Consider the following 144179-nt stretch of genomic DNA (forward strand, 5'->3'; position numbering starts at 1 on the left):
GTTTTCAATTTTTTTTAAAGAAATCGTTCAAGTGTGGATCAGACAGTTTATTTCAAGAAAACAAAATATTTCCATCACAGAAAAAAATCATTAAAAAAGTTTTTTAAGATTATTCAAGAAAGTCTGCGTATACTAAATTATACTGAAGATAAAATATTATTCAATTGTTTTGATGAAAAAAATTACATTACCGACATTAATCAACTTTTATATTTAAAATGAAAAAAAACAAATGAATAGAATTTCAACTTTATAATTCATATAATACAAAATATAATATATTTTTACAAAAATTCGATGAATTTATACTATGTTAAATGTATACATTTTACATTTTACATCAAAAATACAATATGAAATATTAAATTGTTGATCGAAAAAAATTTAAATATTTTAAAAATATAATTGACGATGTATAATAGAATTTCTGAATTTCCCAGTTCTTGATTATTATAAAAAGGTTATAAGTAAATATTACTAATATTACTATTATTTTTTTATAGTTACTTCGTATCTATATATTATGCGTAAGTATACATAATAATTTTTACATTTTTTGCAAAAAGGCCTTACTTGGCACCCACGAAACTATTGTTTTATTTTATTTTTATATAATAATAGTGCTGTTATAATAAAATCAGTCCCAATTTATTTATTTTAAACATAGCGAGCAAGTTTTTGGTGTTGAAAAAAATTCCGGTGATACGTCTTTCGATGACGATTTAAACACCTCCTACCAAATAAATAATAAAAAAAAAATTTTAGCTGTTTTCCGACCATATTAATTATTATGTATTTGATGAATAGGTACATTCAAAGACCTTCGGAGCAAATTTATACAGGATAAATATTGGTTTCCTGGTATCCCACATCCACCCATCACTAAAAATTCAACTGCGTGTCAATATGAACGCACGCTTTGACTGTTAAGTTTTTTTTTTTCTCATAATATCGAATATCACCATAGGGTCACAACACTGCAGGAGCTATTATTGCCGTAATATGTTAACTTTGATGTATACAAAGTATATGTGTGACATTGAACGAAAACGTCATCAGCTCCGGTGGACACTACGCAATTTCGAATACTTTATTCGAAAGCCGTAAATAAATATAAACGTTTTGTTTCGGTGTCGTTGCGCATTTTATTAGTTTCTCCTTTTTTTCTGCGGCTTTATATTATATAGTGACGGTGCCGCCGCCACTGTTTTGTTATGTGATACAAATTAAAATTTACTACGCCCGACAGAGTATTAGAAAAATAAATACCGATTCTCGTAATTAGTTTAATGGTGGTGTTTTGTGTTATTTTGCCCTGAAGGGTATTGCCCCTTTGGATTCTACCTTAATTATAAATTAATGCGCCTTTTTATTAAACCTAAGGGTTCCGGTACACGGGATTTGTGCACGGTGGCTGCCAATTCAAAAAATAATATATACATATTAACATATTAGATATTTATATTAAACTTTATTATTGTTGTTGTTGTTTAAAAAAATATTGTTTGCGTCATAGTTTAACAACATATTATTCCTAGGTAGTTAAGGTATATACATAACCAAATCAAAAAATTAATTTCGTTCCGAATTCCAAAGTAATATGCAATACAAAAGCTGTTTCATAGCAATAATAGTTAGTATATAATTATTTATACAGTATATAATTAAAGTAGTATTTAATTTATATAGCATATCGTAATTATTATGACTATCGCTACTGTTTAGCTGTTTGCCAAGAGTGTATTAAAGGAGAGAGAGAGTGAGCAACCGAGCAACCCCCCCCCCCCTCTGGGTATTTTTATTAGATTTTTTAACGAATACGATATTCTTTTGTCGAATTGTGTACAGACAAAGCTATACGTCATTTCAAGTGGTCTTTCAAAAGAACCCCCTCCTTGGTTGTTTACATATTGCTATTTCATCGATATGCGTTTCTATCGATACGTATTATAATAAATATTTGTGAATACGCAGAATTCAATCGAATAAAATGAGATTATTTATTTTTATGGTGGAGAATTACAATTTAAATCATAGGTGTAATCATAAATCATAATCATAACACAATGAAATGGATATTTGATAAAATTTATGAATGTAAAAACGTCTGTTTATCAAACTTTAATAATTTTGTGATGTTAAAGAAACATATTGTCATGTTGATACAACCACTTGAAAGTAAATCTTATTAGTAATTCGTTTTTGAATGAACACTCCCAAAAACAATTTTGAATGCAGATTTTACAAGATTTTCATATTTTTTTATTATGGACAAACATATTATACAAAAATGTCGATTACAATAATATGTATACTTCACTATCATGACAATTTATTATTGTTTTCGCACTTATTATTATTGGTGTATAGCCGACATCTTATTACTAATATATTATTCTAATTCTTATCTATTGTCCAAATCTTAAAAAAATATAATTTAATCAACAATAAGTTAAGATGACTTATGTCAGTAACACTTTATTTAATAATAACAATAGTAAAAAAATTATGATTTATTATTTATTTAATTGTTATATATATTATACTTTCTATTATTTAAAGATTTTAAATATTTAGTGAAATAATTGCCGTAACATCTAAAACACAGTGTTTTTTACAACTATTTTGGGATTTCAGAAGATATATAAACGTTACATTGTGTAATATTTATATCGTAATAAAAACATGTTTATATATAATACTATAATGTGGTTAGTAGTAGTAGTAGTACAAATATGTTACTTGTAAATTATAATTTGTTAGGTGCATAATATGTATAAATATTGTATATATAATATTCAGCGTAATTGTTTGTTTGAACAACGATGGCGTTCTTACTAAAAACCTTATGAATGGTCGACCATGTTTGTATTACAATATATATTCCAACAATTATTTATTGTTATACTCGTGGTCGTGGTTTAACCAGAATATATTTTTGTTCTCCACCGCGATCCTCGGGGTTTTGGTCCAGCGCTTATGGTGTGCTGTTGCAGGATATAGCGTATATAACGATCGCTAGGACTCATTAGGCCCAGGCACATTAATCGGATCAGCCCCTCTCTACACTTCTCTAGCCACCCACTCAAATCGAGTGGCGAATAGCCGACAGATTGCACGTTAAGCCACAAGAATAGAATATATATATATATATATAGATTATATTTGTGTCAGAGTGTGTGTGTATGTGTGTGTGTGTATACGTATATCTATTATAAGTCCAAATCATCGCCAACAATATGTATCCCTACAGTTATGCCGATATATATACACATAGGTACCTATAGCTATCCTTTGCCACCTCATCATCACGGCCCGCACTAATATTCATATATATAATATTATATTACCAAAGCCAATTCGACAAAATGACCCTAAACAATTTCTAGAAAAACCCGCATGGTCATGATTGTTTCCAATACATTCCATATGCGCCGAACTGGTCCATTTATCTGGAAACGATTGTGGAATATCCCTGTTTGGAGGGAGCAGACGGGGGACGGGGGTGCTATTGTAATATACGCACCCTGTACCGAATATTACCACGTTTATCGTTCATCAAATATCAATAAAATCGACAATAAAGAAACGTAGGTACTTCGTACACGTCACAAAAACAATGTTGATTTTGCAATGTTTGACTTGTACACAAAACGCACGTCCATTCATCTCTCTAACTGTAACAATATATATGATGATATCAAATTTGAAACGTCAGCCAATAAAAATAAAATACAAAAAATACCAGTACGGTACTTTCGAATGATCCTAAATCAAACAAACGTTTTTTTTCTATTATATATATATATATATATATATATTGACAGGTTTCAATAATTTGACATTGAAACAAAATTGACATCAACTTTAACAACAAAAAAAGTTCAAAAATATACCTTTTTTAGGTTTCGTAACGTTAAGCATAAGAGCGTGTGTATAAATATTTTATATCTATGTCAGAACTTATAGATATTATCATAGGATATATTATTATTATACATTTATTTACTATACAATATATATGATGATAAAACGTATACACAAAAACCTAAAGTTTAAATAAATTCAAACTTTATACAATGCCTAGTATTATATAGTATTATAGTACATACTATAGAATTAGTGCATTTCAATTTTCAACATCAAAAAACATGCATTGATTCAGATTAAACTAAATTATAATTTATATTTAATGTGTTTTTTTCCTAGAGTTAAAACAATAAATACGAAATATAATGATATTTAAGTTCGACTTCCGGGATAAAATCTACACCATCCCTTACGATTGATTATATTTAAATTGTTTAAAATCTCACGTATGAAAACATAATGTTGTGTTAAAATAATTGTTTATACTTACTTGATAATATTTTGTATATACGAACGATAAATGAAAAAGTTCGATAGACGAAAATGAAAAAGCAATAATCGACCCTACAACAACAATGATGTAAAAGCGTCTGCACTCAGCAGGATATATACGTAACCGATGCGCGATGGCACGCTATATGTACACATCAATTTTCAATAGTATTACACTTGGAAGTTTATGGGAAATAGTCTATTCAAAAAGTTAGATGGTTAAAGGAAATGAGGCGATATCGGACTCGTGCAAAGAACCACTGTGGTGGAAATTCTAAGAAATTTACATTTAAAATATTGACTGTATGTATCTACTGTAACATGTAGTTTGAATAAATTGAGACGTTTTCAGTAAAGATTAGAACAAAAAATGTGATACTATTATATAAAACATATAGTAATAGGGGATTTACAGATTAACAATCAATTATAGATTAACGGCTGTAATAAATAATAATATTATGTTACTTTAAAATTAAAAATTAATTTTAAAAATATTAAAAATGTTCTGAATGTAGATTAAAATGTTTATGATGACTATAATAAATTATTCAAACATCTCGATTATTACCCATTACATTTTAAACTCGTTTTTACCTACATTAAAACCGGATCATGTAGATATTTTAATTAATTAGAAGAAAATTAGATCCATTTTTTTTGCTTTTATTATAAAATTCATAAAAAACATGATAATAGCTAGGTTCAATAAATGGTATCTTTTTCATCGATATATTTATATATATATATAAGACTCATCATTTATCCAAATAAATGGTTTGAAAATATTCAAACATATTTTTCACTTAATACTTACGAAAACCATATTACGATTTTTTATTTTATTTCGAATATTTCTTGGCATAATATTTTAACTAACAAATAAATCATTTAGTTTTCATGTAATTAGGTACTTATAGAACAAACTTAATTAGAAGGTATATACTGGAGGTCGAGTACCTAATTCCAGCTGACGAGTGACAACTCTCTAATCACGGTCTCGTTGTTTGGTTAAATCTAGGCTTTCGTGGCTTTGAACGTGATTTATTAAATTAAGTAATTGAATCAAAAACCTAATTACTAGTAGGTAGATACTGCAGTAGAATCAGGGTGTATCCACATAAACCAAACCGCTACATTTGACCAGCTTATGGTTGTACGGTGGTTACAGTGTGTATAAACATTATTATAATATAATATTATGTACCGTGAGCATATTTAAATTTTACCGGAAGTCTAAAACCATTCATTCTTGACGATACCATACTTTTGGCGTCCATCATTTATTCAACGACGGTGTGCTTTAAATGGCCACAGTAATGGCAACGCGAGGCTTAAGTGAATATTTTACGTATTTATAACTGCAAAATCGTCCCACGGTGGTAATAACGATATTATTCCAACCCCTTTTCAACTACCTTAGCTGCACAGTGCAACAGTGGTAAAAGAACTGTTTCGGAATACCAAAAGCATATGAAAGCTGATCGGAGACAATACCGTGAAATGTGTTTTAGGCCCCTAACCCCCCCTCCTACACACTCTAGCCGGCGAAGTCGTTTAAATGAATTCTTCAAGACACGTAGAGTCGTTTATTTTTTTATTTTATTTTGTTTTTTTTTTTTTAGCTTTTAAAGTTTATACTGAAAAACCCATTTTTAACCTGGAACCCTGCCCCGTGGGATTTTTCCATGGAAAAATGTCTGCATGTGAACACAAATGAAAATAGCACTGTTACTTGTTTAAAAAAAAAATACATATACATAAACATACGTATAGGTACGATGAGAGTGAAGGCTGCAGAAACAGTATGGTGTACTGGTGTGTAACAGACATCACGTCGTCAGGGAATCCGGTACAGCGAAGGACGGGATGAAGTTTTGAACGGTTTGCACTATGTATATTAAATGTTTTGAACATCAGCAATCGCTTGTTTGGAATTTTAGATCATAGACAGCTTAGTAATGTCACATCACAATTATATATTATAGTATTGCAATATTATGGTTCTATGTGTGGTAAATTTTGAATTATAGTAAAACTTTTTTTATAAATGAATGAATTTAACCATAATTCGTTTGTAAATCTCCGTTATAGGAATTGTTGGGCTTTAAGTAATATAATGATTATGTACGTGTAACAGTCAAGCTGTTAAGTTATTTACCGCCGTAGACGCAACTCGATGCTTAAGTCTAAGTGTGTTAAGTACTTTCACATTGTTTCGTCACGTTGTTAGTATTAATGAACGTTAAAGGTCTGTCTCGCACGTACAACGGTTATGCAGCTCTTGTCATGTCACTGCTATTCATCGTGTAAAAAGTTTAATTATAAAAATTAATTCAAAATTTAGTCTTTAATATTCTAATATAAATGCTGAATACGTGGAACCATTTTTTTACGAGTAAAATATATAGGAAAACAAAATATGTTTAATGTGACTCGTGAACCTTTATTTTAAGATTAGTAGATAAAGTGCAATTTTGAGTTAATACTTATGGTGGTAAATATTTTATGGTTTACAATATTTCAAAAGTTATGATGTATTAAGTTGTTGGCATTAAGACTATTAACTCAAAAATTGGTGTGCTTTATAATGTGCGATTATTAGTAAGTTTGAAATTTGTTTATAATATGAGTGAAGTTATTTATAGGTAATAATAAGTAGCAATAAGTCAAATGCTTTTTAGTAGAAGATAATACTTAATAAAAAAATATCGAAATAAGTAAAATGCGAATTTGAATAATTATTTATAGAAATAAAAAAAATATATTGAATATTAGTAATATTACCAATTTACCATACCCATATCAATGTTTTTTTTATCCTGAAAGTTGAGGTTAGGTTAAGTATGAATGCATAATAATGGTTATTTTAAATAATAAAAGGTATGAAAATATATTTCCTACACCGAAAATAGCTTTTCAAATATGCGTTGTTTTCAACGCGCGGAGTACCTAAGAGGTTTAAATAATGTTTACTTTTTTGTTTTTATTTTTAAAAATTCTGTAGAATAATTTGGCACAGATGTTACAAATTCTTCTCCGTTGTATTATAAATTATTATATGTTATATAATAATGGGAAATTAAATTAAATTAACTGCTTAGTAGCAGAATAGTATGACGTTATGTATGTAACATAAAAATACTTAACTTGAAAAGTAAAAATAGAAATAAAAATAAAAAACTGGTAAATGGTAACGCTCTATATTACTGTACATTTGGTGTCTAGAGAGGCACTCTTTAATAAATACTGTGTTAAATTTGAATTCAATTATACAAAATTATTGTACATACCTACTGATAACGATTCTGAGCAGAGACGGTCTGTCAGCTTACAATAGTCAATATTACTAAGTACCTAGGTACCTACCTACTATGATATTGTTGTGATTAAAGTAATTTATTATATTAAATCATAAATTCTATTACTAGTGAGTCAAAAAAATTGCATTTGAAAATGCTATTGTGAGTTTAAAGTACAATAATATAATATGAGAATACTATGTTAATAAATTGATTTTTTATTACACTGAAAGAATATTCAGTAAACAAATGTACATTTTATTCCATTTTCTTTTGGTAGATCATGCATAACATAATAAATTGCAAATAATTCATGTAATGCTATAATACACCGCTGTTTTTTCATAACGTAAAATATCAATATCTACAAAAAATAATTACAATGATGGATATTCAGAATTCATTCGCATTCATATAAAATACACAAGCTTATTTATTCAGGTTAAAAAAAAAGATAGTAATAATAGTTTATTAAATAATCGTTGTTTTTAGAATAAGAACGATTACAATGTATCATAATCTTTGTAAACCATACTATTTTTATCCATTTCATTTGATGACAAATCTATATCATAATAAGATATCAAAAAGTTTCATGTGCGCTGCAGTGTTATAGGTATTGTAGCGATTTATATAATATCATGACCTATAACATTAAATTATTACTATAACATAAAAAATTTAATAGAGCCCCAATCTTCTGGTTTATCTATTATAAATATAACATTTTAGTGGCCAAATTACCGTATACTTTAAAAAAATAAGGTGAATTGTGGTCTAATTTCCGGACGCCCTGAGTCTGTAGTCCATGAATAACTCAAAGAATAATATTAATCAAAATATGCCCAATACTGATTCTGATAAAATAAAATTGGGATATTCTAAATAATGTAGGATGATATTATATCATATTGGTCCACCCAGCCAAATGATTACACATATGGATAAGAAAATAATATACCCAATATAATAATAATATAATATTGTCGCATGCATATTCGTATGCCCCCAGAATATAAAAATCATGCCAGATAAAGCTCTTGATGAGTAATATTTAAAAATAGATAATAAATTTTGTATTATGTGTAATGTGTGTATTACTACGAATAAAAAATATTATAATTAGGTAATTATTAGTCGATGAGCTCTGGATGCATATTATTCTTTCTCCACCCAGACAAAATCCTAAATATGTCACTGCAAGAATTTATACTGTACATAATATTACCTTTTTATACTATCATTAACAATATAAATCCAAAACACATCATTCTTTAAGAAGGCTCGCTATTTAAGAGGTTTTGAATAGGCAATTCTAATGAAATTAAAATCAGAAAAAGATTATTAATTTATTTAAATTTGAATTAGCCGGGTTTAAGGATCCAATTATTCCAATTACATATTGTATAATAAGACATTAATTACATTGTTAATTGGTTTTAATATTATGCACATTTATGATAGAATATAACATGAAATCAGAACATTTATGGATCGGGGATATCAAACTAGGTTTCCAGAAGTCAGGAAAAATTGCAGATAAATGGGACGATTTAAATAACTTTGATAAGGATTAAAATGTTAAATGTTAAATATTTTCATACATGTCAGTTCCAATAATTCATTTTAGTTGTTGAATGAAACAATATTATAATAAAAATAACTTAGCGCAATACAAACTTACGGATACATTATTCTCAATAGCTTTTCCAAATTTTCACAATTCATGGAGATAACTTCATCTGTATCATAGAATTTATTTTATAATTTTAATATTATTACTCACTAATTTATAGTAAATAAATAAAAAACAAAAAAGCAGGTACTAAGTGTATGTCGTTCTGCTGTGCAGTAGGTTACAAGTGGGTTACTTTAATGGATGGTATTAAATTGGAATTCAATGATATAATATACTATAATATAATATAGTATACGAAAAACGATTGTGAGTGGAGACGGTTCGTCAGTTTAGGATATTATTTTATACTATATTAATTATATTGTTATTATTTCAATATAAAAAATGTAGGTACCTTTAAAATAAATTCAATTAAATCAAATTAGATTCATTAAGTATTCGACTTATTCAGTAGTTCATAGAAGGTATATACAATTTATTATAAAGTATTAATACAAGTCATTAACGACACTAATTACCTTAAAATTAGAATTTAAAGCTCAATCTAGAAATTTAAGCACCCACGAATAATAATTTTAAATTGCAACAATATAACTAAAATTGTTTTTATTGGTTATTCAATAAGTAATTTCATTCAAATTTGAACTAAAAAAAACTTCGCGTGTATAGTTTTTAGATTTTTTTTGTTATTGAATTAATTACTTATGTTGAACCTTCTTTTAAATTTTCAATCCTTAGCTATAAAAGTTAAAAGTTTTATAAATTTTTAACCACTAATGACAATTTTTAATTCAACAAATTTTTCAAAGTTTGAAATTTAAATGGTTATAAATTAAAGTGCATAATATGTATTTTCAATATTTTTCAACTGCTATTATATAAAGTTATGGGGAACCTTGTATTAAATTTTCAAGTTTTTTGACCCAATAGAATCAAAAACTAAAAAAAATGTAAAATTTCAAATGTCTATAAATAACTAAAAAATAGTTGAAAATTTTGTCATAATATATAAGTATCAATAAAATAAAAATTGGTGTAAATTTCAAATTTCTACTGTAATTCGTTTTTGAATAGCAATAAAACAAAAATATTGGTACAAGAGAAATTGAGTGAATAACCTATGTATTGTAATTCTAATGCTCATAAAAAATTTAATTGACTTTCAGATAGAAATTTTGTATTTGATAAAAGTGGACAAGCCCATGAATAAGAATCTTGTTATGAATTTTTAAATCTTAGATTTAAAAATATATATTTTTATGAATTTCTAACTCAAAATAAATTGCAAATTTTCGTGATTTTTACGTATTTTGTCAAAATTTGAACTTTCAATGATTATTAAAAAAATAACTAACTATATATTTTTAAATTTTTTTAACTAACATTGTAACAATATATTAGGAGCCTTGCATTACATTTTTAAGCTTTTTTACTAAAATAATAATATTTTGTTGTAATTAATAAAAAAAAACTAAAAAGATTGAAAATTTCATATGTCTATAAATAATTTAAAAAGATTTTAAATATTTTGAAAATTTTATCATGTATAGAAAATGACACTTTAAACATTCAGTGAAAATTGCATGCGAGTCTACGTTAATTTGTTAATGAGTTACACCAATATCTAAAATCAATTTTTGAGAAAATTGATTTTGGGTAAAAATTACCGTTTTTCCTTAATTTATTTTTGAGTTTTCCGGATGCTTTTGAAAATTATTGGAAATTTCAAAATTTGACATCCCACTGCACCAATAGATTAAATTTTTAACTGGAAAAGCTATTCTAATCGGTATAGTAACTTGTATTTGTAATACATTCAATTAAAACATTTTAAAATTAATAATTTTAATTATGGTGATAATTGAAAATATTCATAAAGGTTCATTATATTTTATGAGTATTATTTACTTATTTAATTATTGCCTATAAAATCATGGTTTTACATTGTTTTTTAGTTTATTTATAAAGTTGAGACTGTAGAATAAAAGATTCAGTTTTGGTGGACTATTGATTATAAGTATTTTAATTAAATTTATGAATATCAATTAAAATTGAAAAAATGACAAATAAATAATGTTATTGGGAAGCAAATAAATTTTTTATTTCATTAATGTTAACATATAGCTCCTAATATAAGGATATAAATAGGAGACTATCACCTCTTTCTTAGTTTTCTGTATATATTTTATACGTTATAAAAACAAATTTTTTTTTGAGATCTACAGCAGGTGATGCCCACGGAAAAGCTGTGACCTGTAGTTCTCTATACCTTGCCATGACGGTGACATTTGAATTAGCTGATGGTATCGAATAGCAAATCCTCAATGGACCGTTAAATTGGATCCCGAAAAATATATAATTTAATTGACTTCCAAAAACATAACATAATTTTCGTCAACTGTGCAACGTCTTCGAATTAGGAAAAAGCCGGGAGGAAACGAAGCGAAAGTTATTCAACGTCCATATAGTGAAATTGTGAAAAACGTCATTGGAAATTTCGAGGGGGGGGGGGGTGTAGGGTTATAAAAGTGTCCAAACACCATTCATGACATTTAGATCGGTATATAAAAATAGTAAATCGGGCACATGTACACAGCAAAATAAACAATAAAGATGGGTATTAAGTAGGTACTACAGACTAGGCACAATCTGCAAGTCTGTCATAGAAGCATGTGATGTTATTTAGTCAGTGTTTAAAATTATATGGTATAAACAAATACTCGTTTCATATGTGCCTAAGTTCCTAACATGTTAATTGATAAATAATTTTCGAATGCATGTCGAAATGCACGCACCTTATTTAGCTTATTATATTAATTCCCTTCTATATATTGCACTTGGTTTTTAAATAATTTAGGAGTATTAATATATTATATAATATAAAAATAAGAGTAATTAATATGGAAAAATTAGAATGGGTGGAGGGTGTGTGTAAAAATGTGAAAATAAAATATTGGTATTAAAGTATAATAGTATTATTGATTTAAGAGGTAGGTATGCATAAATAAATAATAATATACTTTTTAAAGAACAGGGATTTCGTCTTCCTCGTCATCCCTCAGGTTAAGCACTAGATATAATAATAAGGTATATACATAGAGAAAAACTGATGGTCACATAATCAAAGCAGTGGCGTATTTAGGAATTTTTGATGGAGACGATCCAACTAATTTTCGTAAAACATTGAAGTTGGGGGCTACGCTACCTTAGGAGGGAGGGAGCCAAATCCTCAACATCACACTGAAAACTCATTTTGATATTAATAATTATTTATTTTTCGTCATAAATAATTCATAATATAAAACAGTATTTATAATATAAACTCTAATCTTCTAGGACATCTATAATTGATGTATATCACAATGAATGGACATTATTGCTATTTTATAGTCTCTAATATGTAGAGTTATGAATGGTAGGGGGGTTCATAGCACCCCCCCCCCCCTGTTAACACCCCAATGAATCAAAAGGCTGTTTCGAAATCAAATGTAACGTCGTAGCTTTATATCATAAACCTATACTATTTGATATACAATAATATTATAAAAGGTTCACGCCTTTTGTAACCACTTGAAATAGATAAATCCGCTAAACACGAGTAAAACCAAAACATAGAACAGCCGTCGAAATATCGCAGCAGTAATCGTCGTTAACAACAACAACAACAGCAGCAACAACAACAACAACAACAACTACAATTATTGCAGTCACCGTTATTAAACTATTATCATATTTGTACTGCACCTATATACAATGTAAAATTTGTATGACGTATAGTTCCAAGTCACCGTCATAACGTCCGCTTTCGTACCGCCGTGATCCAACGAGGCGAGTTAACGACGGAGCCGCCGCGGCGTACTGAAACGGCTTAATTCGAGTTTTCGCCACCCCACGCCACCGCCGCCTCCACCGGTGGTATAACGTGCTACTCCGACCCGCGCGCTACTACTACCGCCCCGCACATCGGATGGGTCGCGTGCATGTGGGTGCAGCATCAGCGGGTCGACCTTGGGCTAGCGGGTGAGCGCGAGGGTGTCGTCCGCGGCGTGCGCGGGTCGCCCGTGGCAACGCGTCGGTAAGATGCGCCGCCGACCGTGTGCTCTCTGCTCCGCACGCAGCAGTACGCGCGACGGCCCGACCGCGGAAAAGCCCATCATCCCGACGATAGTCCGGCCGCGCCGGAAAAGCGCGTTTCCCGATAGTCGCAGTCGGCACAGTACCCACCGCGGTGGCCAACTTTTCCGTCGTCTGGTCGTACGCCGCCGAACAACGCGACCGCGTAACAATAACAATTAAAATATTAAAACAATATTATATAGTCACCACCGTCGCACTGGACTTTGTGCGTATAATCTTGTCATCGCCGTAGGTGGTCGCACGAGACTGCGGAGCGATAGACGGCAACAATTATAGCACCATAACAATATTGTTATCGGTTTTTGATCGATTTTTCGAATTTTTTCCCGCATCGAAAATCCAATTTCGAAGTTTGACGAAAATATATTTCTCATACGGAGACGAGACCGCGGTGCGGCCGCTCTCATAGTACGTCTGGAGATGAAGGATTCCGATGACTGTTGCGGGACCACAGTTTTCGGCTGTTTTCCGGGAGCGAGGCGCAAAAATAAACAGTCAAAGGCGAAATCGCCGGCGCCGGTACAACAGCACTTGCAGGGGGACAGCCCGGGCGGCTCTGTGCAGGCGTTCTACCGGCAAAACCGTGGAAAGTCGTGCCGGAAAATCATGCGGTTCAACGGATATCCGAACAAAGTAAGTCACCTGTTTTCCACCCGTTTGTGGAATAAGTTATTTTCAATTAAATCATATAATGCATATTAATCGTGTTACACTGCAACGTTCACGTGAAGTAGTCGCATTAACATTTTCGGCTGCACTCTGACCGCGAAAATATGCGACCCTATACGCGTGCGATGGTGACGATAACATTATCATAAATCGAAATTCGATTTTAATTCTTCATCGTCGGAGCAACGATTAACCATTTGCTATGTGTTATTTATCGACCACTCGATACCAATGCTATAACTTATAAATTATAATTTAATAATAATTGTAATGATATAATATATGTATACAATATTAAGTCACAAAATTTCACGATTAAATTATTATGATATCAAAATTACAATGTTTCATACGTCATTTTTTAAACTCAATAAAATAAATTTAAATAATTTCTATTTAAACTTCACCAACACTGTTACGGACCACGCGCATTCCATATCAGATTAAAACTGGTTTTGTAGTTCTATACATTTCATTGTTTTAAATCATTTTTAAGCTTCATTATCACCATAAAAAAGATAAGTTAATTAGACTTGAAAAACGTTGTAAGAAACTATTAGTTAACTAAATCTATAGGAATTTATAAAAAAAATTTCGACTGAGTTTAAGACTACTGCAGTAAGTATTGTAATTTGTAAAAATAGATATTTGAATCTTTTCAACCAGTATTAATTTATTAGGATACCTACTATGTTGCATGTAATCAATGATTCCGAGTGATGATCGATTTACTGAAAAATTAAAATTAACTGTAGATTTACATTTTATAATGGAAACATAAAAAAAACTTTCGAAATGTGTTCAATTTTCCAATAAAGTAAAATTGTTTGAGCTTTTTTTTGGTGTAAAAATCTTAATTTATAGTTCATAACATTTTTTCCGTTCATTTAAATTTATAATTATAGCCATATATTTACTATAAATGTATAGTGTTTTTAACTTGTTTTTTTTTAAGTATGCATTATTTATTATTAAATAGATTTTTACCAAATTAATTTATCATGTCATAGCAGCTTATAATTAATGATTCAAAAAAGTATAAAACATTCTAATCTATTTGAGTCTAAATATCTAATGGTATTAACTTCACATTATACACTTTTGCATTTGAATAATATAAAATATTCTTCCTGATGATATGTAAAAGTTATAATCTTATATTCATGATAGTATGTAGAGTAAAAATAGGTTAACGTTTTTTTTTTAAATTTGAAATATATTTAACATGAGGGTTTACATTGATATTAGTCCCAAGGTTATGGAATCTTATAAAAATAAAAATATGTTTTGAGGTTTTACATGATCCTACTTGAATAGTCATATGAATGTTTGAAAAGTGCCAGGGGCGAACGCAGGGGGGTTTTTGAGGGTTTAAATTATCTGACCTATAAATGTATTACTAATAAAATTTCAAAACAATTTAAATAAGTTATTAGTTATTAAAAAGTTTCCCTTCTCCTAGGGTTTGTAAATTAATGTATACAGTAAAATTACCATTAAAATGTATGATAAATATGACAGTATGTTATAAGTGTTATAACTTATTAATAACTGATCGACATCGGTGTCTGCCAATTCGATGATGTACGTAATGTAGACAAATGATGAGTGTAATTACCGTCTATTGGAAATTCATTGATATAATGGCAAAAAAACGATACGTATAGATCTTGTTTTATAATTTAAAATGAATTGACAAATTTTAATAATTAATTATTAATCTATGATAAGTAATATGTATATGTATAATGTATATAGTATAAGTGCCTAAAATAAATAGGAAAAGTGTAATACAGTATGAATAATACGATATTTATGAATATCTACTTTAAATTTTTTCAACCCTCCCCCCTCCCCCCGAATTTTTTTCTAGCGTTCGCCCCTGAAAGGTATACATAAAAAATAAATTAATACTTCCGGGTTTCCAACCCATGTAATTTTGTTAATAGTTATGAGTTTATGACTTATGACTTTTAAATATAAATATAGGTACGTATTTTAAGTAGCTTCAAGTAAATCGAGTGCATGAATCCGACGATTTTCAATGAAACTGTTAAAAGCTCATAGTTATTCAAATAATTTTAATTTATTTGTTTATTCTTCAATGATTGTTTGAAGGTTTGTATTTATGCATTAATAGGCATATAACGAACTATTAAAGAATTGCTTTAAAATAATTTTTTGACGTGAATCACGTCTTGCAAATTTAACAACTTTTATTTTTTTGTTAGAAATTCCACAATAGATTTTTTAAAACAAATTGATAAATTAACATTTTATTTTTTCAAGATTAAAAATTGAACTGCCAAACTCACATAATTTTACCCTGTTTATTATTTATTCACTTAAGCATAATTTTCTTCAATAAAGAAAACTCTTGAAGAATATTATTTTGTATTAGGGAGCATGAAAGGAACAAAAATACATGACTTTACTCAATAAAGTATGACTTAAAATATACACTTGAGTGTTAAGGTCATTTAATTTCCCTTTTATTGTAATATCAAAAACTTATATATATATAAATAACAAATACCTATTGTTCCTTAGTAAACTTCATTAATCATTTTAAAAGTTTGCTTAATAAATGAGTATTTATGAATTTAACTAAAAATAAACGTTTTTAAAAAAAATGTATGCAAATTAAAATATGATTTATTTAATACTGTAAAAATATAATATATAATATTAATAGACCATTTTAGATATTACGTACCTATCATATATGACATGTTTGAAAGTATTGAGTAAAGAAAATATTATTATGTCAATATACGTATTATAACACTATAGTAGCTAATAACTATATCATTTTCATGTTATATTATATAATAATATTGTTTTCTTAGACAGCATCCCATACAGTTATCGACTGACGACTATTGTCCTCTTTTATTGTTGTTTGCAGCAAGCTGGAACATGATATTATATAGATTTTTTTTTCTTCTCATATTTAGTATATCGACTACCGAAGGGAATACGGTTTGTCTTAATCAATAATAAACTTAAACAGAGAATCCGAAAATATTTTTAAGCTATTTGAAGAAATTATTTTATTTGATGAAACTCACTAATTAATTGTTTGTTCAAAGATAGATTTTCGAGCGAGACGCTTGGTTGTTTATTGAAAAAAAAAAACGTGAAAAGTAAAATAAAAACGATAAAACACATTTCTCGAATAAATATTTAAGCCCTACTTAACCTAAATATTCTATTGTCTAGGCGTTTTTTTAATTCATAACACTGCTGGTATACGCGTCTATACCTCTGTGCTTTTCTGTGATCACATTTGCTGTTACCCTGCGAATAAACAGTATAGTTTTATTATCATTCTGCAGCTCGTTCTGCGGCGATAACAATAAAAATATACTGCCTATATAGTATGTATATATATATTTATAATATATCATCTAATGCACACATGATAATAATAATAATAACAATAAAAATACTATTTTCTACTGAGGTGTACGATTGTGCGTCTTGTCTCGACCACCAACTCGGTCACCACGGCGCCTGAAAAAGGAATATCAATTTTTTGAAAGTGTAGTAAAATTTTCTGGAATATATTATACATTTATTATGTATATGGGGTGAACGCATGACTTTACAGTTGCTGCAGTGCTGCATCGTAGGGGCACAAACGAAAAGCCATTTCTTAGCCACCGTTTCCCTATACGCTGTCACATACGTGACAACCCTTTTTTGTTTTTACTTTCAGCACACTGAAATTGGATATATGATATCCAACATGTAGCGCATTGTCTCTGCTGCAGTGTATATTTTATTGTTTCGTGCACAGTAATAGGTCCGATACCCTCCAAAATTGCTACACACACGCTCACACAACATACACCCCGGAAGGCATGACGAACTAGATGTAAAAAACAAAACGTGTTAGAAAAAGACAAAAAAATAACACCCTCGATAGGCCTTAGGGGTCGATAGTCCGTTCCCCTATCTACCGACCATCGCGATATCGCGCGATATCGTCGTCGTTATCCATGGCACATATTTATGCACTGTGGGTAGGATTTTGTTTAAAAGATCCGCCGAGAGGAGAATGTTACATAAATTTCAGCGACCCCATATATATATATATATATATATATATATTTACTTTTAGGTATGCTTATTAATGGTATATACATGGTATATGGGGATGACGCATTACCGCACGTATAGAGTATAGTGTCGTTCATTATACACTCTGCAGCAATGTTAAATTAGATTTGCATAACATTTCCTATGATCCGAAATTGTTATAGAGTACCGGAAAAAAAATTACCCCATCTCATCATCTACTACAAGGTAATTTAATGATCGTTTGTAAAATTTAAGTGGATGATATTTTAGATTTTCGATGAAGTACCTATATAAAATCGTAGTTATATGCAAGGAATGTTTTTGTTTTACAATGTTGTACATTTTTAGATTTCGAACGTAATGAGGAATGTATTATCAGTATAACAAAGGTATACTTGTTTTCTTTTAGGGTTTTCAGTTGGTTAGTTTTGTCTATTATCATTTTTTTGTGCTTCAAAAGTTTCAAGTAGCATTCCGCAGCTTAACGATATTGACAATTTAATATCTTGTAAGCAAATCCTTTGGAGAAGTGATTTTTCTCATTTACACCAACATAGTTTTCAAATACTATAAAATCGCATGTTCTTACTGAAAATATTGCAGTCATAAATTATCAATCATTAACTATCTGAATCTAATTATAATGAAAAAAGTAATAAAATATAATAATCCGAGTATAATAATTAATAACGATTTAGAATATTTAAATATTTAAGTATTTAAAATAATTAAGATTGACTGAATAAATTACTATAAACCTAATATTAAAAATTATTTATTCTACACAAAATATTAAAAAGTATTGCTTGAAAAATATGGGTTTTTAATAAGATAAAATGATAAATCAATAACTTTACTATAGTATTAGGTATTAAAAAGGATTATAAATATATTTCTTCAGAACTATAATCACAAACTAAAACCATAGTACCTAATTTTAAACTTATAAATGTTTTTAATTATCAACCCATCGTGCTATAATATAATATACATGACTACGAGTACAAGTACGAGGTTACTGTTTTGTCGCATATATAAGAAATGTGTGTTTGGATTCCCTAGGGGGGTATGTGGACAAACTTATGCGACAAATGATAACGGTTTTTCATGGGTGACATTTTCAATTATATTCAGAGAGACCACTGAAAAGTCTCTTGGGTTTTTATTCACCTGACCAGACGCTTTTTTTTTAATACAAAAATATATTTATACCTAACGTTTAAAAAAAATGTAAGAGGTAAAAAAATTGTTTAGAGAATTTTCTATCTGTCGTTGTCCCTAGTGGTTACAGGCCGTAAATTGGAAAGCTAATTCAAATTGAATGGAACCATTGAAATCAAAAATTGCTTTTATTCAAGTACCTACCACCTAGTATATCGAGTGGTTTTCGATTAGTTTTTTTACTTCTTATTATATACCACATGATATATTATATAGGTACCTTCTAAATTTGAATGATAGGGTTTTAAGGGTGTTATATGAATTTAGTCGAAATTAAAGTTACTGAATTTTTAGATTTGAAAACACAAACACAAAAGTCCGTATAATTTAAATAATAATTTATCGACTAAAATTTTAACATCCGACAACTTTCAAATATCCGATGCTATAAATATACTTTCAAACCAACAAAAAAACATCATTATTGAATATATATTATCTTCTTTTAACCATACAGGTTTTTAATTTAATTGTATATTCTTCTTTTATTGTATCTTCTTATTTTTTTTCTTTTAAGTAACCTCAATATTATATATTTATATCAAATAATTGTTGAAATTAATTGTAATCACAAATTTTAAATAATAAAACAAAATCCTAACATATTTAACTTTTATTCTCCATTATCATAAATGGGTAAACAGGCTACTAGCTAGTAGCCACTAAGTAATCAAAAAAATAATGTTTTAGAAATGTGTATTATTGTTGGTGTTTTATAAATCAAAAGTTAGATGGATAAGAAAAAATATAGAAATTAGGTCATTGAAAAAATATATGTGGTTTCTACAAAACTCGCAATTTCAGAATTATAAATTAGGTAGGTAACTATATTTTTTCATTTCAAAGAAAAATTCTCAAAATAATATATCAATGGGATTTCATTTCTCATTTCAACAAATACATTTAATGAAAAACTCTCATTTTGAAGGTACTACTGTACTAGTATATAAAATACTTTGGGGTTATATTTTTTAATATTGGATGTATATTATTATAACTACAATATATTTCTTTACAATGTTTTGATTTTTTTTTTTTACGGATATACCCAAAATAAAACGTAAACGAAAAAATAATATGACTAAAAATCAATTAACATTACATTTTGTATATGTGTTTATATTTAAATTCTTAGTACAAGTTCAGTTTTTTAAATTTATTTAAAGATTAAAATGCTAATGAATATACATATTTTTATTAAATTAAGTTTTGTAAAGTATTAACAAAAATAAAAAAAGTAAAATGTATGTATATCATCTTAATATGGATATTTCTCCGTATCGTAACTCATAATAAGGCAATTTTTAAAAAGGCGGCTAAATAGATAATTCTATGCTATACATTAAGTGTCTAAAGACTAGTCGCTTTAATGTATTGGATTTGGGTTTGTTAAATTTGAATTCAATGATATAAAATAATTATTATTGTAGGTAATTATACAAAAAACGATTCTTAGCGAAAACGGCTTATCGGATATAACGTTGGCATATTTTATTATATTACAGGCTTTATAACTATAGTGGGTTAGATTCTTTTTTGTCAAAAAAATTGCATTTGAAAATTCTATTGTATATTTAAAGTATGTAATTTTTCCAAAATTATAACTTCAAATAGCTTTAAAATAAACTGTGTTTATATATTTTTTAAATTTATTAGCTATAGAAAAAAACTTCTTAAATCCATGTTCTACATTTTCAATTCTGAGCTATAGAAGTTGAACATTTTATAAGTTTTTAACTACCAACAAAATAATTTGGAAATTTCAATAAATGTTTTCAACATTTGAACTATAAATACTTATAAGAAGAACAATAAAATAAAATATCTAATAACCTTAGTTGTTGAGGCTTTAAAGTAATAAAAAAAAAAAAAAAAAAAATATTTTCGATCATACAATTTAAAGAACAATGCTTTTAGACGGTAGTCATAGAAACAAAATAATTTAAGTAACTGGGCATGATATAAAATAATCGTATTTATAAGTTATACACAGTATAATGATCTTTTTTTTTTTTTTTTTTTTTTTATTCAAAAACAATCTGTACAACAAGCACATTTAGTAATTTTGATATAGAATATATACATAGTTTATTTAAAAAAAAAAAAAAAAAAAAAAAAAAAAATATATATATATATAATAATATGTATTATATCTCATATACAATTATTATAAATTCGTAATTATAAGAATTTTATCGATATCAGTAAACTTAATTCATATTTATTTCTACTAAAATATTAGTTTTAATGACTGAACATTTAAAAAATAAAATGTCTAGATGCTAATTTAAAATCATTATATTATATGCACAATGTAAAAATGTATAACAAAGATCAGTCATTTTTAAATTGTATACAAATCAAAAATTATTTCGTATAATACCATAAGTACTATGGTTTAGAGAGAAAATTTAAATTTTAAAAATAGAACTTGATGGTATACCTACATTCATATCACCATCAATCAGTTTTAAAAGTCTGACATTGAAAAAGTATACCTTACAGTATACGGTACGAATGAAAACGTTAAATAAAATAGTAATACTTAATGTCATGTGTATTGTGCATGCGCGATAGCTTAAACAACGTCTGGGGTTCAACCATCCCCTTTCGAGAGCATTCCAATCTCCACGAGACAACTTTGGTGAATAACTGCGGTGACTGTTGTGTTAATTGCCTTTTTCTTTATCACAAAGTGTGTAACGAAAAGCACAAACGTTTTTTGTTATAATAATGCGTTTTATCTGCGTGCATCTCGTGGGCCAATTTTATTTCAGCTGTGGGAATTGGGAATTCTTTTCGGGGCTTGGGTTAAGATTTAATTTCGGTAACACACGCGAATCCGATGAGCTGTCTCGTTACTAATGATAATGCCACCACAATATAATAATCATAATGATAATTATAATGATGATGATAATGATATTACTAATAATAATTATAGTCACGATGATGATGATAATGACGACGAAGACGATGATAATGATAACAACATCACCACGCGTATATACGATACCGGTATTTTATATATTATTATACGCCATAAACTCATAAATAATTCCATTTCAAAGGCGACACTATGAGCGCGCAAAAGTAATTTATTTATACCGAAGAGTTCATATTCCCGAAGAGCACCAGAGCTGCGCTGGCCATATAATCCGTGACAATGACAAATCGCACGTGTAAAGCAAAAGTAGTTGTTGTACTCATCTGGAATTCGCTGTCAGAAATATGTTTTTAAATGGCTTATGTCTTATATATTATTATTATGTTTGAGCTCGGTGACAAATACGCTTTTCGGAGCTTTCTCGATTGTAGCGTAATAATTGTTATTACAACTCACGTTACTAGATACATATACTTATGACACTTTTTTCATATTAAATTCTCATATTGCAGAACGATTTATATTACAAACCTAGATACATTGTTTGTTTTGTAAGATAAGCATAATATTTTTTTTTCTTATTTTTCACATTTTTACACGAAGATTCAAAAAAATTACTCACTCATGAGTGAAACTTTCATCAATACAATTATAATTTATTATAATATTTTGATGGTCGAAATTGATACACAGATCTTACTATAATAATATGTGTATATGAAGTACAGCGACAGTATATCAAACTATATTCATATTTAATTCATTTATAATCACTGGTGAATTACCTACACATATTATTTATTATATTTCGTATTACGAGTAATAAATACGATGGTAAAATTCACGTTGGGTGGCCCAGTACTATATAACTACTATAGGGTGGTCGTGATTTCTATTTTTATTTAACTCAGAAACTGTGAAGATAATCGTGGATTAAAAACGACTTTGCAGAGCTTATATATTTTAAGCGATTTCACTGCATGATGCAATATCACATTACATTATTAAACTTTAAATGTCTTAATCGATATATAATACTCTTTAAATTTTTTTAGATTTGCTTAAAAAAAATATTCTCGAACTTTTTTCACGTATACCTAGGTACTTCTTATTTATTTCATGATCTTTGAATCATATATAATTTACCAAAAATGAATAATTATATAATTATTCCACATCGTAATAGATTTTAAACAATAATAATGTGTAAAATTAATAATTTAAGTACATTTAACAGTATATTAAATACATATTTACAAACAAAAAATAGTATGAGATTTGTGACAGACATTGGTGAACATTTTAATTTTTAGTTTGCCAGAGGTAAAATTTTGGTTTTAATTAATTAAATATTATTAATGTAGTCTACGTCTGATGATAATTCTATTATTACCAAAATATCTACTAAAAATAAAACTGCAAATTGTACTCGAAGAAAATGCGGTGAATCGACTGCCTTGATTAAGTTGATTAACAAAACTGAAAACTGATAATACCTAAATATTATATTTGTTCATTATTCATTTTTAAATATATTAAAAAAAAATTTTGCAAATTGAAAATTTGTAATAGTTATGTACAATTATTTATGTCTACTGTCTAGTGTTTACGAATAACTATCAACTAAAATACTTAAATACCTATATTAAGGCGTTGAAGTATTCAAAATATTTTTAACCAATATAAAAGTGCAACGGTTTTTTTCAGCGTGAAACTTTTTAAAAGCTCTTATAAAACCATTGTGCTCGAAAAATTATTGTTCTGCGTAAAAATGAATTGTAAATATTAGAGCTGTAATAAAAACCACTCTCACTATAATTCTGAATATTCAATATAGTGCTGCATATTTACATAATTTCTGTAGGTAAAAATATATAAATTTATGTGAATCGTCATTTTCATTTTTAAATTAATACCACGTCAATTATAACAAAGTTTTATTTAAATACAGTAATTACACAATACTATATAGTAAAAGAGTCATAAAAATAATACCTAGATTAATAGCAATAACAAATATAAATAAATATTACTTTTGTTACGGTTACCTAAGTATAAATTGAATTAATTAGTAATTTATAGTGATATCTGGTACCTAAGTATTATCATAAAAATAGCGTTTACTTATGTTTAATTAATTAATTATTTATTAAATTGTGTATATTTTTACTAAAATTATTATTCAAGGCTTCAACTACGTGATTATTGGCCGTTGGTTATATTATTTGCATTTCAATACAAATTGTGTATTACGCACTTACAACAGTTACAACACTTACAAACTTCAGTGAACATGAAATCGAAAACTTCGTGTATATCTCATGTTTATATTCAATTTAACTTGAACTATACAATCATGACGTATAATGTATACTAATTAATGATATTAGAATTCATTGTCATTATTAAATGAATTTGACGTTTGCTTGAATATTTAACTGTCAATATTTAAATCTTTTTTGTACAGGTATTTAGCATTTATCGAATAAAACATAAATACCTAGCTGAAAAAAATAAGAACGAAAATGAAAATATTAAAAATTGTCTTATTTTGCTTAGATGTTATTTTTAAAACACTTTTTATTTGCTTTAAGTTGTTTGGAGGCAAAACAAAGTTTTTCTAGAATTCATAAATCAGGATTATATACCTACCAACATTTACTCGAATTAACGCTCACCCTAACATTAAATTAAGGGACCAATATACCTGGCTTTCTTATGTAATATATATATGAACTTTGAAAATAAAATTTTTTTAATATGTATGATGAATTTATTGTTTTATTTTATTAAAATACTTATGTTATTCTTTATACATGTATATATAATATATAAATCAACACCTTTAATATTTTAATGTGAAAAGTAGAAGGGAAAGAAGTTATAATTTATCGATTTAATGTAAATTATACTTGCATATGTAATTATAAATTCTAATGAAGCACATAGTTCTATATACGTATTAGCACGTTTTTTTTTTATTGTTTCCTAGTTTAAAACATTATGTTAGGCATTTAAAAATATGTTTGTCGTGGAGGGTTATTAATTATTTTGTGTTGATAAGTTAGGCGGTTCAAACGCCAACTAACCGCATGATAATGAAAACTGTGACTACAATACATGAACTTCTCGGCTATAAAATCAATTAGAATTTCTCAGACCATTATATGAATAATAATTCAGAACATGCACGCGCTGTAATTAGTGCTACGATACGTCTTTCCAAATATTTTTTCTATAATCTACTTTTGTACTTAAGTATGTTAAAAATAGACGCTGTTTTTTTCTTCATAATAATCGATTAACTCACGATTGGATTAATATTATATTACATACCACCATTATACGTATTTCAAATTTTTATATATCTGTGTATTCGTTTATATAGTGAGCACATTTTATATTGGATTCCTGTAAAACCTTTCATGACTCTGCGCTAGATGGGACGAGACAATAAATATATGTTTAAGATTTTTTTTTTTTACCTGCATTATTATTATTATTATTATTTCTACCCTTATACTACGGAGGCTGCGTGTAGCCGCAAACCTCAGTACAAATCGGATATTTGATAATTTCAAGTTGGAACAAATCGGGTGGAAAAGATTTCCATCTCCGTCACGACTGTCGACGAATGTTACATCTAGTCATATCGCCTTGGGCCTGTGCCGTGCATAACATTATTTCCTTTCACGTTCCTAATTGCAAATCAGCCAGTTCCGGCGGAAACTCCAATTTTGTATTATATTTTCCCCGTATTATTATTATTATTATTATTATTTATTTCGTTATTACTTATTTTTTATACTTGCGGGGTTATCTTATATGTTTATTATTCTTTCGTTTATATTATGGTTCATCTTAAATCTTAAGTATCGTGACTCCATTTTTCTTGTGTGCGGTGTAATATGGTTTAGTAGTCAATGTGAAGCTAAAACGATTCGTCTTCTTTTAAATCTCCGATGGCACCAACCATTCGATCCGACCGGAAAATAACAAACTTTTTAAACGAACTGCGAAAGTTTTTTTTTTAGGCCTAATGTAAGTGTCGTCTGATCCCCATTTTGCTCTACTAATATATTATTATATATCCCTATATTTGTACTACCGACGAGCTCTTGAAGCAATTTTCTACGAATTCAACACAAGAAATCTGGTCTACCACTTTATAGTTTCCTAAATCAAGATAAACTGCGCTGGGAAAATACGACTTTTGAAAGTAATGTCTTCGACTTTTAACAATTTTAGGTGTAAAAGATAGGTGACTCCAACAGTATTACGCAACACAGATTGACATTGTTTTTAGTGATTTGTTATTGTTATTTTCGCATTCACACAGCACATTATTTACCGTCAGCTTCCTTTTATTCTTTTTGGGTATAGTATCTAAAATTTAATATAACATAAAATGTAACATTAAATACGAATAACACTCATTTAACTAAGTGTGATTAATATTTAAAATTAAATTACCAATCGATTAAATTAAAATCAAATGCGGTTAAACAAACAAAATATTTTCTTACAAATTTTCCTTTTTCTGTATTATGTCTTCGTGTGAATTATTATTTATTATTATGTGGATGGGTAGTGTATTATTTTAATATGATTTAAAAATGTGTACATTTTTGTCAACTGTAACGTATAAGAGTGCAGTTGTTGTAATAACTTTGTTTAAAATAAATTTTTTTATGTAGGTACTTACACTATTTTATAAGATACAATAATATAATATTATATTAGGTTCTTTAACATGGCGAAACTTTTACTTAAAAAACACTAAAAAAGTTGTTGGTTCCCAAATTTCGCTAGTAATTAACATTCAAACTCTGCTTTAAGACTTAAATATTATAATTTATAATCTTTTACATAGACTTTAGTCAAACTACGTAAATATTGAAACTTCTGATAATTATTTTAATTTATAATCTCTGTATATTATCACTGAATAGTGAATATAATATTCTTCTTTATACGAAATGAAAATGTTTATTGGTCGAATTAACTGCTCGTACTATGAAACCTAAATGTTGACAGATTAATAAACGTTTAAAAATATACGGTAGAATAGAACAAAATTATTTCAAATTATAATGGACGAATGTGAATATTAATTTGTATTATCCGAGCTCAGATTTACAAGAAATGTCGTATATGACTTGTGGAGTTAAACATTTTCTATTTTCCAAGAAATACTTTTAAACATACATCACAGTCATCACTACAGTTGAAATCACAACTTATTCCTATAATATATATATATATATATTTTACTAATTATTGTTTTTAATTGTATAGGTTCTTCTTTATCCAGAAGAAGGATGGGCAAGAAGTGCAGTTTCGAGTTATTGGACCCTTACGCCAACTTGGTGGAACCGTAGCAAATGTAAAGTCGTAGAAGTCACAGGAACTAGGAAGTAAGAATATATCATTTTATGATAAAAATTAATATAATTATATTGCGTACGAATAAAACACACATCATCATCATATCAAACATTATGACATTGGTACATAACGAGTTACATTTTGAACTTTAGGGCAAGTCAATAAAATGGCTTCCAATGATTTTATATATTATTATTTAATAAGTATATTATATGTTTTGAAATACCTATTTGCTTAAAATCAAGACATTATAATTATATTTAAATGTAATCGGTTAGCATTTATTACATTACGATAAATATGATTACTATCGAGTGAGGAAGCAGCCAAATTAACAGCACCTCCGAATTTTAGTAGCTATATAGGTATTACAGTTAAGTAAACGAGAATAAAGCACTTTATTCTCGATATGCTTGTAGATTTATCGCTGAGAGTAAAAATATAATAAGAGAAAATCTAAAAATTTGTGCGTGTGATAAAAATTTGTTTTGAAATATCTATTATAGTTTTAGCAACTAGTTTTATATTAATCGTGGAAATTATAACTTTTAAGCTATACCACACAAACTACTGTAAATTAGATTTTGTGAAAAAGTTATTTTTATTTTTTTAATTCTTGTATACTACCGTAGCGTAGTTTTAAACGTTAAAAATTGGTTCACGAATACTTTTACTTAGGTGCTGTTTGATTTTTATAAATTATTTTAATGGTAAGTATAAATATTTGATATGATAACTATAATTATGGAGTACATCTTAGTAAATACCATAGCTTGTATATGGCGCCGTGTATGCTTAGGTCGGTCGTGCATTCAACGAACCATCGCAGAATATTATGCGTGGACCATAATACTTTCATTTGGAGAAGCGTATCATGTTTTATTTTCAATTCGAAACGTTAAACTTTTGATAAACAAACGAAAAAATATAATAAACCGAAAAATTTAATCCGATTTGCAGTGTAGAGTTTCTTTAACAAGATGACTCCGGTGTATTATTTGTCTAACGTAATGCAATTTAAGGTGTTATACTCCACAAAGCTCGTTTAGTATTCCAAACGGCATTTTGTAAAGTTGAACGGGTGCGCCGAAGAATAGATGGGTTCTTCTTCTTATTTTACTTCTATCACCATCGTCGTCGTACACCTAAACTCAAATTTCATACTAATACCTAATTTTACACATCGCAGATTTTTGTTTTAAAACCATGTTCGCATACTTACCACGTTATAACTCATGATATCACATCGATATATATCACAAGGTAATATTATGACATTGTGAACGGCCTACGGGTATTTACAGTGCTTAAAATAAATGTCCCGCAGAATAATGACATGTATATTATATTCCACATCATTACATTTATATTCTTGACATGCGTTGTACTGCGAGAAAATTTGAATTTCCATAATTTGGGATGGGGAATAAAATTAATGTAAGATATAATGGTGAATAATGTCAAAATAAATTGCTTGGTTAGATTTATTTTCATTACTCAAAAGTGAAAAGGGAAATTAAATTTGAGATTAAATTATTTTATTTAAGTTCCCATATAATATTGGATATTGGGTTTTCAATAATGTTTGAACAAGTAATTTTTCAACGCTTCCAGTATTTAAAAAAACATTTTTACGTAAACGAAGCTCTGTTAAGAAATATTTTTGATTATGATTATATAATAATGGTGTCAATCTAAAAATAATAATTAATAAATACCTAATTTGTACCGTGACGTCAATGATCTAATGCAATTACACAATCATTGCAATCATTGTATTCATACTTAGAGTTAATTATTATTTATTTGTATACTCATTTTTATAGGGTACCTAATACTATATATTTGATTTATCCTTGCTTTATTGAAAATAACTGTTTTTGAAATAATGAAAGTGTTTTAAAGTTTAATGGTACGTGACATAAACTAATAAATCAATAACATATAACACCTATATCATAATAATATTATAATAATAAATAATAATTTAACATAATATTCAAAGTTTTCTGCAAAAAAATTTACATTTTTCGTATTATGTGTAATACTAATAAGTAATAGAATAATATATTATAATTATATTAATAATGTTTTCATTAAAAAAATAGTAAATATATATCAATTATCTTGAGAAACTGTGTCTGATTTGTTGTTTTTCTTGTTTTTATATGCATCAAAAATTAATTCAAATTTAGCTTACCCATGACAGTGACCTAGGAACTCAATGTGAGGTAAATCTATATTCAAAATGTACTATATGGCAAATTGGCTCAGATTTATTTATTTTTTGCCAAACCTTAACTTACGTAAACTAATTTGATACAATTAATTTATACACAAAATATTTCTATTATAATTTTAATAAATATCAATTGAAGCAAAGGTACTTTTTGTATAAAATATATCTCAAGAATTAAAGAATGACTTATAATTTTTGATTGTTTTAAATGTTGTATAATACATTTCGATCTCATAACTAGTCTGAAGTTTTGAAATAATAAGTTGCAAAAGACGCCATAGTAACTTTTATGTATATACATTATAGTCTTGTATTGATTAAAAAAAGTTAAAAAAACATTGGAAAATTAAATTCGAATACAATGCTACATTGATTTTTAAAATAATTTATTATTTTTAATACATTTTTGAATTTCTCATTTTTACTAATCAAATAAAACTTGGTATTTAATTAAAATATATATGAATGTCATCGAGAATATTATCATGATATTATATTATCTTTAGTATACTTAGTGTGTATAGCATAATGTACATCGTAAAATATTATCCACTTATAAAATTAACTTATAAGAAAAGCTAGATTTAATTAATTTCACTCGGAAAGTACTTTACTGTTGGAATAGATTAGGTACTCGAGCAGTTGTATAGGACTACAATTTAATACGAAGGCCACAGTTATACCCTCATTTTCGGGGCACAACATAGGCAATAACAATACATAATAACAATACGTCCTCTCTAGTTTGTGCCTTGAAATTATTTTGCATTAGCATTTAATATGATATTAGATATTATGTCCTATTTCACATTCAATTTGCAATATCATTAAATACTACAAGATACAGACTATAGCAGAGAGTGTATGTATCAGATATCTGTAAAGCATTCGTTGCTATTTTACATAATATTATTTTATACAGTATTTAATAATTTTATTAATATTTAATAAGAACATTAGGTACGTGTTTTATATTTTCATTCGGTATAATTGTACTTACCAATAATTACAGTGAATTTTGTTACCTTAGATACTGTTTTTGAAAATAAAACCCATAATATACCTAGTTTTAAAACTTAGTTTAATAAAAATGTTTGATCTCGATGATAAAAATAAAATAATATTAGGACTTAAATTCAGAGCATCATTCAACATCGATAATGAAATTGTGATACTATTATTGTGTCAAGTTTAAATAAGGAACAATAAATCTACTCAAAATCACCTAATTATGCATCAATATTTTGCAACAATATGAATTTTATTAAGATTTTTAGTAACTATTTATTAAATATATAACCGAAAAAATACTAAATAGTAGTATTTGAACTTACAGAAATATATTTTATGATCGGATGTTAACATACTTAAAATAAATTCCCGTTATTACTTTTAGTGTAATAAATTCATCATGTGAAAAACGTAAACTACCAAATCACATATACTTTCAATATAAATAATTTTTTTAAAGTTTGAAATATGTTTCCATCAATAACTGACTAAGAACTGCTATCCCTTGCACTCTACATCAAAAATTCAATTTTACAAAAAAATAAAAATGTTTTTATGCTCTTCTATCTATGATATACCATAGCCATCGATATATATCGGTCTCTATTTTTTGAATAAAACATATTTTGTTGTTCTTACTTAAAGGAAAACATTTTTAACAACGTAAGTAAAAACTATAAAAACATATTATTATTTATGAATTGTGTCTTTGAGAATTATTGTAAAATTTAATGAATAGACATGGTTTATAAATTATAATTGATATTCCCACAAGTTTTGTTATGTAATTAAAATCAATAGCTGTTTAACGTAATTTATATCTAAAAAGTTTAGTTTAAAGATTACACGTAAATTTAATCAGCAATATTACATTTTTTTCAACCAGCGATTTATAAAATAATTAATTACATTAAAATCAGTATTAATAATAACAACGAATTATTGAAAGAATAGTATTTAAAAAAAAAAAAATAATTAATGTTCAATAATATTTCTTTAGACGCAAATTCTATGCTATACTTTATAAATTTATATAATCATCATCTAATTAATTTTTAATATAAAGAAATATTATTCAAACCATAAATATTATAAAAATCAATAGTTTGAATTCAGATGTTCAGAATAATCTTACAAAAGAGTTCAGTAGGTGAAAAAAAAAAAAAAGACTTATCGTGGGATTTGTAGGACTTAAATATTATATAAATAGAAACATAAATTAATTTTTTTTAGTTCTCATTAGTGGAAAATTATTTGAAATAATTAATAAATATCTGAAATTAAGTAATTTGAATTAAGTGTTTTGTATTTAAAAGTATGAAGATTAAAAATTAAATATCGAGTTTTAGATACTTATTTATTAATTATTAAATTTAATGATAACAGTTATTTAAAATATCCTGAGTGTATTTCACTAAATATTTTGCAGTTTATGCGTTTAAGCAGTAAAATGTAATATTATTATATTTTTTAATGTCAACATTTTGTATAAATTTTCATTTATATTTTATTTTTCTCATTAATAATTATTTATTTCGAATATTACATTCTTAAATTTTTTTACATGTGAAATATATTTGTTATCTGCAGTTATCACTGAAAAAAGTGAAAACAAAATACTCTTAACATATTTTTAAAAACGTTGACACTTTTTATATTTTATAAAATATGTTTTATAGATTCTATAATTTGATCAAACAAACACATATAAAACATGATATAAAATTGTCATGGTAACATTTGAAAAGCGTTAAACAATAATATGATTTCCTATATTATGCTGCATATAGGTAATGGAAACGTATAGGGGAACAAAGTATCTGAATAGCCATTAGCTATGTTTTTTAAGCTTTGTCTGCATACATACACCCGGTGGACTTTTGAAGCGAATATTGCATTATCATGTTTTTACTGTCCGTTTTGTTCTCATGTTATAGTTTGTGCCCAAACCCATTGGTGTATAAAAAGTGTACACAGTAGCTACCAAAGTACACAACGGAATATTATATTTTAAAAATAAAAATACCCGAGACAAAAATTATCACTAAGAGGGACGAATTAAAATCGAACCGCAAACATTTGGCAATATAGTTTTCCCACGAGGCTGGTATAAAGCTTACGAATATGAGCCCATAAAACCCAATCCGATATGAACAAGAACGTAAATACGACCTGACGTCGGGTGTTTGTTAATAAACTTGTAAACAACACAGTTCCCCTGGGACTTTCTTGTAACTTGTAAGGTTATATTTGTCATAACCAATTATGCGTTTTTATTTAATTGCGAAATATAACCGATTATTCCCAGATGGGTAGATGTCACTCCCATCACACAATTCATACTATATTTTATATATGTATACTTTTAAAAGTGATAAATTTAATTTAGAAATTTTTCAAAACACAGAACTTGCATTTTTAAATTTTCAATAAATTATTTAAACAGTTACTGCGTTGTGTAAAATAAGTAGGTAGGTTTAACCTAACCTAACCTAACCTATATGTAAAACAAAAAGAAATCGACTTCCGATTAAAAAATGTACATATTATATATATAATAAAAATTAGGATTGATAAATAATTTGTTTAATATCCTCTGGGCATATCCCTAAATGTTTTCATAAAATCCCAGTTGGTTTTTTTTTATAAACTTTTTAAAGCATTTTAGACTTTTTTAGAAGGCCAAAAGATTAGTTCAACCCATTTATAAAATAAACATAAAAACCATGGATATTTTATAATATATATATATATATCATTTTAGTACCGTAAAAAAAGATAAAACTCAGTCAAAAATATATAAATTTGCAGGTGTCACAGCGTATGTCCGGGTACATAAGTACCATGCGGCCGGTGTTTTACAAAACTCCGCAAAAGCCCTGTTGACTATCCAACTCATGTCTTAACTTTAAAACTTAAAATAAGTATTCGAATATGTATTAAATGAAAAAAAAATTATATCTATTTCTCTAATATTCATATTACGTAAAAACTTTTGAGCGTAATTTACTATTTTTTATAATTTCGCTATTTATCCATATACTATATAAATCAATTTGTGTTAGTTATTTGGTTTTTAATTTTGATGTGCAAATTTTAGTTGATAAAAGTACTTCAAAAATTGATTTTATTTGCTTCTATTTCAAAGGTATTTAAACAATATTTTATTAATTTTGAGTCATTTTAACGATATGTTTTGTACAAAACTTTTAAGACTAATTGTTTTATCCAGCACATACAATGCTGAATTCTATTTTTCTTTTCAATATTTGTAAATAAGTTTAATTTCTCAACTTTCAAATCAAAATCTGATAAGTGTAATAATTTTAAATACCTTCTTATCCAGAATGTGAGGTTTACATAGTTCTTTGATTAATAATATGAACAATATTAAAAAAAACTCAGATGATAATACATAGTGAATTATTTATAGTTTATATACAAAATAATAGTATTTACGAATCATCATAAATAAGTACAATCATTTTATTTTTACACCTAAAAGAACCTATTTAATTTACAAATTTCTGTTCGGTCCCGGTATTTATTTTAAAAAAGTTCCAGAACCAGCGTTTTTAGGTTCTGTTGCAGTACCTAGGCTCTATTGAGTTTTAAACATACATCATTTATAACATTATCGTATGAGTAATCGCTCAGCTCCGTAAATGAGAATTTAATCGACGTAGGTATAGAAAAACACATTATATCGTTTTAATGATCCATGATGGACCGTAACAGTTTGTATTTTTTTTTTCAATAACAGTATGATAAAAACTGTGACCCATTATCTGTACATCATGTACAAAAATACTTGCCAAATCGATTTCTCGAAAAAAAAGTCCAAAAATTATAAAACTGAATATGCTTATCATCACGTTACTAAAAACTTTTATGATTTTCGATAAAATATAGCTAATAGGTAAAATATATCTGATACGCATTCATATTTCATAAATATTTCAAAATTACTTGGTTTTTAGCACCTACACATGAAATAATATATTGTAATACTATATATCTATGTCTAATTTAAACTTATACAATCCAAGTAGGGGACTCACTTGATGATATCAATCGTTTTAAAATCGTTACATTTAAGGAAGGAGAAGTAGAGTGCAATAAGGGATATTTAATTATACTATTAATAAATCCTGCTGGAAGCATCGTATTTGAGTAATATCTCTTCCGACGTACAAATGACGCAGGTTAGCGTTGTATAAGATGAATAATTAAACTACAACTTGAGTAGGTACCTGATCGCTTAGTATTAATCTAACAAGATAAGACCTTGGCAGTAAGTTTCAATTTGCATACCAGTTGCTCGATAATAAATCCTAAGCCCCTAAACGGCAATTCATTGCTCGTTTAGAATCGAGTTGGCCACGCCAACGAATGATGTAGAGAATAATATCATTTCGAATTCGGAATACGAGGAGCAATGATAATATATATGCATAAATATATATTTATTTGTTTTTGTTTTCATCATGTATATGTAGTTACGCTATAACAGGTAATTGTTTTTTCAATTTTTAACTTTACTGCAATATATAATATATATATATTATATATAGTATATATACTTGCAGCTTTGCGATCGTTTTCCTGGACAGGAAAATTGGGTGGTTGATTCTTGACTTTTGGTACGGTCGATTAATCCTTTTGTGGATAAAGGAAGCTTGTTAGAACTCAGATGCTGTGCTTGTGCGTGTGGTTAGATTAAAACGGACAAAGGACCGTGGAGTGAGGACGAAAAGAGCGAGATGGAGAGAAATTCGGAAATTGGCTTGTTAAAAGTTGCCATGTCGTCGTAGTCAATTTATATATATCCATGACACAATATATTATATAGGTATATAACAGAATTGGTAAACCAGGTTTTGAGTTTTTCCCCGGAGGGCCAGCTGCTACTATGAAACCGATGAACCGTGAGAGAGAAAATATTTGATGAACCATTTGAACGCTTATATAGGATAAATGGATGCAGCAACGAGGAATGAAATAACCTCGTATATAAGTCAGAAAGGCAATCACAATGTGATATTCAAAATAAAACCATATATTGACAACATAACGTCACGGGGAAATGTGCATATTATAATATTGCATTTTACAAATCGATTTTACGACTCTATACGTATATGTATATATTATATACATATTTTTACTATTATCAAATTCTTACGTAAATATAAAAGATATACAGTTTTTAAAGCAGCTGTGTCATGATAAGCGGATCTGGTTTGCTATTTTATATTATAATAGTAATCATATCTCATATTTGTTGTGTGTCTATATACCGCAGGTGATAATATTAATTTTGTATTAGACAATTTAAAATTACTAGCTTTCAACTTATTTTAACATTTTGATTATTTATTTTATAAACAATATATATTTGTATGATACTGTTGTGGACATTGATTTGATCATTTTTACGTTTAGTGCAATTATTTAGAATAATAGAATTTAAAATAAAATAAAAATAATAGAATAAGAATAATAGAATTTAAAATAAAATTAATTATTTAAAATAATAGAATTATTGTAGTAAGTGTCATATTTTCAAAATAATAATTTGGTTACAGTAAATAATTATATTATTTTGTACAAATTCGATATCGCGAAGTCATAACGAAGTCCTTTATTATTCGATAATAGGTACGTGAGTTTTAACAAATAAAGATACGAAAAATCCAACTGTGAATTTTTAACAATGTGATTCTAATTACTTGTTTGAAATCAGTCAATCATAACTTAATTATTAGCATTGAGCTTTGTCATTGTTACTTTTATACCATCTATTATTAAAATTAACTAACTAGGTACTTACCCAATAAAATAATAAAACATATACTGCAGATAAAATCAGATGCATATTATTATTATAATAACATGTAAGCAATCCAAAATAAATTATATAAAAAAGTATGTGTGAACTTCTTTATTCGTCGTAGGTACTTCAGAATAAATTACTATTTTAATTATTATTATTTCATTTAATATTGTCACCAGTGAACGACATTGATTTATCATCATCAGTAATCACAAGTATTTGAATGTTATGCTGACATGTTTTTTTGTCAAGCTATTTTAAATATAGTTCCCAAAACTTACAAATTACAGTATTATTAGTTACATAATAGTTTATTAACCGGTAAATTAGAAAATAAGTATATAGATTGTTTTTATTTTAAATTCTTATGGGTATTTTTTGTTTCTGTAACCATTGTATTATTTTAATTTAATACTAAATAATATAAGCAGAATAAATTCTTAATTGAGAATCATCAATAATTTTATCTCACATTTAAATGTAAAGTATTTCGTTTTAGTCACTATATGCCAGACACAGTGTATACTTATATTGTATACTTGTGTGAATGTTTAGTTTGAAATTCGAAATGTTGGAATTTGATATATCAGATACAATATATGTTATACCGTTGGGCATGATTTCATAAATAATATTATAGACCTACCTAATCTGTTTATGGTTCGTTTATATCATTGATATTAAATTTAATTCAAACTGTATTTAAAAATATGTATACAAATCATATTTAACCATATTGTATATTGGATCAAGTTTACAAATAAATACGATCTCTCTGTGGCTAAAATATTGTATTTTGATTGCCACGATCGGTTTTGACAGTTAAATTGTTTATGTTCAACATAATAATAATACATACATATTATTATAATATACCTACATGCATATTAAGCTATAATCATAATTAATGGGTAGTCATAATACATAGGTACTTAATAATTATCAACATGAGATGATAATATGTTTGTGAAATTATTTTTGGAAATATTATATAATTTATTTAAGAAAAAAAGTTCTAGGAATCAAGATTCGTAACTCACTATAATGTGATTTATTCACGAACACTTCACATGGTCAGTTGGAAGAACAAAACGTGTTCGATTAAAATTCTGTGAGACTGCCTTCAATTGTTGGCTAAGAAGAGAGTATATAGGTATTAAAAGAGAAGAATCATTGCATTTTATTGCTAGCTTCTGGGACGGAACTCGGGCGTTTGCAGACATTATTATTATTATTATTGGGGTTATTGCGATGTGCATGATTTCAAAACATTACGTCGAGGACTTAGGAGTATTGGGGTGCGGTAGACTTACTGGAAGAAAATAATTTTTGATCAGTAACCTGCAGTAGGGGAAAGAGACGGTTGAATTATTCACGATATTGTTTTAGGATTTAGGGATGGGATACGGATTCCAAGTCGTAAACATAAGATTGATGTCTATCTTTTAACATAAAATAACAGTATATTTAACTAGTATGACATTTTAATAAGGCATTTTTCTTATTAGGTACCAACCTTATAGGTAGTTAATAAAAGTAGTTTTTATAAGTAAAATATAAACTTATTTTAATAATTATTTACCTAAATTGTTTAAAACCAAGATTACTATATGTTAACTACATTTAAAAATCATTTAGCTATACAGTTATACTATTATAGTTTTATACATCTTACATACCTAATTTTTAGTTATAAATTACGCTTTGAAAAACTCAATAAATATAAATTTGTTTATTTTAGATTTGGACATTTAAATTTGATAAATGTAAAATTGGTATTGTATTAAATGTTTTCGACGACAACCAGTAAACATGCTAATTAAATTCATAGTTTATAAAGTTTACGTGGATTTTACAAATTAATGTAGGTGGGTAATATGGGCCCTTAAAAATTTTAGTATAGTAATTAAAGTTTATTTTATACGTGCATCGTTTAAGTTACGATTAAATAATAATAATTATAAATGTGAACCAATTTTATTATGTTTATACACAATAGTAATATAAACTCAAAAGTAAAAACCGTATACATTTTAAGAAAACATTTTACATTTAAATTTGACAACATAAAAGGTAATTGCTATAGTAATAATAAGCTTACTATATATGCATATGTTTGTAAGAGATGGAAATTCTTAATCGGTTATACAGTAATAAGTTCTTAAACTTTTGGAATACTTTAATAAAGTAATTTCAACTCAGTATGCATAACTTTCAGCAAACCATTAATTAATTTTAATAACATAATATTTGAGATTATATGAAAATAACATACAATATCACGAGACGTACTCATATAATTAAGTATTAACCACGCCTATTTATTTTTGATTTTAGGTATACAACATTGGCTAAAATGGTAGACACCGATACGGGCAACCTTTTCATCGTCGGTTCATTTAATAAACGTACTGATCCAGATTTTAAAGTAAGTATAATATATTTTATTAAATTTTGAACGTATAATTGTGAATAAAATAATAATAATTGTGAATCGTTACTGTGAGCATTAACAGTGTGAGATCTAAATTTGCGGCCATGTTTTATTTCTCAACATAAAAATATTACATGTATTTTTCAGAGGATTGTATATAGCGTCACAAAATAATAGCACTTTTCTTTTATGCATTTGTTTTTCTTACAAGCAATCACATAGTTTGTTCTCTTTTTATCAAGACAAAAGGATAGGTTTAACAAATTCGGACTCTGGTGGCAATCATGAAAATAAGAATGGCCCCTAGACCGCCGAGGTATTGAAAAAAAAGTTGCGAAAAACAAAGAAGTTTTGTCAGATGAATAATGTTCGTGGAACAAAAAATCTATAAAATAGCTTAAGAACTCAGAAACGTTAGCAGAAAAGAGTGATGAACTTTTTTGTGTACATTTTCCCCCTTTTTTCGTGTCTGTCGAGCACTCAAAACTTTTCAAAACTAAATTCTCATACATAGTTTTAGAATTAGAATCAGATTCATCAGGGATCAGGTATCTGAATAATTTTTATGTAATTGTGTCATTTTCTTCATAAATACAACATGATATTTAATTTTTTTTAATTGAACTCCAAATTAATTAGAAGTTTATAAATAATTTTATAACGTTTAATATTATTTACACTTTTTCAATAAGTATTGATTAAAACGCCTAAAATTTTTTATAAAGAAATATATAAATAATAAATATATATTTTTATAGTGATGAGTTATGTCGTTTAGAAATAAATTCGATTATCTGATCATAATATTTATTAAATTTGGACCATTTAGCACAATTGTAATACAAATTAGGACAATATAGATTTTCCAATTATCATTACTATTGTTATTTTTTTTATCGAAGATTGTCCTTATATTTTTGTGCGTTCTGTGTTGGAAATTATTTTGTTGTTTATTTTCATCGTTGGTTTTTATTAATTCTTTTGTGTGAGAATATTATGAACTGAGATGACTCTGGTGAAAATTTGAATTCTGTATACCTCTGCTCCAATCGTTAAGCAAGATGGTGTATTTATTAAGTTATTTCTCCTATAGTGTCTATATAGTTATTTCAGAAAAAAATATTATTGTCATTTGCATAAACTGTAATTTTTCCAGATGTAGGTAATGTTATACATGCCACTTATTGCGATAAAAATATTTTTACACTAATAGAAGAGCCTTAGGCAGTTGCGTTATTGAAGTTACATAAGGACGGGTGTTGGCTATCGACTAAAACTTTAAAAGTCCGATCAGTTAAAATTTGTATATGAAATATAAAATATAATCTTTAACGCCTCAATTAGGTAAGATTAAGATAAGTCAGTATCTCCGTGTTTATCGTATGCTAGTTATCAGTCCCGTGTATTTTTTGCACGCAATTAATTCACATATTTCTGTATCAATATTTACGTTTCTGAAATAGTGAAATCCGAATTGTTCCTCTGTGATAAATTCATTTTTCTCTAGGAATCAGTTAAATCGAACGCTGACAATTTTTCGAATATTTTACTGACTGTACAGATATAGACTTATATCCTTAAAGGCTTAAACTATATGAATTTGTTTTGGTTTATGCATTGGGACGATAACTATACTTGTTTCCATTTTGTTGGAAACTAGTGCTGTGTCCAAATTATATAAAATATTTTGAATTATGTAGCTTTTCTTATTTGGGCAGATTTTGTATGAACATGTCATCCGGTTTACAACAGTCGCTCTTATGCTCATTTATAATATTGTCGATTTCTTTTCTTGATAGCTATAATTATTGTTATCTATCAAGGGCTTAAAAAACTGAATTTATTAAATACATCTGCAGAGAGTTTATTAGAAACCAATCAATTAATGAATCAAGAATATGATGCCTTAGTTTTTTCATTAAATAATTAGGAAATAGTGCAGTAACTTTATTAGATGCATTATAATATTAATTACCAATTGCAGTACTTACAAAAAGAGTAGATTCAGTATTATAATAATGTATATTATATTAAAATAGATAGGCAGAATACCATTAGTAAGTCCATTGAAAATATTTAGATATAATAAAATATTAATCAATTATTTAAAAAAAAAATTAACACATTACCTATAGTACCTATAGTGTCTAGTAAAATAAACATATTATATATTTATGTCAACAATAATTGAGTCTATAATATATTGACGTTTAACATATTATAATAATACTATAAATGAGTAAATGACATAGGTATAGTCCAATCAATTATTATCAAATTAAATAATTTTTAAGCTTCTATACCAGTGGTTCTCAAGCTGTTTTGGTTCACGGCACATTATTATACATCATAACTCATAAGTTTTCACGGCACACTTAACACAAGTGTAATGACATAAATTACTGTTTTCAATATTTTTTTACCAGCATAATTATTAATAACAAATATATCAGAAACTTCTCGCGGCACACCTAGTCGATCTCTCGCCACACCGGTTGAGAACCACTGCTCTATACATTTAAACGAAGATTATATATATAACATAATATTGTTTAAGTTTTTAGAACTTCAATAATATTATATTATACATATATAATTGTACATTCGCTAGCGTATAGCAAAATATATTTAAATACTTGATAATTTTAAAGAAAATTATAAATCATTATATAGGTATAGATACTATTTAACACAAATTAATATAGATCGATCATTTTTTTTTTCGTTCAGATATTAATCATTGTATTTACGTTATCAATCTTCAGAACTAATCAAATTACATTTTGTGATGCAGTTTGTTGTTGTAGTTATAATCCTCAAAAACTAAGTACAGCGGATATTGTTGTTGGGGAGGGGGGGGCTTGCATTATAGCGGATACGTATACTTGCGAGTATAACAATGTTTTAAATCCGGCTTTACTGAAGCTGTAGTGGCTGGCCGAAATAATGACGGATTTTCCGAACCGAACCGAAGGGGAAATATGAAAGGAACACGTGTAAAACGGTATAAAATGCCTATTTATTTTCTCATATATTTTTGTTTATGTGCATTTTTTTCAATCATGTTTTCTCGCGGTCCATTGGGTTCCCAGCGTTTTCCTCTTTCGCTGCAAATGTGCGTCGCAGGCTGATAGGTACCTGTTATGCCGCCATAAACGCTTTTCATATTTTTTAGGCTTTAACCAAAAATATTTGTCTGCATACCTTTTTAGTTTTATATATTATTATTATTATTTACGTAGTTTTTTCCTTCTTGTTTGCCTCACCGCTCAAAAGAAAACCGTAAACGATTCGTTTGACCGAGTAAAAAAAAAAAAAAAAATGGTGAAAAAGTTATGAGGAATGAGTGCGTAGGCAGTTGTATAGGTACACTGTTTTTTCGCATCCCCAGTGATCCGTCATCGTGACGAGCGCGCGTATCGTTCCACTCGACCGACCCCCATGCGTGGTATAAAACAGATGGCCGTGTGATTTTTCAAGTATAACTTAGATTGCTACACGGCTCCTGACGGGGTTTATATTTTTACTGAGCACCAACATCAACATCTTGATTTCACGAGGTCAAACTGCGTCAGCATGGTATAAATTATATGGTTGAAACGCCACCACAGTAGGTAGGTAAATGCCCTCATTTATATAAAATCAAATCATAACCCGAGCCAGCATTTTACGACGAATAGCAGTTGTGATATAAAAATTCGTACCTTTTAAAATATATTTAAGAAATAAATTACCTAACTAAACCATTATAAGATCTACAATTGATGAAATTATAACATAAACTAATTATATTAATTTATGTAATTATTATAATAGAATGTATCAACTATCAGTAGTCCCTAAGCTCGTATCACTTATGTTTGACTTATATATAATTTTGCATATAGCTATAATAATACTCACGAGTTCATGACCAATTATGAGTGCGTAATTTTGAAATAACTAATGAAATGTTGTTAAATAATTAATAACGTTGCGCCTATAAAAATACACTTGTAATGTTATAAACCCAATTCGTTATAAATCATAATACTTATATTATATTTATATATATTATATAACCTATCATGACGATTAAGTTATGTGAAGAAATATTATTGTTCTACAAAATCATTAAAAAGAGTTCATACAAAATACAATGTTAGAGGTTCAAAATTACTATGCGACAAAACATACAAATTTTTTCTATAAATTTTGAATAATTAAAATACACGTTTAACTTAATAGATTAAATTTTTGAGAGATACCTTTAGACCATATTAAAAAATTTTTTTTTGATGAATATCAATCATATTTAATATCTAATATATTCTCGTTCAATGGACCAAAATAATGCCTCAAAATTAAAATAATGTTATCAACTTATTTGATTGTATAATGGAAATACTGTTGAAATATAATATCAAAGCATATTATTTTATATTTTTATCCACATAACTTTTCACTAATAGAATATAATATTTTGTTAACTCTTTTCTCTCCAAGCTTTTATCGTGGCATAACACTTAAGAAAATAACAATAATAATTCTACTTAAAGTGATTATTTTGGGACGAATAAATATATTTTCTAATAAACGAATCTGATCCATAAAATATATCATAAAAAATATACACATAGATTAATCATATACTAATTAAACACAAGACTTTCATATATGATATATCATACTTAAGACTTAACATATTTAGTAGGAATACATTTTTAAAATTAATTTTTTTTATAAACGCAAATAACCTTAGGAGTTAAGGTGTATATAAACAATTAAATAAATAAAAAAATTGATTATTTGAATCTGAAAATTATTATTTTAAATTTACTTAAAACATAGTTTTACATATAAACGCTTCATTTTATATAGCTAAAGTGTATAAACATTAAACATATCAGAATAAAATCTTTTGAATATTATTATTTTTTTACGTTTGCTGTCTTAGATCAAAATAAAATAAATTATGAATTAAATATAGATTACTTATTTTAATATACCAAATGTAGAACACTAGAAATACAATAAAACCTATAGGTACATAATACATAAATATCTATTATTTTTTAGTATATTATTAATGTTGATATTATTATTATTTATTATGAAACAAAAAAAAATATTATAATAATATAAGTAAACAATTGTTAGCCAATGAGAATAATGACACTTAAAAATTAATTACAACTTTTGATCTTTGGTACTATAAATAAATGAAATGCTTATGGTTCAAAAACAAAAATATAGTTTTTTGTAAATAAAAGGGGTAGCTACCTAATGACTAATGAGTAATGATAATAATAAAAATAAAAATACAGAGTGTAATTAATGTAAATATTTAATTAATAATAATTTTTAGTTTAAGCCCAGTTTAACATTTAAGCTTATCTAAATATTGTATTATAAAGTAATTTTACTGATAATCTTAATTTAATGCTTAATTAATTATTAGATTATAATATGGTATACAAAATTAAATACGAACGTGAGTTTTTAAAACACATTTAAATATTTAATGAAAATATCTTTGCATGAAAATTAACATTTTGGTTAATCAAATAATTCTGTTACAGAATAAAAGTGCATATTTAAACATTTACATTAGTTAAATATATAATCTTATCAATAAGTTTGATGACCTTGTATATTCGGAACCTTTTATAATAATAATAAAAAAAGTTAAATATATGTACACAAATTTCGAATAATGAATACAAAATAAAGTTATTCCATATTTTCTTTATATATTTATATCTATTGACTTTTTATTTACAATAATGTAACTATGCATATTTTTACTTAGAAATTGGAAGTAGTAAGTAAGTACAAAATATTTGGTCAAAGACTAATGAAAAAAAAAAGAACGACTTAAACAATAGGTAGGTTTTATAAATTGTCTTGAATTCTCGGTTCCTATCTATATAACGATGTTTTAATATTGTATGATCTGATCGTTAATACGATACCTAATCAAAAGATAAAGAACAAAAGCGTTAGACCTTTTGTTGTATCTCAGATTTATTTACACCTGTTTTTTTCCACTCCGACACAAATTAGATAAATTGCAAACTCTTGTCCTTTTTACACGAGGTGTGTTATTGCCGAGTTTTATTTTTATTTTTATTAGATAAACTAGCAGGGGACCGTAGCCGGCCAATAGGTAGTAGTAGCGAGGAAAAATAAATCCGTCAATTGACAGCGTCTATACATATATCGATGCACGCACAGTACTTGTTTGTATTGTGTGTACGGCGTAACCCGGGCAAAAGGTCTGCGTAGTAATTAAGTTTTAATCCCTTTGGTCCTTAACAAACAGGGATGGACGAAGAAAAAAAGAGTACCAGTGGGGGCGCATATAGTTTCCAATTTTCTCAAGAATAACTCAAACGGAGCAAAGCCTATACAAAGTGGCCACGTGCTCTGAATATTTCGTGTAGGTACATATATTGAGATAGGAGAATCGTGCCGTGATTAAATCTAGTTTATGGATACATTATATGGCGCTAGGTAATTGTCGTATATCGACCTGCGCAAATAAGGGCGATTGCGTTAATGTGAGACGGTTAAACTCCTTTAATGCTTGTTTAATGACCTCGTTGCCATTTTTATTATTTTTATGGTTATCATTATTATTTGGGTATTATATTCATTGTTATTTGTATTTATTATTATTATTATTATTTTTTTTTTTTTCGAGTGGAAATTTGAGGCGATGAGTTGTAGTTCATGAACTAGCGCGCTTAAGTATGTAATCAACGAATAGTCTCATTTCTCTTGTGTACTCTCATGGAGAATGTACGTGATAAACCACAAAGAAATAACGCTTAAACGAACTTGCAACAAGTTGCCAACGATTTTTTCATTCCTCTTAAGTCGTAATTACAACGGTACCGTTACTTTTAAGTAGTTTCACACATACTGTGGAAAGCGAGTAAAACTTTCTTTTAATGGCACACCTATATGTAAACTTTTGGCTATTTATCTAAAATAATATTATTAAAAGTTCAATACGGCCAAGATATATCCGCATAGAGCATAGTTTTTAAATAAAATTACATGTTATGAGAAAATACAATGATAAATATAGGTATGATTGGATTTTCATGATTTGATAACCACCGGCAGCTGCAGGTCCCAAAACGATTAAACTAATGCTCTAAAATTGGTTTATCGATTAATAAACATTAAATGTGTTTTTGATTTTATCTTCCTTCAAACAATTCACTCCCATACGAGTCCCTAGAGTTTGACTTGTTTATAAACCAATTCATGCCGTTAAAACGCATATAGTTTATCAGTTCAAAATACAAAACACCATTATTAAATTATCCTTGTAATAATGATTTTTTTTTAAATACTTTTATAGTTATTACAGCGTAGTAGGCTAGATGATTTTAAACATTTATAATACAATTAAAAATGGTATTATTTTTAATTAGGTAGTCGAAAAAAAATTGTTTTCATTTATAACATATGTTAATTGTCGTTATGTTTATATTTTTTTATAAATATAACTACTCATTAATTTTCTTCGTGTCTTATAGTCTTTACTTAAAATTAATTAAATAGAAAAATTATTTATTTATATTTATTATTCAGCATATAAATTATAAATTATAATAATATATTTTCAATGATTTAAAAGTTTAATAATAAATAAAAACAAGTTAACTTGTACAATTGTACACTTGTACGCAAAATATTGATTATATTTGAATTATTATAGTTAAATATTGTTAAAAAAATGCAGATTTGTATTAACTAATCGTATTATTATAAATTCCGTTGAACCAAATAAATTTCAAAAAATCAGTGTGGACATTTATCTTTAGTTATTATAACGATGTCTAGGATAAAACTATAATAGTAAATGGTTAATTTTATTCATACCAAAAAAATATAAATACAATTTGAATAATTTACAGACTATTTCAACATCGTGAACAAAGAAAAAAAATTATAGTGTACTTAACGTCACGTTGAAAAAACAATCGAACCCTTATTTTTCTGTAGTACGACATTGTCATTGTGCTGGCTTATTCAAATCTGTCAACTGCGTTTATGGGAGATTTCAAGTATTATTTGTACAGCACTGAGTTACTGTCATTTAATGCAAATTCCTGATTAATTATGCAAGCTGGTGAAATGTTGAAATCGTTCTGACTATTGATTGTGTACCAATTTATTTTGTTTCACTTAAAAGTTAAAACTAAGAAAAAACCTTTTTCAAAAATAGTAGAGTTTCACCTTTTGCGAATATAAAACATACTTATATATATTATGTAGGATTTCACATTAATCTTATTTTTGATTCAAAAACGTATTTCGTCGATATTTTTATGATAAATATGCAATTGTGTTATTAATAAAATTTAATATGATGAGATTTGTTTTCAAAAATATGATGTTATCATATTTATAAGTATAGGTACTTCTTCAAACTAAGTAAAGACATTTTTTTTTTTTTGAAAATTAGAATTTGATCTATATAAAATGTGTCTACTGATAAAGTATTAAAATATTTACCGTATAATAGAAAGAGTGATTATCATTAAGAGAACACTACATCCGCATGTGTTGTCTTCGTCGTTAAAGTGCGTAGCATAACAAATTTTACGCTCAGCAGATCACGTTTAGCTCCATTAATTAAATATTTAGAGTGAATTGACCTATATTAAAAATTAAAGGCAAGAATATTATCTAGAGCATCTCATGGGCTTTTTATTATATTTTAATTTAAAAGAGAGTTATGAGTATGTTAATACATACAAACAATTTACAATTTTAAAATACTCATAACTCGCTTTTAAATTAAAATATAATAAAAAGCTCATGTGATGCCCTAGATAATAATCTTTCCTTTAATTTTTATAATAGATCAATTCACTCTACATTTTAAACTAACGGAGCTAAACGTGATCTGCTGAGCGTAAAATTTGCTATGCTACGCACTTGTGCGACGGAGGGAACACATGCGGGTGAGCCGCCCTCTTAATCATTATAATTTATATTATACACATATACGTATAATTTGTACATGTGTATAATACGCAAAATACCAAACTCGTGTGAGCCTAACTTATTTAACCTCGTTCATAAAAGGGAACTAGAGTAATGAAATAACGATTGGTCTTACTTTGGTTTTCCCCTTTTCTGGTTTGGATGTTGCAAAGTCGTGTTAAAAGTGGACGGGTTAGAGAAAGTTTTGGGATGCGGGATGGGCGTGCCGTACAACTTTTAGGAATTAGTGGAATGAAAATAGAAGAAAACGAGGATTGTTGTTTCCCTCCATTTTTTTCATTTTGTTTTGGGCACATCTGAAACATTTATCATTGTTAGATAAGTTTCACTGGCATGTTATTCATGTATAGACGAAAAAAAAATCAAAATAATTATACTGCTAAAGTCTAATGGCTATTGCAGAGAAAGCAAAAGTGATATTTATTTAGATTTTATATTGTATAAACTACTTAAAGTTAGTTTCGTTATTTATTTATTTTTATGAAATATACATTTTAATTATACGTATACCTACTTAGAACATGAACATCTTAGTTATTATAATATAGAAACAAAAACAATTAAAGTCATGGAGCCATTCAATTAGGGAAATAATATACCTATTATATAACAGTATAACGACTTATAATAAGTGGTCGGGTACTCATCTTGTCGAGTATTAAAAACTACGTAAAATGGCATTCATGTAAAATAAAAATGTCGGGGAAATTCGTACTCAGCTGAGTCTTTGAGTGTACCTTGTCATTGAGTAGGTCACAGATATAATGTATTTATTGAATTTGAGTAGTAATCTACGAGTACCTTGCATCTATACAATATAATATATTAGTTACAAAATTAATTAATTTATTCATATAGTAATTTTAAAACAAAATGACACAGTATAATAAAATAGTAACAAATAAATATCGGTGATGTTATTATGAATTATAACAAAAACAAAATAGATTTTGTCAAAAACTGGACTTACATGTATATTCCCTTTGTTGACAGGTTAGGTTAGCTGAAAGAATCTCGTGCATTTTCTTTACATTGAATACTAACTCCTAGTCTAAATATTTTTAAAAAAGGCAAATATTGAAAATTTCAAAAGTTACAAAAAAATTTACAAAATTAATAATTATAAAATGCACAACAACTATGCCAAGCTTATATATTTTATTTTAATCGTATAATTTCGGTTAACATTTAAAATCATTCTTCTATTGTTTTATTATTAATACTCATGTTTATACTATAATAACATATTTTTTACTCGTATTGTCGTATTTGTTTTTCTTCCAATGTATTTTGAAATTCTCAAAGTGGTAATTTTAATAATTCTGTGTACTAGGACACTGGGTAAATGTATATAAAATACTAAAATCACTATTTGTATCCAACTTCTATAAGTTCTAAACCACATAGTGGTATCTATACAATTATTATCATAGATTCTTTGGATCATTCATTTCACCAAAAATTTTTCCATAGATAAGTACGATAAATACCATATAATAACACAAGAAACAAATCTAAAGTATATTACATCTGCGGTGGTATTTATTTTTCTTGTTCGAATAATCTACGCGTGGTCAAAAAATCGTCAAATTATTATGTGAATAAAATACCATTTAGACACCGTAATACGTATAATAATATTATATTAGTCTGATTAACGATATTTGTGTTTAGTGCATTATATAATAACGTTGGTATGTTATTAGCTTTTTTAAGAAAAACCTACCTATATAATACAATTTATACCTTCTGCTAACGATATAGTCATAATATTAATGTTAGTGTAGAAATCACACGCAATTAACACCATATTATAATTGTATAATTTTAGTTTTAGAAATCAATATCACATGTATTAAACAAAAAAACAACAACCTTTGCTGTTGATGTTTTAAGTTCAATAAAAAAAACAAATAATAACGATAGTATTCACATTAATTATCAGTATTAGTGATGTATGAACTTAATTGTAATGTACTACCACTACTTAAAATCGGTGACCAATATAATTATGGCACTCATTTCACATTTGACCGTAATCGAATGTTGATATCGATAATCGCTGTCTGGCTGCCTGTTACTGTGAAGTACTGAAGTACTATTTTGGACTCCTTTTTTTCCCCCCTTTTATATACCGGGAACGGGTGGGAACTGTTTAGCACAATACTGCCACCCACTATTTTGGACTCCTGTAGGTATATTTTATACATACTTTGGTCCTGAAAATGGTTTTTCCTGCAACGTCGTGACGTCATGTCGGCCATCTCCACGACTGATTTTGGCGTCGGTAATAATTCAACCGGAAACGTTGGAAGTAGCGTAGGTACTTCAAAATTTCAGAGGGTTTTTAAAATTACAGAAACTCGTCATGTTTGAATGTGTATGGGGGGAGGTAGTGGTCATCAATCTTACACAACAATATTATTTACAGTATCAAGACGTAGTCTTTAGCTTTCATGTACATTTATTTCCAAGAACCTATGATTTTGGTATGAAAACCATAATTATTGAATAACCTGGTTTCGAAAATTCGTATGAGATTTCTTTTTCAATAATTATATCATATAAAAACAGTTTTTGTTAGTAGGTATAATAGGTAAATATACAATATCACTGTTAATGTCTACGGCATTTGATGGATGTAATCAATTTTAATACATTATTTCAGTCAAAAAGTTTATTTTGTTCGTAACTCTTTACTGTCATTATTATTATAGACATGCAAATATTCAGTTTTAAATCACATATTATGTATTAGAATGTTGACGATATACTTAAAATGCGCTACACGTTTAGCATAAATCCTACTTATTTCACCCTGATGTTGGAGGTTCTTTCAAACGTCTCCCCTTCCAAACGTACGTGGTTCACCGTATAGGTGCATATACGATTCATCGCTGGTAAGTGGTAATACGTCCGGTTAATGGTTATATCAGTTTCTTTTCGTACGCTCTTGCAGCTAGTTACTGTGGTATATTGAGGGTTTACTGTGAACAGAAAATATATTATATGATTGATTATATTCTTATTATAATACATCGCGCAACTATACCCGCCGGGAAACACAATTCTCATCCCTCATATTTTCTACGAGTTTGCACTTCGTTGCATAAATACACAATGGAGTAATACTGTGCTCATCATTGGAAATTTGTACATAAAATTCTTCCATTACTCAACTGTGCTTTTCGGGTTCAAAGTTGTTGGTAGCTCTTGCTGTTCTGTCTGTAAAATACAAACTATAAACAATATTGTTTTATACATTTATTGCGTAAAATATTCATTTTTGAATTTTGATTGTTATTCACTTTCCATTTTCCATGTATAAATTCATAATAATTCGACATTCAGTTTTAAATCAATACTTGTCAGTTGTCAATAAATAAATTAATAATCATACATAAATAGTTGTCAATTTATTGTACCTACAATTGTCACGTTAATATTTCCCATGAAACTGTTCAAATCAAACTTCAGTCATCACTTATAGTTATTAAAGTTCGTTTTGTTGATGAGTGATAATAGCTGATTACTGATAAGTGACATTAGTGACTAATAAATATTAATTCAATCAGCACGTATTATTGTGATAATATTGATATAGATTTGCGATTTTAATATACGTAATTTCAACTTTTGCACGAATTAGAAAAAACCTATACTTAACAAAGTTAGGTATTTTACTTTTATAGTTTAAAGCAATTCAAATTATTTTCAACAATGCTCAAGTAGGTATAACTTATGCAAATCGATAATCCTATAACACTACAATATCATACGTCTATATAAAACGCAGTGTGTGTGATTTGAAATTTAGAACAACCAATATTTTTTAAACGCTGCATTTAAAAGAGGCACCTACTTCACAGGACTATCATATAATATAGGGTTGAAATTGATTGCATAAAATAAATTATTTTAAACATTTATTTTATATTTTGTCTAAACAACTCAAATAATTGTTTCAAAAATCTGCGAAGTATACATTTAACGGAGTTTAATAAGTGTAAGTCTACGGGTCTTTAATTCATCACGATCTATGCCGTGCATATCATAATATAACATAGTATAATGTTATGATATTGAATCTATGAACACCATCTTATGATAATATATTATGTAGGTATAATACTAAGCGTGCATGTCACACTTTAAATTCTCATCACATTAATCAAACCCACGAGTATATAAGACCTTTTTTTAAATCCCGAAGTCAACGTCAGACGATCCCCATTTTAAAATTATTTTAATGAAATTCTCTCGGACTCTTCAATCTTTATATTGTGAAATTTGTTGATATATTTGATAGAAAACTGCATTTCTGGTTCAATACATTTAAATGAAAAATATTTCGAATTCAAGAAAGATAATAGAATGGAAAGTAATTCAATCTTTTTAATGTTGGTATTTAATATATATAACGCTATACGTTGACTTGATTTATATTAATACAAGTTTCTAAAACTAATGGTTTTTTTTTATTTTTACCACCATTATTTATAACAGCTTTATCTACAATCTGGCTGAATTTTTACATTTACATTACACGACGTCAACGTTCACAGCTTAAATGTCAATAAATGAAAACCAAATTTTATAACGTAGGTATAAAAAAAAGGTCACGTTAAAATATTTCAAACCTGGCATGGAGTTTCTGTATCATCATAATCAATCATATAAAAGCAAAATAATAATAATATATCAAAGCATTATATTATTTGTTTATGACTTTATATGTGAAACAGTAAGTGACATAACACACGAATAGTGTGTATACATGATATCCGAGGGTAATCTATGTACGATAATATTATGTTTTACACATATTATATTATATGCGATGCGATGCTTTGAAGTGTGTTTATCCAAATAGGTTTTGCGTTCAAATTGAATTTACTAACGCTCGTTGTTTGCAATAAAAACAAAAAAATGTCATTATGAAAGACGTGCGACGTGCCTATCTGTAATAACAAACAGTATAGGTACCGTACGTATGTAGGTAGGATGGTTGAAAACGACTGTAACGTGATACTTATATCATGTAGTTTGCGAGCTTTTAAAGTTTTGGACGGGATAATAATAATTTATAAGAAGCACGCTGTGCGTATTCAAAGGATATAGCATGCGGTATCGTTTGTCATGATATAATACCATCGTTATTTTAATTTGTCAAATGGATTTCGTGTTATTGTAGGTATAGCTGCATACATTATAATAATATTGCAGTGTAGGTATATCTTCGAATGTACGTAATATAATAATATATCATAATAATATTATAGACTCGAGTCTGCGATTATTGTGAAATAAAACTGCTGCCACAACAACAACAACAACAATAACAATTATAGTCATAGTAATAGTGATGGTCACACGTTGAACGACAGACGCGCACCCACGTCATGTCTCGAGACTAGGATCACGTGGAAACAGTATACGACCGTCCCCGAAGGAAACGAAATTTAAAACCTCCAACCGTCTATATAATATATATTTATCGTATGTACAAGAGTAATGATGTATAGACCCACTATACGGGGTGGAGAGTACAGTGGCTGAACAACAACCTCGTGCATATTTGTTTCGTTTTACGTGCTCGTGCGGGACACGCGGTTGTATATAATATATATATATATAGGAGGTGAGTGAGTGGAGCAAAGTTTTAGTAAAAAACTTTATTTTCCGGAATTTCTACGAAATATTATTATTATTATTATTAAAGTTTCTACCACGCACACTCTTGTATAAAACTCACACTGACATACTGACATAACACACATAAACAGCGCGTGTGTGCGGTATGGGGTGGCGGTGATGGTGAAGGCGGAAGTGGCGACGGAAAAACGTGTACCAAAAAGCCTGCGTGTATAAAAGTCTCCGTAATAGAAGATTTTCCACGTGACGAGACGACGTATTACATAACAACCAGCAATCTGTTTCTCTGTACAGTGGCTGCGACGACGACGATTATGAATATGTTACGCCAGCCGCAATAAATCAATCTTAATTATTGTGTTCTGAGACTTTTTACGTCTCGGCAATCCCGAGCGTACGTATTATTATTATTATTATTATTATTACAAAAGGTACCTTAGAGAGCGGCTCTTGTGCACGGCGTTTTCTAATTAACCGGAGCCTTTGCTCCTCCACATCCGCACACGATGAAGCTCGGACACGTAATTGGTCAATGTGCAGCGCTCGCGGATCATAGCGGCGCGAGGCGGTCTGTTATAATAGTATAACCTTCGTACGTATTACGTGTCGCCTTTGTTCAGGGACAAAGGATTGCTTGTAAAAATAAGTGCGTTTAATATTATATATATATATATATATATCAAGAGGCTCCAGTCTGCCGCCCCGGTGGCGAGCCTTTTGATATATTGCGCAGAGCGCATATAATGCGAGTAAACGGGCAAACGAGAAATTACTTAAGTATAATATTATTCTTTTTTCTCAGCCACCGTCGTTTATTCTCGACGACGGCTTTTCGCTTTGGTAGACGCATTTACCGTATATAGTTACGCCGAACAAATGACGTATTTCACGATCGAATTCATATTATTATATTATAATATAGGTACACACGACGAAGAATTATTATACGAAAAATTCCGGGGAATTTAATTATTATTTAAATAGCAGAAAACGTATAACACGTACCACGTGGGCGCAGGTTTAATAATATTATATACCTATACCTACCTTAGTTGAATGCTTAGAACTACAATATAGGCGTAGACATTATTAATCGATAGCCCAGCCGTAACAACAAACAACATTTTAATTTAAAAAAAAAAAAACTTATTATCTATACAGTTAAACGTCTTGTATTATACGGTAATTTAAAATCACACAGTATTGGCCTTGTCTAAAATGTATCGCATGAAAATTTAATTTAAAGTTTACGATATTTTTGGTCTAAAAATGACCGATTTCGTTTATTTATAATATGTAAGTAATAATATTGTAGCAAGTTTATACACCTGGCGTCACGAATTGTGAGTGCGTGAAAAATATAATGAAGTGATAGTTTGTTAGTGTTTTACATTAGCCATTATTACCCATACTATAGCTAACACCAAAATATCATGATCCAGATGTCAAACTTTAATTTTATTTAGTCTGTATATTTTGACAATATGTTGATCATACAGATTTTTATCTACTTTTTCAGACATGAAATCACCAATTAATATTTTACGCGATGCAATAGTATGTAAAATAATTTTCTAGTTAATAGGTTTTTCCGAACAAGAAGATAATACGGATTCAGTATTAGATTTCCAAAATTAAAATTAAAATTAGGGAATTATACTACTCCAATCTTCATATACTATGACATTAAAACATAGTAGATACCTTATGATGCGATTTAAAATACTCTTTCAACTCGAAAAACTTCTACACACGCATAAAAAAATATGAATTCACGCTGTTGTGGTGAAATCAACAATGATTTTCCTTCTACTCACCGAACTTACAAGCTACTATAAATTGTGGTAATTAGTTTTATATTACTCTGTGGTGTAGCAAGTCAAGATTATATAATTGCCCGTCTGGGGTTTTGTATTAGATATAAACATATAATTTTTTTAAACAGGTATAAGAAAATAATTGTGTTTACCTAAATACTTATAGTAACTATATGATTGCAACTAAACCAAAATAATACAATAATTTATTATTATTATCAACAAAAATTTACCCTTGGCGACATAGGCCGTTGGGTTATAATTTATTATTACAATCGTTTCAAATACCTTTATTTTTAAATTTTAATTCTAAAATACTTTTTGTTTCTCAGTTATGCCTTACGTCCAATGTGAGCACAGCTGACTTCAATATGGGCTACAGTATCACTGGTTCTTTGGAGTGTGGATCCACGAAAAATAACAGCTTTCAAACAACACATTTTGCAGTTATTCGGAGAAGAGACTTTGATACAAATCGGCCGTAGCAATAAAAAATAACTTGAAAAAAAAGGATTGTTCCGACCAATAGACGCACATCATAGACTATTCGCTGAATTATATGTATTTAATTCTAAACAATTACAAATATAATATTATAATATGTTAAGTGGAGCGCACTGTTTGTTTTCAATCTATGGCTCATACTTAAAATAGACAAAACAAATTTACACAGAATCTTTTTTTTTAATGTATTTAAGTAATCTTAAAGTTAAATTATCTATTACCAAAACAATAGAGGACAATATTTTAGAGGGCGTGAGATATTGATGCGTCTAAATATTTTATCAATACCATTTGAACATCATTTAAATTTACAAAAAAATATTTTTTATTTTGTAAATCGAGTAAAATATCCAAAATAATATCATATAAAACCGATATGTCACACCTTCAAAAATATTATTCTTTATAATTTGTATGATATGTGATTTTACTCTAAGATAGCAAAAAAAAAATTGATTTTAGGCGAAAGTCTATATCTATGTTACGCATCTGTCATACGGGTCTGCGAAGGAAAAAACAAACATTGCGTTGACATTTCCTTAAAATCATACAATAGGCATAATGAATCTTCTATGGAAGAGGTGAAGGCTGTCCGTGTTCAAATTTTCTGAATCATACGAGATAATATTATTTTCGTAGCAAAATCATGACTTCTGTCATTATAATTATAATATTATATAGGCACCTATTGGTATGACAATATTTTTTGTAGATAACGACTGCAGGATTCATGTTCACTGCCAATTTTTTTATGTATTTTTTTTTTAAATTATTACGAATACATCTTATAAATATAATAATCATATACCAATATAATATTTATTAAAATCATTACAATCAGTTAAATACGTAGCATGGTTAATATTGTAATCACATCGAATAAAATATTACACTAAATAGTAAATATAGGTATGCACATTTATTTTGTTTTTCGTGTAGTATAGAGCTACACATTGAATACGAGGATTAAACTATAAATTCGATTACTCCGATAAAGTGATTTGAAATAATTCAATCCTCATATTAGGTTGTTAAACGTAATGAATTAAATAAATAATAAAATAGTGTTATACACTAAAGCTAGCTGTTAGTTATAATATTATGAGTATACGTCAAATACTATGGTCAAATTAATTTTTGCTATAAGAAATGAGTATAACATGATATACGAAGTAGTTCAAAATATGTCGTAGGTAATAATATCATGATGTGCTATACCTCGGCTTATTCCAAAATTAGTATTTTTCTATTGTTATTAATAAAAATAAAATACCTTAAATAGCTTATTAAATAATATTATTTTGGTTGATATAAATCGACACGATAATTGGATAATACCTATATAATCTTATCAAATACATGTTTTATAAAATGCATACTGAATCGAACAATTTTGTAAAATATTGTATAATAATATTCAATGATTGAAACCATAATGTAATTATTATACGGTTTAAATGGCCTGTGAAATGTCATATTATATGTTAATTTTTAATTACGATATAGGTGTATAAAGATAACGTATTTTAAGAGTAGAGTAAGAAGTATACTATATCTATATATAAGTATAATTATAAGTTTAATATTGTTTTTTAGTAGACATTTTCATTTTAGTTGATTAATACGTAAATATAAATATTAACAAGTGTGGTTTTTTTTTTCGTTACTATTTTTTCAATACTCAGAAGTGAAATTGTATTCATTTATTTTTTAAAATAACAGAAACAGCCTTTAGTTTTTCTCCACATATTAAACACTGTAAATTCGCCACTATAGATCCATTTCCAGTGGACGTGGCGAGTTACATTAAAGCAGAGTGAAGTTTCAGGGAAAAGTTTAAAAAAATGCAAAACATAAAACTTTCTGTTTCAGATTTTCAGTTAAAGTTTTAAGAATTCGCATGAGCTATAATGTAAATTTCTGGAATTTTATATACTTTTCATTGCAATCCCAACGATAATCCGTACGTGAGCTGGTTTTATCACTCAAACGTGATTTAGATATATCTGATCTGATATGTATGCGCTCAAATGTCTTGGATTTCTTAAAAGTTTAAAAACTAATTTTATTAATGTTATTTCCATTTTGTGCAATAAAAACTGTTAGCATCGGTATTACAAGAATAAAAAATACCTAATTAATAACCATGGTTTAAGAGTTATAAGTCACGAAATGATGATTTTTTAATAAAAATTAATCTTAAGTTGAATACTATTATACTTATTGTTCATAATTGATTTGTAAAAAAAAAAAAAATAGTTCTTATAATAAACATTAATCGGTGTTTTACGGCCATAAATCAGATAACCCGTCCATAAACATTTTGATGTCACTATATCCAATAAACATCTAATTTTATTATAATATATTTAAGATATTATTTTAAATGTTCTGATGTTTTTAATATTTTGCCTACTGTTTTAGTTAAATCTTTGTATCCTAAAAATTAGATTAATGATGTATACACAATCAATAAAGTATTTTGATAAAAAATTATGAAGTTGAATAGAGCTGTATAATAGAAATTAATGTTTAAGGTTGTAAAATATGCTTTCATAGAACTGTTTATTTGTGACTTAAGCTTAGGCATATAAATTTATGTATTAATTGTGTATTTGCTTAAATTTTGACATACATTTGTGATATTGAAAACAACGTAAATAAACGTTTATCAATTTGCTATACTTGTGTTTTTGTTATAATTTCTTTATATTATTATAGCTAAAATATTATTCTATTAGAATCGATTATTCCTATTAAACTTCATTAAATTGAAGTTTTCATCATTTATAGATTCATAGTATCTACCTTACCTATAACTTAAGTTAGATAAATTAAATGTATAAAAATCAATTTTAATTTAATATTTTTTTTCTTTTTAAAGTTTTTATAATTACATTTTAGTATAAAATCATAATTTTAAATAATTTATAACATAATTTTGAGTGTTTGAAATCAAATATAATATATTGTGTGAAACATATATTACATAATGTTTAAAATAAATAAATTATACAATCAGTTATATATATTACAATGACATGAGTGCAGTTCAAGATTTCAAATTGCATAACTAGTAGATACTAATGTTAAAAAATTAAAAATAATCCAAGACAAATATTTTCGTAACATTTTAAGAACAAAAACTGTAATCAGACTTGATCTACTTCTAACAAGATTTGGGACATTTGTTGGATATTCTTAGTTCTACCAAATCGTATTTCAAACGCAATAATTTATCATTCCTTTCAAATATAAAGACGGAACCTGTCTCAGTAGCCAACCTAACTTTCAATATACACTTTTATTAAGTTTATTAAAGTGGTTGAAGTTGAACCAACTCTATGGGTAAATAAAAAAAATGACTGAGTGTCAATGTCAGAGTAGATAATTTACAAATTGCAGTTCGAATAATTTTTAGTCTGGTTTATATCTTATTCATAAAATACGATTGAAACAGTGAATTGTGTTAATAAGTTGTTTCATATTTATCTTTAAACTTTTTATAAAAATATAAAGAAAAATTAATTCATAATTTTTTGTATCCTCTTAAGATATTTTTAAAAACAAACAACTATAACTTAGCTTAGGCATTTCAAATAGTTAATAATATTTTAATTTGTAACGTACTTATTTATACCTTATACCAATTCGTTATTAACATTATAATAGTATTATTGTTTAATTTTCTATAAAAGTGATATTATCAAGGCTACATAAACTAATAAACGTGCACTATTTATTTATCAATCTATAAAACTATTTCGGTAGGTAGTATTAGGTACACTGCAATTTTGGTGTTTGTAAATGAAAGCACGCGTGTCAAACACAATAACCAGCTAATTCCGCCGAGCAGACATTTGAATATGTACGTGTTCATATATGAGATAAGATAATTATTTTAAGGGCTAATAAAGGCTTGTACAACTATAATACTATTACACAGTCGGGCAGTACTCTCCCATATTATTATGTTGTAAGTATTGATATTTTTATTCGATTTGAATCGATTTTTCACAAAATATTTTAATCCAATATCGAATGCGTTCAATACAGGTAAGGTACCTATAATACGCATTATTATGTGTCAGAAAATTTAGTATTTATTGTAGTGTTATGCACAGACGAATTCTTGGCGGTGATCCATTTAACAACATAATAATAATAATAATAATAATAATTTAATCCGCCGTCCGGGGCTGCTCGTATTGACACTTGTGAAAGGGAACACACTACGTGTACATTTTTGCATACGCATATATATAATATTTTGAACATGCTACCTCGGTACGCACGCCTATTTAATATATATAGGTACGGACTGTTTACACCTATTTACACGGATATTCGGTGAATAAAGATGCCAGCCAGAAAGGAAAAAAACGTGTACATTTTCTATAACCTGTCGGCAGGGACACAGAAAAATAATATATATTATTGCTGTACAATCTACGAGGCCTGAGCGGGGTTGTGATATAGGACGTACCAATCACGTACGCACAAAGGCGTTTCGCATAAAATATCGTTAACTCGTTCCCTCAAAACGAACGCATATTATATATTTTTTATTTGGCTTAGCATTACTTATTATAATATACGACTCGAACCGTTTCGCAGTCACGTACCCGCGCATACGTACCTATACCTATTTACCTATACACACACACACAACAATAATTCACATAATTATTAATACGTGTGTTGGTGCGCCGTTGCCACGCGGGGTTGGCGTTGAATTATGCAACACACATTGATACAGGAAATTAGTATTGAATGCAAAATATGAGGTTTCTCGTTTGCCACGAAAATTGGCAACTGGCATACAGTGTGTATAATAATATTATAATATATACAATGTACATGTTATACATTTAAAAGATGATGAATTCACAAGACAGCACAATTTTTGACAATTCAATGTATTATTATCATTGTAGATGGATGGTTACATTTTAACTTAGCTACACCATAATTATTACTAGGGCTGGGATTTTAATGCTCTACAAATACCACCAAAAAATTGCTCTTAAAAAAATTAATTGGAATAATAGAACGGTGTTTACGACGATAAAACTCGTACTGACGATCATCGGACGTCGATTTTACCGATTTAAGATTATTTAACAGAAAATGCGGGCAGTACAGATTACTAAAACCTTGTCTGATAATATAATACAAATTACGAGTGCCTACCTACTTATAATCTGTTATATTTATATAAAAAACCATGTTGATGTGAAAATTTTAAAATAAAATTTCAAATTCATATTCATATTTGGTTTCAAAAACTCCAAAAACTCTAAAATGCCCTAAAAAATTAAGAAAATGACCTAAAAACTAAAAAATCCCAAAAAATACAAAATAAACTTTCTTATTCTCATTCATAAGTACATAAAACAAATTTGTGACCAGACGAGCATCACACAGTAAACTTTGGAAAACAATGCAAAGTGCATCGAAATCCCAGCCCTAATTATTACACTCTTATATATAATATCGAAAGTAAATACCGAACTATACATAGTGATTTTTCAGGCATTCTTAACCTCGAGTTTTCCTTTAATCGCCGATTTATTTTAATTCTGATTTTTTATTAAATCTTTGATGTACGCCAATGTATAATTATTAAATTTAGCATGTAATAAGCATAATGTAACAAAGATAATATGTCCATTATAATAGGTTTAAAGATTTATGAACTATGATGATTTAATATTTACAATTATTAATATGGTTTTTATTTTTTGTTATTTCAATTGATCTAAATAACAATGTGTTTTAAGTAACTGGGGAAAGATTTTTGTGTCAGTTGCAGTGGCATATATAAGAATTATTTTCACTATGGGCCAATTTACCCCCACCATAGCTACAACTAAAATTTTTTTTTTTTGGAACTGGTGGTTTTAATTATGACATAAATGATACAAATATAGGAATTTAAATGTATTAATATATATTTATTATTAAATAAGATACGTAATAAATTAAGCATTTTTCTACAGTAGGTAGACTTAACATTTTTTTGTCTTAATATTATGTAAAATTCATTTTTCTATTTTTTTAAATAAAAATATTAACAGTATCCTCAACATTTAGAGGTATGTTACGATGAATCGTCATCAATGCAAGGCCCGACAATCTAACGTTTCCTTGTTGATTTCTCAAAAATGTTTTAAGTCGACCTAGTGTTGAAAAACTTCTTTCAACAGATGCAGTAGTAACAGGTATGGTACATAATATTTTTAACAGGACATATATTGGTGGAAATTCAACTTTGTAACATTTTTTTAAAGCTTCAATAGCATTTTTTGGAAAGCTGTTAGATGAATTTAAACAAAAAAGCTTACACAAAAAAGCGCCGCTGCCGCCGTTTCAATTTTGCTGGCAACGACTGTATAGTAAAATTTCACTATGGACCCGAGCCTAGCCCCCCCCCCCCACTATATACGCCACTGGTCGGTTGTGTTAAAAGTAAGTTAAGATTTTAAGGAATTTTATTGGTTCTGTAGTTTGGAATGACATTTTATTTTTTTGATAAGTATTTTAGATTAAAGTTTAATAAACACTTGGTAAATATCTGAAACTATTCGAAATTAATACAATTTTAATGCTAATAATAAACAGTGAGGTTATTTAAAATTCCTCATTAATAATTTTAAGAACAATATATATTGAATAATTATTATTATAAAATGTAATTATAATTGTTTTACATACACATTGCCACATTGGCTATTACTCATTAGTCATTAGTCATTACTAATGCTCAACAGGTACGCGATTCGGTTTAAATAAGCTCCATTTCCATTAACAATCAAATTCAATTATTCAATTATAAATAAGTCTACACGACTATGTGTATATCAATTATACACAATATTAAACATATAATTTCGAGTTAAATAATAAATTGGTTTTTAATATCCATTTGAATTTTTTAATCCTAATTCATTACAGTTTTCACATTAACCTAGTATGTTATTTCAATCACGTTTATCGTATAAAAAGTTTTATATCTGTGTAAAATATATTTATATATAATACCTTTATTTACGTACATAAATAAATTAAGTATGACTGACACCTATTTTGGCAAATAGAGGATTTTACGAAATCAGAAATATGAATACTGTCGTGAAGATAATTATCAAGAGAAACTAAAACAAAGCTATCTATAGTCTATCAGAGCCCTTTATTGTTATTTGTTATACATTCATAATGTTATTTAAGCCTATGTAACTTGAGAAACAACGAAAATCGAAGATCTGAAACTCTTAATATTTGAGTGAAACATCCTTGTGGTATAATATGGTCGTACACTAAACCCAAAATCGAGAAGATAATATTAAAGATAAAACAGTGAAGATGTAGGAAGCATTTTCAATATACCAAACATAAATTTTAATACCCAACTAAAGATAAGCTAATATATAGTTAAATAAGATAGCAAATACTATTAGTCAGTAAACTCAGCGGAAAGCGGTAGCCAAGAGATAGGTCTTGTCAGAAATGACTTGATAGAGTGAACAAAGATTTGGAAAGCCTGAAGAGGGACGATGGAAAAATAAGAAGCTTATAATCGAGAACGTTGGAAATATTTGGAGGAAGCGGTGAGAACCCTTCATGGCTTGTAAGCCAAGAAAAAAATAAAAGTCAATAGTTTATTGCAGAAGGTAAAGCTATTCGTAGTTTATTATATAATTAATTAATTTTATTAAAGTTATGGATTTTCAACTAGGTAACAAAATTATTAATTAATTTGCATTTATATTTTTTGATTTATCCACATTCAATACCTACTTACCTTAAAAATTTATAATTTAATTAAAACCATACTAAAATGATCCAATTCGAAGCTTTGAATTGATTGCCAAAAAATAATTACTTGTGTATTAAAAATTGACAAGATATGCAAAAATATCTTTTTAATGTCGATTGTACACTTTATGCCGATGGGTAAGTTGCTACGTAATGCATGTGTTCAATTCGAATTCAATGATAAATTATTTTATACGCATTACGAATGGAAATGGTCTGTCATCCTATATTCCTAAGTTTATTTTATCATACGTTTATGTAGGTACTATCTAGCTATGTATTAAACGGCATTTTTCGGAAATAAATGAAACTGAGATGAGCAATTCACCAGTGATGGATAATATTAACTAATAACTGTAAGGTTAGGTTATATGTATATTTTAATTATAGAGAGGGACTTCTATTATGGTATAAATGGGCAATATAATACAATCAATCAAAATATTATTTTGAATACCTACGTGTGAAATAAAGTCCCCGCAATTAATATATTTGAATTCCGACAGAATAAGAGAGACAAGAATACAAGGAGTATGGTGCCAATTTCCCAAATGGTCCGTAATTTTATAAAATTCAAAAATTATACTGTAGCTGCCACCATAGTTATAATAATTTTCCATTAATCTCTACAATATCTATTAAGATAGAGGGTATAAGGTATTTTTATTAACAAAAATTACTTTACATGGATAACTCACAAGTACCAAGAATTGATAAATTTTGACCACTCTTTTTAGATTCTGAACGAAGTGATGAATGTATTGATTTTACAATGATGTGTGTTTTTTTTTTTTTTTGTGTCTGTGTACAGCATAACTAGTCGAAATAATGCTTCGATTTCAAACTTTGAGGGTGGTTTCCGATGTAAAATTGAAGATCCTTGGTGCATTATAAAGGTCAAAAGTAAACATTTTCCAACAGTTTTCAAAAAAATCGAGAAAAACAAAAAAAAAATGACAGAAAAACGGGAATTTTTACACAAAACCAGTTTTCGACCAAATCGATATTTTTATATGGTTGTAATTCAAAAATACTGTAAATACTTGAAATTTTCACCAAATGTTAATGTTAGTGATATCTATATACACTATACAGTTTAATTTTAAAAAATTTTCGACTTTTTTTGAGTTATTTATAGACCACTGAAATTTTCGATTTTTTTGAGAATTTTTTTTTTATCCTCAAACGATTTTAAATATTTGTTATTATTCAAAAAGTATAAGTCGTAGATACTTGAAAATTTTATCAGTTATTTAGATTGGCGTTTTCTTTACATGATTTAATTTTCATAATATTTTGACTTTTTTTGAGATATTTATAGACGACTGAAATTTTCAATTTGTCTGAAAATTTTATTTTGAAGTGTCGATAAAATTTTTTTGGCCCTATAAAAATACCTGAAAATTCAATACAAAGTTCCTCATAAGTTATTCTTATAGTGATTAAAAAATTATAAGAATGCATAGGCACAATTTTTTTTTATTAGTATTTGAAGTTCAAATATTGGCAAAAATTCGTCAAAGCCATGAATATTTGCAAATTAGTTTTAAGTTGAAAAATCATAAAATTTTTTGCATTTATAACTAAGGATTAAAAATACAAAACTAAGTTTTCCATAAGTTGTCCTTCAAGTAGCTATAGAGAAAACTCGATGCATCATTATAGGAAAAATTTTAAGTGCGTTTGAATTTTAAATTTTTACGAAATAGCGTAACGATAACGATTTATCCTCAAACGATTTTAAACATTTGTTATTATTCAAAAAATATAAGTCATAGATACTTGAAATTTTTTACCAGTTATTTAGATTGGCATTTTCTTTACATGATTTAATTTTCAAAATATTTTGACTTTTTTGAGGTATTTATAAACAACTGAAATTTTCAATTTTTCTGAAAATTTTTTTTTGAAGTGTCGATAAAATTTTTATGGCTCTATCAAAATACTTGAAAATTTAATGCAAAGTTCCTCATAAGTTATTTTTATAGTGATTAAAAAATATAAAAATACATAGGCACGATTTTTTTTTATTAGTATTTGAAGTTCAAATATTGACTTAATACGTAAAAATTACAGCAATTTTAAAATTATCTTAGATCGAAATTCATAAAAGTTTTTCTTTTTAATTCTAAGATTTGAGAATTTAATACAAGGCTCATAATATATTTTTACAATAGCAGTTGAAAAATAAAATAAATGTATAGCCACAATTTTTTTTTTACATGTATTCAAATTTTAATTTTGACAACATACGTAAAAATCACAAAAATTCGTAAATTATTTTATCCTAGAAATTCATAAAAGTTTTTCTTTTTATACCTAAGATTTGAAAATTTTATACAAAGCTCCTAAAACATTTTTACAATTGCATTTGAAAAATAAAAGAAATATATATTCACACATTTTTTTTATAAGCATTTACAGTTCAAATTTTGACTAAATACCTAACAATTACGGCAATGTTCAAATTATCTTAGATCGAAATTCATAAAAGTTTTTCTTTTTAATTCTAAGATTTGAGAATTTAATACAAGGCTCATAATATAGTTTTGCAATAGCGGTTGAAAAATACAAGAAATGTATAGTCACATTTTTTTTTACAAGCATTTAAATTTTAATTTTGACAACATACGTAAAAATCACGAAAATTCGCAAATTGTTAAAAGTTAGAAATTCATAAAAAATTTTCTTTTTAAATCTAAGATTTCAAAATTTAATACAAGATTCCATACAAATTTTTCAATCTTTATCACAAAAAAAAATGTCCACCGGAAGTTCAAATTAAATTTTTATTAGCTTTTGAATTTCAAATATTGACAAAAATTCGTCAAAACCATGAATATTTGCAAATTATTTTGTAGTTCAAAATTCATAATATTGTTTGTATTTATATCTAAGGTTATAAAATTTAACACCAATTTTTCCATAAGTTTTGTTTCAAATAGCTATAGAGAAAATTTGAAGCGTCATTATAGGAAAAATGTTTTGAGCGTTTGAGTTTTAAATTTTTATGAAATCGCGTAATGATAACGATTTATCCTCAAACCAGGTATTCGTATATCTATGATAATATAAGGTATTATGAATTATGATAACTACATGATAACTACACAAATTGATTAACTATGCCTTATGCAAAATGCGTCTTAATTGAAAAATAAACTATATTTTGTTTCAAAATAGAATATATGACAATATTTAAATACAATATATCCTAGACTGACAAATCATCTCCGTTCAGAATCGTTTTTCGGATACAATGATACCTATCATTGCATTCAAATTTAATCCCATCCATTACAGTAACCTACAGTACAACAGAGCGACATCCACGACTTACCCGCTTTTTTTTTTTTATCCGAAAATAGACTTTCTATAGCCCACATTGTACTTTTTAATTTTTTTTAGTTAAAATAAATGTAAGAAATTAGTGTAGAGATTTTCTTAACGATTAACAAAAATAAATATTAATAATAATAATAAATTTAATTTAAAAAAAGGCGGGTAAGTCATAGATGTCGCTCTGCTGTACAGTAGGTTACAAGTGGGTTACTATAATGGATGGAATTAAATTTGAATCCAATGATATTATATCATTGTATACGAAAAACGATTCTGAGCGAAGACGGTTTATCTGTCTAGGATATATTATAGATTATCAAAAATTTTCAAATCTTAGATTTAAAAAGAAAATTTTTTATGAATTTTTAGTTTGAAATAATTTGCGAATATTCGTAATTTTCGTGATTTTTACATATGTTGTCAAAATTCAAACTTTGAATGCATGTAAAAAAAAATTGTTACTACGCAATGCTTTTATTTTTCAATTGCTATTGTAAAAAAAAAATATGATAGGAGCCATGTATTAAATTTTAAATCTTAGATATAAAAGGAAATTTTTTTATGAATTTCTAGCTTAAAATAATTTGTGAATTTTCGTGATTTTTATAATAATATGTTGTCAAAACTCAAACTTTGAATGCTTTAAAAAAAATTGTGACTATGTATTCCTTTTATTTTGCAACTGCTATTGTAAAAATATGTTAGGAGCCTTGTATTAAATTTTCAAATCTTAGAATTAAAAAGAAAAACTTTTATGAATTTCTATCTAAGATAATTTGAACATTGTCGTAATTTTTACGTATTTAGTCAAAATTTGAACTTTAAATACTTATAAAAAAAAATCGTGCCTACGAATTTTTAATATTCTTTAACTGCTATTGTTACAATGTGTTAGAAGCCTTGTATTAAATTTTCTAACTTTTCTACCGAACAAATACATTTTTATAAATATTTATAGAAAAAAAACTAAAAAAGTTGAAAAATTAAAATGTCAGTAAACAGCTCAAAACAAATTTAAATATTTTGAAAATTTTATCGAATATATAAAATGCCTATATAAACATTCAGTGAAATTTTCAAATATCTGCGGTCTTTTGTTTTAGAGTTACATACAAAATAAGGAAATCGCTAAAAGTGAAAATCCATTGTTGTAAAAATTTAAATTTCAAATGTTCATAAAAATTTAATTTGAATTTCTGGTGGAATTTTTATTTGTGATAAAGATTGAAAAACTTGTAAGGAATCTTGTATTAAATTTTGAAATCTTAGATTTAAAAAGAAATTTTTTTATGAATTTCTAGCTTAAAATAATTTGTGAATTTTCGTGATTTTTACGTATTTTGTCAAAATTCAAACTTTGAATGCTTATAAAAAAAAATTGTGTCTATGAATTCATTTTTATTTTTCAACTGCTATTGTAACAACATGTTAAGAGCCTGGTATTAAATTTTCAAGACTTTCTGCCTAACAAATAAATTTTTATCGATATTAATTTAAAAAAAACTAATAATGATCGAAAATTTCAAATGCCTATGAATAGTTTAACTTAAGTCGAAATTTTTTGAAAATTGTATGGTGGATAGAATATACTTATATAAATATTCGGTGAAAATTTCATGTATCTATTGTAATTCGTTTTTAAGTTACATCAAAAACCAAAATCGATTTTGTCGAAAAATGAGTGTGCGTGAAATTTCCCTTAATTTTTAGTTTGTTTTTCTCGATTATTTAGAAAAGTATTAAGAATGTTTTACTTTTGACTCCCCAAAGTACCAACTAGATTCACTTTCTGATCGAACGAGGTACTGAAGTCAAAAATCGAAGCATTTTTACTGCCCCAAAACGTGATGACAGACACAAAAAAAAAACACACATCATGGTAAAATCAATACATTCATCGCTCCGCTTACAATCTAAAATGTATATATTATCAATTTATATTTAAACAAAAGGAAGTGAGATCACTGGATGGTTTCTTCTCTCAACTTATTCATGTTTTTCTAAATTATATTGTAGTTTGTAGCGAATATTCTTTCTATGACTTTAGTCTTTGTGTATAGATTGTATATTCTCTAATAAAAATTAAAAATATATAAATTTAAAAAACAAGTGTTCAAAATTATTTGTAAAAAACCCTTAAAATAATAATTTTTTTTAAACATATGTTAATTAAGTTATTAAAAAGTTTGATATTAAGACAGTACATAGAAAAATGAAGATCAATTCAGCCGTAGAATATATTTCCCTCATAAATCAAAAAAAAAATCAAATTTAATTGATTTTACAGGGCAGGACAATTATTTCTTAAGATTTTAAAGTAGCACTGAAGCTACTAACCCAGGCACCGTCGTATGTTTCAAATCTATCTCTCCACAGTACACGACTACTTAAAAATAAGTACAACTACTAAATAAGCCAAAATAATGTATAACACTTCCATCAGAATCTAAGAACGCATACAAATACTTTAATATCCCACATGTTCACCGTCACCCACCCAAAAAATGCACCATGAAGACTAAAGCATAACATATGGTGTAGAGGCCTATTAAATTAGTAAAAGATGTATAACAAATGGGTTTTTCCTCTACATGTTACTCGTGTTATTTTAATCTTAATGTTAGCATAAAATTTGTTTATTGTAATAATTTTATACAGATTGTAAATTGTCTTAATAAAAAAAAAGATTTTAAAGTGTATTTTTAAGTATAAAATTACATTAACATGACGTTAAATGTGAATGCATTAATTCTACAACTCAGATTTTGATAATCATAATTATTAGGTACCTACATAGTGAAGATATTAACATTTGAGTTAAGAATTACTTAACATATATAACTTTAATTTTTAATTTAATAATGTATAGACTAATTTTTACGTTGAGTAACTGTAGGATATAAGTTCTAGTTTCTGTGGTTATCTTAACATTTAGGTTAGTATATTATGTAATATAATTATTAATTACTATATAAAATTTGAAACCAATTATTTTTATTAATTATCGAAAAATAGATATAATCAAGTATTCAAATAAGTTGTTCATAATATTATAAAAGTTGTTTTAAAATATGCATTTAAATTTGTATGCGACTTAATAAAATATTATTTCAGTGGTTTTTTTATTAAAACATATTATAAAGACATTATGATTTCTTGTCACGCGCCTTACTTCATTTTTCTTTTAATAATAACTGAGTTCCTTTATAATTTGACCTTTTTTATCGCTATAAACCTTATCTTTTGTTTAAGTCACCATAACGCAAATCCATTACTTTTATACTTTTTCCTTAATTATTTAATTATTTAATGTATTGCACTTTCATTTATATAATTAATTATTGTATATTTAAAAATCATACTTTTTACAATATCGTATAATTAAAATTAAAAGTCAGTTGTGGGTTCTTTTATTCTCAAATGTAAGTGTTGAACTTATAACTGTATTGATATCTTAAGTTTTTGCTTTTTTTTAAATCTTAAAACTATTCAATGATTATTTTAATGGTATTCAACATCATCCATTGGCTAATCCTAATATTTTTTTTAAATGACATTTCATCATTGTTTTTAATTTCTCAAACAACAAATATTATTTGTGTAGGTGAAGTTTTTCTGTTCTTGTTTATTTTAATAACGATTTTTGTCTTATTATGCTGTTAATTATTTACAATGTATTAGTTTTATTTTAAAACAATAGGCGAAGGAAATTAATTTTAACTTTCTTTTTAGAATTTTACATACAACAATAATGTCAATATTCTGTTTAAAATACGCATGTATTATAAAAACAATAAAATGTCTCATCTCATAGCTAAAACAGATCCACCCCTATGCTCTACATGCAACATCAACTACTCTATCAAACACATCATTGTCCACTGCCCAAACTTTAATACAGCCAGAAGAGACTTCAACATCCCTGACAACCTGTATGATGCTATTGGTCCTTTTTCTAACTGGCGAAACACAATTTTATACCTTAAAGAAATTGAATTGTATAACAGCATATAATAAGTTTGTTTATTTGTAATACTTGTTTTTAATTGTATATAATCGAATTGTCCAATAACTTATAATACCGTAAAATGTAGAACCTAAAATGTAAAATGTAAAAATGTAATAATAGTAAAGCTAATAACCTTGCAGTTGATGCTTAAACAATAAAAAAAAAAAAAAAAAAAAAAATGTCTGTCATTATCTGAATGGAAAAAAATAATTATATGTACACATTATTGTCGTAATTGTACCACTCAGTTATAGTATGTGATAACAAATTTTTTTTTAAATTAATAAAACAATGAAATTTTAGCTTTGCAAAAACTATCCTCCTACATCTACTGCTCAGATAAGGTTTACTCAATACGAAAATAATTGCTATTTCCTAAACATATATACAGATTACAATTGAACAGAAAATCTATGTATCTATATACTTATTGATTTTATTAGAAAAGAATTAAGTGGCTTGAATCAGTAGTATTTGGAAAATACATTTTTATATTCTTGTTGACAAATACTTCTGCATTTTAGAAAAATGACAACTTAAATAATACATTTTTACGCGACCACGTATACATTGTATACACGTTTCATAAACGATTGTTGTTTCATAAGAAGCATAATATGCAATACTATCTCTATATATAGATAGCCCACTGCTGGCTAGGAATGTCTTATAAAATAAAATAAATAATAATAATAAAAAAAAAAGCATAATATTAATTATTTTCACCAATGTTCACGTGCAGTAGGTATACGTTGACGTAACTGTAGACAGTGTCTTTTCATGAATGCATTCAGAACACACTATTGAATATTATCGTACCTAATGTCGCTAAAAATCAAATAAATTAATTTTCGTTTAAATTTAAATGTATTTTATAAACGAAATTGAGTTGTTTACCAAATCAAAAATGAAATTATCAATTTTAGTCTTGTCGTATCAATATTGCATTTTTTACAGAATATTCAATAATATTCATCGTAAATATTCAAAAGACATCTTTGGGCGGTTTTGTTTATCTGCCGTGTTACAAACGTAGCATTCCGTGGACAATGTTATTGTTGGAATTATAACCATCTGCAAAAATATCGAAAATGTATATAAAATTTAATCCTTTTTAAATATTTACAAAGCATTTAACTCTCGCGTTTTGGGAACGTGCTTATATTTTAACAGTTTACTTAGCCAGCCGGCCCATTCAAGACGCACTGTTGCTGCAGTCCGTCGAGTGATGTGACGGAAGAAGAAGAAAGAAAAAAAGAATCAAAACAAAACAAATACGTTAAACACGTTTTTCCGTTTATTGACGTGCCTTTCTACGAATATTATTCTAATGGTTGAAATCGTGTACCCGTTTCCCTTTGATATACGTTCCGGTCCATATTTAATTGTCGATGCCGCGTGGCAGTGTGGTGTGTGCGAGTGAAGGGAAAGAAGTGAAAAAAAAAAAAGGTTCACCGATGGACACGCTTACGCAAACGACATGGGCCACGTTCGGTTTTAGAGGTCTCGGGGACAGGTACTATATAATAATAATAATAATAATAATAATAATGGTCTCTCTGCATGCGTAGGTCAGGTACACACCCATCGTCGTCACATCTACCTGCAGCAGAGGAGAGACCAAGAGCAGCAAAGTGGCTCCACAGTCGCGTCTGGTCCCTTGCAAGTGTCACACACGGGTCGTCAATAGAGCACGTTATATTATTATTATTATCGTTTCCGCGAATATTAATTCTCACCAGTTCACTGACTATGAAGTGTACCTCGGCCATGTGTTGTCTGTACGCGATCGTTGCCGCAGCGCTGCTCATCGCCGCCGTGCCGCTCTGTTGCCGCGCGGAGGAAGGCGTGAGCGACACTCTGATGAAAATGTTCCGCATAGAGACGATGGGAAATCGCACCGCCGACGTCCAGATACCCAGCTACATGTACGAGTTGTACGAAGACACGGGAAATAGGCGATACGACGTCATAAGGAGCATCACGCCGACGACGGGTAACAATTTATAATCAATACATTATTAATAGTTAACTGTATTATATATTAAATATAATAATTAATATTTAACGCTAACGAAATGTATATAATATATGTATGTATAATATCCGATATGCAATATGTGCATGTATATAGTAAAATTATATTATGGTTTAACAACACTTTTAGTAAATTCAAATCGGAAGTTCTAAAATTGACATGATGTATTAAATATAATTATTATATAAAAAAAGAAGGAATACGTGATACAATACCTATTATGCGTTATTTTAGTTTCCTGTTTGAGAATTAATAATTGAAAATTTTAATATATTATAATATTATAACTATCAAATTAAATTTACAATATAATGTATACATATAGTTAGGTTAGGTTAGGTACAATAAATATAAAAATGTATAATATGCAATGTGACAATGAATAATTGATAAAACTTAAAATAATTTGATTTGTAGTTTATGGAAAAGCTTAACTTGTATTATGCATTTGTCATTTAACGATGTAAAATAAGTTATGGAAAAGATTTAGTTTAATGCTTAAATTCTATAGCTCATTATAAAGTACGTCAATCGATTAAACAAAAGAATACCAACTATGCGTTATTCATGTTATAGTCTACGAATTTTTAAATTACGATGTATAATTTCATTGTAAACTTTGATTATATTATACAATTATACGATAAAAAAGGAAAATGAAAATTGATTGAGAACTAATAACTAAATATTTAACCAGATATGTTTTAAATTTAAATTTATAATATCATACCATTTTTTTGTTTGTTTTTAAGTTGTATAAAATTGATATCTTTATTAATTTATGTAATATATTCTTATTCTTGTACTTTCAATATAGGTATATTTTAAGTAATAATTTCAGCTGTGTGCTATTTCCTACATATAAACTATAACAATTGTATTTACTATAAAAACAATATAACAATTAAAATGATATTATAACAAGCAGTGGCTGATCTTTAATATTTTCAAAAATAGTCGAATAGTGTTGTATAGTTTCCATTGTTCTATACTATGAATTATTAGGTTCTTGTATCATAGATATTTTATTCATTCACGCGTATAGTGAGGAGACAGGGGAATGAGCAACTCTCTTAGAAATTGTATGGAAATTTAAAAATGCTTTCACTTCAAAAAGTTTACTGCAAAGTTTAAATTGTTATATAATATACCCACAGCATCAGTATGGCATACTTATGATGGATCCTAATTAAGCCTCCCTTATACGGCTGTATAACAAATTATTATAGGTAGTTCCACTCCATAAACCAAATCATGGCTGCACCACTGCACTTAATCAATTCTATTAAATATCATATTGAAAAGATTACAGAAAATAGAATACAACGTTATTTTATTTTATCCCTGTTTCTTCTTCAAACACTTCAGATCAGTCATAATATTGAACATTTTGTTTTGGCATAACTATTTATATTTTAAGCATCTGTTAATTCTCTTGATGAATAAAATAAAGGAATAATATAGTTGGAGTTCCCCAATGGAGGTATTTAGAAGCGTAAGTGAAAAAATTGCTAATATCTAATCAAAAAATATATTACTTAGGTAAGTGTATAAAATATAAACATGAAAATAATAATAAGCATAAAATCAAGAATACATTTAAAAATAACTATTACTGCAATAAGAAGTTAATTGATTACTATTTTTATGTGTCTGCCGTCTTGCTGGTATATTTTATTTTCAATATTAATATTATATATATAACAGATCAGCATATATATATAATATAAAAATTTGGTAGAAAATAAACATTTTTGATTAAAATTAAGAAATAAATTTGTTTTCAAAAATAACATATTTTTGTTGATTATTAATGATATGATTCATGCTTTATAATGAGTGTATGTACAATTTTTAATCATAATCTTTTTATTTATTCACTAATAAGTAATCTATAATACGTATGTATCAAAGTAGGCGCTTGAAAATAAAAGCTAGATAATTATTATGTGATAAAACAAAATTTATAAGTACCTGTTTTGTGTTTTTTTTTTGTCTGTCCGAAGTGGACAAATTTTAGAAATTTTAATTATAATTTTAAAATACTCCAACTATCATTAAAATCATGTAGATAGTAGAAAATATTTTATTTATTTTAACAACACCTAAATTATAATATGTGGTTAGTCCAACTCTAAATATATTCAATATTGTAGTAAATTATCCATAATACTTGTTTTAACTCTTTCACTGCTCATGACGCACCAGTGTTATTGAGAAAAATTATCAACAGGCCCTTTAGTTAGTTTTGGTAATATTTTTAGTATTAATCTTAATATTTAAGTCATTAATAATATACAATTTAAAGAGATTTATTGATGTCAGTATTACTATTAAGTATTATAGGGTTTATGTGTTAATTTAAAAATGTGCTAAATTGTGACCTATTGGCTATTACAACTGATACCATAATACCATATTTTAAAATATACAAACATTTAAACTTTGTGTTTATATCAATAGCATAGTAAACAATTCTTTACATTTACCTTTCTTGTGTAGGCGCCAACAAAAAAAACCCCAGTGGCGTCAAACCAGACGACCTAAAAATATGTCTCTAAAATACTGTAACAAAAGTATTGTGTTGCGTATTAGTGTAATATTTTAAAGTAGTATTTTGTTTATCTTTTGTTATTTATTTTCATGGAATATATTGTATTATATTTATTTACTTTATTTAGATGTGATTTATAACACTTAAATGAAGTATATTATACCTATACCTTCCAAATTCAGACATCATTCAAAATAAATAAATAAAAATACAACACAAAGTGCTTTATCTAAATTATCTTTACCTAACCTGATAATTGTTCATACGCATCATATAAAATAATTTTATAATCATTGTTTAATCTGGTTTAGATGTATTCAAAATATTTCTAAAATTAATATAAAATCGTATAAGTATTGTATATTGAATTTTCAAGTTGGAAGGAGACTCATTTCTATAAATTACTTTTCGACTTCATCAGATCTAATTGTCAAGTCAAGTCGGTATGTGAAAATAAAAGTTCATTTAAGCCCTGATAGGTTGGTCGCAGAAATCCAATTATTGTCAAAGTTCGGTCTAAAGAGTTGACTTGAATAACAACTGAAAACTTTCCACCGGATTGATTGTTTTTAGAACTTCAAATAACTTAATTACAAAACCGGAGTGTCTATATCCATTACAAGAGTATTAAAATTTAAACTTCATCTTATGCCATAATTTCGAATGATTGATTATACAATTTATAGTTGTTATAATAATTGTGAATGAATAGTATAAATAATATATTTTGATTAAAATTTATTTATTATAGATTTTATAAAATAAAATTATGTTGTGTACAATTTAGTTATATAATTTATATAATATAGTTTTTACTTATAGTTAATAAATCGTTGATTATTACTGTCGATCAGTATACCTATGTGTATTAGTGTATTTGATTTCTTTCAGCATAATATAATGTAGAATGTACATATTATTATTATTATTATTATTATTGTGTTTGAATTTCTATAGTAATTTGGTATTTCGTTTATGCCAGAACGTGGTACGGGTGTGTCGACGACACTTCATACAAGCATTAGAAAAAGACATAAATTCTGGTATTCGGGGTGTATATACATACAAAACGTACAGGGAAAAAAGGGTCGTTTTCGGAGTTTCAAATTTGGCGCCTTGCCTACTCTACTTCCGTTTAATTTGCGTAGCGACGCCGTCTGGATAACGTTTAGGAACATCGTCGTTATGGAAACACACGAAAAAATAAAAATAATAATAATACAACTACACTCCATAAGTGTACGCCGTCTTGTTGCCTGCAGACTGTGGGCTTTCCGTGTGTATGAAAAACCGATTGTAATTGTTTTTACGATTTTAGTCTTACAGAATATTTGGCCCGTTTGGGAGACAATTTTCGTTTAATTTCGTGTGCAGTATACTATAAATATGTGGAAGGATCGAACAAAGTGAAAAAAATATATATTGTGTGTGTGTATGGGTGGGTGATGGTTGTGTGTGTGTATAAAAGAAGACAAAATGTAACCCAGCGGTGGGCCGTAGGAAATGGTCGTGGCGCCAGGGACAAAGGACTTTTGTCCGAGGTAAAATACACATAAATGCAGGTGCTCGTTGTCGTCGTCGTCGTCGCGTCCTTATAGGGTCAATGCGAGTGTCTAATCTAATGGCTTGTCAATTGGTTCTTCGCCGCCACCGCCGCCGCCGTCGTCGTCGTCGTCGTCGCCGTCGAGACCGCCGCCGCTGCCCATCCCATACTTAGGCAGACGTGTCTCTCTGGGGCGACACACGTTTTAATCCTTTGTATCTCCTCTTGCCACCCACACCCCTTCCACAACTCTCCCGACCCCCAAACGACACACATACTTACATACGATTATTATTAAGGTACATGGAAATACATGTGGAATTCGGGATTACATTAGATATATATATTTTTTTAAACTGGATTTCTGTGGAGATTTTGCCTTGTCAGTCTGGCCCCGATAAATCGGATTTAAGAGGTCGTTATCTGCGACTTTCACGATACAAGAAAAAGATAAACGGATTAACGACGTTTTAAAGTATGTGGGTATGCAGTAAATAGGTGCATGCGTTTATTATAAATATCTCTACAAAGGTTATGAAGGAGGTAATGACAACATTGACAGATTCGCGTATTTGCAATAACGATAAACACTCCAGTTTATTAGACTTGTGAGACGTGATTACGGATTGTCAACAAATACTACGATTGATCAAAATTAATTTAAAAAACATATGTTATAATAGGCTCATACTGAGAAAATACTTATGTAAAATAAGTAGGTGGGTACACAATAATGGTGTTATATTTTAACTTAATAACTACGGTTTGATAAATTCTATTGTTGTACCTACAATATGTATTATTCCACGTGATTTCCATCACAATATGTCGATTATATTATACACATCATTTTTTCATTTTTTATTTAATCAACAATTTTGAAAATAATAACAAACTACATTTAAGAACCCACCATAACATGATATTATCTAATAGATATTTTTAATATTTTTATAATAAATTTTAAAAGTAAGTTGACAAATCTGTAAATAATAAACAATAGTACAGATCTGTGGTCTTAAAGCCACTTTGTCTTTATTTCGATGCCTCTGAACACATTTTAAACATTGCATGTATTTTTTACAAAATTTTGATCATTCAGTAGGAACAAACATTATTACAATTAATATATCCCGACAGATTTAGAAAAATATATGGTTTAAGAACCCTAGACCATAGTACCTATAAAAGAGAGATATCGAAATACAAAATTGAAACTTCATGATATCTCATAGCTTATATTTTTGTATAGCATCTAAAGACGTCTTATATTACTGCACATAGTAATTTTGGTACCTATATTATATTTCTATACAAAGAATACAAATAAACTTCTGTACTATTGTTAATGGAAACAAATAAATAGTATTACTATTTTACGAACTCTAAATGAAATTAAAATATAAAAGAATTTCGAAAGAACCCAATACCTTCCTAAATGGTTAAATATCATGAATAATCATACTACATTGCCATTGATTAACTAGTAATTACACTATAACAATTTAGTTTTTACAATGCTAATGTGGCAATTTATAAACAATTCAATAGATGGTGTTAAATGTATTATGTTACAATCACACTAATGGAGACCATGTCGCTTTATTAAAATTTTAACTAAAGATAATGACATTTATTTTAAAACATCTCTTTTTTAACTTCCTGCTAAGTATTATCTCTATAGGTAGTTTTGTTTCACAATAATGATATGCAGGTATTTTTTTTTTTTCAGAATCGCTGGGTGCGTACAGTCAGTTTGTATATGACCTGAGAACACTTGAACCTTCTGAAATAGTTCAAAAAGCAGTCCTTCAGCTTGAACCTAACACAAATCATCAATTTAGCAAGGCTATAAACGTATCATTTTTTGCTTTGCCTAAACAAACCGTATCGAAAACGTATTTAGGGTCAGGAACAATACATGGCACTTTAGATTTAGCCAACACTTTGGGTCCACAACCATTAAATGGCTTTGACGAACTAGTCGTCCAGATGGAAGGGACGGCAAAATTGTCTATTGGACTAGTGTTATATTCGATAACCGCTGGTGGTAGATATGCAAAAGGCAATGAATTGGCAAACTTGCTGTTTGAAACAACAGTTAAAAGACGTAAGAGGTCAGTGGCTGATAATGAAATCGATGTTAAGCGAAATCATTTCACTAATGAGCCAAAACGAAAGAAGAAAAAGCAAAAAGTTTCACGAGTCAATAAGTTACAGGTAATGAAATATTCACACTTAGATAAGAATATAGATAATAAATCGTTTTTCGGACTTTCGTTTATGATTGTCATAATAAATGCGATATTATACCATCTTGTATATATTTGTATACTCATAATATGGGACTAGCAATATTTTTTTAAATGCTCTTTAAATATACCAAATTATTAAATGATTATAATATTTTTATTTAGCTAAAACTCTATAGTAATTATCAACTTTTCGAATTGTGTCATATTAATAATATATCTATATTATATACGTGTCACTACATTAGGTTTCATTATGAATATTTTAAACCAATCTTAGTGCAAAACTTTTTCCGAAAGAAAAAACACATAATAATTGTAAAGTCAATAGCTCTTGCATAGAATTAAATATATAGGTTAATAATATAAAACGAATAAGTAAAAATTAAATTCTACAATATTTAATCAGTTTTAGTATAATTAATTAAAGAAAGGCTTTAATACGCACAAACGAAACACATTGCAGTTTTTCAAGCATAGAATAAAACCTATTAAAAATCGATTAAAAAAGCTAATGAAAAAAATAATTTTAAGTATAAAACGATGATCATTTAAAAAAAAAAAAAATAGATAATGACGTGAGTGCTATTTTAACGAAACTAAAAAAATATCATGTTGGAATCAAAACGATTTGAAATGATTGGAATAAAAATATTTTCTTTATAACATGTAAAGCAACTTATATCCTAATGTAATGAAATATATAAATATTTGTAGATTCAGCTACTTCGTAGTTAATTAAATGTCAAGCTTTGTCATTTAGACAGAACACAGTCGCCGTCCCATAGTATTTATTCGAGAGATACTATTTTATTATTTAAACATTTAATATGTAATATACGATAGAATTAATGTAGTATGACAATTTTTTTACATTTTAAATTAATAATCATTCAACCAACGATTAAAACAACTACAAATTGAAAAGAACGCTTTTTAATTTAAATACCTATTTTTATTTTCATATGGTTTCGCTAGAAATAACTAAATTACATTAAATAAAAAAAGTGGTGGTAAGTATACGAGTAGGTAACCACTTTTACAGTAGGTGAAAAGTGTACTTCCATCATTGAGTAAGTCACTGTAATGTATATGTTTAAGTTAAATTCAGTGATAGGTCATTACATGTGTACAACGGTTCTCAAACTAGAACACAAATTTGGTAAGTTTTATATTTGTAACGATTAATAGTAGACACAACACAATAATATTCGGGTGTAACCACATAATAGATTCGTTTCAGATGTAATATCATTTGTGGAATTATGGTCCTATTATGCGCCTCGACAGTCCACATAACTGCATTCGTATACTTAACTTATATTTAAAAAAAATTGGATTTAATATTTTAATACGTTAACCACCATATGACCACCGGCGGTCACCTGTAAATCTCAAATTGCGTACGTTTGTGACCACCAGCGCCCATAGTTTATTATTACTACCACGCCATATGACCACCGACGACCGTAAATTAATATTTTCGTTTTATAATATGAACTTTTCTATGGCGTTACAATAATTTTCTAAAAACGCTAGCCTTGGTGAAGCGCGAATCATTAAAATACTTTTTCAAGTACTATAATCTATACAATTTTGAAATGACACTGAATAATAAGCGTGGCATATTGATAATACAATATAACACTACGTGACCGCCGGCGGTCATATCGCTTTTCCGATGAAACAATGGCTTATGTTAAAATACAATAATTGTTCGTCAGAAAACTAAAAGTTTTTATTATTTAGGAATATGACACATAAGAAATAGTTTAAAAAGAATGAACGATTATTTTTGTATTTTATACTAAATTTAGTTTCGTTTAAAATATAGGTATTCATCAATTTTTGTCAAAATTAATAAAAAACGTAAACGTGTTAATTAAATCAACCAGCAAATTTAAATAAACTAATGTTAATAAAATCAATACCTATAGTATTCGAGGATATAGCTTTTGTTTAGTTTATTATTAGATAATAAACATAATCAATAATATTATGTGCCGCTCCCAAAACTTAAATATGTATGAGAAGTAGACTAGGCCGCGCCTGAAATATCTATAACGTAGACAAACAACAGTGCACTCGTTCAGTTAGGATATTCAGTGTTTTGCAGTTTTAAATATTTTTCATAGTGCGTCGCCGTAAATAATATCAATAATACTTTGGTATAATATATGGTATCGAATGTATTGTTAGGTATATTTAATATAATAAATGATCAACGAAAAATAAAACATTATCCTAACATATCCCTGGTAATATATAATATACGCGTGAAATGATCTATTTAACATAAAACACCAATTTTTTCGAAAGGTTAGGTTATTTTTGAAAATATTCCATTCGAACATAATTTTAAGCCGTTTCAAATGATATTTAGGGGAAAAAAATGTACGATTTAGAACAGGGATGGCAAACCTTTTGAACACTGCGTGCCCAAAATTACCTTTTATTTTTTTAGAGCGTAGGTACCATGAAAACAATTTTAAAAATATTAAATATTAAAAGTATTTATATTTTGTTATATTATAATTTGATTGTATAATTAATGTATTAGTATAAAAAGGTTAGTTTAAGTAGATAATAATATTACTTTGTTAATTATTTATTTTGATGTGATTTATGTTGTTGAACACTTGATGCCAATTCGTTGATATTTGGTTTATAATTAGTAAATTTTAATAAAGTACCTACATGCGGTACTGCCTTCATCAGTTAGTCGGTTTCTTAAATCAGATTTTATAAAATTCATTTCTGAAAATAGTGACTCACATGAATAAGTTGAAGAAAAAATAGACAAAACAGCATATTATGCTACTATTTTTAAAATGGAATAATCTTTTGGAATTTCATTCTACACTTTAAAAATCTTGTCCCCTATGTTTACGATCAATTTACCTATCTCCCTATCACGCTGAAATTCTTCTAATTCATTTCTCAGTATAACGAATTTTTCTTACTTAGTCGAGTACCATATGGAAATGTTCACTATTATATTAATATATATAGTAAACATTTTCGTGTGCTCACAAAATCTTTTCGCGTGCCATCCCTGGTTTAGAATTATGTAAAACAAATAATTCAAAATTGATTTTGGAAATATTGAGTGTCCGCGTAGCGGATCTAAATGTACGACCCGGTATAGTACAAACATACATTTATTAATTTTCCATTCATATGACGCTCATAGGTATCGTTTTTTAATAAAATTATTAATGTTTCATGACGTGTGCTGTCTTGCAGGCCGTGGACACGGGTGACACGATCACGTTTACCGGCTCGGACCAGTGCCGGATGGAGAAATTGGTGCTCAACTTTGCGGACATCGGCTGGGAAGACTGGGTGATCTACCCGAAGGGGTTTGAGACCAATTACTGCGCGGGTGGTTGCCTGTTCCCGCTGGGCAAGGGGTCCAAGCCCACCAACCACGCGACCGTGCAGAGCCTGGCCAGGTCGTTCGGTCGGCTGTGGGACGTTCCGGAGCCTTCGTGCGTGCCTGACACACTCGCCCCGCTCACACTCCTCTACATGGACCGGTCCAACCACGTGCTGCTCAAGAGCTACCCCGACATGAGGGTGGTCACGTGTTCGTGCAAGTGACGAGGTCCTGTACCGCGACCATGGTTGTGACGTCACGTCGGATGACGTTACGCACCGTGGAAACAGTGGTACACATAACATGACGTACCTATATTATAATACCTACCTATGTAATTTATTGTTCAGTCGGATTGGCGTGTCCTGATGATCTTCGTGGACACATCCAAATGTATTCCCAAAATGCAATCGTATCAGACAATCCGGATACACCGTGTACCTTTTATTTTAGAAACATTAGAAACCGCGGTGGTGATCATTGATTGTTGGCGTTAATGTCAGTGACTGAAATTACTTTAAGAGTCGATTTTTGTAAATTGGAAAGACTATATTTATTATGATATTATGTAAATAGTTTTAAGTGTGCACAGTACAACATTAACAATTAAAAATTTTAAAAAAAGTTATAATTATACTGTAAATGTCAAGATTTCCCTGTGAATAAATCCCTTGTTATAAAATATACTTAAAGTCGTATAAATTCATATTCATATTTTCTTCGTACTCACGAAAAATCGACCTGGATCATTATATTAGCGTAGACGACGTTAAATGGATCACTCCGTACATTACGTATACATACTTTATTGTATTTTTAAAATATAATTACACGTTTGTATTGTTACTTAAGTATTTCGTTTACCCGTGTCATGCATAGTACATCGAATTAACAATAAAACTATTACGGTCAGTGACAAAAGGAAAAATTCAGTGTTACCAAACCATATGGTGTTTTTATAGCTTTAGTTAGTGCATATTATAGGTATATCATTATTCTTGCGCAATATTTATAAACCGTTATGTTATTTATTGAAAAATTGTAATGTTAAATTATTATACTATTATAATAATATTGTTATTGTCCGTGATAACAGATAAAAGCTTAATGAAATTAATTATGATAATAACGATGGCATAATATTAACATTCCGTGACGTCACATACATAATTAATAAATTAATCATAAATCATATAACTATATAATATACTTACAGTTGATCCAAATCGCTCATCTTGATATCAGTTACAGAATTAGACGCGTGACATCGGAAAAATCAATAAATTTGTTTATGATTTTTAATATTTTACATACTGAGTGTTTAATGTTCACATCGATGAAATATGTTTATCATTATAATATTATTATTTTGTTTATAAATTATTTATTTTGGATTAAATATTATGAATGTGACGAAGCAATATGTTTGATAACGATATGCGAGGATTATAATATTATCAAACCAATATTTTGTTTGATCTATTTTTATTGTAATACAATGTTATATTATTTTATACATTATTACCTTAAGTTTAAGATAATTGATTGAATTTTTTAAGATGCTCATTTTCAATTGAATATGCTTAGATATTTATTTTATCAGCAAAAATTAAATTATAAATATGTAAATAAAACCTATATGTTTACACCTACACCTATTTACATGCATGTAGAGTATATCCATAATAATACTTAAATAACAATTATTGATGTGTTTTATGTACTTACATAGTTACATTATATTACTATGTTTCTACATTTTTACGTATGCGGTTCCTGAGATTTATTGTGCCTACTAACTAAGGGGTATCCTATGGTGATACAAACTTTTGTTTTTCAAATGATAACCCCCTTATCAATTGTAAATTATTGGATATTTTTTATGAAATTTTTTATGTACATAATTTAAAATTTGAAGGAGTAGTTTTTAGTCATCAAAATGTACAGGCCAAAGCTAATAGGCTTTATAAAAATGGTTTCAAAAAAATATAAAATATATGTAACATTGGATATAGTATTTACTATAGGTAGTTCAATCATTTTCATAAATTATAAATATAACGGCAAACACTGTTAGCTTAAATACCAGGAAAAATCTTATAAAAGGTTTTGTATGGAGTATAGCCCTCTATGGGGCAGAAACATGGACGATACTAAAAGTGGAAAGAATAAAGATTAAAGCATTTGAAACATGGTGTTGGAGAAGAGCACTGAAAATTTCTTGGACAGAGAAGGTTAAAAATGAGGAAGTATACCTAAGAATGAACGAACAAAAAGCAATATGGAAGACAATCAAAGAAAGGAGAAAAAAATGGATCGGACATATTATGAGAAATAATGAATGGATAACGACAATAATAGAAGGAAAAGCTGGAAGAGGTAGACCAAGAACACCATCTATGAAACAGATCATAGACGATATAGGGAAAACCAACTATAAGGAACTAAAAGTAGCTGTAATGAATAGGGATAAGTGGAGAGCCATCAAAGTCATTTAACCAATCTAAGGATTGTAAAAAAAAAAAAAAATATAAATTACTATACTATTTTCAAATGTCTATAGCCGCAATAGCTTTGAAATTCATCATTAATTATCATGGATAAAATTATCCTTAGTACCTACACAAATTTAAATATATCAAAAACTATTCGTTTGGATTTTGATTTAGATACGTCAAGTTTTTCAGAAATACTATCAGCCAAATAACTAACCACTAAAACAAAAAATGGTTTTGTTTTTTAAAATCAAAGTTGGAATCTCCACAAGACACATTAAGTGATATTAAAAATATCAAAAATTTAAAAATAATATTATTCTTAAGTATATTTAAACCATCCAAAAATCATAATCATAATAAATTCGTTATTAATTGAAAAATTGGGATATTCTCATCTGTTTGGTGAATCACCATATTATATATCATATTTTGATAGAAACCTAAGTTCAAGCTTAAATGTATTAGTTATTTACATTTTTGGCTCTATCAGAAATTGGGAAGGATATAAGGTTATACCAAAAACACGAATGTGTTTCAATTTATACCCGAATAAATCTATATTTTCTGTTCAGAATTCACATAATATTTTAACAACTATTATAACGCGTTATAAATAAATTATTCAATATTTTTTTTTTTTGGTGGTCGTCAATAGATATTCCGTGTTGATACATTTATTATTATATCACATGTAGATATCAAATATATGATATAATATTATGTGGTGGCGCAATCACGATGTGTTTATAAGTATGCCAATAACACGTACCTCAATGTAATGTCGTTCGGTAAAATAATTACGAATAACTTATTTAAACCCATAATTATTTTATCTGTGGTTTCTAGGTGCGATTGATATAGGTGAGTAGACTCATAATATTTACCTCAAATGAATCTCTTTGTATTATTATGGTGCTTAATAAATTAATAGTTGTGTATTGATTTACTTTCATACATCATGATTGTTAAATAACCAACAAACTTTCAAGAAAAAAAAAATAGAAAAGAAGGTAACTGCTCTGCTGTAAAGATGTATATAGGTATCGAGTGTACCTCGTCATTGAGTAAGTTGTTGTAATCCATGACATGTTAAGTTTGAATTCAATGATAAATCATCGCATACGATAAACGATTCCAAATGAAGTCAGACAACTTTCGGTCTATATTTGTTGGTATATTAATTTATGATATATTTTAATATTTATATTGCTATATTAATGTCGTTTATTTTATTATATAGTACATAATTCATTATATAATAGGCTGAGTTATTTTATTTTTTTAAATTTAATTTGAAAATACCATCATGTGTATAATATAATACTTTAAATATTTATAATATATTTAAAAGTTTCAAGTCCTCATTAATAATATTTTATAATACAACAAAATAACTAAATGAGTAGGTTTGAAAATATTGTATTTAATATCTGATTTTAACCTGACCATTTTTCCCATATATTTTTCAAGGTTCCTCATAAGTCATTAAAATAACAGTTTAGAAATAAATTAAAGATACATTTCAACATATATTTAAAATTTAAATTCAAAATTTTGAACAAAATCACGAATATTTTCAAATTGTTAAAAAAATTATAAAACGTTCAATCTTTATGATTAAAATTCAAAATGTATAACAAGGTTTCTTATATTATATTAAGTAATTCATGCCTACTATAACCAAAAAATCTAAAAAAAATATGGGTGAATCTACACGAGACTTAGTACGCAAAAAAATAATATATATTTAAGTTTCTACATTGTAGAAAAATTTGTATATTATGTAAGTTCCTACATTAATCGTTGACCATGTGTTGGAATGTGATCATCAGGTGTATATTTATTATTTTTATAATAAATAATATTTATCATCGAAATTGCATGTTTAAATTATTTTTCATAATATTATAACTTTTAATTAGACTAATGAGTATGTTTAAAAATAATAATAACACAATGCATTTTATATAAATCAATAATTGTAAAAATGTAATACTACTACACCTAATAGTAGGTACTGCTCGCTATTATGTTCTAATAATCACAGATAAACGATCGGTGTAACACGCAGATACGTTTAACTGACGTTTATTTGTTTGTCTGGGGAGAAATTTAAAATGGATGATCTTGATAGAGTTTTCACAGGTATTGTAAATTATAATATAATAGAAAACTGGAAAATTATAGAGCGATGAATTAATGGATACATTAACTTTAACTGAGTCTGAAGATAACACATTTCGCTTATCACAAATGAAAATTATTCAAATGATATAAACGATATGATTAAAAATGTAAAAAATGTTATATAATGCATGCATAGATGCGTTTGTCTGTCTATTTGTCTATCTGTCTGTTCCTCTGGGAAATGCTTCGAAACCAATGGACTGATTTTGAAAATGTTTCCACAGTTTTTATATTAGGTATATCATCTGGTAAATGAAATAGTTATTATAGGATTTGATATAATTTTACACCAGTGTTTTATATTTGATCTATACGTCCCAAATAAATGTTTTAACGATCTACGTAGCTGCTGAAGCAAAAGTTTAATGCTTAATGATGGGTAAATCCACAGGCATTTAATTCGTCACGCGCAACACCTTGCAGATTCAGCCAGTAGCGGATCTGAAGATCATTTGAGGAGGGGGCGAATAGGTATCATAGATTGATAGGTAATAACAAAGACGTAACTGAATAAATATTTCCCATTATCAAATTAAAATACCTTTTTTTGTATCATTTATTTATAAGTTTAATGTTATAGCTATGCCTTATGAATTTCATGTTCATTTTATCATACGGCGCTATAATTTAAGTAAAAAAATTCCCTAGGGAGGGGTAATCGCCACGTCACCTCCCCCTCAAATCCGCCACTGGATTCAGCTGGTTATAAACATAATTAAATATTATAAACTGTTAGGCATCATGTGCGATTCGTTTAATATGTGCATATACTCGTATAATTATTATTTATATACCTACCTATGATCTATACCATATATATATATATATATATATATATATATATAATATTAAGAAAATGTTCGGTTTTTCTTTATTACATCTTTCAGTCACTCAGATGTGAGATGCTGGGAATACGTGTAGTATTCGAGCTCGTGCATGATTTAGTTTGTAGTTTATTTTCCGAAAATATTGCTATACTCACATATTCTTATAAAAAAATCCCATTCTACGTCATATATTTTATTTATTCTCAAGCAGATTTAAGATTTTTCATGACAATATAGGTTATTTACGCCTAGGAATAAAATAATTCCCGTATCTATGACCCGATTATCTGTTATGTTTAGCCGTATATGAATGTGAAATATTTTCTTTTTGTATCAATGCGGTATGCATTCGTATGTTAGTTAATTGGAATGTCAATACCTCTATTTTGAAATATAATTCAGGTATTAAAGTGCATTTTTTTTAAATGTAATATATTAATTTTATAATATTCAAAGTATATATTAGTCATTCAATTTTTTTATTTTTTTTTTAAAATAATAACAATAAAATATTAATATAAATTAAATACATTTAATATCTACACATAATAATTAATTGCAGTCTGGGAATTATATAAAAAATGCTTAAAAATAAAAATATTATGATGCTTTATTACTTTAGTATTATTTTTATGATCTATAGGTAATTTACAATAAATGTGATTTACCTCGATTTAATTTCACAAATTATTAAAATTGTAAACATGTAGGTTCGAAGGATCAATCAAGGCACATTTTTATAACTTAATCCAGTTGATTAAATATTTAAGTTTGATATTTTGTAATTTTTTGAAAATGTTTATTACATTTATTACAACATAATTACAAACAAATTAAAAATGTGGCTCGATCATACCAACATGAAGAATTCGAATACAGTGAAACCTCCTTTAACGGACACCTCTCAATAGCGGACACCTCCAAATAACGGACGGAATTTTGGGAACGGTGAAATGTGTACTCACTATATTTCCCCTCTTAACAGCGGACACCTCCAAATAGCGGACGACGTTTAAGTGACCGAGAGTGTCCGGTATTTAGAGGTTTCACTGTATTATTTTCAGAATTTAGATCGTGATAATTTTCGATACGTATCATTGGAATTAGAAACAGTAATTTTAAAACAACCCATTTAACAGTCCACTGTCACCTAATATGAAGTATTAATTTTAAGATGATTGACATTATCTTTTAAGCAATGCAGCTCATTTCCATTCGAATAAGCGATACAGTTTTTCTAACGATACCTATCCAACTATAGGTCGTATATGTGTACATAAACATAATGTCCTTGTATCATATATTTTATAGAAACACACCATTAACATTTCACATTTTTTAAAAGAAATTTTTTGATCCTTAGAATAATGAGTTGTAAGTGTTGTAACATATTATCTTCGTATGTCATAGGCAATGTAGTAGAAATAAATGCTATACGACTTGACGAATCAGGTGCAAAAGTATATAGACTAATATTCGGTTATATTTTTTACAAATTAAAGTCGTTGACGTCAATGAGATGAAACTATCTTCAACGTGACTTGGTGAGAGTTGGCGTGGTAGTGGTAATAATATACAACGGTGTGGAGAAGTGGTATAACTCACCGCATATAACATTATTACATTATATAGAGTTGTATTACGTATGAATATGGATTGGGTGGACTGCTGAGTATGCGTAAGTTTCATACTGTAACCGACCAGTCGTGTTTTAGTGACTGATACTTTGCGGTCGCGAGTACTCCAGACCAATGATACAAAAACCGTATCGTTCGATTAACATTAGAGTAGTTGTCAGTACCTAGATAACTAGTAACTGGTTTGAAACACAACAGTGCAGCAGTACTATTTTGTTATTTCGGTTCGAGTGCACAATATTACGTGTGGTTTTGGACTAAATTATAATGAATTTGTTGCGGCCGTCGAGTTCTTTGCAGCAGCCGTGTAGACTAAAAACGGTAAGCTTATTATTTTTATTTTTTTAATAATATTTTATCTTAAAATAAGATAGTACGAGTATTGTATAAAATATAAGATTATAATTTTTTTAACAGTAAAAATTATAATTGACACTTTCGCTGTGTTAAACACTCTTGACTAACCCGGCTTTGAAATGTTTTTACGAGAGTGAGATTCCCGAAATGACCCGAGGTAGTGTATAAAAAATAGAAACTAAGCTGGTTATGGGCAGGTATCCTTGTATATTTTAATATGATAATTTTCACTAATTATTAGGAACTTTGGTTGTAATAATGTAGTCAAGTGTGTACTCTGCGAACTGCGACTACCTATATAATATGCAATGGTAGCCAAAATAAAAACCTATAAATTAAGTTTTTTGCCATGTTAGTACACACTCACACTCACACGTGTAGATCTATTTAAATTCTAAACATTACTGCAGCCAATAACTATGTAGGTAGGAAGCTTTTTAGACGACTTATTCATACCATTCCGAATGTCAGTATTGGCATTAAAGTTATAATAACAATAATATATGAGTATATGATATACAACTATAATATAATAGGTACCTACTATGCAATGTTTTCGGCAAAAATTAATTAAACTAATTCTATTACTCATGGCTATACTTAACAACCCCCCTCCCAAAGTTTTTAAAAAGTAGACAATATTTTTTATTGATTATTGACTGTTTTTAATAAATTATTAAATGAACGAATGTTAATGAAAATGGTATCATTGAATAAAATAATTACTTCTAATTAATAATATTGCTGTATTTTTTATAAGTCATGCAGGTATTAAAACCACAGGATTCTTGACATCAATAAGTAACTAGTTTAATATTAAATAATAAAACAATTGAAAGAATAAATGAATAAGATATTATTTTGATTTGATTTTAAAAAAAAAATGCATATTATATGAATTTCCATACCTACATAGATACCTACTTTATAATATATATTTTACCTAGACCTCATTTTATTCTAATACTTGACGTAAAAATTCAAAAATTCAACATAAATACATTATAATAATATGTTATTATAAATATTAGTAAATTATTATAATTTATAAGTAGGTATTAAATACATTGTTATTTAATAATATTCCAAATAAATAAAATAAAAACCTTCGAAATTAAAAACATTTTCTGTAAAACCAATTCAAAAACAGAATAATGATGATAAATGTTTCTCGAGGTAAAGGACATGAAACAGGGGACTTCACTTTGGCATTTATGAAATTGAACAACTGACTTTTATAATTTAAACTCTGAATTTCTGTGATGTAAGATTGTATGAAGATTGCACTAGATAGTTAAAAGTTAATCTTGCAAAAAACGTCATTTTACCAAAAGACGTTAATAAATATAGTGAAAGTCATGATTTGAAATAGGTAGTTGACATAATTTAAATTAGACACTCTGAAAGTCTGAAATACTTTATACTACGGAGATATACTATAATATATTACTATTAACGAAGATAGAAAAAATATGTAAAATTTTTATCAATACCTATTTAATATAATACTTGGATGTTTAACAAAAATTTCTAATTTTATATGAAATTTTCTCAAGATAATAATATTGATAATTTAAGTTATTTTTTAACTATGCTCATTTAAAGGCTCATGCCATGAAGAGTTTTCACCAGAAAATGTTTGCGTTCAACGTTTTTCAAATTTTTACATAGACGATTTAGTTTCATATTTCACAATAATAAGTTATGACTATAATTAAATAGGTATACGTGTACATTTGTACAAACTTAAAAAAAAAATTCTAAAATATGTTTACCGTTTAATATTTTTAAGCAATTTACTTCAGTGTAGAATTATTTATTAATACTGAGTATCTTAAAATCAAATTTAATAATAATATTATGAGTATATTTTTAACTTAATTCGTCATCAAAACAAGGTATTACCTAATTGTATGACTTCACCATTCAGAAACGGTTTACTTTTCATTGTACGCACAATCGGTATAACGTAAACAAAGTTTGAATTCATGAAAATTCTGACATACATTGATAGTTCTTCGTTTCTTCCTGTGAATATTTTATTAGGTACCTAGTAGGATATAATCATAAAAATTAATTTTACACATAACTTACCTACGTCATGTTAAACTTTTACTATAAAGACTTTTTCGAGATGTATATTTTTAATAAATTTTGTATTATAATTCCTCCAACTTCAACAGATAGATCGTTGATCAAGTGTGCCTTATATTTGAATTGTTTGTGATGTTAAATTGACACTACTTACCTAATCAAATAAAAATATGTAAATGAAAGAATTGTAATAAACTTATTAAAAATACGAATGTAGCTTTGTTCCGATTTTGTACATTAATCGCTTGTTTCACGAAAGATTCATATAATATTGTTATCTGATTGCTCAGTTTCAAAAATATTTATTATAATATGTACAAAATATATTTCTGATATCGTAATTAAAACTAAAACATTAGATTGTTTTATTTTTTCACAATAAGTACCTATGTAATACATAATTAATAACAGAACAAACAATATGTACCTATTGTACCTACGCTTCATAACCATTGCTCAATACTTACTACTTTCTCCGTGAGTTCCTTCACGCATATCGTACCTTGTGTGGTTATTATGTTTATTACAATACACTATCATCGTCATCACTGCTGTTATTACATAACATTAACAATACTTCGTATTCCATTTAAGTCGGGTAAACAGTGGTTGTGTTGGTCTTTATCTCCATCGCAGTTGACGAATCCCTTACGCTCCGTGTAACATTCATTAGAATATATTATTATTATTATTATTATATACTGGAATTCCGTCATCCGGCATAATTAATTTTTCTCTTATTCATTTATAACTATTAAATACCTCGTAGTTATAATAAAGTATAACGAAACGCATAAGATAGTAGCCCGGTCCTTCGTGTTTACACGGACATATATCTTTTTTAATTTTAATGTTCGATCATGTCTCCAAGGACATCAAGTCAACTACAGCATAAAGTTAGATTACACCACACGTTGATGGTTTATTATTTTTCTTTTTTTCTTTAACAGTTTTTTGAAACACTCATAATGCTGTGTTCGTCGAATTCTAACCGTGATTCATTTACGATACCTACCTACACTATATAATATAATATAAGGCCTATAATATGCATCATAACATGATGCAGTTGTGTGCATAATAATATTATATACGTCTACATCAGCTGTTCACTCAGTTCACATAACGAGTAATACCGCTTTTTAAATCTACGTTTTCATTATCGAAATTATATTAACAACTTTCACCGTAGACGTGACCTTAAGTCTCGAGTATACAAGTGCATCGAACTTCGCGTGTTTCCCATGTGCAGTTATTTCGTTTAATACTTATCATCAATCGCCACGTGCTATTCTAATACAATGTGTAGCTTTATAATATACTTACTTACCTACACACACACACACACACACACACACACACACACACACACACACACACACACACACACACACACACACACACACACACACACACATATATATACAATATTCTAATTATTCTAATTATAGTGATTTGATTTAATTTGTACCAACAAGCGACTACGTATATAATAACTGTAACGAAATTATTAATGAATTCAATGATTCGTTTAAAGACGAATGCTTTATGTCTGCATCGTCGTTGGTCTACGTCCGTGTGGCCGGCCGCAGCATAACATTATCCTTGGGAATTGAATAATACACGAAAATTACCCACACGCAACACTTTCACTCATTTCACTTTCTAGCATGAGTAAATATTATCTGCGTTGTCACATATGATACCTATCAGTTATAATAATACATGACGTACTGCAATTGAAGGTTGGTTTTAATGAAACCGTTAAAATCACATAGTTGACCAAATGAAATAATATTATGTTATATATTATGCTAATTACGCGTATCATAGTGCGTTTAATATCACCGTGTACTTTATGTACAGTGTACCTACGTTTAAACTCCAAACCATAGACTATTCTATATCTAATCTATTATTACTATTATTATCATCAATGATACGGCATTATTGTACACATCCATCCAATTATGTATACCTACCTATTATAAAAGCTTGGTAGGTACAAACACTACTTTTATATTGCCTGATCATTAACACTACCATAAATATAAACATAATGTTTAGTTTAATGTCTATTAATCTATCGTCTATATATGTTACGGAATATGCCTCTAAAATAGTATTTTATAAAAAAACACATGTCTATTGCTTTATTTTAACTACGACAATAACAGATTAATTATTTCTCTTTCTATGATTTGTATTTTCATTTTTTTTTTTTTGAATCAGAAATTTTCAGAAGATTTATTACATATGAAAATTGGCTAAGTCAAGTATTGTATAGTAGTATTTGTATTTCATTGTTAAACAGCAATATTCATTGATTTGGTTTATCTTGATTCAAGATTATAATTCACTATGTTGTAAATGGATCTTATTTAAATAGAAAAATTGTAATTGTATTTAAGAAATTTCCGAAAATATTTAATCAAAATTACTCCCTTATTAATTGTTCAAAGAAATGTTGACTTAAGTTCTTATATATGTTGGTCCGGAGAATACAATAAATGAAAAAAACTTGTTTAGTGTGATTCAAAATATTATGATTAATATTTGAAATAATACAAAAAATTATTTCCAATTGTAAGCAATATTATTTATTGATATTATAAAAATTATTAATTTATCTATTTATATAACCCACCTTTATAATACTAGTTAGTTATTGGATATAAAACATACTATTTTCACTACTACTTTTTTTTACTAAATTTCAAAATATTGGTGATTATAAATTAAATTATTTTTAAATGTATTAAAAGGTGTTTAAATTTCAAAATAGTAAAAAAAATTATTATGACACATTTTACTTCAAACATATTAATATAAAGTATTGACAAATTATTAATAGACATTTATAGTTTAAAAGATTATACACTTCTCAATTTTTTTAAAAAAGGTCAGCAAGCATTAATTAGCCATTTTATTAAATAAATAAAATAAAATCGGGATAGTTACTATGTTGTATAGAAGATGCCAGATGTGGAGTATTCCTCGTCATTGAGTATTGCCTTAAGTAGATATATGTTAAATTGTAATTAAATCATAAATCAGTGTATGAGAAGACTTTTTTGAAGTTCTTACATATAATATTTTTTGAATTACGACAAACCAACTAGATTTGTAAAAAAAGAATTCGTAAAAATATCGAATTGTATTGCGTAAATATTTTCAATATTTTTAAATCGCTATAAGAACATAAGAAGAATATTGATTCTTGAATATTTGATCTTCTATTATATTTTCAAATTTTTTAACCGAACGTCCGAGCATGAGCATTTAAACAACATTTATAGGAAAAGAACCAAATAAAAAACGAATAATATTCAAATCCATATGGATAAATAGATCAAAATGATTCAAAATTTCATGAAAATTATATCATAACTTTGTACAGTTTTGAAATTAGAAATCTTTTGTTAAAAATTCAAGCCTGAATCGCAAAAAAAGAAGGAAAGGAAAGGTATCCGCTGTGGTGTACGGTAGGTCTTGCAAGTATCTCTCATAATTTATGAGCCACTTTAATATACGGTGTTATATTTGTATCCGGTGATCGTTGATAGATCATTGCATATAGGTACAAAAAACTATTCTGTCAGCCAATATTACCGTGCATATTTTATATTTATATGGTTCTTAAAGCGATTCATTTTAAAATTTTACTATTAACAATAGACGGTAATTTGACTACATTTTTGACAAAAATATTGCATTTGAAAATGTCATTATGTGCATACTTTATATTAATATACGATAGGTGTTTCAAGTTCAATTTTATTTAAAATAGTTATTCTTTGTCAGTAATAATTATTAATAACTAATTTCATCCAAATTTGTACTTAGAAAGTAAATTAAAAAAACTGTGTTTAATTAAAAAATGATCTACTTATGAAAATCATGTACTAAAAATTCAACAATTTCTCGTGTTTATAAATAAACCAAAAGTGAAAGTATATTGAACATTTTTCTTGTAGGAAAAATTTTTATTTAAAAATTTTGTGTAAGTTTAAAGTTTAAATTATAAATTCCAGTAACATTACTAGGGTTTATAAGGTTTAATTCAATGTATTTTTTTATTTTTTTTTTGTGAACCATTATATTTTATTACTTATTTCATCATAACCTTGACCTGGAAATTCATTGATAGATATATTTATGCGTTAATATCCAATCTTGTAAAAATTTAAAATTCAGAACCTCATAAAAATATTCATGGAATAATTATGCTTTTTTTACTTTAATATTAACGTGCAACAGTAACAACTCATAAGGATTTTTGTATTAAATCGTCAATCCTTAATATTGAATAGCATAAATAGCATAAATATTGAAAATTTTATGAAAATATTATGAGTATGGCGAATTTTTGATATTTTATTGGTATATGAAAAACAACTTACATGAATCCTGTTTTCAATTTTCAATCCTTTTGACAAGCAAAGTCCCTAAAAAACCCATTTGATCCAATTTTTTACTAGATTTCACCCACTCCCTTCGACCCCCTGAGTTGAAAATTGAAGCATTTCTACTGTCCTAAAAACCCGCAATATAGTAAAATCAATACGTACATTCACATCTCTGCTTTACTCAAAAACTAAAACAAAATTAATTTTGCCCGAAACTGTTTTTGCGATAACTTCTTGGTTTTCCTATATTAATTTTTTTTAAATTATTTTTCCCAATATTATATTGAAAAGTACTACCGTCGCAGTATGGACGTATGATCCCTTCACTCTCAAACTATTATGTCTGTTTTGTTTAATTTAATTTTCATTTTACTACTGTAGTTTTCTATACTAAATAATGTACAGATAGTTACATTTTCTTATACACATTTTAAAATTGAAAAAAAAACATTGAAAAGTAAAGTGAATTATTTCTATTTTAATATCATATTATTAAAATCTTACTAAAAGCTAAAACAAAAAAATAACAATAATGACGTTTGAGAATTAACATATTCCTTGAAATAAAATTTGGAAACTAACTTGAATTTGGTTCAGGATTTTAAGATAAAATAAAGCCTATATTATAAAACTATAGTAATAGAGCTAGATTGTATTAAGATCAATCGAGCTATATATTTTGTAAATTGATATGTTTACCATTTATAGACTATAGTGTAGAAAAAACGTTAGATACATTAGGGCTGTAAAATTAATATAGTTACTCTAAAAATCTGGAAATATACATTTTATATTAATATAAAATACATAACATTACATATCATATAAATGGTATACCCCGCAGTGTTTTGGTACTAAAAAATAAGTGACAAAAATAATGGAATTTCAATGTACCTACAAATCATTTTAAAAAATCAGTACACTCCAGGACACTGTTTAGTATGCATTATACCCTGCATTAATAATTGTGTTGTTTTGGCTCAACGTATAAATACATTTCTTAAAAATGAAGTTTTTTTTATTTTCAAATCTATTAATATTGATTATTGAAATATGACCAAAAATCATAATGACCTATAGTTATTAGCCATGAACTAGAATTTATAGAATAAAAACTGACGATATATCTAACATGTAACATTGATGTTACTGTAAACTGTGATAAGCCCTATAGTGGGATTAAATTATTTAAAGTTTAGACCAATTTCTATATTTCTCAACGGCATCATACGCAATAATATGTAAATAGATATTCTTTTTTCTTATGTCAGTTCTGATTCAGTATGACTTTCGTCGATTAACTTGTTTGCTTAGAAGGCTATTCTAAAATTTCTCTTTTTGAGTTTCATTTTTAAAGAAAGATCTGTAGCAAGTTATACACAGCATAGCATATATATATAATATATAGCATCGTGAAAGTAGTATTTGATAAAACCATTTGGATTAAAAAATTGTTTTAGATTCTGAGATATTATATTGATTTTATAATGATGTATTGTTTTTATTTTTATTTTATTTCATTCTGTGACTGAAGACTGAAGTAACTTTTTATAGTAAAAAATGCTTTTTTTGTCAATTTTGAGAGATGTTTGTAGCATATTGTATCCAGTTTGTACTTTAGGGAAATTTACCAGTACTTATTAAAATATCAGGGGAAAAATTTAATTTTTTAAAATTTAAAAATTATTATAAAAATGATATGCTAATATAACCAATAACCATGGTTACCAAAAAGTTAGATCGTCTTCGCTCAAAGTTTTGTTTTTCATCATAATGATTTATCATTGAATTCAAATTCAAATCATTTATAATGGTTTCGTAATATAGTGGCCAGTTTATTGATGAGGTTCATAAGGTTCATTCAATATCTATTATACAGCGAAGCACTTAAGCTAAGCCTATTATTAAACCTGAAGGATTTTTTTTTTATTTCTTTTCCCTCGGATTTTTGATCTCTATATTATAAGTACTATATTAATAATACAAAATTATTAACATAGCGCTTAACAAATTCCATTGATACCATACAATTTTTTTTTCTGAATTATATATAAGAATAAGATGTATCTAATATTATTTGTTTCTGTATAAAAATATGTAAACTTCTCTTTATTTTTTTAATGAAATTAGTTGATTTTATATTTTTCCATACTATGGGTGTCTCAGAAAGATCCGAAAAAAAATTATGCTAGTTAAACATATGACAAAAATTGTGAATATTGTATGATGAGTAAATAGTTTAAGAAATATACTCATATAAGCAAATCTTCAAAAATCATATTTTTAAAAAAATTATTACGTTCCAAATTGATTTAACCAAAAAAATATTGAATTTAAAAAAATACTAAAAAAGAAACTACTTGACTTAAATAAATCTTTGTATCGTCAAAATTGTTCTTATAATTAGATTCACAAATAGGCTAATTTGAATTTATGCAACATTTTTTTTATCAATGTTTTAGTTTTTTATTTTCAATTTAAAAGAAAAAAATATATACTAAAAATATAGTGCATGTATCTATGAATTATATAGAAAAAAAATTATATTATGGAATACAACAAAAGTTATTCCATATGCCAGATCATAGTAAGACACTTTGTATACAATACTATACATATATAAATCCAGGTACATAAAAAAAAAATACTGCTATTTAAATTAAAATATTATAATTTTACGTGACATCTAACGATGGCTTTTACAAGCAAATCTAACAACACTTTGACCACAAGAGGGCGTTACTATGTTCACTTCACTATAATATTTTACCCCATTTATTTTTATTCTTAGTGTAGAGGGTGCCACAATATTTGCTCTCAAAGATATAAAATGTAACAGAAAAAGATTTAAAATCATATCAATATCTTAAAAATATTCAATAAGTGTTAGTAATAGTGATAGGTATATTTTTAGATGTAATTTGTTAAATATTTTGTACATCGATAAAACAAATATAGAGTATAAAATTATAATCGCGTCTTATTTTATTATTTGCGATTTCATATTTGGATTAGTTAAATACATAGTTTAATAGAGATTTGCGTACTAATAAAATATATGGTTAACATTAGGTCAACCCATTCTAACATCAAAATTATCAGCGCACCATTGAAACTAATGAATGTAAATTTGTTATGTCATCGGAGACAACAAATGCATATTAAGTAGTGTAATTTTAATCTATATAACATTACATTTTTATGATTTTTTTTCTTTTATAATAATTTAATTGGAATAATTATAAATGATAACTAAACCAGGTTAAGATGAATATTGCTCCGACAGTCGGCATGATGTAATATGCATATTTGTATTTCGAATAATAAAGGGTAAAATACCTACAACAAAAAGTTTTTTTTTCATTTTAAAATTGGAAAATTATAATGTATTATTGTAAAATATTAAAAATATTATAAATATTATAATTTATTAAAAATTTCAAAACTACAGCTATTTTAACCGGTACCTATATTATAATAAAGATAACTTAAATTTATAATTTGTTTTTAAAGAATAATTATAGGACAATTTAAAAATATCAGTAGGTATTTAATTGTATATTATAATAAATATTGACTTACTAACTGCCAAGTTGATTAAAGTACTCAATGAATGTTAAATAATGTTATAGGTGTTCAATATACAATAAACATTATATAAACACATAATATATAGTGGTACTATATAATATTAGTTATATTTATTTTTCAGATATATTAATTAATTAACATCACTATACAATTATTATTTTAAATATTATTCAAGGTTTTTCAATTTATAATTATTATAATTAGTTATGTTACAATTTTATAAACTACTTTCACCAACTTCGACCTTCATTTTTAGTTCTTTTTACTTTTTATATGTTTTATGTTAATTTATTGGCAACTCTAATAATATTTTTATTTTTTGTTGCAGGTTATTGCACTGCTTTTAGTCCTTGTTTCAATGGTACGTAGTTTTCCATTAGATGGAAAACAACTCGATTCTGCGGTAGAAGGCGTACAGAAATATTTAGAATCGTCTGGTTTTCCAAAAATGACTCGTGGCGAAGTTTTGGATTTTTTGAACGATTTCTCAAAGAACTCTCGAGTAAGTCGTTCTGATAAAACTGTAGTAAATGCCAAGAAAGATATTACGTATGTCACACCATCGCCTGATTTCGTGTACTCAACAACAAAAATGCCACACGTCCAGGATGATGTGACAAAAAGTTCTAATTCTCGACCAAAAATCCCTAATGGCGAATCACCACTTAACTATGGATATCCAATGAGCATAAATACACAGTCTGACCAGACACCACCTTCGACCACACCAATAATATTTGTCACAGTGCAAGGCAGAAATTTATCAAGTGACAAAAAAACTGAAATTATGTTGCAAACAATGGACGCGAAAAATGCACAGAAAAAAAATATCGGTCCGTCTGTTGATTTGAACGCGTACGCTAAGTTTAAAAAAATCCCTGAAGCTAGAAATTTGAAAATCGACGACGACATGAAAGATTTTCTAAACAATTTCGGACTATTGGATGCTCCAAAATCGGGTAAATCAGTTGATTTAAATTCCAACGAACCGCAGAGGCGATCTAATGAGTCTCAGAGGCGAAACGACGACGCTACAGCTACAGAAACAGTGGACGAAAAACTATTGAAATCAATTCTTAATGAAACCGGCAACAGTGGATTAAACATTTCTCAGTTACAACCATTCCTCGATAATGCATCAGACCGGGGGGACCATGTGTTTAACCCATCCGTATCCAACGTAAAGACCGTAGATGTGAACAGGATAGCGAAGATAGTGGAAAATATACGACTGTTGTCCGACGATAACAATACTATTTCGTTGTCACAGGAAACCATCCAAAAGAAATTAGAAAACATAACGGCGGCCATAGCTGCTATTGATCAACCATCCGATAATAGCAATAGTAAAGAATTCAACGGGTACGAAGTGTTCTTCGACGACAACTCCAAAGAAGTCGATTCCGATCTGCCGGAGTCACCTACCGTTTCAGAGACTCAACTCTTGAGTAAAGCACCGAACCCGCCTGATCCTTTGTCCACCGATGAACTTCAAATGCTCTTAGAAAAGAACAAAAATGAGGTGAAACGTCAAGAGCCAGTGAGCGAAGAGGCCGTAGCTAATATCACCACTTCTACCGAAGAATCCATAGCCGTCGCTACGTCCTCCGAAGCAGTCGTCGCGTCGTCGGTTTCCACTGATTCGTCTTCGGAAGCAACTTCCGTAGAAGTAACGTCTGGCGCTAGTGCAGCAAGAGATTCTTTTACGACCTCCGATACTAATCCAAGTCTATCTCAGTTGGCCGAATCATTTGGCGGAGGAGAGACCGCCAGCAGTCCACCCGTAATCGATGAAATAATTACACCTGGACCCGAACGACCTAAAAACGGTTTGTACTTTTATGTGGACTGGAACTCGTTTTTGACGGTTAACGGGGGCCAAAAGAATCAAGTCAATTTGAGGTTTTCACCGAAAGCTGGGAACCCAAATCATTTCATCAAGGTCAACGTACCATAATCAATTTTAGACATTATTAAATTATTAATCTAAATAATAATATTATATTATAATATGTTGGCTCTTTTCAAGACGCCGTTCACTAAATATGTTGTACAGTTGTACTATTTATTATATTATTATTGTAAATAAAGTTTTATAAATAAAAAACATGTTCTATACCTACTAGGTTTATTTTTCGTAAAAAAAAATCTGCGCTCTTATTATTTAATATGTTCATATAATTTTTTTTTTTAAATAATTATTTGTATTTTATAAATAAAAAAAAGTATAATATATATACATATGTATATTTGAGTGGTGCCCATAAAAAATTCTCAGTCCCCAGACACCACTCGAAATTTCCTTTTGAAATTTTACCACCTACAAACGTCATATAGTGAATAAAATACCACGCAAGTGCCAACAAACGAATGCATTGCCCGTTCCCGTAATAAGTGCTAACCCTCCATTAAAATATTTCTTCAATTCGCCCCTAGGTTAGACGCCCCGCCCATGTTAGTACCGAGTAACGACTTTTTTTCCTATTCTATATGCCCAGAATAATTATCCGCATTAATAATGCCACTAATGAGATCGAGAGGAAGTGATGCAGTACCTACCTATATATAAGGTACCTACGTCAACACGTCGTATTTTACGCACTGCAATCACTGATGCAGCACACACGACACGAACATTATAATATTTAAAAATAGTATCTATGTAGGTACCCATCTATAGGACTGTTCGTTTATATAATAATTAATATCATTATTATTACCTACATAATTATATTATATTATTACCATATCATTGGGTATAATGTTAAAATATAAAAAGTCAATAAAACGTTAATAACTGCAGTATAATGTAGTATGAAAATACATTTAAAAATGCTGTGTTCTATAAATCGTAGATACCCTAATGGATGGTAATGGATGTTTATTTTTTCATTTATCGTTTATCCGACGATACTATAGTCAGTGTATTAGGTATTATTATTATTATTTATACTTCTATCATACAATAAACAATACCAATCAAATAGGTTTAATTATGACAGCTGTAAAACGATTTCAAATTGACCATTATACTATTTTAACTATATTTACATTAAAATCTCAAACTTTTGTTAAAAATATATGAATAATTATAGCTTAACACTTTCTTTTACACTTATCTGATTACTGTAAGAGTAGATACCTATAGTACCTACATGTCCTACATAGAGTAACTTTGTGCCAACATTTCAAGTCCAAGACTCAAACTAGATATGAATCTAAAAATGAATTGTACTAGTATTTAAATTTTAAACGTTACTAAATTTTCTTTATAACTCTTAGATCACTTGTTATTTTTATAAATCATTATTTTACAGATTGTACAAGTTTCTAGTTAGAAAAAAAAAGTTACTAAACACATAATTATCATATAGTACTTTCAAAAATCAGTGAAACCAACATTTTAGTAGCATCTACAGTTTTACATTTTATCAACAAAAGAGTAAAATAAATCAATAGCTATAGGTAACTCTTACTTACAGTCTTAGAATATTTTGTTAAAATTTTTATTAATTTTAAATTTCAAAATAACTATGGTATAAAATTACTGTATTTTTAAATCATATTTAGCAAGGATATGAAACGAGAATTAAATATAGTTTTTTTAATTTACAGTTCTTTAAATTTGTGTATCAATAAATAAAAACATTTTATAAAAGATTTCACAACTGGTTAGCGATGTTTATCTCTCATTCTAATAATTATATTGTCCTATATCACTTTATGGTAAAAATTCCAGGAATCCTTCCAAGCCAACATCAGCAAAACTGGTGTTAATACAAGTAAATACAAATTAATTGATTGTCATTTAATTATAAAATCTACATTTCATCAGAATAATATTTGCATAATAAAAATTAACAATATTAATATAAAATACGTATCTAGGATTTAGTGTAGTCTCATTTCTAGAATTGTAAATCGATGTCGGTTTGCCTCGCATTGTGGACTAATTTGACCGAGAGGTGGTTATTCTGTCTGTAGAGGATAATATACACCTTCTTCTTAGTATACTTTTGAACGTGGTTCGAACTACTCTCTAAAGTTTTCTGATATCATTGAAAACAGTCTTTGACATTTTCAGTTCGGTAGACAGATTCTAAGTTTTGAATAAATCCGTCAAACATGTTCTATAAAATCAATAATTGGTAATAAATTGGTATATAATATTATACTGTCAATGGAAATTAAATTCAAACCGGACAGATGGACATGACGACAACCGGAACTGCATGACTTCATATTAAAATTACTTATTATTTTGAACTTAAATTATAATATATAAATTAAATGTGTTGTATTTTTTTTCCATGAATAAATTTAATTTAACTAACAAAAAAAATACAATAGATAACCTTTCTATTACTTCATAAAAAAAAAACCTATTTATAATTAGATCGTTACATTTTACACCAATGTCAACTTATGATCGGACCAGACCAAATATAGACATATGAAATTATACAGGAACTTATAATTTATACCTAGCTTCACTCAATCTCAGCGCATATGTATTATATATTGTATTTCTACCTAAGCAATGATAAAATAATATTTGACATATATATTAGATATACGTTTCTTATAACTGACACAAAAAACAGTCTAACAAAAACTTTTGGTCCATATAAGTAATGCGACAACTTAAAATTGCCATATTAAAATCTTGGTAAATATTTATGTTTTCCATATTGTTTATATTTTGTTATACAATTTTATTATGACTTGTATATATTTTTGGTAGGTATTAACCGTTACCACTTACAATCTTAATATAATATAATATAATATTATGTGTTTTGCATTTTTAACACAAAATGATTTCAACAATTTAACGTAATTGTAAGTTTGAACAAATGCTATTTTCATAGTTTTAAATGTTTTCGGAAACTACAGAAAATCATTTGTAATTGCATCATATTTAATATTATAATAATTAATGATTTTTAGTGCACACTTAGGTACTTTTTCAAATTTTGATCCACATAACTTTAAATTATACAAATACCTGTGGCTTGGTGAGGCGCAGTCGTACGCTCAATCTGCGGAAACGCACTGAGCGTACGTACCGGCCACAGTTGCTAGCTCTCGGATGGGTGACCACCTGAGATTTTTAGCAACATATCCTTGTCACACATACACAAACACGTGTTACAACCCTACCCACTTAAAAACCTACAAACAAACATACAAAAATAAGCCCTACCGTACCATCCTACACCCAGTGGCCTATGTTCCCGCGGATTCTCCTCACAAAAAAAAAAATATACAAATATCTATATAGTGGCTTATAAAATAGAAAAATATGTATTTATAATATTGATATTTTAGTAACGTGAGAAAAATGTATTGCAATTGTTTTATTGTGTTATATCTATATTAACTGTTTAATGTATTTGTATGAGTGAGACCATTATCTTCTTGAAGAATAAACAAAAAAAAAATTATTCAACATCCTGTTATAGGACCATTAGCATTCTTTCTTTAAGGTATACAACGTCTTTATAAAACGCTTGGAATCTATAATCACTGCCGAATTTGAATTACACTATTACGCGCTGTTAAATTCTTTGTTTATTGTAATATTGCTCCAGGTGCCAATTATAAGTATCACATAGGGATGTCGGTGTATGAGGTTCAATGAAGCTAGTATCGATAATGAATTTTTATTAATACTCTACTTTACATTAATCATTTTACAATTTTACGCCTATTAATGAAATGTTTATAAAAATAAAATAAAATGTATAAAGTGAGTTTGTGTACCTGGAGAACCATATTCCTAAATACGCCACTGCAAGAATAATATAAAAATATACGGTGCAAATAACTGTTATTTACTTATAATTAATTTAATCATGATCGTATTTAATAAGCACAGCTATACCTACTAGAGATTGTATTGTGCATATTGTATACATATCTATTATCTATACCATAATTTATAGTAGGTATATATTATTATACTCATATTCTAACCAACCTATCATATTATCCATTTTTCTATTCCATTATTCTTCATTTAAAATTTAAATTTAAAATATTTTACAACATAAATTTTAATACAAAATTTTAAATATATTTGACGAAGTTTCTTAGAAAATATACGAATGATTTGTTCCTAAGCGGAAACGCTGTTTAGCATAATTTTATTTTAAGACCATACACTTGTATGTATATATGTGATGACATCAACTAAAATTAAAATTACAGGTTATACTTGTTAAGTGATTTTGACAAAATGTCAGTAATTTAGATTGTTATTAGATCTCAGAAGGAGGACACTGACATAAGATCCTAATAAGCATAATCGTTTTCGATAGGGCCGCTGCAGGACGCGTATCACGTTAAAATATACCTACCTATAATATATTAACTCGTAAATATTTAATTACAATTTTTAATATAATACATGAAATACAATCATACTTGACGTTAGTATTTTTTGAGTATACTGTATAATCAATGTAAATACTACAACACACTTTGATTGACTTAAATTATGATGATGTTGATTTGTAATATTATCAACTTTGAGCTATTTAATATATATATGTACACACAAATCATTGGTTTGATTTTATATAAATCATTACATTGTATCGTAAAAACAGAAAAAAGTACCACTCTGCTTTGTAGCTGTATAGATTTCCTTGATTATTTACATCTGAATATGTATATATATATATATATATATAATTTTAATTCATCTTAACAAAAATGCTTATAAATATATTGGTTTTTACAATGAATAATAATTAATAATATGATACACCCAAAGTATTTAAAAGCTTATAGGTAATAGCTAGTAGGTTTAAGTTCTGTCTCCAATGTGTAATAAAAAAGATGATGATTTATTTAGTAAAAAAGCAAGACTAGACTGCGACCAAAAAGCTTTTACGAATTATTCCAATGGTTTTTCAATACTCCTCTGAAAATGTGAAGTATAAGAAAGAAAAATGTGTATAAAAAAAGGGGAATAAAAGATGAACAAATTCAAACCCTTCATCACAATCGGAGTGCCATTAGTGTGATATTCTTACAATTGAATAAAACCATTCAGACATCATCTGCCACCAACATTATGTAATTTTAAGTTAAGGACGCATTTGAGATGTTTTCGAGAATTACTATATTTTTTTTAGCTTTTTTTTTTTGCTATTTTTTAACTGTCGTTATTTTCAGTTTTGTTGATATCAAATATAATTGTTTACATTTTCCAACTGATCTCTACGACACTATACAACTGTAGGTTATTATTTATTATTTTTATGAACATTGGTTTTATTGAATCTAAAGTAAAAAACGAAAAACGCGTCTATATAACAATATAATACTATATTATGCACTTATATATTTTAATCACACAATGAATAAAATAAATAAATAAAACCAATATTTTTATAAAATCGTAAGTGTATATTTTTTCATACAAACATATTAAATGAAATAAACATATCAACCTAGATCAACTGAAAATTTAAATCTTTAAATTAAATTGCTCTTCTAACAAACAAGAATATACATTGTATTATACGTAGGTTTAAAAATATATTCATATAAATATAATTTAAGAATTAAATCAATAGGGCAATTAATATTTATGTCTGAAATGTATTAATCTTAAAAACCATTTACAGATATTAAAGCCAACAAACTCATTCGGTTAAGCGTCAGCTTTTTTCTTTTACAGTAAAATTTTGAAGCCATGTAAAAATGAAAAAAATCTAAATGAACGTTATTCATAACAAATTTGCTTTCATACTTCGTTTAACTTTATTCTTCACCTTTTCAAATGTCAACTCCCAATGACATTGCTTGTATGTCCCCTTTTTGCCATTTTACAATATACTTTTTGATTGCTCAATAAGATGATTTTTATAAAAGTACGTATAAAAAATGGACAAAAAGGCAATGGACGTTTTGATGATTCACTATGTAAATGAAAAAAAAGAACCATAAAATATAATAATTGGTAAATATCATTTTTATTCGTATTGATTGAATACGCTGAAAGTCTACAGTCTACCGAGTTTAAATATTATATTATTATATTCACATTTAATAGACTGACTACACAAATTATTTATATTAAGACATCTACATAGACTTTTATTTCTGTTCGAGAATGTTAGACAATCGATTGAAGCAAATAAAATATATTTTATTTTAGTACTTTATCCAAATGTTTTTGTAAATTATATTAACTGAATTTCGTGACGAATATACCTATAATATATTGAACGTAATAATAAATTATGTTTAAAAGACCACTAAATTTTCAATACAAATATGTATTAGGTACTTACTATTCTAATATTATGATTTATTGTAAAATCTAAAATCAATAAAAAAAAAAAAATTAATTTAATGTTTTTTTTCAATTCCTATATGTATTTATTTTAGCTGATTACTTGTGTAAAAAAAATATCATACGAGTAAAATTTTACCGTTTAATTATTGTATTGAGTTGATCCGGTCCTCCCTACAAGACGTCAGCTATAAGGTATACGATATTATTATTTAAAGAACAATATGCAACTTATATACGTGGAAATCAGAGCAAAGGCTTATCAGACCGTACAACTTATTGTCCCGGAAACCCATCTCGATTTGTGGAGTTTTGTTTAGCCCTTGTCGTGCACACACAACAAAAGTCACATGTATACAACAACACAATGGCCTTTTTCTTTTCATAATTTTTATATCCTAGTGTATTGTTATAATTATTTACTCATATATATATATATACCATGTTACCTATATGCTATATAAATATATATGTATATATATACGGTGGTCGGTCGGGGGCGATGCTGCGAGAGGTGTTGTGAGATATTGTATGTAGGATACCATGACAGCAGCATAGAAAGGATTGTTGGGAACAGTGAAAGAAACTTAGCGAACTGTGAAAAAAACTGTACATCCCGCAAATAAACAATCAGTGGTCTTAAGAACAAAAAAAATAAACGTATGTATGTATACACATCGAGCAAAAAAAAAATGCCTCGGGATTTTTTTCTTATATACATATTATTGTGATATTATTTTCCTTGTTTGTCAGTATTCTTTATTACCGGTACGTGTTTATAAACATGGAAACTTGATCGGATGCAAAAATATTTTTTTATTTTTATTCTCATTTCAGGCAACCCCATCTAATTGTACAAATCGTAAAGGAAATTCACTACCGGGAGTTTTTTTTTTCTTTACTTCCAGATCAATATGATAAAACATTTACACTACCTACCTTAATCATTACGTATAGATTTTAAATATTTAATGAAGATAAAACATTTCAAGCGACATCTAAGAGTATTCCTGAAATGTATAAATTTGAAATCATCCTGACACCAAATTGACCAAAACAAATCATCACTATTATTATGAGTTCCTATATTTCTAATATTATAATATAAAAGTTATAACTAGGGTTAGGATGTTTATGACTTTTGCATATTTTTTCTTTTAGTCGTGCACTTTGCAGACCAAGTTATAAATTTGTTTTGTGCGACATAGAATCAGATACATTCAATTTTATTTTGCATATTTGGCCAAAAAAATAGCAAATAAATGCATATTTCGCCAAAAAATAACTTAAATACAATATAAACCTCAATAAAAACCCATAAGTAGGCATAGTCAGTTTCACATTTAACGAAAATTAGAAAATATGAAACCCGTAGTATATAATTAACTTATCTTTATTACTTTCTTAATTTATTAAATATTAATTTACTGTAAGTACCAAAGTTTTTAATTACAAAGTATCATATTTTTATATATTTTTATTTAAGTTTAAAGTTATAAAAAAAGTTGTAAATTATTTTAAAATACATTTCGGATTATTTTTAAGGTCATATTTTGATATTTATTGTGCATATTTGCATGCATTTTTTAGTGTTTTTAAGGTCATAAAAATCCTAACCCTAGTTATAACTATAGACTTTGCCAGAGGTAAGATTAATTTATCTTTCTATTACTTCCCGTTTTTCTTCAGTTTGTCTACAATATAATACTAACACATTTAATTATATGATTATTCACTTATTAATTATGTACATGTTTCTGATACAAGTACAAAAAATTTGAGAGAAATCAATAAATGGTATTCTTCTTTATGTGTTGGCATATGAGATTATAACAAACAATTTTAAAATTAATCGTTGTCATAATTGTGTTGGATGCATTTGGTTTTAAGATTTGTTATTTTTTTAAATGTTTTTGTGAATGTTATATATGTCATATTTTCTATTTGTCATAATTATTATGTAGTATAAACTATAACCAATGACAACTATTTAAATAAGCAAAACAAATGTATACACATTTTTCTTGTAATAAAGCTAAATTCATGTGTAAGTCAATTATAGAGATTTTAAATAAGTTATTAACAATAAACGACAATCGGCTTTCAAGGAATCTACTGATATAACTCTTATTGAGAATGGTCCATTAATTATTGAGTCTACAGATTTCAAAAAAAAAAAAACAATCATAAATATATATTTTAGTATATACAGAGTATCCCGTGAAGATTTACCCATTGCGATATCTCACGAAATAATGGATATATTAAAATTCTGGTTTTGTTACAATCTCACAGGGATAAGAACTACAGTTATTTCATTTTAATATTTTGTTAAAAAATTTAAAAATATATTTTTTTATTGAATTATTTCCAAAAAAATTAAAGATAACCATTTCGTAGACTTTATTTTCCTGAAAATATTGAGGATTAAAAATTTTATTTCATTAATTTCCCGATTTTTAATATTTGTTCTAGTTTTGAAGATTATATATTATAATTAGGCACACTGAAATCATTCGACCAGCCATACGAGCACGCGCGTTACGTAGTATTTCACATGTTTGATAACACTACAGTGTTAAATAATTCTTAATATTTCTCGAAACTAAAAAAAAAATTAAAATCATGAAATTAACGAAACTAAAATTTTGAAACGTTAATATTTTCAGAAAAATAAACGCTACAAAATGGCTATAGTGAATATTTTTGGAAATAATTAAATAAAAAAATATAGTTTAACTTTTTTTCTAAAACATTAAAATATGAAATAATTGTAGTTATTATCTCTGTGAGTCTTATAACAAAACCAGAATTTCGATAACTCCTTAATTTTGTGAGATATCGCAATGGGTAAATCATCGCGGGACCTAGCTTACCCCGTGCACTTCATTTTCGTGCCTAAAAATGCCACTTGCTCTTATATGATTCAAACTTGGTTCAACTCGTCATTTAATATTTGGTGTAATGATTTTCAACACATTAAAAAAAAAAAAAAAAAAAAAAAAAATGAAGCTTACTATATATTTTTCCTCTGTAAGGAAAATAAAGGAATCATAGATATATTTTTGAGTATAATGAAGTGGAAAAATATCTACTGTAGTAGTAGAATATACTACAATAGGAGTTTAATGGATTCAGAATAAATTGATTTTATTACTATTTTATATATTATATGCTTTTCTATGGCGATGAACAAAGCGTTATGCAGCAAAATTGGCGAGAAAATGAGATTTGATATTAACTATAATTTTTATTTATTTTTTAACGCATTAATTTATTACATATCGCATATTTCATTATACTTATTCACCATTCAGCTTAAATTATATTGATTATAATTTATAACTATTATTCATTTATCTTATAAAAAGCATAAAAAAAAAATATAATAACCCGGCGTTGCATTAATAAAATCGGCGGACAAATAAAATCTGGTTGGACAATTCGTTTGCAGTGAATATTAATAAGTTACTTGTTTTCTTATTATACTTATTATACTTTATTAGTATACAATTTTCCATTGTAAATCACAATTTCCTTATTTAAGGACCTCTTTAAAATGAGAATTTAATATCAAGAAAAGGAAAAGCATTTCTTAATATACATAGTTGTATGATAATAAGTGGTAATTTCAAGTCTCTATAACTATCATAATTTAGGCTTTACTAATAATCAGTAATTCAGGACAGGTTCTAAAATAATATGATAATACTAAAATACTTAAATAAATTAAACTAATGATAGGTACAGCTAATATTAGACATATTATAGTATAACTGGAATCTTATATATATGATCCTACTCGAATTCCAAAATATCATATTTTATTGATCTTTATTAAGACTAATGGCCAGACAATGTGTGACAGTAGATATGTACCTCAAACAAAACAAATCATTCCTTTGCAGTCTTCTAAAACAATATGTCAAAACTAAAAAATATTTATAATATCGATATAGACGATTGGAATTCATCGGTTTTTAGTTTATAAGTAATAGATAATTAGACATGTCTCATCCCAACCTGCCATCAAAACCTGATTCATTAATAAACTTTATCACTACTACACAACCGCTACAGATCCTATATCCCGAAGAAAAATCTTTCGTCAACAAGAAGTATATTTTTATTGTAATATTTTTTAATGGTTGTAGTGCTTCGTGACTAATAGCTGACAATATAAACAACTTAAAATATATTGAATAAAATCGTTAAATGTAAAAATAATTTTATTTGATAAAAAATGATAAAAAAAAATAAGTGATTTGTATTTTGATGGATGGATGGTCATGAAGTCAATTTATTAAAACTACGTTTTAGAAAATTTAAAAGGTAGTCTCAACTAGAATCAGTTTTGTATTTCTTTAAAACAATATACTATTAGGTAAGTACCAAGTATAAAAGTGCACCATATATATATTTGACTGCAGTCTGCAAGGTGCATTAAAATAATATATGACACTTAAATGCATAATATTATTTATATATACATATTTAGGGGTATATGAGTGATAATAATATTTTTTAAAGGTGGGTCAAACTTAAAAATATAGCCTCAGATCGAACTCTTTTACCGCACGCTGTCGAACCGATTATTTCATTAATTCGTTCCACTTCAAACCCAAATCAAACATTTCGTTTAATTTTGAACTGAACCTAAGCCAAACTTATTATAACTTTTAAATATCAAATCAAACTTTTTATTTTTATGTTGAATTGAAATAATCAATTTAATTGTTGGATAACATTTTATTCAGGTTTCAATTAGGTTCAGGTTATGGGTTCTAACTTTAATCTGTCTACTGCTCATCGGTTTATTACAAATAATAAATAAGTGTAAAATACAATTAGTGTGCTGTGAGAATTTTACTCGATAAAACTGTTAATAGATGATAGACAAATTAAACACCAGAGACATTTTTTGTTCAAAACGTTTGGTGTGTTTGAATTTTTTTAGTTCATTCAGTTCTTTGGATCTATATTATATAGAGTGTTTTATTAAGAACGCCAGATTTAATTTTGTTGTAAAACTTTATCAAAAAAAAAAAAAAAATTTCGAACAAAAAATTCATGTCAACCTATATTACCTAATATTTTCCGATTTAAGCGTGAAATATCACATCTGGCATATATCCATCTCGACATTGCTGGCAAGTTTCTGTTTGGACCACGAAATTTGCTATCGCATGCTGACACATCTCCGGGTCGGATCACTGTTACAGAATATTATTATTTTGTGCCATGTTTACAAATAGAATCTGAGAGTTATTATAGATAATAATTATAAAAAAAAAAAAACAGCCAATACATGAAACCAAAAAATGCCAGGGCAAATTAAGATCCAACGTTCCTAATGAACGCTCTCTATATAATTTAAAAAATTTTGTTCGATTTTAGTTCGGCTTGATTTTTTTTTAACACTAAGTTTAACTTTGACTGGTATCAATTTTTAATTTTCATTTGTGTGGCGTTTTATTACACACCCTATTTATCATATAAATATATAATACATAAAATGTTCATGATAAAATAAAATATTATAACCTGTGAAAAAGTTGAATAAAATCTATAAAATCTATATAATTTTTGTTTCACACGAATCAAACAATATAATACACAAATGTATGAATAAGTTAAAAGTAATACTGAAAATTTTGAAATCATTTTCATGAAATGTTGACTGAGAGACCTCCTCACTGGCGACATATTATCTACTCAATGTCTCAACATTTTCTTATTATTGAAATATAATAATTATGGTAGAGACATAATATATAATAACTATATAACTTTATTTTAGAGATACATTCATACTTAGCAACGTTTTCTAAGGGAGTATAATGTCATTATTGAATCACATAACAATATACAAATTAAGCTTGTATAACGACCGTTTCGAATCGTTTTTGGAACGTATTTAATGATAATTTCTACATATTGACAACTTTTCAATGACGACTTACCGCGACGGCTAGTTTTGATCGATTTAACTGGTAAAATAAAAATAATATATCTATAATAATTACTAAAAAGCGGATAAGTGGATTTCACTCTACAGCTGCTGTACAGTAAGTTACAAGTGGGTTACTGACTTACTGTAATGGATGGTATTAAATTTGAATTCAATGATATATCGTTGTATACAAAAAAGGATTCTGAGCGAAGACGGTTTGTCTGTCTAAGATATTTTATAGTTTATACTTTAATTGTATTGCTAATATTTCAAAAAAAAAAAAATAAATAGTTATCTATAAAATAAATTCTAATCAGATTCATTATGCACACGACTCACTCAGCCGTTCATAGTAGGTATATACAATTTAAAGCACCATGAATAATATTTTTAAATTACAACAATATAAATAAATTGTTATTCTTAGTTATTTTATATCTAATTTCATCCAAATTTAAACTTAAAATAACTAAATATAAATTTAAAAAATTGGTTTTGTATAGCTTATTAGATTTTTTTTCGCAGAATTAACTACTTACGTTGAACCTTGTTTTATATTTTCAATCCTTATACAATTATAGAAAACTATGTGTATTCAATATTTTCCAACTACTATTATATCAACTTATAGGAACCTTGTATTAAATTTTCAAGTTTTTCACCCAATAAATAACATTTTATTGACATTTATAGAATAAAATCTAAAAAAAGTAAAATTTCAGATGTCTATAAATAACTTGAAAATAGTTGAAATATTTTGAAAATTTTATCAATTATAGGAATTGATAAAATAAACATTTAGTGTAAATTTCAAGTTTCTACAATTATTTATTTTTGAATAACAACAAAATAAGACCACCTTTCAAAATTTGACCACCCCAATGCACCAACTAGATTCACTTTTTAACCTGAAAAGCTACTGAAGTTGAAAATCGAAGCATTATTTTGACAATTTATCGTTTACAAAGGCACAAAAAAACACACACACACTATTGTCAAATCATTACAGTCGTCGCTCCGCGCCGTTCAGAATCTATAAATCCATAGAAAATCTTCTATAATAGTATTATAGATTCGTGCATGCAAGATGGCATTTGCGAGTGTTGTCGCAACCTCTCCATGTGCAGTCGTCTCGAGAACAAGCAAATAGATATTATATTATCTGCAAGTTAAAATAAAATATTTACGCAGATGAGATACTTTCATATACATCCGGATTCTATAAATTATTCACTACGCGATATTCCCACAGCAGGATGAGACGTGGATGGCATATAAAAACGTGTGGCAGTACGCTCGCAATATCCTATTACAATATTGACACGACTACAACAACTGCATACGTACGCAGCTTTGCGATGTGAGCTGTACCTACTATATACATAATATTATAATATATTACAAGTATGACATTATTTTTATTTTTATTATAGTATGGCGTTAACAGTGTTATTACGCCTCGACTTTAAAAAGTGCGCCGCCATTCGACGACGAGATGTGACGACGGCGACGATGATACTTGTCGCCTTCCTGCTGCAGTGTTGTGCATGTTTTCGATTATGCCACGCGTAGATAGGCATTGGAGCGATACATTATTTTGTCTGTATTTGTTCGAGTGCAGCTCCTCCCATACACAATTTTTTTTATAAAATATATACCTCTCATACACTCGTATGTTGTAGGTAGATGTGTATAATATTTTATAGGTAGGAGGTACACGCACGCTTTTACAAATATTATATTACTCACAGTTGTCTTTTATTTTTGTATCATTTATTATTGATGTAAAGCCTGTCGAATGTTTCGATGTTTGCCAATACTTTTGTGTGTTGATGTGTATGTACCTACTCGTACGTTTGCTGAATACAATAATATTACAATAATCACATAGGAATAATAATAATAATAATAACAGTTTGACAAAACACACGATAACGATTGTTGTCGTCAGACATCAAATGCCTATATGCATATTATATATAGATATATATGTCTAGCTACCAGGACAAATAAAATATAAAAACTCGTCGAAAGGTATTGGGAGTTTAACACCGTGACGAGGGGGTAACACAATCGTGTTGAAGATGTCACACGCCGTCTGCTGTCATCCCATTCTCGTGCAGACGTGTGTCATCCCTGCGAGATTTACATATTTTATAAATAAATCGTATAGGTATCTGCAGATATATATCGTAATAATATAATAGAAATGATCATATTCACACCACCGAACACCGTCAAATGTATTCGATTACCAGGTGTTGATGTATTGTTTGACACTAATATTTATTTACTGACACTAGTATAGTGTGTACTTGTTTTGATAGCCCGTATATAATATTATAAAATCTCTCCGTCGTGAGTCTCGACTATGGGTTACCGATTTAAGGGATGAAAAAATATAAATGCATCGATGCGACCGCATATAGAAATGGGAGAGAAGGAAAAGAAAACAGTTAGTGATGTGAATATATTAAATCAATATTTTACACGTTTAAACATAAGTTTTATAGTATTGTTTGATAAATTATTTGTATAAAAATCTATACAAATCAAGATAACTACGCTTAAAATAAAAAAAAATGTATTGATTTATTTTCCACCATCGAAAAAAATGGGAACTGGCTTCTGCTGTGTATAATATTTAGAATGTACCTAACTCATCATTGACTAAATTCATTAAATGTGTTGAATTTGAATTAAATGATAAATTATTGCAAACACGAAAAATTATTCTGAGCTAAGGTACCAGAGGGGCAGTATCTATTTCAGAGTGGAGTATTTTATGAAAATTTTCTTAACTTTGCAGTAAGTCAAACTATTTTTGTCGCTAACATTATGTATTACGTATGTTGAATATTAAATTAATACTGACGTGCCATTAAATTAAATAATGGCTGAAATAGTTTACAAAAATTATTCTAAATACTTTTTCCTATTGCATAAATAAAGACAAGTGTAGAACGTAATTTTAAAAAGTTAATTAATATATTTCTCACTTTATTTAAAATCAATAATTAATTATTTAATATTCTATTGAATAAAAGTAGGTATTAAATATTATAATAATACAACTGAAATATACTTCATTGTCACTTAGGTATACAATAAAATCAGTAATTATTATTCATGTATTTCAGATTATAAACTTAGTTTTGATAATGATTCTGTTTATTAATAATCATTAGGAGTTAGGACAATAAATTAAAATTAAGTTTTTTATAGTTTATATAGTTTTTTTAGTTTATATTGTTATGTTACATAAATACAATCCACGATAAAGTTATAAAAATATTAAAAGTATTAGGTATGATGTACTATAGTCCTACCATAAATTTACTTATATTTTCTGGAATATGATTTATTTGATGTTTATACTTGATAGCAGTGCTATTTTGTATTAATAATTATGTTATACACACGGTGCAATAACAGCTGAAAACTTGGCAAATAAAAATGAAAAATGAATGCAAGTTATATATTGTATGAAAATTATATAGATAATAGATAATTTATGGTATAATTAGGTAATCAAAAAATCCCAAAATTTCGAAAAAAAGTGGTTACGTTTTATGTTTTGAATGAATTTACTCCACAATAATATTGATAGTTAGATTAAAAATTCTAAAAAATAAACTACCTGATTTTTTCAAAATAAATTTCATGTAATTATAAAATTTTTCATCTTCTATATTAAAAAAAAAAATGTTCCTATAATTTCCTATAATGCATGCGTTTATAAATTGAATCTAAGAAATTAAAATATTAATTAGAACAAAAGTTTTTTTTTATATGTCAGGTCATCATTATCTGTTACACCTAATTATGAACCGATATACCTTAATAACAAAATAAACTAAATGCAATTTTTCAATCTAGTTAATTAATTTTTTTTTAATGTATTGTGAAAAATTAAAATTATTTTCATTCCTATAGTATAATTCGAAATCTATAATTTATACACTACAGTCATAATAATGACTAACTGGTAGTAGTTACTGACGGTCAGTTTATAAAATATATGACAAAATAAATATAGGTATGTGTTTATTTGTTATTGTTTGAAACTCAATATGTTACAAAAAAGTTCTATCAACGTTTTTAATTTTTGAATGTAGTAGTCAATAGATAACAATTAATTTATATAATTTTCTTGTAGACATGTTTAGATAAATCATTATACATTTATACTCGTATTATATTTATTTTTTCTATTCTTTCATTACATTAGTGCGGTAGTTTCTAAATAGTTATATTTTGTGGGTAAAATGTAATACAGCCAAATCATAAAACAATGTAGTCTAGCATTCACTTGACAAATTATAAAACGTCGATTTAATGCATGCCAATTTTTAGGTTTCAGAGAGGGCTGCATACTATTTGAAATTCTCATATTTTAATGCATGCCTACTTGGAAATATTTAATGTTTTAATTACAAATATGTAAGTAAAAAACCATTTATACATTCGTCACAATTTTCAAATCGGTTTTTATCAAAACTATAATATTTTAAATTTTGGTTGCTTTGTTTTGTGTGTGTGAATATATTATTATTTAAGAAAGTGTTCACATTTTTTTAATAATACATTTTTAAATAAATGAAATATCTCATATCATATTGTATTTATAGTTCGTAAATTACGCACAATTCAATATCATAACAGTGATTCAAAATTATATTACATTTCTCATAGTACATTAAATAATTTTAATCAATTTATTTTTTTGATTAACAAATCTATTTATGAGATTTAATATATTATGGTATTTTTTAATATACACGTGTGTACTATAAGAAGTTGAGTGAATAGTTAATTTAATTTATTACTATTTTTCGTTTCATAAAAGACGAATCAAAATATTTTAATAAACTATAATTGGTCTATAATTGACAGATAATTTGGTTTGATTGACCATTTTAATTTTATTGAGGATTGTGCTTTCACCAAGAATATAAAAATACTGCAATAGAAGCAAATATTCACAAAAAAAAAAATAATAATAATAATAATATGTAATAACCATTGACATGAAAGTGAAGTTCCTCTGTGTTGTTTACCCCAGTACATAGTAAACATACTGTCAACAAACTTACCTGTCAGCGAATCGTGTGACATTAGGGAGCGACCCTCGATAGAATGGGGGGGACAAAAATTGCATCCCTCCTATTCATTCATTGTAGTATACGTAATTTTTTTTTTAAATATTTTAATGGCGTCTTTTTTGTCACCCGCAGCGTTCACAACTTGGCAACCATATTACTCTTGGCGCGAATTTCTTTTGTCCCCTATGTGTATATTTGTATTATTCGCCCGGATGAATGGATCGCCAAAGGGAATTATTCCTAAACGGGATTTGAGGGGTTGGTTATAAATGCAAATGGCTGACATGCCTCCCCGTCACTTATGAACGGATAATTATGTTTTTGAAAAACCCAGTGTCAGAGAAACGGGTGGCCAGGAAATGGAGGGAAGTATTAGTACTTCCCATTCGGTGACCGAAATATTATGTATTTTATTCTGGTGGACATGGTTTAAACGCACGAATCCCATCTGCTTGCGACGTGTAAGCAGCTGCTAATAGACATAGATTAGACCAAATGATTCATCCGTTTTATTCTGGCTCGATATAAATAAACAAGAGAAACGTAGTACTTTATAATATATATAGTGAGTATTGAGTAGTTAAACAATATATACCACAGAATAGATTAAATATATTAATACTATCATTATATTATACTTTACGTAATTGGAATTTATTTCCGTAATAAAGAAATTATTATTATTATTATAGTTATAGTAATATAGTCAGTACTAATAAGTACCATTCGCAATTGACACATTGCACTTTCGTATTTCTTGACAGTACGTCAACACAAACCCAACGTGTCATGTTTTCAAAGTTTCGCGACGATGGCTTAATTTATTTCCATATATTACGTTATTCAAGCTCGAACACCGAAAACCTATTTATGAGTTAAAGTTCTGTCCACGTCAATAAAATGACAGTTTTTTTTTTTTATTATTTAGCTTCTTTTATAAACTATTATAGCTTAACAATTAATGTGAATACAGAAGATGCATATAGTCAATAAAATATATAAACATAATGAGGGTAAATTTTAATAAAGTAATAGGTCTAGGTACACAAAATCATAATAAGATGATTAAAGATGGATAAAAATATAAAATGATGAAACTAATAATGTAAGCTTATAACTAAAATAAAACAATAGCAGTATTAATGGGAAGACGTACAACGGTATAGATAATCATAGTTGACCTTTATTTAGTAAAGTAGTTAATAAGTCCAGGAGGGGCTTTATGATAGCGCTGAACTCGGAGATAATAAAGGAAGAAAATAATGTTTCGATGCATGAAGAAAAGTGCGGGTGGTTTTGGTTAGAAGAAGTAGTTTGATCGTATGATGGTTTATCGGAATTGGGGATTATAGAGGTTTCGGAAAGTTAATTTTGGTTTCAAGAGCAAGAGTGACACGTTCTATTGTCGAGTATAACTAAATGAAGATTTAAGTATGACAGTTAAATGTGTGATATTTCATAAGTATTGTTATTATTCAATTGAAATACTTGTAGTACTTGTAAATTAAAACACAATTACATAACCCTTTTATTTTATGTCCATGAAATAAAAATAAATATGTACATTAAATACCAACTAAACCTGCGGAAACCTTGCCGCAGTTTCTAGCTCCCGGATGGGTGACCATTTTTAGCAACATATCCTTTCCACACATACATAAACAATCCTACCCACTTAAAAACCTACAAGAAAATACACAAAAAATGACCCCTACCGTACCACCCCATACCCAATGGCCTATGTTGCCACGGGTACCACTTAAAAAGAATACTATAAAAGTAACAATTATTCTGAAGTTCCCCGACTGTATTTAATTTAAACACACGACTCTAATCCTTTTAGTTTTTAATTTTTATCGACAACGGAACATTGTTGTTGTATGATTTTTGTATAGATTATGTATTTTTTTTTATTCAAAAAATGTATAAGTATCAATGATTTTATAGAATCAGAACAGATTGACGACATGACATATGCCCGACACTACATGTCCCTGACCATATTGTTATGTTTATATTTTATATTAGGTATTATATTATAATATTAAATATACATAAAATTCAAAATTTAAAAATAAAGCCATACATATAGATTTTTATTATAGTTTAATTTATGAATAAAGAACTATCCAAATGTGTAATAATACACGTATTTAAATAATTATGTTTTAAGTCACGGTTACTACCTATATCTACGGTATACAAGTTGTATCTATATTCTATACCTATAAAATATAGTTTTAAATAAATGATGATAAAATTAATTAAATCTCGTAAAGATAATTGATTCACTCACTACGTCTAAAGTATGAATTTTTTATAATGATACATTTTGACGTTTAAATAATGATAGAACTTGGAATAACAAAATATTATTTTTTCCAACATTTTATTAGTTGATTAATATTTGCTTACATATCCGTTATACTTAAGACTTTGACATAAACAATAGGTTTCACCAATATGAACAATTCAATACTAAAATTAAAGATTATCTTACATACATAATTGTACCTATAATAACAAAAATTAACTAAAAAATTAAGAAAAAAATTAAATTAAATTAAAATAATTGAACAATAACGAACAGTTATAAATAATTATTTTAAGCCTGATTTAAGTGTTTTAAATGTATTGATATTAACAAAGGGTATTTTTTTTTACATATTTTGCACCAATAGTGGAAATAGAGTCTCCCCAACACTGTGTCGCAAAATTTATCATTTATAGGCTATATAGCATTTTAATATTTGTGTTGAAAAATTTTAATTAGAAACAAATAAGTATTAAAATATTAATATGTATATAATTTAATATCGTTGTTGTTAAATGCCAAAGTCAATACAACCTATATAGTATTATATTACGATCATTTAGGTATACCGTATACCTACACAGTTTTAAAAACCTTACAATGGACGTGATAATGTTGCATTTTCTATTAGGCCGACGATAAGTTTTGAAAATTTTAGCTCCAATCAAAGTTATATCGATATGATCAGAAATATTTTGATAATGGTATATTATCAATTGTAAACATTAACATCGCATTTGAAATTTAAAAAAAATTTCTAGCTTGCACTTCGACCTATTACTAATAAATATTACCTACTTGTTGAAATTTATCATAACTGGCATTCCATTCCATGTAAATATATTAGAAAATTGTGAATATTTAACGTATTATTGATTATTATACATAATTTATAGGTGAATACAAATATTAAAAAATATATTTTATAAATGAATTTGTGTGCTTCTTTTTAATACAAATTGTAATCATTTCACAAGCAACGAGTGTATAATCTACATCATTATATCTATTGAATACACATCGTCATCTCTATCGTTACCCCATAAAAATTTGACTCTAATCTACTCAGAGAGCCGATTCCGATGACTAGAACACTTAATTTATGAGCTAATTCAATTTGAGCGTGTTGTAGTTACTGACAGTTGAGAGTACGTACATAACCAGATACCATATTATTATTATATAATGATTATATTATACAGACAACCTCCATACCTCGAATTAAGCATAAAAAAATGCAAGATGTCAAAGTTCCTACTTATCAAAGGGAAAAAAATAAAAAATGATTATTTATGTACATATATCATTAATTAAAAAAAACCTTAAATAAAGTTACAATGTAAAAGATAAAGATTAAAGTAAATAAAATATTATAATTAATGTATAAAATAATTATTATGTATTTAAGAGTTCTTATGAAAAATATTTTTTTACATTGGTTTGTAGCAATTATTTTTGTTATTTCATCCATATTCAGACCATTTATCGATAGAGGTTCTACTACGAGTATAAAGTATTTACCTACTATTCATGCATTTACAATTTACCAGTAATAAAAATTCAAGTTGGCAAAGTTTTACATTATTTATTCGAAATAATGAGACGAAAATAACTTCGCATTGACAAGAAAATTATAGGAATCTCGATGTTATATTCTTAAGTTGCTGAATAATGTAAAATGGGAACTAAATTTGAATAAGTTTGAATTAACCGTAAAATATTATAAATAAAAAGATATTATATTACATATCTTTGATATCACCAAATAACTTATCACAGCCACTAGTCAACAATTCATAACTATAAAACGATATCCAAAAACCTGATACTTCTCAAAATAAATACTGCATTAGTTATCTCATCACTGATTTTAGATTACCTATAGGTACGAAACCTCGCAAATCAAATAACAACGTACGTCAAATAACATTTTGTAACTTTTAAGTCGTTAGTAAAGATATAAAATGATTATTGATCTGCAGTCAACTAAATTAGTGAAATAATTTTATCAATATTATACTATGGTATATTATATATTTTTATTCATTAGTAGGTAATTCTATAATTATTATTATCATCATTATTATTAGTTTTAGCCTCTAATATATATATGAAATGTATAAATAATATAAATGTATAAAAAAAAAAAAATTGTAAAAACAAACATTTTGTTGAAACAATTATTATTAATAAATGAAAAAAAAAAGCCTCTAATATATATTATTTACATTTTTTAGAGACTCTCGTATATCAAAACAAAGGTTTTGCACTGCAATATCAATATCATAAATTATTATGTATTCAGCATATTTTTGTAAATTTCAATACTGCTAATAATTAATAGTGTATTACCTATTATTATTATTATTTAATTCATATCATAGCCACGTTTTTAATGAAAAACAGGTTTGAATTTCAATATTATCAAATTTCTGTGTTTTTTCATATTATCTTGTCATATCATAATGTTATGTTTAAATGTTTTTATGGTGTTTTCGTACACATTTCATATTCAAACATTTTTAAAATATAAAATTAAAAGTCATAGTTATTTAGTTGTGAATTGTGATACACGACTTTATCGTATTTCTATATCGATATTGATGTGAAAAATTTATTGAAAACACATCGATACTCGAGTTTTTACTTTCTATTTATTTAAGTTTTGACAGTTTATCAATAAACAAGAATGATTAATATCCACGATAGTCAATAAGCAATAATTCTTTCATTATTTGAGTAATTTAATAATAGTTAATAGTTTGCTCGATGAGGCTCCAATAATAAATGTGTATGAAGTAACAGGATTTGTAAAATATTCTCGTGTATACAGTTTTTATTATATAACGTGAAAAAAAAAATCACCGTCTGATTATAAAATATATGACGTACGTTTGGCCAGCCACCCCCCCCCCCCCCCCCCAAAGAAAATCTATAAACAAACTACGCAGATATTTAGCACGTAATTCGCACGCCTAGCTTGAACATTCGCACGAACTTCTTTCACTCAAAAAACAAAAAAATTCATGAGAGTACATACATTTATATAACTTTACTATTCAGTCTTTTAAAGTATTCGAATATAAGTATTTGAATACTTGTAATAAAATACGAGTTAAAGTATTTTTAAAAGTATTTATAACAAAATGTAATACCATAAGTATACCAAGAGTCACTAATGGGTGGCTGCTTAATTCAAAACTTTCATGTCTTTTAATTACTCTCGCAGCATATAAACTTATTGTGCAAAACTTTATAGGTACATCGTTTATGTAAAATAAAAAAAAAGTATTATTATAAGGCTAAATAATATTCATTAAATCCTCTCCGAATTTGATCGAATCAATGAACACTTTTCATATTATTTAATTAAAATATCTTCTGAATTAACCTGAAAAATCTGAAAAATTTTTATGAATTTCTATCTAAGATAATTTGAACATTGCCATAATTTTTACGTATTAAGTCAATATTTGAACTTCAAATACTAATAAAATAAAATTGTGCCTATGTATTTTTATAAATTTTTAATTACTATAAGAATAACTAATGAGGAACTTTATATTCAATTTTCATGTATTTTGATATGGCCAAAAAAATTTTATCAACCTTTCAAAAAAATTTTTCAGAAAAATTGAAAATTTCAGTTGTCTATAAATATCTCAAAAAAAGTCAAAATATTTTTAAAATTAAATCATGTAAAGAAAATGCCAATCTAAATCACTTATAAAATTTTCACGTATCTACGACTTATACTTCTTGAATACTAACAAATATTTAAAATCGTTTCAGGATAAATCGTTATCGGAACGCTGTTTCGTAAAAATTTAAAATTCAAACGCACCTCAAATTTTTCCTATAATGACGCTTCGAGATTTCTCTATAGCTACTCGAAGGAAAACTTATGGAAAACTTAGTGTTGTATTCTTAATCCTTAGTTATAACCGCAAACAATTTTATGATTTTTCAGCTAATTTATGGGGAACTTTGTATTAAATTTTCAAGTATTTTGATTGGGCCAAAAAAATTTTATCAACCTTTCAAAAAAATTTTTCAGAAAAATTGAAAATTTCAGTTGTCTATAAATATCTCAAAAAAAGTCAAAATATTTTTAAAATTAAATCATGTAAAGAAAATTCCAATCTTAATAACTGGTAAAATTTTCAAGTACCTAGGACTTATACTTTTTGAATAATAACAAATATTTAAAATCGTTTCAGGATAAATCGTTATCGGAACGCTATTTCGTAAAAATTTAAAATTCAAACGCACTTAAAATTTTTCCTATAATGATGCTTCAAGTTTTCTCTATAGCTACTTGAAGCAAAACTTATGGAAAACTTAGTGTTGTATTCTTAATTCTTAGTTATAACCGCAAACAATTTTATGATTTTTCAACTTAAAAATTACTTGTAAATTAATTTTCGCGTTTTTGACAGATTTCGTAAAATATTGAATTATAAACGCTTATTAAAAAAAATTGTGAATTACGATTTTAAATTTTTTTAGCTACAATAAGAACAACTCGTTAGAAACCTTGTATTAAATTTTCAAGTTTTTTGGTCATCCAACATTTTTTACCGACACTTCAAAAAAAAATTCTCAAAAAAATTGAAAATTTCAGTGTTCAATAAATAACTCAAAAAAATTCAAAAATTTTTGAAAATTAAACTATATATAGATAACACTAACATAAACATTTGGTGAAAATTTCAAGTATTTCAAGTGATTAGTTTTTGAATTACAACCATATAAAAAAATCGATTTGGTCGAAAACTGATTTTGCGTAAAAATTCCCGTTTTTCTGTCATTTTTTTTTTGTTTTTCTCGATTTTTTTTGAAAATTATTGGAATATGTTTTCTTTTGACTTCTAAGGATCACCAAGGATCTTAAATTTTACATCGGAAACCACCCCCAAAGTTTGAAATCGAAGCATTATTTCGACTAGTTATGCTGTACAACACAAAAAAAAAAAACACACATCATTGTAAAATCAATACATTCATCACTTCGTTCAGAATCTAACAGATTAAATGTGTTTATTTAAGTCTACAAAGAAAATTAAAAGTCATGAACATGTTTTTACTGATGATTTGTATTTCTATGGCAGTAAATAAAGCTTTATACGAAATTTGGTTAGAAAAAATAGTTGTATCAAACTTCAAAAACATATTCATGTTTTAACGAAAATACGATCATAATATCCTTATATGAGTTGTATATATTATGTTAGTTAATACGTAGTTTAAACTTTTAAAAAATTCATAAAAATCACGTAATTTTGTGGTTGAAATGTTGATTTAAAAAAGGTTTACCGTAAATCAAAGTAAAACTTCATCTTTAAATGATATTACTTATTATTTGTTTTACATTTTTGATTAAAATATTGATTATATAGGGTAATATTTCAATTGACATGAAAACACTCACATATATTACTTCAGAATATACTTCATTAAATATAATATAATGTATACACAATACAGTACCATCTTTGGCGGTAGTTTTGTTTATTTGTGTGTTTTTGACTTGTATATAATATAAGCTTATTAAAGTTGGTATGTTTGCTATTTTTTAAGGAAAATGTTTTAAATATATAATAAGGCGTATTAAGCAGTTAGGACTAGATAGTACTATGGTATATTATACAGTACCAATTTTAGAGTTTGGTATTTTTACGTTTTAATATTTTGTTTTATTTTAAAACTTTTTCAGATTTTTTGGTTTTTTTTTTTTTATCTATTTTTTTCATCAATCGTGTAATATATATTTTTTATTTGTTTGATTATCAGTCATTGAGTCATTTTCATATTTTTAAACAATAAATCTAATAATGTTTTTTGAAATTGATTTTTATCTGCATTGTTTCTCCTGTTATTTAACTACTATTCATAAAAAGTTCTATTCATATTTGTAATATTTTTTAAGATATACTCATACTTCAGTTGATTTTCAGTCGATTATATTTTATTCACAATATGTTACATCGCAATAGTATCGCAAGATTTTGAAAGATAAAAAATATTATACATTTATAAAAGACATCAATCAATGTCCAATTTGATCTATTTCAGTAAACTTCAGCCAAACAATTTAATATATTGGTAAATCAAGTTCCACCATTAAACTTAAACTTATTACTTCGAATCCCGATGATACTAATATTTACGAAGACAGATTGTTATAATCTGTTAGTTAATTAGTATAAATCATAAAGGAAAAATAGTTACAACTTGCTATAAATATTGATTAATAGTGCCGATTAGATATAGAAACACATAGAAGTATAATAGCAGAACACACATTTTCTACTAGATGTTTGACAAATTGGAAATTGTAGATTGTATAAGCTACGCTATACTAAATAAATTACACTATTCAAAATGAACACAAGTACATATTACATTTAAATTTGGTTTTCTTTTTCAATTAAAAAAAAATATATTATTGCATGCAGTATTCTTTTAAAATTTACATAATTTATATTAACCAATATCTTATAAATTAAATGTATACAGGGTGATTTTTTTATCATGAACCAGTTAATATCTCGGTAAGTATTAGGAATTTTAAAATAATTTTTTTTTTAAACTTTCTAGGTTTTACTATTTTACACTGTGTTACAATTTTCATAATTTTAACTACCTCCCTTATTAGATAAAACACTATCAACTTTAGATTTTCAAATGGTAATACCTATTTTTAATAACGAAAATCTATAAACATACTGAAAAAAATAATTTTAACGTTTACAGAATTTTATTTGAGTAATTAGTTTGCGACTTATTAATGCTTAAATATTCGTTCAATTTGCTGCTACTGGGCAATTTTACAAACCCAACAGTAAAAACCAGAAGTCAAAATGAAATTTTATCTCAATTTAACAATACCCATAACGGTCATTATCGATAATAACAAGATAGATAAACAATACCAATAAAAAAAAAAAAAAAAAAAAAAAAAGGTGTCTTATCATCAGTCCCACCCGAACGCCAAGTGTCGGTGAACGACTAGCCAGCAGAAGCGCAGCTGTATCAGCTATAAAGTATAAAAATTGTTGTGAAATTTAGCTTCATCAGTCCAACATATTCTTTCCAAGAATTGAGGATTATCCTCAATTTCAACAAGTACCTTATGTTTGATAAGACATAAGTAAATATTAAAAAAGGAAAAACTTTTAAAAATAGAATTCAAATAAGCACCTTTGCAATCCAAACTATACGACGCTCATAATCATCAAATCTTAAATGCTGTACAGTAGTTCTTTTATATGGATGATATTTATTTTTTTTGGCAATTTTCTGTACTGAACTATAAGAAATTCCTACTTCTTCTAAACAAATAATAATAAAACAAGATAATTAATAAATAACAATAATTTTATGCTTGATTCACAAAAAAATGAGATATAGTTTGGCAGAATTGCATCAATGTTTATGTGAAATAAACACAAAACACAACTAATAAAATTGCATAAAACATAATTGAACTGAATCAAATCATACTCGGGGTACATAGATTATCAGTTACGATTATATGGGCCTAAAAAATTAACTGGAGTACACATTTGATCATAATATGGAAACCAGGCAATAAGTGTTTGAGAATTTACTGTGCCAGAGAAGACCTCAAGCTCAAATATATAAATGTATATGTGTCAACTTACTCGATACTATTCTTAAAGATGTATTAGGATTTTCTTCTAATTTTTGCAATACAATTTGGGAATATTCTTCCGTAGTTTTAGTACATTTCCTATTTTTATTTTTATTGAAACTTCCAGTAGATTTTAAGTTTTTTTCCAATCTTGAAAAAATACTAGAATTTGGAACTTGCCTCTCAAGCCCAAATCGTTGGCTGTACAATAAAGCGGCCTTCCTTTTATTTTTTCCACATTCGATGAAGCATGACCACATATCCATTTTTTCAGGTATAGAGTAGAACATTGTAGTATTTATATTTAACAGAAAAGTAATATATTTAAAAAAGTAACTCTGTGAGATGTTAACTCAACGGAGAACAGATAAAATGTGAAAAACCAATAGTACTATAAATGTATGAGATAGATAGGTACCTTTATCTTTTTTATGTGTGTGAAACATGTCATATTCATCATTAAATCAATTATGTTTTATATTGATATGTAGGTATACATATAGGTATGTAACTTAGATAACTAAAATTAAATAAATTTGGAAAACCCAATGCTTTATGTTAAGAAGATATTATGTTGTATATTTTGTTAATTTATTTAAGTTTATTATTTGTTAATTATACATAATACATATGTGTTTATTTAATATAATTTATATTTCTATATCAGATTGACGAGTAAATTACAAAATAAATATTTTTTAAAAACAGTATGGTGTATCTTAATTTCTATAGTAAATGATTATACTAAACAGATAACATATATTCATTTTAAAACAAAGTAAATCAACAATTTCTATGTATTTAGAAAAATAATTTATAAATATGCAGATAAAAATGTATTATTTATGTACTTGGATTCAAGATTTAGAGCCAAGACTAAAGTAGTTAAAGGTCTATTCACACATTCCTTTTTTTTTTTTTTTTAAGTTATATAATATGTTTACAAAGCTCCTGTCATTTAAGGTTTTCATTTCATTAAAAATAAATAATTACAAATCAATCTGTGTATACTAAAAAAAAAAAAAAATAGAATAGGTAAGTCATTTTGATTACATGTTTTGTGCATTGAGGAAGTGAGTCAATCTGATGTGAGGCTATAGGCCCAGGGCCTGTTGTTCATAGTGCCTACCCGACTTTCCATTTATAAATATTAAATATTCAGGGATATTTTTTTTATATAGTGTATAATTTGCATTTCATATTAAAAATAACTTGTGTAGTTGTGTGTGAATAGACAAATAATGGACATTAATTCATTACTAAATTATCTAAGGAAATAAACACATTAGTTATCAATAATTTTACTAGAGTATGAACAAATTTCCGTAGTGCAAGTTATTGCAGGATTTGGGTAAGGTCATAACTAATAAAAAATATTAACACTTAACATGTCCACTACCCTAGATAAATTAATAAAAATTAAATGAACATTAAACATACTTTATATGTATTATCTACTCTAGATTGCAACATATTTTTAGGGCTATGGATGTTTTAAAAAATTATTCAATTTTACACTTATTTTTGAAATTATGTTAATTTTTAATTAATATTTTATGATATAAAAATCTTTTAACATTACGTAAAACTGGCACTACCGTATTCAAAAAAAATTTTCAATTTACCAATTTAGGTTAATAAAAACTCCATAGCCCTAATTATAGAAAATAGTAAATCAATAACTTAACTTAACTTAATTATTTAAACATAAAATTAACAATTAATGTGACAATCAACAAATGTTACAAATATAGAAGTAGTTGCGGTCTTGATGCTGCGCTGTTTTCTTTTTTCATCTGAATGAAACTGAAAAAAAAACATTAAGTTATTTATAGAAATGATTTATTGTATAAAAAAATTGTTTATCCATACTTATTAAGTTATCAGTTGAGATGTACTATGCTGTGACTAACCACAATAACAAATTGTATTTGTTCATCCAATCTTGTTATAAATATTTGAATTAAAAGTTAGTACTACAAATTGCAATTGAAATTTGAAAGAAAACAAAATTAATTTTCTAAAATATAAGCAAAAATTATGATAAATATCAAATTATTTATTTTATAAAAAAATTCATACTTACATAATAATTTGTTTAGATTGTTTAAAGATTAAAATATAATATGTAAAGAAATATGGATATTTTATTCTTTTATTCCATATTAATTTATAGTCATCGGATACCAGTAGCAAGCAATGTAAATTTGCATTAATTGCTGGTCAAATTAAGCTTTCTAGTCATATAGTTCATTGTATTTTTTGATTAATCATATAAACTCTACTAATTGCCACTGAAATAAAATTAAAATATTTGAACCATGGTTATTATTTGTCAATAATATGTATAAATCATTTAATAAAAAAATAAATAAAATTCTAATATATTAAATTTGGATTGAACTTACCAATAAATTATACAAATAAGGTGTCGGCAAAGTACGAAATCTGATTCCCAAATACCTTATAATATTACTGATTGGAAAGAGGTATATTTTTAATTAAATTCAAATTTGTTAACCAAAATACAACATTAAAACACGATCAAAAAATATAACAGGTATGCATCACGAATTAAGATACGTATTATTATTCGTGGTATGGTATGCATTGGAATAATTGGCTTAACCTTTAAATTTATATTTTAAATAATACACATAACGACATAACATAGTATTTACTTAAAACGTTTTCTTTGGTTAAACAGTCAAAGAATAGTAATTAATTTATAATTAATATTCCATACTTGATAATGGAAAACTAACATTAACGAATAACGATTAACCACATGTTTTCAGAAACGGTTTACCGACATTTATTATCGTCTATCTACTAATACGTGATAAGATCGTATACCAGGAATCAGTAACCAGTGATATATTTTGTAACCATGATGGTAAAGTGTAAAATGTTAAAATGTTATTTTTATACTTTATAGCTGATACAGCTGCGCTTCTGCTGGCTAGTCGTTCACCGACACTTGGCGTTCGGGTGGGAGTGATGATAAGACACCTTTTTTTTTTTTTTTTTTTTTTTTATTGGTATTGTTTATCTATCTTGTTATTATCGATAATGACCGTTATGGGTATTGTTAAATTGAGATAAAATTTCATTTTGACTTCTGGTTTTTACTGTTGGGTTTGTAAAATTGCCCAGTAGCAGCAAATGAACGAATATTTAAGCATTAATAAGTCGCAAACTAATTACTCAAATAAAATTCTGTAAACGTTAAAATTATTTTTTTCAGTATGTTTATAGATTTTCGTTATTAAAAATAGGTATTACCATTTGAAAATCTAAAGTTGATAGTGTTTTATCTAATAAGGGAGGTAGTTAAAATTATGAAAATTGTAACACAGTGTAAAATAGTAAAACCTAGAAAGTTTAAAAAAAAAATTATTTTAAAATTCCTAATACTTACCGAGATATTAACTGGTTCATGATAAAAAAATCACCCTGTATAGGTATTATTTAATAAAGTACAAATACAAGCAGTTATGTAATTTTTGGTTATATGTTCATGTCATGTGCAAATTGCTCAAATACCAATCATAGATTAATTTATGTTTTTTTCTAATGTATGAGAGGGTGTTAAATAGAATTCGATTTCCAATCTCCTTTAAACACCCTCGGGATCCAAATACCCAACGGACGAAAAAAACTATCACAAAGTTACGGGTTTTGAAATTCGGTTTCGGATTGGCAAAAAACTCCCCTACAATCCACGTTTTAATATTCAGATGCAAATTAAGGGATCCCAGAACCCGTTTATTCCCAGTGATATTTTTAAATGTAATCTTTACATTGGTTATAAAGGTTTGTTGAAGTTTATGTCTGAATTATTTTTCAAATACATTTATGTATTTATAAATTATGATGTCATAACATTTGGTATCTATATGTATGTATAATACATGTGAATACATTTTTTCCAGTAAGTATCATTTTAGATTGGAATTCCTTGACTAACGAATAATCGTATTGTTACAATTTTAATCCTACACAAAATAGATTATAACCTTAAACTTTAAAGATATTATTATTGGATTATAATTAAATAAAAATATGTACCAATTTAAATAACATGTCAAATTATCTAGATTAGTTTATCTCGTAATTTATAATATATAAATAAGTATCAGGCATTTTACCCCATCGTTTTCATTTTATCAATCATATAAAATATAAAATTAAGTTATTTAATTCTACAGACGCACTCACTCCAAGTTCCACAGCCATCGTAATCCCCTGATTTCTGAGCTATCTACCAACGCTATTCCTGGTGACCCCAGAAGACTCACTAATCTAAAATTGTATATACCCCTACCTCCCCTTAATTTTGTGATCCCGCTCTCTCTTACTAGCAAATTAAAAGCCATGTCACCTCCATCACATGCACTTATTGTAAAACAACATTTACAGATTGTGTATATTTAAACTTAAAAGAACAAGTCAAGCATTTAATATTTGATTGTTTTTTGCTTTTTAAATTATTTCAGGATACAAAAATTATAGAGAATAATTTTTTTGAGGGTATGAAATATCGATTTGCTAATTATTGCCTTAAATAAAAATTGAACATCTGCCATAGGTGATTTTAGCCAGAGAAAGTTCAAGAATCATAAAAAACAATTTTGAAAGGTGTTACATAATAATAAAACAGTAATAAGGTTGTGTGTTTTTTTAAGTGATTAAATAAATTTGTCTTCGGACGTTTATCATTAATAAGGTAAATGATTACTTTATTACAAGTTTTAATATTTTATAGCAATGATTCATGGAAATCATCAACTTGTTTTTGTTATCCTTTGAATTTAAAAAATGTTGAAAAATCGTTTAGATTATACCATTTAAATTAAAATCACATTTACTTAATCCTCAATTTTTTATTTTTTTTTTGTGATGTATTTAGACGCGTATATTAATTTTAAAAATTAAGTGAAAATGTCCATTATAATTTATTTTTATTATGAATATATGAAATTTTAAAATAAACTAATAAGAATTGTATTACTTGAATTTATAATTTTTACCATTTCAAATTATAATTTATACCTATATTATGTAGTAGGTATATACCATGTATTTTCCAATTTATGGAACACTGAATTTCTCGGTCGGATTATGTTGGAATAAATTGAATTTTTTTTATTAGCTAGTGGTACATAAATACACATTTTCAGATAAATTTCAAATTGTTAGCCCTCTCGGTACACGCATACGCAATCAATGCAACTTATATTTTTTTAATAGAAACCGGTATTTTTGATACTAAATTCGGATAGACTGAATTTTTTTAAGTCATTTTGACCGATTTACTATAGCTCTAAAACCAAAATTGACTGAATGAGAGCTATTCAAATTTTAATAAATAATACATTTTTACAATTCATTATAAAATGAAGTGAAATATAAGTTCTAAAAAATTAATATCTTCATATTCTATTATAAAAACATTATTTTATATAGTTGAAATTAGAATTTTTAATATGGATTTTAAAATACCTAATGATTGTTTGTGATAATATTAATGATTTAATATTGCAACCTAAGATAAATTAGTTTTAAAATTATCTTAATATATTAAATAGGTACCTAATGCGTATTTTTTAAATTTATTTCCTACTTTTTCAATCATTATTATATATGTGAGATATTAAATTTAAGTTTATGACTGAAAATTATGTTATTTACTTCTCTACAGTTTGTAATTACTAAGCAGTGGAAGTCTATAAGTTTACAATGTCTAATTAGAATTTCACCAGTTAATGTGATTCGGTATTAACTTTGAATTCCCGAGTTCTGAACTCGTTAAGAATACCGAGCAATAAATTAATGCGTAAATGACGGAATCCCTTAGCGACTCATATTTTCTGCACAATTACTCATCCACTTGGTCCATGAATACCGACACAATCCAATTATGACCACATTATAAAATACCCTTACTGGTTTTTTACAGCGTGTTTAGACCTTAACGTTTAAGTTTTTTTGCCCATCCCACATTTTGTGAATATAAAACGTCGTCAAGATTCGCTTATGATATTATTATAAAAAGAGGGTCCTACGCCAATGGTAGCTCGTCGTCATTATGTATTCTACCTTTTTTTTTTCAATTCAGCTCGAGTTAGACTATAGAGGAAGCAAAAACGATTATAATATATTCATTATTCGTATTTAAAGGGGGTTTTTTTGTATTCTGTTGGGCCAGAAAAGGAGGGTGGGGAAACCGCTTTGTTGTGTAAAATAATAATAAACAAGCTGAGGAGGAAATGGAGGCGTTTTTCCATTTTTTTTTTTTTTGTTTTTTGCATGCTTAGGCAAATGGCGGTACAGGAATAAATAATTATATATACCTACGTATATTTTATAATAGTGTATTGCGGGTTTTTATGTAAAGTATATACTGTTCCGAGTGCTTTTGTACATAGCCGACGGTCTAGAAATTATATGAAAAAAATAATACTAAACATATAATAATAAATAAACGGAGCCACGGAAGAATCATTAAAAAAAAAGGAAAGCAGACGACTGATGATTATTGTACTCTACCTTCACAGGATGGATTGTGCTATGCAAATGTGAAAATATGTCCTTTCATATTTGCCACGGATTAAATGAGAGAACCAGCAAACTGGATATTTCATTAATAAATAAAGAATACATCAAATAATTAAAAAGAATCTCGTATAAACCATTAAAATGAATATTATTTTGCTCTGCGTATATGAAAAAGGAGCTATTTCATACTTTTACAAAATATTGATTAAAAGTTTAAAAATTTTTTTTAATTAATTTTTTACAGATACAGTCTGAAATATTTTGTTAAATTCATACATTTTTTTCATATTATCGTATAATAATATTTTATTGTAACTTATGATATTATTATTAGTTATACCTATGTAGGTACATATAATAAAATATATTGCAATGATCTATGGTGTTTAATGTTTATTTAAATAATAATGATAATATTACAGTTATAGATGAGCCATTATGTAGATACTAGATATGCTTAATTTATTTTATGTATTTAACTGAATTAAGTGTTAGATATATTTATACATTATATTTTTTGAAGACTTAACAACATTTATAAACGGAATGTTTTAAACACATAACTCCTTTATAAACTACAAATTAAACAATAAAATATAAGTATAACACTGGTTATTTACAAAAAAATTTTGTTATACACCATTTTCAGATCATGATACTTGTATTTAATCTCTTAAAACTGTATTATTCTGAACCTTTTATTTGAGTAAATATATAAAGCATATAGGGTTTCTAAAAAATGGTAATATAATTTAATAAAATAAATTACAAAGCATATAAGCCATCATGGATTATAATTTAAAATTTAAAATATTATGTAATCACGAAAACGTAAAACATATTTTTTTAAATGTTACCTACTATTAGCATCATACATAAATTAGACATTAAAAATTCACTTGAAATATATTTAAAATTATATTGTTCTCTCTGTATTTATTTTCTAACATGATATACAAACATTTCTAGATTCTGAACGGAGTGATTACTGATTGGTATGCATTGGGAATCCACCACTATAATAGTATCAGTAAAAAAACATGAATGAACGACTTTGTAGTTTCTGGTATAAAATTAGATCTAATTGGTGCTTTTGGACACAGTTAAAACATTTTTATCAATATTCATGAATATCGTTGTTTCGAAAATGATATAATGAAATTAGCAAACATTGATCATTTAGAGCTAGAATGTTTGTTTTTAAGTTCTAATGGTGACAAATTGACAACATTCATCGTAATCACAACAAATTGTAAATTATGCTATAAATAAATATTCATAACATTTTCAACCAAGGCTATAAATAACTAACTTAAGCATTAAAATCTAGAACAAGTTTGATGATAAAATATTCCAAAAATATCAAAAATAAACAGATCCGATTTTATTTTATATAGTAATTTAAAGTTTTAATTTTGACAAAATAAGATAATTAAAGCTAAATAACGTATAATAATATATATTATTATGTAACGTAGCTTGAAATAAAGGGTTTTCTTTACTCTCGTATCGAAAATAACTAATTATTTCTTTCAAAGAATGTTAAAAACTTATATTTTCAATATTACGTATATTATTATTTTCCTACCTAACCTAACCGTATAAATCTATTCAATAATGACGAGGTGCCTACATTTGAAACGAAACCTACGATTGTACAGCAGAGTAACTATTCTCCAGAGTTTTTTTTTTTTTTTTTTATCCTTGTTTGGATAGTAATTACTTTAATTTTATTATATTTGTGTTGACTGATTTTTTGTACACGCTGCTGATTGTTTAGAGCACTAAACTCTCATTTCATTCTCATGGCAGAGGATGTTGTTGTGTACCATAAGTATTCATGCACGTAGAGAAAACGACACGGTGGAAGTATTTTGGTTTGTTTTGACAGGTCGTGCACGATGTGAATATGGGATTTGGGATATCCTATCGTCCTTTGAACGGGGTCCATACAACGAAAATAATTCATTTTATTTATTATACAACCCCTGCGTGTACGACAAAACACTTTCACACACACGCACACACACACACACACATCCGCGTAGATATATATTATTTCAAGTGACTGCCTAAAAACACCTTTGTTCGTTTTCTTAATACAAAAATAACACACGCTTACACGATGACATGAATTCGCCCAGCCCCTGCACGCCAGAATGTGTATTGAATCACCTCGATATCTGCTATACATATTATTGTATCGGTCGGCGTTATTATATTATTTACGAGGGTGACATAAATCATCGAATCTGACAAAATATGTACGTATACCTAGGTACCTGCTTGTTTGACAAATTATCATCGATCAATTTTTGTTGTTATCCCGTACACGGCGCTCACAGGTTATTCGTATAACATCTCACCCCACCGAGGGACGGTACATATAAATAATTATTGTGGAATCTAATATTATGGAAATATGCTGGAAATTATATTACTATAAGTACGTCCTGTTTATCGTGACAATGTACATGTATATTGACGGTTTTTAACACGACTTAATAATTTATTCAAGTATAAAATGCAATTTATATATGCATAACACTTTTAACTGCAGTAGTTGATGAAATCAATTCATAGCTGAAGATTTGTATTGGATTATTTTTTTCAATAATTAATAAGAGCCTGCAGCAGGTAAGTAAGGCATAACGATTTCCTGAAGAATAATTCAATAAAACGCAGTCATTAAATCCAAACTTGTATGAAAATACACTTTTCAATACATTCAAAGTTGAATATTGTGAAGTTTCTTTCAGTTTTAATATTTAAATCCCTTGGTATCCCTTGATATTTAATTAGACGATTGTTTTATCTACCATAAATATCCATATGAAGCAACTTTTAATACCTAATTATCATATAAAAATAATAAGTTTAATAATATAATTAAGGGTCAGTTGTTTAGCGATCTATGAACATCATCATATACTGTTGTAGATAATAATATTATCTATATTATATGCGACTATCATATTATGTATTCGAATTAATTTCGTATAAACTATTATACATGATACGTTATACACATTACACAGTGATGTAATACTTATCATTGCCGAAGGTATGAGTGGTAGACCATAAAGTATGGGACTAAGCAAGCGAAGACCAGACATAATATATACCTCTATTTGATATGAATCTTTTTAATATATATGTCCCAATTCAGTAGTAGGTACTAGCATAATTTATTAAAAACGCGAAAATTGTTAAAACATAACATAGTAACGATGTATTGTATACATTATAATAATATAGTTACATAAAATGGGTTTGCTGGTATATTTTTTGCTCGACAATTTTTTCGCCCGACATAAAGTTCCCGATACTACACTTTTTTCTCTCTAGCAGTGGCGTAATTTGGCCATGTTTGTGGGGGGGGGGGGGGATAAAATATTTCAACATTTTACCTATACAGCTATACCCCCCCTCCCATAAAAAAAAAAATAAAAAGTATTTATTATAAGCACCTTTCAGAATTCAGAGTAATATAATATGTACACATGAGACATGGAATAAAATCCGATTAAGTGTACAAATCGATCAGTTATTTTTAGTTCAATAGCACTACGGAAAAATATTAGGATAGGATAAGATAGGACAGATATGACAATAGTCTTTCGATCGTCGTCGATCCACGATAAAATAATACTTTACTGCTCGGTGGTTTATTTTTGTACCACTACACAATGCATAAACAAACTCAAAACTTACACAAAACTTACACAAAACATATTCATATTGCAATAGTGATTCTTATAAACTTGCGTGGCTGCATTTAAAATGAACTAGGTACGAAGTATTTATGTAAAATTAGCATAAAGGATTTGTTTTTTTTGTATTATTTGATATTTCTATAAAGTATAAAATATGTATAGGCTATTTATAATAATAATTCGCCGAGGTATTTGATTTCAATATATACATTACATTTATATAAAAAAAATAGTAATAATATTATTAGGTAAAGAAGTACATAGGTATGTAGTTAATCAATCTTAAAAAAAGGTCATGGGGGGGGATACGACACCCAGTTCCCCCCCACCTCCCGTAGGTTAGGTTAGGTTTATATTAGGCAGAATATTATTGCATCAATCACATAATCCGTAATTGGATGTATTTGTCAGTCACGATCTATATAATGCTATTTTACGATAAGATATTCGATTTCAAAGAAGATAAGTGATGATAATATGATGTGTAATAGACCATAACGTGAGTTGGTGACTTTTGGTTTGATAAATTAATATAGTATTCATCACCTCTCTTTGATTCTGATATTTACATAACACAATCCACTCGTTGCTCATGAAGATGTATGTCACACGAAATTTTAATTCTCGTTGGAAAATTTCATATTGCCATATTGGTGAAAAACTAATGAAGAGATCGAAAAAAAAAACAAATTCAAGACGAACGAAGAGCTGAAGATATGTTTGTTGAAGGAAACATCTCGCATTAAATATGTTTGAAAACTTATATTATTATTATTATTATTATAGGGACCTTAAAAAATTATTTTAATTTTATTTTAAAATGAAATCGTTTATAATATAATATAATATAAAATAAAATAATATATTTTATTAGTTCATACTAAAACTGTTGACACGTGTATTAATATTATTGTTTAAAATTTGTTATGCCGCAAAAAATTCTTACTGTTGGTAAATTGTATTTATCTCCGATAAATTAAATTCTTATAAATTTAAAAATAATATAGTTCAATTAGTTATACATAATACCTATACGACAACCATATGGTAATAGTCTCAATTCTAGTATTCAGCTAAATATATTTATATGAAATCTAAAAACGTCTAATATAATACATTTATCACTGATATTTAGTGCGTTGTTTCTTGCAAATTTCATGTGCTTAACTTGAATCAAGAAACTTACCTGCACAACACATAAACCACCATTGCAGTCAATATGTGTTTTACAATATTGCTATTATTATTGATGAATTCAGTACGATTATGTGATGTTAAAAGTACAGTAATCGGAAACCTCAAATTATATTATTTTACACTGAAGTTGTCCAAGAATAAAATGCATAAGATATTTCTAAATTATATTAAAAATTAACATAAAAAAATTCTAATTATTGTATTAACTAACAGTAATAGTATGTACTAATTGTATAGTACTTATACGAAGCAATAATTATAATTTTTTTATTAGCTTGTTACATAAAACCGAAGCTAAATGTATTATAATTATCAAATCATTGCAGTTTATCGTAACTGAAAAACGTATACTATACAACTGCAGAGTTAAATGTGTAAACTGCTATGTCTGCTTATTAAAAATTAATAAATAAAAGCTTACAAGTGTAATTAAAATGAAAATTTAACAGAGTGTATTCATATTAAGTATCTAACAAAACAATAATTATTAATTATTACCATTAAAGAAAAATGAGTTAATATTTTTATCAATGTCATTCGATTATTTATTGTGTATGGTCCATTACTTATTTAAATCAAGTCCAATACAACTGGTTAGTGCATTGAAATAAAACAAATTTCATTCAAATTAAACAAAACGAGTAATGCTGCCTCAACCAAATGGCCTAATACAACTTTAGCCCATTTGATGCATGTTATTATTGTTAAAAAGATAAATAACACAGCTTATAAATTTCGAATACCAAAAGACAAGATAAACAATAAGACTGGGCACCTAATATGTCATCGACGACGATGGAACTGCCGCTGACCAGTTTCCGCTTGAAAAACGGTTCCAACTTGTTCTTGATTCTGTCGATGACCGCAAAAGTACCTAATGCGAACACATCAGCGTCTATCACTATGGAGTGTTCGTCAACTTTACACGGCTTGACAAAATCGTCCCTAGTGACCGTTAACAAATGTCAGCACCAAACGTGTTCTTTGTAGACTGTAGTTGATTTTTTAGTTTCTAATAAATTGTGTGTGGTCGTTACATAATAATATTTTACCTATACGATACTCTATAGAAAACAATATGACCAGTAAACAACATCATTTTTATATTATAGCAGTGCATTATTTATATCTTAGGTATAATAATATCACTCAGAAACGCATATTCACTAGGAAAATCTCAAATCTATGATAAATTTTCGTGATTTTTGTTTATATTTAAACATTAAATACTTATAAGAGAAAATTGTGTAAATAAGTATTGACATAGCTATATTATATAGGTATTCGTATGTAGCCTATATTTTTATATATATATTATGTATAGCTTTATAACTTACTAATATAATAATCAACGGTTATTTGTTTTTAACTAAAACAAAATGAGAAAATCATTTCCACCTTCCACGAGAAATCATTAGTTTATCCAATGTGAAATGCTCATGAAAAATGTAGGTATTTAACTATACGGTAAACTTTTTTTATTAATAGTAGAAAAATTTTTGATTCTATTGAAAATCTTGTATTTAATTTTTAATCCTTAGACATAAAATTACATATTTTTTTTTTTTATAAATTTCTAACTCAAAATAATTTGCAAATTTTCGTAATTTTGACAAGTATTGTCAGATTTCTAATTTTTTTTTTCAGAAGATCATAAAACACTATTTCGAATTCATGCTCATTAAAAAAAAAAAAGAAAAACCTAATAAAAATCATGCGGAATCTAGTATTAAATTTTCAAATTTTTTTGACTGAGTGAAACATCGTTTATCGATAATAGTTTCAAAAAAATTAATAAAGTCTTGCATGTAACAATTATAATTATATAATATATTACATAATTTCTATGTATATAATATTAACTGCTGACCGATACAATAATATTAACACACACGTATAGACACAATTGTAAGGCCTATAGCCAACACACATAGGTAATTAATGTTTAAATATATTAGTTCATTGAGCACCTTAAATCACAATACACTACCAACGCCGAACTCAGTAGAATTACGATACACTGTCACTTCAGTACCTACCTATTTGTAAGTAATATTATTATTAACACAATAAACATAGATTTAGACGCCACAATCACCCGTATCAGAATCGGACATTCTGCACTCACACATTCATACATTATCAGTAAAGAGCCCCAACCAATACGCAACACATGCAACCAAATACTAACATATTAATGTTAAACACATAGTCGTGGAGGAATGCGCACTGTTCACCTGAATACGTGCCGAACTGAAGATGCCACCCAATGTTGCAGAAGCACTTGATGAACACAACACGTCAAAAATCATTAAATTCCTAAACATTACCAATATTATTAAAAAATTGTAAACTCTGTAAATAACAATTGTAAAAAAAAAAAACAACTATTATTTCATAAATGTACACATAATTTTAAGAAACATATATGTAACTTTTCAGGCTAATAACCTTTGATGTTGAAGCCTTATTCTTTAAATAAAAAAAAACCTAGATTATAGCTGAAATAGAATCCTATTTATTTAAATAAATTAAAGTTCTGATATCTACCATTCCCCAGCTACGGTAATAATGTCGAAAGAGTATAGAGCACTACCACTTTCACAGGATATCTTATATTTAAATGATAGTCGT

At 27.2% G+C, this 144179-nt stretch overlaps 3 protein-coding genes across 3 annotated transcripts; all 3 read left to right on the top strand.

Moving 5' to 3' along the window:
• Nucleotides 1-13416: 13416 nt before the first annotated feature.
• LOC107173365 (uncharacterized) lies at nt 13417-58878 on the top strand. Its single transcript, XM_015523880.2, has 4 exons — nt 13417-14073; nt 27602-27720; nt 39115-39205; nt 56025-58878. Exons 1-4 carry the CDS (start codon nt 13861-13863, stop codon nt 56175-56177), a joined length of 576 nt encoding a protein of 191 aa, XP_015379366.2. The 5' UTR covers nt 13417-13860; the 3' UTR covers nt 56178-58878.
• Nucleotides 58879-72929: 14051 nt separating this feature from the next.
• On the top strand, nt 72930-83817 carry LOC107173277 (bone morphogenetic protein 4-like). Its single transcript, XM_015523750.2, has 3 exons — nt 72930-73361; nt 79233-79720; nt 82999-83817. The coding sequence occupies exons 1-3, from the start codon at nt 73118-73120 to the stop codon at nt 83353-83355; spliced, it is 1089 nt and encodes a 362-aa protein (XP_015379236.1). The 5' UTR covers nt 72930-73117; the 3' UTR covers nt 83356-83817.
• A 6494-nt stretch (nt 83818-90311) lies between these two features.
• Nucleotides 90312-102853, top strand: LOC107173266 (uncharacterized). Its single transcript, XM_015523738.2, has 2 exons — nt 90312-90601; nt 101060-102853. Exons 1-2 carry the CDS (start codon nt 90548-90550, stop codon nt 102686-102688), a joined length of 1683 nt encoding a protein of 560 aa, XP_015379224.2. The 5' UTR covers nt 90312-90547; the 3' UTR covers nt 102689-102853.
• The last annotated feature ends 41326 nt before the right edge of the window (nt 102854-144179 follow it).

Source organism: Diuraphis noxia, unplaced genomic scaffold, assembly GCF_037042655.1.
Source record: "Diuraphis noxia isolate RWA-SAM2 unplaced genomic scaffold, SU_Dnox_SAM2 contig0003, whole genome shotgun sequence".
Lineage (NCBI taxonomy): Eukaryota > Metazoa > Arthropoda > Insecta > Hemiptera > Aphididae > Diuraphis > Diuraphis noxia.

Coding starts and splice junctions, on each gene's coding strand:
- LOC107173365 (XM_015523880.2), top strand. CDS start 13,861: ATGAAGGATTCCGATGACTGTTGCGGGACCACAGTTTTCGGCTGTTTT. Junction 14,074..27,601: donor TCAACGGATATCCGAACAAA/GTAAGTCACCTG, acceptor TTAATTGTATAG/GTTCTTCTTTATCCAGAAGA. Junction 27,721..39,114: donor GAAGTCACAGGAACTAGGAA/GTAAGAATATAT, acceptor TTTTGATTTTAG/GTATACAACATTGGCTAAAA.
- LOC107173277 (XM_015523750.2), top strand. CDS start 73,118: ATGAAGTGTACCTCGGCCATGTGTTGTCTGTACGCGATCGTTGCCGCA. Junction 73,362..79,232: donor GAGCATCACGCCGACGACGG/GTAACAATTTAT, acceptor TTTTTTTTTCAG/AATCGCTGGGTGCGTACAGT. Junction 79,721..82,998: donor CACGAGTCAATAAGTTACAG/GTAATGAAATAT, acceptor GCTGTCTTGCAG/GCCGTGGACACGGGTGACAC.
- LOC107173266 (XM_015523738.2), top strand. CDS start 90,548: ATGAATTTGTTGCGGCCGTCGAGTTCTTTGCAGCAGCCGTGTAGACTA. Junction 90,602..101,059: donor AGCCGTGTAGACTAAAAACG/GTAAGCTTATTA, acceptor TTTTTGTTGCAG/GTTATTGCACTGCTTTTAGT.